Genomic DNA, 144,179 nt, shown 5'->3' on the forward strand with positions numbered 1-144,179 from the left:
GTAAGCAATATTATAGTTTTATCTGTGGGGCCTAGAACCCATTCATAGACAATGTATGAAATAAATATTCTCATTCCTGAAAGCCTAGCATAAGTCATACGGCCTTGACTTTGAAACGTTAACAGTAACTTTGTATAACCCAAGTGAGAAAATAAGATCCATCAATTTGATATTTCCAATTCAGTGTACCACCTTACAACTCATGTCCTCACTAACACTTCTGCAATCATAACAGTTTCTAAGATTGTGATAGAAATAAATATAGGTTTTATTTACATTTTAGTTTTTGATCATCAATCCTCTTCTAACATTTTAAAATATCCTACACTTATGTCTCTTTAGGGGAAAGAGAAGATTTTCTAATCAGAACATAACAAATGTAGAAACAGATATAAAGAGATAAGAATTGCTCAAGGTCAATGGCAGAGGTGTGATTGAGTGAGAGCAAGCAACCACAGAATATAGATCATTATACAGGTGTTTAAACAGTAAAGAATATAAATGGTTGCAAAATGAAAAAATAAGACCTCAAAAATCAGTGTAATCTAGTGAGAAAACAATGCATGTTGTAAAGTTGCATAAATCTAAATAAGTAAATGAATGCTACATAAAATCCCTGATTTGTATTCCAAAATGTCCTTTGAAACAGAATAAGTTATAGCAGGATGACTTTTCTTAGCAAACAAAGTGAGAAACTCAGGCTATGTTCCTACATATTTGGAAACAAATAAATGTAGCCCCCCCAAAAAATCAGGAAAACCAATACATGAAAACAATAAATTTCTATTGCCATGTAAATTATGGTCTAGGTAATAAGAATAACACACTGATATACACACACATCCATGCACACACACAATTGCAAGTGCATATAACAAGTATTTGAAGTCAGTGAAGAGTGCTAATGTTAGTGATATATTTTCCATGGCTCATTGCTATGTCAGAGAAAAAGGAATTGAGCTTATTCTTTACCAAACTTGTGCTGAGCAAGTCATATATGTTATTTCAATTAGGTCTCACAAAAGTCCTAGAAAATAATGATTATTCTTCAAAAAAAGAGACGGAAATAGTCAAAAGTAGAGTATAACTGAAATCTCCAAACTTGCAGGAGACATATTTAGAATAAGAGTGTATCAGCCATTCTCTTTCTGCCCACTCACCTTTCTAAAATGTAGCTGTCCATCATGAATGGGGGAGGGAACTGGGTTGGGGAGGGAATGGAAAAGGGGGAGAGCGAGTGAGCAATATTGAGGCTCTATATACCCTGCAGTAGCCAGACATAATTGGCAAGTCTTTCCCCAACTGAAATCACCACCAGGAAAATAATTTGGCACTGGGGGGCAATTATTTTGGAAAACCTGCATCCACAATGCAGCTGCTAATATAAAATAGTCCCAGAGGAGAAATAAAGAAAGAAAAGGTTCAGAATGAAGACTGTTTTCATCAAGTGCCCAGTTCCAACTGATAATCCACTTCAAATGGAGTAGCATAACTTACTTTTCATGTCATCTCCCCGAGTACTGCTTTGAATATTGGATTTCCTTGTGATAAGGGGTGCAAGTTAATGATCAAAATGCACTTTATGAACCCAAATGATTTCAACTTAGCTTTCCAGAGTTATTTTTCTTAAAATGTTCCCTAGGAGTCAAATTTTCCTGACTCATGATATTGCGATTGAAGATCTAAAACCACTTTTGAGGGAAATAGCTAAGTAAACACTGTTATATTTAGGTAGATTGAATCTGCATGACTCATTTTTCATTAAATGGCAAAATCTAATTCTAGAGGAAAAAATCCTGTTAATTGTTTTCATAACAATATGCACTAGGGCTGCATTTAGTTTTTCACTGACCATGGGTTTCAGAAAGTTTTTCAATTTGGTTAAATTATTGCTTGCTTATATTATTCACTGAAAATGAAAAAAATAAAAATGGTCTTTTATGATGAGCGTTTATTAAATATGTTTTTCCTCTGAGTTAAAACTTCTAGTATAAACATTTACTTGTATTCTGTACACAAAAAAGAAAACGAAAAACAAATAGACTCCCATGGATAGAACATTTGCCAAAAACTTGGCTGATAGGTTCAAGTCACCTTTCTCTAGAAAAAGCTGACATCCTGGACTCCCAGCTCAGTTCTCCTAATACCAGAGAGAGAAAAAAATGAAGTGCTATTTGGAGGCCAAATGCTCTAATCATCCCACACTTTAAACTCATACATATACATGCAAATCAGTGCTTATAAAAAAAAAAAAATGTGTTGCAAGAGAGATGGAATGAACCATTGTCCACTAAAACTAAGCCAGGTTCTTATTCTTGATTTAAGGCAAAGATACAAAGCAAGCTGATTAGTCCACCTCTGTGATCTCAAGGAAATGCATTTATGCGCGCACGCACACACACACACACACACACACACACTCACACACAGTAGAGAATTAGATGAAACATTGACTTAGCAATGTTAAGATTTATTATTTTTTCTTGACCAAAGCAGAGATTTTTGTAGTGTTACATCACTTTTATAAACTGCTTTTATTTTCACTATGGTCTAGAAGTTTCCTGTTGTTGGATGGATTGATCTTACCTCAGCTTGCAAAATTACTCCAAAATGAACTTGATTCCTTCAACCTCTCTACTTAAAATGTCACTAAAGCTGACATGACCAGGGCAGAATGCACTTTGCTTTGGGTACATACTCCTTGCATATCTTATTATGTTCCCTAATTGAGAAGAATTGTCAGTGGCGGGCCTAAGTGCTTCTACAAATAAAAACTCGGGATTCAAGTGACCTTACCTTTCTTGTTAATGTCCTTCAAATATTAAAGTAGAAAATCTAAAGTTTCAACAGTACTGAGGTCAAGTGGTTATTTCTACCCTTTAGAGTCAAGTACAAAGACTAAGAGATAAAATGTGCACTTCATAAAATAAATAGCACATTCAGGTACTATGTTAGCAATGCTCTCATATTCAGAGTTCATTTAATTGCAGAGACATTTTAACTGACTGTCAAATATAAATGTAAAATTTTAAAAAGAAATATGTTTTGAAAGTACAGTATATAAAATTTTTGATAAGTGTATTGGAATTCCAATTTTATGAACTTGTTTTATTTTTGAGTGAAAACCACAGCACTTATGGGCTGCATCTGGGGAGCAAATATATTTGTACTTTCCCTGACTCTTTATGTAGATTAAAATTCTTGAAATGAATGGAATTTATGGAGCTATTTTAGTATAGTCTAATTTCAAATAATTAAAAAAAAAAAAAGTCATTTTATCTCTAATAAAAAATTAGTAAAAGTCACTCTGGATTAAAAAGAATTCATTGTTCAGGCCCAGATCTTACATGAACACAAAGTTACTAATCCTTTCACACAATTTTCTGAACCTCAGTTTTCTCATCAGTAAAATGAGGTGCATTTTGAGAATTCAATAACAATATATTGGTAGACTTATAGCGATTTGCTAATGAATACCATGTGCTATGAAAAGCAGAACATGCAATGTGATTTGTGAAAAATGATCTTAGTACTAGGAATAATGGCAGCTCTCAATTATTTGAGAAGCTTGCAAATGTGGAATGCTGAGTGTTAGGCAAATTACATAGATTACTTTCCACATATATGCAACTTTGTAAAATGGATCCTATTTTTATTTTTCTAAAAATGTATGCCATAAAAGCTTAGAATTTTGTACAGTTAGTAAATAAAAATATTGACTCCAAACTCAAATGTGTTCTGTTCATTCCAAAACACCCTAATAAAAACAGAATCCTTCCATCCATTGAAATAATCTATTATGGTGGGAAAAATTATGTGAAATTCATGTTGAAAAAAATGGACTGAATTCAGCTATGAGAAGCTGAGCAAAAGTGAAAAATCAGAAAAAGTGCAAGATGAATGAGACTGTTCACCTACAAGAGATGGATAGAAAGAAGACATGGAGGGAGGTGGGGAGAGGGTGGTGACAATTCCAATTTTATCTTTTTTGTATAATCCTGATTGTGAAAGCATGCTAGTGTTTCATATACTCGAATAGAAAAAAACAAAACAAAACTAACAACAACAACAACAACAACAAAAAACCACCTAAAAAATAAGGTTGGGGGAGAACCTTAAAATTAAATAAAAACAGAAACAAGTTAACCGAACTGTATTTAAATGAATAATATAAACTCACACCAAAGAGCAGGTGAGAACATAGAACTGGTACTAATATATTTTGAACTACTCATTTGGACTAGATGACCTCAGCTAAGAACAAAGAAATGCTGAACTCTAGTTACTAGACTTCTTTTTCACAGGGACTTAATGTTAGCAATTCTGAAACCATTTTATCTACAAATTTTAGGACTGAGCAAATAATAGATATATGTAGATAATGAGAATCAACTTTGTCAAGAAAGGAGTTGTAATTTGGAAAGGAAAAATGATAGAATTAACCATGTGTTGTTGAATTGAATTGGGGTTATCTTAAGTTCTAATATATGTGAATAGTTAGGTATAAATGTGAAAACCAAATGTGTGTGTGTGTGTGTGTGTGTGTGTGTGTGTGTGTTTGTGTTAGGCAGTTCCTTAGCTCTATCAGTTAATAGAACTAAGAAGCAATAAAAATACAGAAGCAATGGGTACATAGTACCCAGGACTTGGTTTATAAATGCTATTTTTTACAAGAGAAAAACTATAAAAGAAATACCTGAATTCAGAGATATGCCTTAAAAATAACAAGATAATTCTGGTATATCTTGACATTGTCAGATAATAAGGAAATATTAAAAGAAATGATAAGGCTAGGTCAAAAAGACCAGGAGTCAGCTAGAAGGGGCTTAAACTAGGGATATGTAGGATACTTTGTGCCTAAAAAATGATGATAACAAAGCATTATAATCAATTAAATAAACAAATAATCTGAAATCCATGAATATGCCATTGTCTGAAATGCAATGAAGAATTCAAAAACTATGTCAGGTTAAAAGAAACTAAAGACATGGCAAATACCTGTGATTCAAAATCTTGGTTGAATTCTACTATAAAATATATTAGTTAGACAATAGTCAAAATGTGAATTTGGACTTTGGCTTTATAATAATACTGCATCATTAAATTTTCTGATTTTGATAATTTACTGTGGTCATTTAATAGAATTTTGTATTTTTAGGAAATACTGAAGGATGTAGGAATGAAGGACCATTAAGTCTACAATTTATTGTCCAGTGATTCAGAAAAATAATTGTACACACACAGAGACACATTAATAGATACGCACAAAGGAATCACAGAAAGGAAATCATATATAGCAATATGCTCACACTTCAGGAAACTGTCTGAAAAACCTATGGAATTTGTTGAATACTCTTCTTGCAAGTGTCCTGTAAGTCTGAACATACATTAATATGTAATATTCTTTAAAATCAGCAACAATGGGCTTCAAATTTCTAATTTTGAAAAATTTTCATGGTCTCAAAGAATCTTTGCAAATATAATATTCTCTAATTCAATAAAAGGATGAAAATAAATCTTCATAGTAGCATATTTTACATCAAACATAATTCTTAAAGCTGAATCCCAAATTTATCTTTACACCAAAACAGCTGTAGTTTAGCAGGATCTTTGGATTTCGGAAAGGAATTTTTCATCATAATAAGATACATGCTGGGCCTGAATGTCATTAGGCAAAACATGTTTAGCAGCTGTTTTACTTAGTGTTTAATATTGCCCTGAAATTAATGAAATTTCCTATAACTGGCTCTTTTTTCTTTTCCCAATTCTTACAGCACTGCAATAGCTCATGTAATGATTGTCAGTGAAAAAGTAAAATGCAGGTGGTGTGCTATGTATATGTTTAAAGAAACTTTTACAGCTTCACAGAAAGACTAATTTTACTGCCAACTTAACTTCAGAGACTTTGAGTATGTTTGTTCACAAGTCTTCTTTCTTTCTTTCTTTCTTTCTTTCTTTCTTTCTTTCTTTCTTTCTTTCTTTCTTTCTTTCTTTCTTTCTCTCTTTCTTTCTTTCTTTCTTTTTTAATACATATATATGTGTGTGTATATATATATATTTTCTTTATTGATATTTAGAGAGAGAGGAAGGGAGAGGGCGAGAGAGATAGAAAGAGCAATCAGAAAGAACATGCCTCCTACATGGCCTCCACTGGGGACTGGGCCCACAACCTGGACATGTGTCCCGACTGGGAATCGAACCTGCGATCTCTTGGTGCATGGGTCAACACTCAACCACTGAGCCACACTGGCCAGGCTACAAGGCTGCTCTGGTTTGGTTGTTTTCAGATTTGTTTCATGAATTCGAGGTTTTGAAATGCTTAGAAGACAAAATTCATTATTTTCTCAGTATTTCTACTCAAAGTCAATTGACTTTATGTGAAACTACAAATGTTGATATTATTGATTATTTTTTTAAAAAATCCAGACATTGTCTACTCCTTGAGAGAAAAATTACGTAAATAAAAACATCAACTATGAATAATTGATTCACTTGTTATGGAGCCCTACATTTGTTGGCACAGGATAGACAACAAATGAAAACATGTCATTGCCTGTTTTTTGTCACTATATGCCTTTCATTTTATTTATCTTAAAATGATGCATTTGAGAGGCAGGATACAATTCTCATATTGAGATTTTGGGGAAAAAAATGTCTGCAAATTTCTAACAATGTAATGTGTTTATTATTTTCAACTTAATGTATATTATTACCTGTTTTTTTGTTTCTTTTTCAAATGGCCAATTAATATGAGTTGTTTTCTTTTGACAAATGAAACTGAAAAAGATATACCTATATCTATACTCTCTCAGATTTGAGAGAGTAAACAGGCTTAGAGAAAATAAGTTTTACATTGTTGGGTATAGTAAATGCACATTAGTCTCTATAAATTACCCACCCCCTTCATGTTCCATTCTGACTGGTTTCAGATCTTAAAATAAAATTGTTTTGCATGATATATTTGTCTTCAAACTCAATATTTTTGCAAAGGTGTTTAGGAGAAACAGCCTAGCATTATCTTTACTTGTAGACAATAGATTGAAAAATAGAAGGGGACATTCTGAAGCTTTAGGTGCTATTGAGAATAGTAGAGGGTAGCAGACATTCGAATAACAAACAGAATAAAACTGGAGAAGATCCAAAGAAGTCAGTTTTGCATTGGTATGTTTTTTCCCTTTATCTTTTTTATGTCTCTGTAGCAGTTTTCATTTTCTCCGGAAAGATAACTTTTTTAACATTAAACAACTTCCTCTACCTTAGTGCCTCACTCCCTTGGCACCAATGGAAAGATGAGTTAAAATTTATATAAGGAATTGGGCATGCTCAGTAACCCTGAATGCTTAATATGTTGCCAGTGGAATATTATGCAATATCCTCCTAATGCAATTTTATTGCTTATGTTAATTCATCTGAACTGCAAACCTGGAAGCTGGCTCTTATGAAAATTTCAGTCATTTTATTCAGACAATTAACCAGGGTCTTATTAGCCAGGGTTCTCCAGTGTTAAAAACAAGACAACAGGCCAATATGGAGTCACATATGCTAAACCCCATGTCACCAAACTAAGACTTAATTACAGTTTGTTTTTCCCAGAAATGGAATCTTAAACCAGTCAATCAAGAATTCCTTGATCAGCAATAGTTAAGTAATATGCCTCATAGACCGCTGTCATCTCCTAAAGAAAAGTAACCACGTGAGAAGCAACCTGTTTTTGTTGCTGTTGCTTGTTTGTGTTTTGTCTAGTATCACTTCCTCATTCTTCTTGCCTTGCCTACAGAAGTCTTTCATTTGTGTACAGCTCCTTGGAGCTCTTTTCTGGTAGATTGGATGCTGCTTGATTTGAAAAGATTTTTTTTTCTCAAATTTACATTTGAATTGTTAGTGTGTCTTCATTTATCTTTTAACCCCAGAGAAATAGGACCAATAGAATATATACATTCAGAACGCGCACGTGAGAGATAGAGAGAATGAGAGATGAGACAGAATGTTTTTTAAGGAATCATGTCAATGATTTTGAGAGCTGGCAAGTCCAATATCTGTAGGGCAGGCTGACAGACTGGAACTTGGGCATTACTTCAATTATAGAATTTCTTCTTTCTCAAGAAACACCAGTCTTCTTTCCTAGGGCCACACTAATTGGGTAAGGCCCATCTATATTTATCATAGGTAATCTACTCGAAGAGATTTCAAATGTTGATCACACCTACAAAATACCTGCACAGCAACATCTAGACCAGTGTTTGCCCAAATAACCAGGAACCATAATTTTGCCATGCTGACAAATAAAATGTAGCGTCACAATGTTTGTTTGACTATTCTTTTTTTTTAAACCAGAGGGTTTTTAAATTTTTTTCTTTATTGATTTGTTTTTATTGAGAGAGGGAGAGAGAAAGAGAACCATTGATGAGAGAGAGCATCGATTGACTGCCTCCTTCATGCCCCCCACTGGGGACTGGGCCCACAAACTGGGCCTGTGCCTGACTGGGAATTAAACCTGTGACCTCTTGGTACATGGATTGATGCTTAACCACTGAGCCACACCGGCCGGGCTGTTTGGCACTCTTCTTTTTTTATCCTCACCCAAGGACATTTTTGCATTTATCTTCAGATACAGTGGGAAGGAGAGAGGGAGGAAGAGAGAGAGAGAGAAACATCCAGTGGCTGCCACCCACACGACCCCAACCAGGGCCGGGGACAAACTGCATCCCAGGTACGTGCCCTTAGCAGAAACCAAACCCGGGACTTTCTGGTCCACAGGCCGAAGCTCTAACCGTTGAGCTAAAGCAGCCAGGGCTGCTTGGCACTATTCTTAACAAAGTCCTGCCAAAGATACTTTATGAACTTATTGACAAAGATTCTTCTCATGCCCAAAGTCTAGCAGGTTCCCCTGAGGTCTTCTTAGCCTAGGCTTCTCCCTTGGCCTGTGAAGACTTGAAAAGAAAAAGAAAACACTGACATAGTTTGGAACAACTCGTAGTAACATCCCCAAGATGACCTTAGTCTCTCTTTAAGTACCTACCTAAGTCAGGTCAAGATTGTCAAAGGATTTGCTGCTTTTCTAGCCGACAACCAAAGACAGGACTCTTTCTCGGGCTCTGTAGGCGAGTTGGAGCCCAAGCTCACAGTGCCAGTTAAACACACACATGCTTTTCATGTGGACCAACCCCTTTCTACCTTTCGTAGTTTTTCACTTCCCTGACTTGAATGAGTCCCCTGTACGCCACGTCCTGTTCCCTTATTCTCGCTTTAAAGTGCTCAGTCCCCTTGTACAATTCACTTCAGTTCACCTGAGACGCTTTTCCCTATTTGCAGTAGCATTTTACTGATTAAAACTTGTCCTCACTAATTTAACTGGTGCCTGGCTTTATTTTCCCCACCACTCTCCTTTCCATGAAATGAAGAAACATTGCAAAAAACAACAGGAAGAACATATTAATTAATTAATCAATCAATCCAGTAATTGAAATTATATCCCAGCATCTGTTAATCCACATTTGTAATATCATTATTAATTTTAATAATTAATCAATGAGTTCATTTAATCCGGAAACCTCTGATGTCACGACACAACTGAGAAAATTAAATTTTACAAGACAGTGTTAATTAAACACACATAGGCCATGATGCCGAGGCGGCTCTGTGTCAGCAAACAGAGACCAGACCACCAGTCACAGACAGGCAGTGAGGCTGTGGGCTGCACCCCTCCATAATCTTCCTTTGTGGCCACGCTTTCTACGTGTCTCTCCCCTGGCTCCCGTCTGGGGAACCTCTTGTGGGTTGTCGCTGCCCAATTCCAATAGATTTTTGATAAAATAAGCTCTTAATGTTTTTTAACATGCCTCAGTTTATTTTTCAACAACAGAAAATTAAAAGTGAAAGGGTTGCTAAGTGATTCCCAGGGAAAAAAATGAGAACAAAAAGAAATATTTTAGAAAACAAAACTAAGATACACACACACACACACACACACACACTCAACAGAAAAATAAGGAATGACTAAGAGCCCTCCTGTCTAAAATCAGTATTTGTCACCCTAATTATATGGTTGACATAAACAACATCCCTTATAAAAGTACTGAAGTCGTCCACAGTTAAGCCAAAGAAGCCTTCCTGCTGCAAGGCTTATCCTTCTGTTCACAAGCAGTTCTGCCTGGACTTCATTTATTTCTATGAATAATATTATACTCCAACTTTCAATCCGCGTTATACAGTATTTTCCACTTTGATTTCCTTCTTCCCCATTCTAGTCTTCTGTATCTTGAGATATAAAAAACAATGCAAATCCTCTCATACAGAATGTTCTTTCTCTTGGGAAGAATCACTTCTCAACCCGATCAATTCATACATTCAGTTGAGAATTCTTTCACGTACAACTACTCCTTAACCCATAACACAGCATGGTGTGACTCTGGCTGTCATTATTCTCTATACCAGTTTAGACCACATATCCCTGAGAGCTCTAGTTATTAAAACAAAACAAACGCACAAAAATACAGTATAAAACAAAAAAGTATGGGGAGGAAACAACCAATTATACAACAAATTGAAATAATAGTAAAGAAAACTAAGATATAAATAATAATCTTGTTTCCAACTGGAGAGTGCTTGGTTTTTTTTTTTTTGTTTTTTTTTTTGTTTTATTGGTTTATAAGGTTGACCACAAGAAAATAATAAAAATATCTAAATAATCTTTTGGAAATAAAAAAATTGAACAGGGCAATTTATTTAATGTTTTGTTGGAACTCATATGTTACCATGGGGATCAAGAAAACAGCTTTTATATCCTGCTGTTCTACACTCTCTATAGTCTTAAATACTGTAGTCATTTTCTGATTTAGAAAAAAAAAACAAAAAAAACTCATATTTAATCAATTTAGAAATGACTATCAACATTGATTCAGATGACAAAGATTACATTCAGAATTCATAAATGAGGCTTAAGATAAGATCCTTGTAATGTAGATTTTGAGGGCAAATCAGAGCCCAGGGTCATGTTTAAGGCAATCCTGAGTCTTTTCCTCAGTCTTCAAATTGAAAAAAGGTTAAAGGTTACAATCAACAGATAGAATACTTTCTAATTCATTTAATTGAGATGAACTGAAAACTGTAAAAAAGCAAGAGTCATTTTTTCCCACAATACAGCATTATACTTATTTAGAGTAAAATTATTTTCCTCATGTCTTTAAAATTCTATCTACAAAATTAAATCTATAAAATCAGACTGACATAGTGAAAAGTTCTTCCTATTATTAAGTTCATAAAAAAAATGAAACATTATTTGTTGAATCTCAGCTGCAAAACTATAATTCTTATAGATGAGTCAAGTATGATAAATGATGTTTAGTTTTATCGTCTTGGACGATCATTAGATACAAACTTTTATACTCATGAATAGCCAAGCTTTTAACAGTTTCTAAGAGTTAATGATCATTATTAAAAGCTAATTTTGTTAGGCTCCCATTCCTAAAATATTTGCATTCCTATTATAGATACAGGAGCTAGGATCTCAGTTTTTATGTGAATACAATTAAATAGCTATTTTACCTTCTATTCAAGAGAAGTACATTTGGATAATCTAAGTCTTCCATAGTATTGACAGTCATCTCATAATCTTTAAGAAAATAATTAGGTTCTTCTGTTTTCAGGTTGTAAGTAATTCTAGAGGTTGGAATTCCAAAGTGAATTGTACGGGGATAAAATCAAGGTGTCAGCAGGGCTGCATTCTTTCCAGAGGCTCCAAAGGGGAATCTGCTCCCTTGGGTTTTCCAGTTTCAGATGCCGTCTTCATTCCTTGGATCATGGCCCCTTAACCATCTTCCAATGACATGTCCTTTTCTCCACATTGACCTGCTCACCTCCCTGTTACCAGACTCATGATTACATGGGTCCCACTTGCATAATCCAAAGCAATCTCCCTGTCACAGGATGCTTAGCTTACTCACATATTCAAGATCCTTATGCCATGTAAAGTAATATGTTTACAGATTTGGGGGCTAAGGATGTGGACATCTCGGGGAGAGGTGCATTCTTTGTACCACACAGTCCTAAAATATAGATGTTCTAAATGCGTACTCAGAACAACACTGCGAAGTAGTTTTTCTATGTTTCAGACGAACTATCATCGGCACAATTCAAACGAAAGACAGCCTTCATCTCAATTCCGTCTATGTTTCCACCTGGAAATGTTGCTTATTGAAGTTTTTCTTGTTGGGAAATAATGTGCTCTTTGTTAGGAATACAAAGAGAGATCTCACATTGAATGCTCCCCTTGGTTCTAAGGGTGATACAGGAGGAGGATGAAGACCCATAGCCAGCCTACCCTGCAAGGACCATTTCTCCTGTTGCTACAACAGCAGCACCTCCAAATTTATTTATTTATTTATTTTTATATTTCTTAAATATTTATTGTTGGATGTAAAATGTATTACAGATGTTCCACATTTTTCCCCCACTGACCCCCTCCTCCCCACTCCCGCCCCCCTCCCACCTTTTCCCACACTATTGTCTGTGTCCATTGGTTATGCATATAAGTTCTTTGGTTTATTTCTTCCCACCCCCCCAACCCCTTTCCCTTTGAGGTTTGTCAGTCAAGCAATGAATTTGTGCTTCTTAATCCCTTCACCTGTTTCACCCATTCCCCCAACCCCCCTCCCAACTGGCAACCAACAAAATGTTCTCTGTATCTATGAGAATGTTTCTGTTCTTCCTGTTCATTTTGTTTGTAGATTCCATTGTTGATAGATATGTATTCACTGCCATTTTGTTTGTTCATACATTTTATCTTTTTCTTCAAAAAGACCCTTCATCATCTCATATAATAACGGTTTGGTAGTGATGAACTCCTTTAACTTTTTCTTGTCTGGGAAAGTTTTTATATGTCCATCGATTCTAAATGACAGTTTTGCAGGATAGAGTACTCTTGGTTGTAGGTTCTTGGTTTTCTTGCCACTCCCTCTGGCCTGCAAAGTTTCTTTTGAGAAATCAGCTGACAGCCTAATGGGAACTCCCTTGTAGGTAACTAGCTGCCTTTCTCTTGCTGCTTTTAAGATTCTCTCTTTGTCTTGAACCTTTTGCATTTTGATGATGATGTGTCTTGGTGTGGGTCTCTTGGGGTTCATCTTGTTTGGGACTCTCTGTGCTTCCTGGACTTGTATGTCTGTTTCCTTCACCAAGTTAGGAAAGTTTTCTGCCATTATTGTTTCAAACAGGTTTTCTATTTCTTGTTCTCGCTCTCCTTCTGGCACCCCCAAGATGCGAATGTTGGCATGTTTGAAGTTGCCCCAGAGGCTCCTTACACTATCCTCATTATTTGGATTCTTTTTTCTTTTTGCTGTTCTGATTGGGCATTTTTTGCTTCCTTATATTCCAAATCGATGGTTTGCTCCTTGGATTTATGTACTCTATTATTGAAGCTGTGTAAATTATTCTTTATTTCAGTTAATGCCTCCTTCAATTCTAACTATGTATCCATGATTTCTGACTGGTCCTTTTTTATGCTCTTGAGGCCCTCACTAAGTTCACTGAGGTTCTCACTAAGTTTATTGAGCATCCTTATAAGCAGTATTTTGAACTCAGTATCTGTTAGGTTGCTTATCTCCATTTCGCTTAGTTCTTTTATTGGGGTTTTGTTCTGTTCTTTCATTTGGGACCTGTTTCTTTGTCTCCTCATTTTGGCTGCCTCCCTGTGTTTGTTTCTGTGTATTACTTAATGAGAGGTATGGAGCTTGCTGAGATCAGATGCTGCTCGTTTGAAAGAATTTAGGAAAAACCTGAAGCAGGATCCAAGACAGGCCAATCCTATGGTTAAGCAAGTGGCAACAGCTTGGGTGGGCTTGAAAGTTGGGTGGGGCTGGGTGGGGCCTCAGGCAGTCACCAGGGCAGGGCTACCAGTGTGAGCCAGGTTGCTGGAGTCCCAGATATGGTGACTGTCTGCCGCCCCAGGGAAGGGCTCACCAAAGGAACAAAGGCCTCTGAAAGCACCTTTGTCCAGGAGAAAGGCCCCTCTCCAGCCCTCGCTCCAGTGCCAAACAGCTCAGTTCTTCCCTGTATGTCTCTGGCGCCCTTCGAGCTGCCTCCCCTCCAAGCTTAGAGGGAGGGAGTCCGATAAGTCCGTGCACAGGCCCTTTAGGGAGCTGCCTGGGGCTCCAGCCAGGTCAGCTTCCCTGAGCCTCAGTTTCTGCTGGTTTTTCCAGCCAGAAGTTATGGGGATTCTCTTCCTGGCACTGGAACCCTGAGCAGGGCACCTGGTGTGGGACGGGGACCCCTCAGTCCTCAGGAAGGATCTTCCCAGCCGAGGTGTCCTCCTGATTTTTATCCACCACACATGGGTGTGGGACCAGCCCGTCCCCTCCGCCCCTCCTACCAGTCTCTGTGTGGCTGCTGCTTTAATTCCGTAGCTGTATGACTTCCATTCAGCTGGATTTCAGGCAGTTTTGAATGATGGTTGTTCTGTAGTTTAGTTGTAACTTTGATGTGGTTGTGGGAGGACGCGATACCGCGTTTACCTTCACCCTATTTATTTTTATTTTTTTTAAAAAATTTAATTGATTTTAGAGAGAGAGAAAGTGAAAGGGTGAGAGAGATAGAAACATCTATGAGCGAGAATATATCGATTGGCCACTTCCTGCATGCCCCACACTGGGGATCGGGCCCACAACCTGGGCATGTGTCCTGACTGAGAATCGAACCAGCAGCCTCTTGGTACATGAATCGATGCTCAACCCCTGAGCCACACCAGCCGGACAGTACCCTTGAATTCAGCAGGTGCTCTTAGGGAAGCACATGGCGGCACAACGGTCAACACAGCTTCCAGAAGCTGACATTTGCTTTTTTTGCTAGTAACTTCCTAATAACTGCTCCTGGGGGCATCTTTGAAAGCCTTCCTGTGTCTCCATCTTCTCCAGGCCCTTTCTGTGACAAAGTATTTTAAAGTTGCTGTTTCAGTAACTATTCTAGAGTGTTGTTCAAAGAACAATTCCTGCTGAGCCCTCCAGTGGTGGCCACAGGGCGACACAGCCCTTTCAAAAATTGTGTTCAGTGCTACCTAGATCAAACGCCATCCGAGGACACGTTCCGCGAGTCCTTGGCTCCATTTGACTGACATAAATAGAATATAATCCTTGAAAGTCTTTGAGGCTTGGGATAAACTTGTAATCTCTCTGTGACTTCTCCTTGTCATAATAGTGCACAAGGTAATTTTGCAAAACAGCCAAGCTAGTCTAGGATTTTCCATTATTCCATGTTCCAACTAAACAAAAGTAATATGAATTGTATGTATGCATGTTTGTGTGTGCACATATATATTGTATATAAACACGCACATATACAAATGCACACACATACATGTGTATTTGACACACATAAATGCATGTATGTAAATATAGTACATATAGATTATATGTGCACAAGGACACAATAAGGGATAGGTACTAACTTGATACCACTGACCTCGAGTGAAGTGACTCTAACTTTGTTGTTGCTGTGAAGTATCTTAGTCCAGGTAGGCTCTCTCTCCACGACCATTTTCTAGAGCCCTTCCCTGGAGCCTACAGAGGAGCCTCTGGTCCAGCTCTGTCCTGCATTTGCTTAAAATTGCCTGCTTCACTCACTCGGCCTGGCTTACATTACACTGTGCGGGGACAGACCACACGTTATTCACCTGCCTGATTCCTGACACTGGATAGAAGTTCAAAAATAGTCGGCTGACTGAAGCAGGCCTCCAGTCACAGGTGGTTGACTGAGATACAGGTAGACGGTGCAGCGCCCTGCAGAACAGCAGTCAGGCCCACCCGGGACTTCACAGCTTCCGGCCGACAGGCGCTTCACCGCGGTGTTGGGATTCCTGCCCCACTCTCGGTGCCCGCCTCCAGCCCACTCGCGGGTGCCCGCCTCCAGCCCACTCGCGGGTGCCCGCCTCCAGTCCACTCTCGGGTGCCCGCCTCCAGCCCACTCGCGGGTGCCCGCCTCCAGTCCACTCGCGGGTGCCCGCCTCCAGTCCACTCGCGGGTGCCCGCCTCCAGTCCACTCGCGGGTGCCCGCCTCCAGCCCACTCGCGGGTGCCCGCCTCCAGTCCACTCGCGGGTGCCCGCCTCCAGTCCACTCTCGGTGCCCGCCTCCAGTCCACTCGCGGGTGCCCGCCTCCAGCCCACTCGCGGGTGCCCGCCTCCAGTCCACTCGCGGGTGCCCGCCTCCAGCCCACTCGCGGGTGCCCGCCTCCAGCCCACTCTCGGGTGCCCGCCTCCAGTCCACTCTCGGTGCCCGCCTCCAGTCCACTCGCGGGTGCCCGCCTCCAGTCCACTCTCGGGTGCCCGCCTCCAGCCCACTCGCGGGTGCCCGCCTCCAGTCCACTCGCGGGTGCCCGCCTCCAGTCCACTCGCGGGTGCCCGCCTCCAGCCCACTCGCGGGTGCCCGCCTCCAGCCCACTCTCGGGTGCCCGCCTCCAGTCCACTCTCGGTGCCCGCCTCCAGTCCACTCGCGGGTGCCCGCCTCCAGTCCACTCGCGGGTGCCCGCCTCCAGCCCACTCGCGGGTGCCCGCCTCCAGCCCACTCGCGGGTGCCCGCCTCCAGCCCACTCACAGGTGCCCGCCTCTAGTCCCATTGTCCATTCTCCTTTAAAATACTGTCATGGCATTTATGGCATGTCTGGGACTGTTCATATTTGGAGCTAAAAATTAAAGAAGATATTTTCTAAACTAAGGCATTGCACTGGCCAGGTTGCTCAGTGGATAGAGCGTCAGCCCGCGGACCAGAGAGTCCGGGTTTGGGTCCCGCTAAGGGCACGTACCTGGGTTGCAGTTTGTCCCCGGCCCCATCGGGGTCATGTGGGTGGCAGCCACTGGGTGTGTCTCTCTCACATCGATGTTTCTCTCTCTCTTCCTCCCTCTCGCCTTCCCGCTCTGTCTAAAGATAAATGCAAAAATGTCCTCGGCTGAGGATTAAAAAATAAATAAATAAAATAAGGAATAATAGGAAACGATATAGAAAATAGGTTAAAGAGACAAGTGTTTATTTTCCTAGTCCCTGCGCAAAGATAGAAAAAAGGGAAAAAGAAAACAAGCACAAACCAAAAAAGGGAACACAAAGGACCGTGGAAGCAAGAGGCAGAGCACGCAGCCGAACTGGTTGCCCGTCTGGAGAAAGGAGCCTGCAGGCCCACGCGGGCCACGTCCACGTGCAGGTGCACCGACTGCTCCGTTCAGCCGCTGAGGGCTCCGGGGTCTTGGCCACAGTGCTCGTCTGCTGATTAGCCAGGCCACTTTCTTTAACGATACCTCAAGGGCGTGTGGCTTTTGGCAGCAGCGGAGCTAATTCCAGCTAAATTGCCACATGGTTTTCCCTAAAGCACGGAAGCCTCTGACCTCACGCTGCACCTGTACACACTCGCCGACATTCCTCCCGAGTGTGATGACAAATCCTGAGTTTGCTGTTCAACAGTCTAAACCCACAGTAGATGATCTTGTCACCACTGTCATTTTCCCTTTTCTGCAAAGAGGAAGAAAATGTCAGGAGTCTGCACTGCAGACCTCTGACCCCTGTTTTGTTCGGTCTGAAACAGCCTCCAGTAGCTGTCCTTTTTCCTTCAAAGAATGGAGATTCTCAGCACGGAACCTTTCAAACACTCCCTTCTTTTCCGAAGCCCCTGAAGTCCCCGCCCCATGTGCATCCTCTCCTCCCTGCAAACTATCAAAGGGTTCCACGTGTTTCTTTTCCTCACTGTGGCAGTCAATTTCCCCCTCTCCACAGACTGCTTAAAGATAAGAACTATGTTTACACACCTCCATGCCTGCCATGGTCTGATGAAATGCCTATATTCTATTGATTCCCTATTTACACCTCAAGCCTGGGGTTCTTTGATCTGTTACAAGAATTCCATCCAAGGTATAGAAAGCCTCCATAGTATAGTGCATGACCCTGGAATGATCCCACGATGGTTGGTAAGCTCAGTAGGACCACACTTTATTTTCAGCATCAATTTAAATTATCAAAGGACCTGGGGAGGGGGCGGAGTGTCAAAAAATTTCAAAAATATTTTTTCTTTCTACTGGAGAATAACACTAGAAAACTCTCAAAGACCTGGCCCTACCCATATTGGTTTCCAGCCTCTACCAAAACCCACAACCCTTTCTTTGTAGTAGTTGGTTTTTCATAACAGCGATTTAGCTGAAGGCCTTTCTAGTCAGGCAAGACCAAGGCAGGCAAGAGTCTTGATAAGGGGGGAGGCATTCTTGCTTGTCTGAAGGTGATTCCTTTTAAAGGCCTGTCAGAAAGTATTACTCATGAGTCATTGTCTGAATATATTGTTGTTGTTTTTAAAAATTTTTTTTCTTTATTGATTTGAGAGAGAGATAGAAACATTGCCTCCTCCACGCCCCCCACTGGGCATTTGGCCCACAACCTGGGCATGTGTCCTGACAGGGAATTGAACCAGTGACCTCTTGGTGTATGGCTCAACGCTCAACCGTTGAGCCACACCCGCTGGGCGGTCTTTTTATTCTAAAACAACCTATTAGGCTAGAAGAGACTGCGATAAACAGAGGAGGACTATATTTCAAAGAAATGTTGGATACCATTTCAAGCATTGAAGAGTTTACAACAACATCTGCCATTATCATACTCAAATTTAAATTAAAAAGAAAAGGTATTCAGGTAGGAATAAGTGTCAGGAAGTAGAAACAATTCTGCCAATTTGTCTCATAGTGACTATTTAAAGGTTTTTTAAATATGTGAAATAATAAAATTTTAAAAGTGACTTCTCCCTTATTTGAGAAGTGCTTTTTGTATCTACCAGTCATGTTACCTGGCATTACTAAAATGAATGGGAAAAGATACAACACCTTTGATTAAGTTCACAGTCTTACAAAGTTGTTGCAAAGATATCTTTCTCATATCGTTTGCCATTCTTAGAAAGGGGAGAAAATAAAAGGTGAGAAGTTTAAAAAAGACCAAAGTTATCAGAGTTGTGCTTTAAGTATAAAAATGTACATTTGAGACTTATAATCCATGAAAAATACATTTGAGGCTTCTATGCCACACTCTAGATTCACTTTGGAATTATTTAAGTTGAATAAAGTTGTATAGGCAGGTTGGTAATAAGAACCCCCAGATATGAGAATTGTGTGTAGGTAAGCCACCCGATACCAATTATAGAACTTGATTCTATTACTTATTAAGCTACTAACTTCTTCTGAAATCATGAAGCTTTTGAGTGTTCAAATATATGACACATTTATACTTCTTCTGAAATCATGAAGCTTTTGAGTGTTCAAATATATGACACATTTATATGAAATGTTGTTTCTATGAGATTCCCAATTTCACTCCACAAATACCCTCCAAAAGCTATTATATTTTATTACATTATTTATTATGCAATTGAGCTCAATATTTTTATGCAGCATCATCTTACATTCTATGACATATTGTCTTAAGCATCTTATATTTGACCCATTTTGTATGCATAGCTTATTACATTTATAGATTGACATTTGCATTTTGATCAATTATAAACCATCAGCACACAGTGCAATATGATACCTGTGTTTAATTCAATTTCACTTTCAATTGGTTCCATCTTTAAGTATTAATTTAGGTAAATTTGAGTGCACAATAGTGTAATTACTTCAAGCCAGAACAGATTTAATCTATTTTAAAAAATAGTGGAAGTAAGATGTATGTCTGCTTTCCAACTATAAGAAGGTGTTGCTGCCCTGGCCGGTTTGGCTCAGCAGTTAGAGCGTCAGCCTGTAGTCCAGAGAGACCTGGATTTCTCTGGGCACGTACCGCTAAGGGCACGTACCTCGGTTGCAGTTTGTCCCCGGGCCTGGTTGGTTGTGCGGGTGGCAGCAACTCCATGTGTCCCTTTCACATCGATGTTTCTCTCTCTCTTTCTCTTCCTCTCTCTTCCTCCCCCTCTATTTGAACAAAAAATGGAAAAAAAAAAATGTCCTCGGGTGAGGATTAAAAAAAAGAAGAAATCTGTTGCCAATTGTCACGCATTCAACAGTACTTTTTGTGTATCCCCAAAACAGATTATGATAGTTTTAAATAAAGTTTCACAGAAGCATGTGGTCACCTTCCAACCAATAAAAGCACAATCAAGTCTGTCTGAGATTGTTTATAGCAGAGGTTAAGATCTGCATGCAAACTTGGTCTGGAGCTGGTCTCTGGACAGACGTGGTTTATCATCTTCCACACACAGAAGAGCCAGCGTTTTACTATTGTACAATTTGCGTAGAAGTCAAACTCAGAACTGCGCCATTGGCTCACACTCCTGCATGACAACAACTGACTGGGGTTCAGTGGCAGTGTGTGACCTCCTTTATTTTATTTTTTCTACAGAATTTAATGGGATGACATTGGTTAATAAAATGATATAGGTTTCATTCTATAATATATCATCTGTACATTGTATTGTGTGTGCACCACCCCAAGTTGAGTCTTGAGTCTCCTTCCTTTACCATTTAACCTCCCTATACCTTCTTCTACCTCCCTCCACTGCCGTTTCCCTCTGGAAATCACCACGCTGTTGTCTGTGTCTATGAGTTGGTTTTTTTTGCTTAATCCCTTCACCTTTTTCACCCAGCTCCTCAACCCCCCCACCCCCGCCCATTCCCGCCAGTCGCCAGTCTGTTCTCTATGAGTCTGTATGAGTCTGTTTCTATTTTGTTTGTTGGTTTATTTTGTTCATTAGATTCTATATATGAGTGAGATCATGTGGCATTGGCCTCTCTCTCTGACTAGCTTATTTCGCTTAGCATAATGCTCTACAAGTCCATCCATGCTGTCTCAAAGGGTAAGATTTCTTTCTGTTTTATGGCCAAGTAGTATTTCATTGTGTAAATGTACCAGGGCTGTTTTATCCACTCACCTACTGAGGGGTAACATGTGCTGTTTCCAGATCTTGGCTATTGTAAATAATGCTGCACTGGACATAGGGGTGCATCTATCTTCTAAATTAGTGTTTCAGGTTTCTTGGGATACACTCCCAGAATTAGAATTGCTGGGTCATAGGCAATTTCATTTTTAATTTTTTGAGCTAACTCCTTTAAATGGACTACATGGAGTCACTGCATTTTACTACAACCGCACAGTATGTCTTAACACAATGCACACATAGAATATATACCATAGCTGTGGCTGCCTGGTTTGTGAGGCATTAACTTTCTATTCTTCATCTATGATGTCCCTGTTCTAGAAAAACACAAATGCAGATTATTGCAGTTGGGGACAAATATCTCCATCAGTGCTAGTCAGGATGCAGTCTCGGAAAAAAAATAATGGAGAAATCTTCCAGAAAGTGTGCCCCTGACTATGCTCATTTCTGCTTACAAAATTTAAAGCTCATACTTGTTCTTCAATATGCATCACTGTCATTCCACACACCCCGCCTCCTCTTGTTACTCCTGACTCCTTCAGCTCATGTTAACACGGAACATCGTATAGAAATGTGTATCATTCAGCAAATACTGGGAAGCACAGTAAAGGGATTTGTAAAAAATAAAAAGTTTATTTTCTGCCTCTAGAAAATGTAATAGGAAGTGAACAGAAACCAAAAGATATTTTACATTAGAAAAATGTCTGATTTTCCTGAATTATTTTGCCCCAATTTATGACATATTAAAGTGTTTTGGGAGAATGTTGCTCATGTTGGGTTTTCCGTTAAATAGCTATGAGACTGAGTAAGTCACAAAGCCTATTTTCATTTTCTGTTGAAGACATGTCTAATACAGTGGTTAAGAGTACAGACTGAGGAGTTTCAGTGCTGTCTGAGCCACGAGTTTTGACACTTGGTGCAATGTACCCGAAGTCTCCAGACCTCGGCATTGACAGCTACCCAAAGCATTTCCCTCATGGCGTCACTTTACAAATTAAATGAGCTCATACTGTAAAGCACTCAGATTGTGCTTGGCATATGGTATGTTAGAAATAAATAAAACTGTTGATAAATGATATAGATTATATATAAATGTTGCCAGTTTTAAAGTTCTATTTAATATTCTCAGCTTGATAATAGCAATATATTATTAAAATATGTGATATTAAGAAAGTTACCATTATTATTCATGTTGATTTTAATTTTATAAAAAAACATATTGCCCAATATATTTTTTAATGAGTCTATATACAATTTTTATTAGTAAAAAATTTAAGAGATTGAAACTCATCTATGGAAATTCACTATTCAAGGTCACATCAATCCCTTAAACTGGAATAAAATTTTATTTCTACTTAAAAAAATAGTAGTTTGGTATAATATTTCCCATGCCTCACACATACATTAAGAAATTTAAAATATTATGACACACTTATACTGATAATAATACGAGGCAAAAATCTTATATCAGATCATTTTTATGATTTTTTTTCAATATTAATTTTACTATCAACATTATCTATACTTAAAAAACTTACTAATTACATTGTGTTCTATCTGAGGATCCCAAATTTAAAAAAAATATATATACTTCATTAAAACTATTCCTATGCTGTTTATTCTTAATATGGTTTTAATATACTTAAATATTAAAATTATTCTTCCCAGAAAATTTTAATTTGCTGCTTAATTCCAGGGTGATGACATGTCCCCAAAATGTTGAAATGCCTTACTAAAACTAGTGACCTAATTCCATATGGAAATGCAATTTTAAACCAGTATCAGTCTGTACTAGAATATTTTAATTTTTTTCTGCTTTCAATGAAAATCTATTTTAAACTGTACTTCATGAGTCATTGAGAATTACTACCAAATGGGACTTAATTCAAAAAGAAAAAAAGTATATACGCATACAATGATGGAGCAGAAAGGTAGTATAGAATATATCTGGCTCAATGCCCTTATTTAAAAGGGAAGAAATTTAAAACCACATAGATTATGTTGTCAAAAATGTATTCAACAAGGCAGAGTCATGGCCAAAACTGGATACAAGTCACCCTAATCACTGACCATTTGTCTCAAGCAAATGTTTAATGTGGCTGGAATGTGAATTATTCCCCCAGTCCAGAAATGATGTTTAGGTACTAAGTATATTCACACTTTCTATCATTGCTTCACTTAAAACTCTGAAACTAATAAACATGGATGACTTCTCACTGAGAAAAGAACTAGTAAAATGTTTTCAAAAAGTTAAAGAATTTTATTGACCAGTAGGTTCAAAGTGTTGGTTGTAGCTATTTTTTAACACTAAATATTTTATACTCAGATAACTCAGTAAGTAATTCTCAAATAAGTTTAGAATTGTGGCAGGTTGTATTCTTTCTGCTTTCATGGTAGTCCAAAAATAACTAATTCAATACAGAAATCATCCTTATATTTCCTATCCTTATATCTCAGGCTGTTCTTGAATGATTACACTTACACTTACACACACACACACACACACACCCAGAGAGAGCCATATCCACTATAAGCATACCTGTTGTTTAAATCACATATATTTACCCTACAGAAATTAAGTGCAAATGAAGGAGACAAACACTTAGGCACTGTTGTATAATGATTTAAGACACAATTGTAAAATGCAGAAATCTATAAAGATTTTAAAGGGACCTTGACCAATTAGCTCAGTGGTTAGAGCAAAGCCTCGTGGACCCAGGGTTGTAGGTTTGATTCCTGGTCAAGGGCACATACCTGGGTTGCAGGTTTGATCCTGGCCCTAGTCGAGGTCATGCTGGAGGTAATCAATCAATGTGTCTCTCTCACATAGATGTTTCTCTCTCCTTCTCCTTCTCTCCCTCCTTTCTTCCTTCCTTCCTCCCTTCCTTCCTTCCTTCCTTCCTTCCTTCCTTCCTTCCTTCCACTCTATATAAAAATCAACTGAAAAATATCCTCAGGTGAGGATTAACCAAAAAAACATTTTTTTTTAAGTGAACCCATAGTTCAACAATCTGCTCATAGTCACTGTAAATATTATTTGTCTCAGATTCTGAAACATCTGTGTTTCTGGGTGTGTCTGTGTTTTTGTGTGCTAAGAGAGAAGAATTTAGAAACATTTGAATGCATCATATTTGATTTTCTTTGTTCAAGGATGCTGCATGTACTCAAAAACATAAACTACTTTAAAGAGGCCAAATATGTTTTTTCTACAACTTAAAACTTAATTTATGCTTAGTAATGCCTCTTAAACATTTGGGTTAAATTTTTATAATGCTCTACTTTGAAAATAGTGAGCTTTATTTCTATGAATTTACCTCTCAATACACCTGACCAGATTCCATGAGTTTTGATGTAGATAACTTAAAAAAAAATTTAAGCATCTTCTTATTATAGTTTTGGTCAAATAATTCACTAATTAGACACCAGGAGACTGATTTCCATTCACTAGTTCAGTAAATATTTTTTGTGTCCATGGTCTGTGAGAATCGTTCTCTTCGGTAATAAGGTAAAAAGCAGTGAACGGACACTCCCAATGCATTGACAAAGCCCTGCCCAGACAGAACTTACATTGCCATAGATCAACATGTGACAAACATTAGACAGATTAACATACAGTATGGCAAGAAACAACAGGACAGTGAACACAAAGAAAGCAGGAGAAGGAAGAAGAACTACACTAGAAAGCATTGTTTGAGATAGGGTAGTTTCAGAAAGTTTTTCTAATGAGCTAACATTTGAGCAAAGACCTAGAGTGAGGGAACTAGCACCTGGCTCTCATAAATCCGGTGGTCGCGCAGAGTGAAGGCTGCCCACAAGCCCCTGAGCAGGGAAGCAGGTCCTCTCTTGGTCAAGTGTTCAGATGAGAAACCCACCTGCAGCCAATGCCTGGCTTACTGCTTCGGAGAACATAACCGAAGGATCGAAGTAAGACACGCCTGGACCCCTCCGGATCACAGTAGGTATGAAGTAAAGGCTGTTTGACACCACCATGTGTGTGGTACTTTGTTCTACAGCAATTGACAACAAATACACATTTTAACACCTGGAAGTAGGGTGCTGCTGTAAGAAATGTCTCACGAGATTCCAAACTGGCGGCGGAGTGAACGGAGCTACATAGACCGTCTCCCAGAACCAAACTGGAATTACAACTATAACACAGACAAATCGACGGGAAAAAAGCAACAGAAAAGCAGCTTGGAGGACCATACAACGAGGGACACTGACTCCATCCCGGTAGGCTTGCGAAGGCGCCAGACGGGGCTGGGAGCCCACGGTCGGCAGCTCGGCAGCGGCCTCAGCTGGGAGCGGCGCCCTCGGGTTACACTCCCAGGCGGCCCCACAGCGCAGCCGGGACAGAGGCTGAAACAGCCACAGCCACTCACCTTGGGCTCTGGCAGAGGGAGGGCAGACTGGACTGGAACTGTGTGGGGACACTCGGGATTTGGAGGGCGCTCAGAGCTTTTGCTGACTGGCAGCCAAGTAGGACAGTGGCCATACTGCACCTTCCCAGGGCTCTGGGGAGAGGCAGCATCCCCTCCCTCGGAGATCCAACCCCACCCTGTGGGCCATTGAAGTGCTAATTGAGGCTCACTAACAACCAGCATCTGCCCCACCCTCGTGAAAGCCCCTTGTGCTAAGCACCTGAGGGAGATTTTCAATCAACTGACAACCCAAAACTCATCAAGTAACCTCGACTGCTAGCCTCCAGGCAAAAAGCTAGAAGATAGCTTTTTTTTCCTGGGCTAGCAACTTTAACCAGGAAAGTAAGAGTTGACAGTGGTGTTTAATGTGGGTCCTCCCTCACTCATCTAAACACAGGAAAGGGAGCCACAAACAGCAGAACACCAACACCCACAAGGAAAACTTAACAGGCTCTAAAGGCCACTGTGATAGCCAAAATGGTGAAACACAGAAACAGAAGCCAAATGAAAGAGCAAGAGACCTCCACCATAGATGAGATCAATGTGGAGCAATTATACATGTTAACAGAGCTAGAATTCAGAGCCATGATCTTGAGTAAGATCAACAGCATGAGTAAGGACATAGAGACGCTGAAAATAAGCCAATTGGAAATTAAAAACTGTCAAGAAGAGATAAAAAAAATGATATATCAGAAAAGAAAAACACATTGGAAGGTTTAAAAAGCAGAGTAGAGGAAGCTGAGAACCGGATCAGTGAATTAGAAGACAGGGTAGAAAAAATCAACCAATCGGAAAAAAAAAAAAAAGAAAAAAACGATTAAAAAACAGGAAGACAGCTTAAGAGGACTGTGGCACAACTGGAAACGGCATAATATTTGCATCATAGGAGTCGCCGAAGAAGAAGAAAACGAGCAAGGGATAGAAAATATATTTAAAAAAAATAGTGACAGAAAACTTCCCTAATTTGGTGAAGAAAGAAGGCATTCAAGTTCAAGAAGCACAGAGAGTCCCAAGTAAAAAGAACCCAAACAGGCCCACACCAAGACACATAGTAATTAAATGCCAAAAATTAAAGACAAAGACAGAATCCTAAAAGCAGCAAGAGATAAGCAACAGGTGACCTACAAAGGAACCCCCATAAGGCTCTCGGCTGACTTCTCACAAGAAACACTACATGCCAGAAGGGAATGGCATGAAGGAATCGAGGTCATGAAAAACAAGAATCTGAATCCAAGACTACTCTACCCAGCAAGGCTATCATTCAAAATAGAAGGTCGAATAAAGAGCTTCCCAGACAAAAAAAAAAAAAGGCTAAGGGAATACATTAGCACAAAACCAGCACTGCAAGAAATGTTAAAAGGACTGCTGTAAATAGCAGTAGAAATGGGAAGAAAAACAGAACCACACTAAACAAAAATGGCAATAAATAAATACATATCAATAATCACCTTAAATGTAAATGGATTGAATGCTCACATAAAAAGACACAGAGTAGCTGATTGAATTAGAAAGCATGACTCATCTATATGTTGTTTAGAAGAGACCCACCTCACAACAAAAGACTCACATAGGTTAAAAGTGAAGGGATGGAAAAACATTTTCTAAGCAAATGCAAAGCAAAATAAAGCTGAGGTAGCAATACTCATATCTGATAAAATAGATTTCAAAATGAAGGCCATAACTAGAAACAAAGAAGGCCACTACATAATATTGAAAGGCTCTCTCCAACAGGAAGATATAACCTTGATAAACATATATGCACCCAATATAGGAGCACCAAAATATATTTAAAATCTTCTGGAGGAATTCCAAGGAGAAATTGACAGCAATACAATCATAGCAGGGGACTTCAACACCCCATTGCCAGCACTGGATAGATCCCCTAGACAAAAAAATCAGCAAGAAAACAGAGACTCTAAATGAAGCACTAGACCAAATGGATTTAATAGCTATCTACAGAGAATTACACCCCAAAACTACAGAATTCACATTCTTCTCAAGTGCACATGGGACATTCTCAAAGATAGACCACATGATAGGACACAAATTAAATCCCTACAGGTTCAAGAAGATTGAAATCATATCAAGCATCTTCTCAGATCACAAGGGCGTGAAACTAGAAATCAATTGCAACAAGAACATGCAAAGACATTTAAACACATGGAAGCTAAATAGCATGTTATTAAACAATGAATGGGTTACGGAGGAGATCAAGGAAGAAATTAAAAACTTCCTGGAAACCAATGAAAATGAACACACAACACAAAATCGATGGGATGCAGCGAAAGCAGTTCTGAGAGAGAAGTTCATAGCGTTACAGGCCTACCTCAAGAAACAAGACAAATTTCTAATTGACTGTCTAACCTCACAACTTAAAGAACTAGAAAGCAAACAAAAAGAAAACCCCAGAGCAAGTAGAAGGAAGGAAATAGTAAAGATCAGAGCAGAAATAAATTACATAGAGACCAAGAAAACAATTCAAAGGATCAATGAAACAAAGAGTTCGTTTTTTGAAAAGATAAACAAGATCGATGGACCCTTAGCTAGACTCACCAAGAAACAAAGAGAGAGAACCCAAATACACAAAATCAGAAATGAAAGAGAAGTAACAACCAACACCACAGAAATACAAAAGATCCTTAACAGCTACTATGAACAACTATATGGCAACAAATTCGACAATCTAAGCAAAAAGGACAAATTTCTAGAAACACACAGTCTCCCAAAACTGGATCGGGAAGAGATAGAAAACTTGAACAGACCAATAACAACTAAGGAAATTGAAGAGGTAATCAAGACTCTCCCAGCAAACAAAAGCCCAGGCCCAGATGGCTTCACGGGGGAGTTTTGCCGAACATTCAAAAAAGAACTAACACCCATTCTCCTCAAAATATTTCAAAAAATTCTAAAAGAAGGAAGACTTCCAAACACGTTCTATGAGGCCAGCATAATTCTAATTCCAAAACCAGAAAAAGACACTACAAAGAAGGAAAAAACTACAGGCCAATATCCCTGATGAACATAGATGCCAAAATCCTGAACAAAATACTAGCAAATTGGATCCAGCGATACATCAAAACAATTATTCACCATGACCAAGTGGGATTCATTCCAGGGATGCAAGGCTGGTACAATATTCGCAAATCAATAAATGTGATACACCACATAAACAAAATAAAGAATGAAAACCACATGATCATATCAATAGATGCTGAAAAAGCCTTCGACAAAATCCAGCATCCATTTCTGATAAAAACGCTCAGCAATGTGGGAATAGAGGGATCATATCTCGACATAATAAAGACCATATATGAAAGACCTACAGCCAACATCATACTCAATGGGCAGAAACTAAAAACATTTCCATTAAGAACAGGAACAAGACAGGGATGTCCACTTTCGCCACTCTTATTTAACATAGTACTGGAAGTCTTAGCCACAGCAATCAGACAGGAAGAAAAACTATAAAAATCCAAATTGGAAAGGAGGAAGTGAAACTGTCATTATTTGCAGATGACATGATATTATACATAGAAAACCCGAAAGACTCCATCAAAAATCTACTAGACTAAATAAATGAATTTGGCAAAGTAGCAGGATACAAAATTAACATCAAGAAATCGCCGGCATTCTTGTACACCAATGATGAACTCACAGAAAGAGAAACTGAAAAAGCAATCCCATTTACCATCGCACCAAAAAAATTAAGATACCTAGGAATAAACTTAACCAAAGAAATAAAGGACCTATTTGGAGAAAACTACAGGACATTGAAAAAAGAAATAGAGGAAGATATAAAAAAGTGGAAGCACATACCCTGTTCATGGATTGGGAGAATTAACATTATTAAAATGTCCATACTACCCAAAGCAATCTATAGATTCAATGCAATCCCCATCAAAATACCAACGACATATTTCATAGAACTAGAACAAATACTTCAAAAGTTCATATGGAACCAAAAAAGACCCCGAATAGCCACAGCAATCTTCAAAAAGAAGGACAAAGTAGGTGGGATCACAATAACAGATATCAGGTTATACTACAAAGTGACGGTAACCAAAACAGCCTGGTACTGGCACAAGAACAGGCATATAGACCAGTGGATCAGAACTGAAAATCTAGAAATGGACCCAAGGCAATATGCTCAATTAATATTTGACAAAGGTGGCAAGAGCATACAGTGGAGTAAAGACAGCCTCTTTAATAAATGGTGTTGGGAAAATTGGACAGCTACATGCAAAAAAAATGAAACTAGACCATCAACTTACACCCTACACAAAAATAAACTCAAAATGGATAAAAGACTTAAATGTGACCCGTGAATCCATAAAAATTCTAGATGAAAATGTAGGCAAAATTTTGGACATCACACGGAGCAGAATTTTCACTGATACATCACCTAAGGCAACAGAAACAAAGGAAAAAATGAACACATGGGACTACATCAAACTAAAAAGCTTCTGCACAGCAAAAGAAACAATCATCAAAATGGAAAGGCAACCCACTCTATGGGAGAACATCATTGCGAATGATGTATCAGATAAGGGGTTAATTTCCAAAATATATAGAGTACTCATACAACTCAACAAAAGAAAGAAAAAGAACCCAATTAAAAAATGGGCACAGGAGCTGAATAGACACCTTTCCAAACAGGACATACAAATGGCCAAAAGACATATGAAGAAATGCTCAACATCACTAATCATCAGAGAGATGCAAATTATAACAACAATGAGGTATCACCTCACACCTGTCAGAATGGCCGCCATCAACAAATCATCAAACAACAAGTGTTGGCGAGGGTGTGGAGAAAAGGGGACTCTAATACACTGCTGGTGGGAATGCAGCCTGATGCAGCCACTATGGAAAACAATATGGTGTCACCTCAAAAAATTAAAAATTAAACTTCCATTTGACCCAGTCATCCTGCTTCTAGGAATATACCCTAAGAAACCTGAAACACCAATCAGGAAGAATTTATGTGCCCCCATGTTCATAGCAGCACTATTTACAATAGCTAAGATCTGGAAATAGCCCAAGTGTCCATAAGTAGACGAATGGATAAGAAAGCAGTGGTACATATACACAATGGAGTACTATGCAGCGGTAAGAAAGAAAGATCTCTTATCCTTTGAGATGACATGGAGGGACCTGGAAAGTATTATCCTAAGTGAAATAAGCCAAGCAGAAAAAGACATATACCACATGATCTCACTTATATATGGAATATAATGAACATAACAGTCTGAGGAATACGGTAGACCCAGAAACATGCAAGTAGACCACAGACTGACATCCCTCAGAAGAAGGGGTGTGGGTGGAGGTGGGAAGAGATAAACCACAGAACTTACATGCATGTATGCGTGACCAATGGACATGAACAACTAAGCTGAGAACGGGGCGGGGGTGGGGTGGGGAGGGGCGTGCCAATGGGCTATAAAAGGAAAAATATCTGTAACAAAAAAAGAAATTAAAAATTTTATTAAAAAAAAATAAAATCTCTTAAAAAAAAAAGAGAAATATCTCAAAATGTGGGTGTGGCATTGGAACTTGACATTGGGCAGAGTTTGGGAGAATTCTGAGGAGCATTATAGAGAAACCCTAAAATTCCTTGATCAAATTGTTAGTAAAATTATGACCTTTAAGGACACAGTATTGCGATTCAAAAATCAAGGGAGGCCCGGCTGGTATGGCTCAGTGGTTGAGCATCGACCCATGCACCAAGAGATTGCTGGTTCAATTCCCAGTGAGGACACGTGCCCAGGTTTTGGGTCAAATTCCCAGTGGGGGGCATGAGGTGGCAGCTAATTGATGTTCTCTCTCATCGACGTTTCCATCTCTCTCTCTCTCTCTCTCTCTCTCTCTCTCTCTCTCTCTCTCTCTCTCTCTCTCTCTCTCCCTTCCTCTCTCTCTGAAATAACAATCAAGGGAGGAACAGATTATTGAGAACTGAAGAAAGTAGTCTCTTTGTTATATATACAGAGAGTTTAGCAAAACTGCCTCCTGACTTACGTGCAAAGCAAAACTTGTAAGGGATGAACTTGTTGATCTAGTTAAGGAGATTTCTAAGCAAAACGTTGATGGTGCCACCTGATTTTTCTTGCTGTATTTCGTCAAATGTGAGAGAAGTAAATTGAAGGAATATCTTTAAACAAGGAAAAAAAGGAAACAAGATCTTGACAGTTTTGAAATAGCCTTTCCAGACGGCAAATGCTACAATTTAGAAATGTCCACCAAAAGCATAGTGTAAGGAAAAGCTGTGGCTGCAACTACACAACCTTTCTCTATAATCTCAGAGTTTCTAAAAAGAGTATACAATGTCACAAAGAGCACTTAAGGAAGTTAATACATGTGCCTGGCAGATCCTATTAATCAGCCTAGGAAAACAGAGCATCGTCCTTCAGCCATCTGAACAAGAGTTAGAGGGATTATCTAAAAAAAAAAAAAAAAACTGTGAGTATGACTTTTGTCCTGTAAAATCCACAGGAAAGGCATAAGGTTCTTGAGAAAATTATTCAGCAGCAATATTTCCAGCTTGGACTGGAAGAGACAGAGAAAGTACCAAAAAAACAGTTGAACACCCAAAATTCTACTAGCTGTGTGTTAGGCAGTTCAGGCTATTATAACAAAAATGCCATAAACTGTAAATTATGAATAACACATTACTTTTCATATTTCTGGAGGCTGAGAAGTCCTAGATTAAGCTGCCAGAAGACGAGTTGTTTGGTGAGAGCCAGCTACCTGGTTCGTAGGCCATCTTTTTGCTGTGTCCTCAGAAGAGGGGCACAAGAGCTGTCTGTGGAACCTCTTTTTTAGGCTCTAATCCCACTCGTGAAGCTCCACCTTGATGACCTATGCACAACCCAAAGGCTCCACCTCCTAATACCCTCACATTAGGGGCTAGGATTTCAACATATACATTTTGGGACACAGAACCATAATGGGCAGGAAGCACCCTCATGCTACCTTTCATGAACTGGAAGGACGACACATAGGTGGAACCAAGTCATCAGAGCATAAAGTCATGAGCAGCAAATCATTCTTTTAAAGCCCTGAAATATAACCAAGAAGTTTCTAACATTTTCTCAGCAAGATCAGAACTTTTATTAAACAGGGATTTTCTTATGCCTATTTACCACTTCTTAAACTGAACTTTTATGACTCAGATCCTAAATGCCTGGCCTACCCTTGTATGGTACTGAAGCCCAAAACTTGTGTTTTGCTTAATAGGCTCACAGTTAGAAAAACACTTTGTCCCAAGAACTATATTTAAAGTATCATACTCAGGAAACTTATCTGCTCCAACACCTCATTTAGATGATGAGATTGTCATCTTTGATCTGAGGCATACTGGGATGCGATTTGGGAGAGTTGTGGGAGAGAGTGAGTGTATTTTGCACTCCAAAGAAGGGATACAATTACCTCTGTATCAATGGAGCAGACTCTGGGTCTAGGTTCTTGCATATTCACCCATCCCTCTCCTTCCCATTGCAACAGTTAAAAAGCCATTGGACTAGATTATTTCTAATCTCTTAATCTCTAAAGTTTACATTTTATTTTTTAGAGAGGCACACAGTTATTCACATACACAAAAAAAAACTTTGCAAAAGAACATGGCTCATGAAATACTGAGTTTGATTCCTAACTGTGACATCAACATTTTAAAAGTATTTAACACTCAAAACTCCAAAGTTGTTTAAACATTTAAAGATAACATTTATGAAGAGTGCTTAAATCCAAGAAAATCCAATAAATGAGTGTTATATTTTAAACACTATAATCACCATTATTAAATGACATTTTACACATTACTTATTCTCGAAGTAGAGTTGAACTATCTTAGTGTGGCAAAAACACAAGATATAACGAATATCAAGCTAAATTAATGTGAAAACCAAAATATATATGTGATTTTATTATAATAACTTATGTCATCAAAACATTTCTCTCCTTAAGTGACTCACCTTAACCATGAAGAATCTAATGCTTTACTTAAGTGAAAATACTTCTCTGTTTAGGAAAGTATTTTTATAATCTGCATGGCACCAAACCTAATTCTCCTTCTCCCTTGGGATTTCCTGGCCCTGTGGAAACAATTGCCCCCCGTGAACTCTGAACCCATTGCTCTTTTCTCCTCTCTCAATGCATGTATCACTTGCTATGAAGTGATAGAGTCACCAATGCAGATTTCTTCTCCCCTGGTGCCCATGAACCCTCTGGAACAAGGGTTTATTGTGATTCACCTTTATCTCACTCTGAGTACTTAGTACAGGGTGTTGCATATTCAGATGATCATCAATTTGTTCTACATGCTGCCATAACGACTCAAGCTTAGGGATTTTTTCCTTTGTTGATTCAATTCAAATTATAATTTTTAACAGGCAGAAGATGTAGTTTCTATCTTGAACTCTTTCTACGCCCCAGATCACATGATACCATAGCAGTGGAGAGTATTTTTAACCTCTCTGCAATTCCCTTGCATCACTGGTAAAATGGTATTATAATATCTTTTAGAAAATGAAAATTCTGAACCAAAAGATCCTTCCAGGTGTCATGCAAGTCTTAGATCTTTAATAAGTGAGGCCTCTCTGAACTTCACACAGAAGATACATCTCCTGAAGTAGAAAGTGATTTTTTTAATTCGCAAAGAATTATAAAGATTTGTGGAAAATACAAGTGATCTTTTACCAGAATTTCCAGATGGTTTGTTGTAGAAACATTTTTTAACCAAAAAAAAAAAAAAAAAAAAGGCTGTTTGAAATAATAAAGCAAAGTTATAGAATTGGGCATGAAAGAAAAACCCAACACCCTCTGAGTTTAATGTTTAATTTGAAAGTGAAAATAAGGGTTTAAAATAAAGATGGTGGTGAAAAGAAAGAAAAAAGGCAGATCCCTGTGTATAATAAAGGTATAACAAGGCCAAATCACAACTGAGAAGAGTACTTGAAAAATAAAAAAATCTCTCTAAATACGGATGACAGAAGTATCTTAGGGATGTATAAAATATGCTAGATCACATACTACTTTTCACTAGCTCTTTATTTTTTTGTGACGGTTTTGATTTGGACAGATGAGAGGGACTTATTTTTGGCTGGTAAAGACTTTTGCAATGTTACAATGAAGAGGACTATGAGTAAGAGGAACTTAGAGGAACTCACTATTTATCAGTGTATTAGTAGTAGTATTCTATCTCTACATTTCTCCTCTGCCATCAGCTGAAAAATAATCTGCTTTTTTGGGGGTGTTTTTTTTTAAATGATGTTTTTGAAAATAATTTTTTTTTATTCATTTTAGAGAGAGAGTAAGGAAGAAGGAAAGAGAGAGAAAAAAACCATCAATGTGAGAGAGGAACATGGATTGGCTCCTCCTGCACATCTTCTACTGGGGATCAAGCCCATAACCCAGGCATGTGCCCTGACCAGGAATCAAACTGGTGACCTATCAGTGGTTGGGAAGATACTATTTCAGTGGAACCACAACAGCAAGGGCTAGGAAAGTATTCTGTGCTTTTAAAGAGCTTGCATAAATATATATTAGGCCTGCCCAGATAGTCTTCCTATATTGAGGTCAGCTATGTGATATAACATAATCACAGAGTGACAATTCATCATTTTTACCAGTCACATCCAAAGGGCGGGGATTATTCAGGTCAAGGACATGGAGGATTATTCTTAGAATTCTCTCTACCTAACCAGGAAAAGAGTTCAACTTTAGCCCAGAATAAGCTTTCATTCAGTGCAAAAGGGAGTCCATCAGGTATTGTGTTATGCATTGACTACTACATTTAATAAGTAACATAATAATAGTAGAAAGTGACAGATTTTTCCTCAGATGCTTTCACATTTGCCCCTCATGGACAGCGTAGGCAACTCTAATTGTAGCAATTTTTCAAAGGTAGAAATGAGGCACAGAAATTTTTAAGTGAACTCTCCTTAAGTTCTACCAGTGGAAAACTGTATATTCAAAGAAAAGTCTAATTCTGAATACATTGTATTTTACTTTATCCAGAATAACTTCCTGTAGATTATTTATTGTTACCAACATCCTCAAGCACCATTGTGTTCTCTACTGGCCGAGTGGAGGGAGTGTGCTCTAATACCTTCCGGTGTGATTTGTAACATAAACATTTGTGTTACAAATAACGGGAACATCCAATCAGGATGCCATCCAAGATGACATGAGTCATGTTTCCCTGCATCTTGGAAGCAATGGTGATGTTGAATGTTAGTAAAGAGAATATAGAAAGAGGAGTTCGATTTGGGGTATCATCAGGTGATCTGTCTCTCTTCAGGAGGGCCTCCAGCTGTTTGGGTTATGGAAATCTGGCTCTCCCCTTAGCTAAATGTCTGGAAGCCTATTCTGACCTACTTAGGTTTCTAAGTAGGTTCCCCTGGTGTTATATGTCAGCAGTTGCATTGAAGAGAGGAAAACGCCACTCCTTATACTTCCTTAACCCCTCCACTGCCAAGTCTTTCATTTCCCAAGCATTCCCAGTCTCTTTTGTTTAAATTAGTTGACTATTATAATGCAGCTTCACCAGAGAACTTAATAAGCAATCATTATGTTTAGATCTATTGGAAATTGAAATAATTTAAGACAACATAACCCCTTCTTCAGGATATTTTTTTTTTAAAGAAATTTTACCTGTCATTTTTCAGCCAAGTTAAAGAAATATACTACTTTAGTAACTGGTTGGTCTTAATATACTGCTTGCAAAACTAGTATAAGGAATCTCAATAATAGTCCTTAGAAGAATTCTGCTTAAATAGGACACAGACTTAAATAGTTCATGAAATGTTGATTTTGGAGAGTTCATCTTTTCAGGAAGACAGAATACTCTATGACCCATGCATTTTATTTAGCCTCAGTGGCCTTGGAATTTCTCACAGAGGATATATTTTTCTCATATTTTGAGTGTAATTGCATAGCACCCTTTTTTAAAGAGTTCAAGTGCCAAAGCAAAGAGCTCTATGGGAATTACTGAACATCATAATATTTTCAAATGGAAAGCTAAGCATATCTAAGAACAAGAGAAGCAGAAAACAAAGACCATTTTAAAAAAAGAAATCAAAAGAAAATATGTCTACATATGTGATGGATTGAAAGATAAGTAGATAATAGATAGATGCATTGACAGATAGATAGATGATAGATGAACAGAGTTGCAAATTTTTTGCTATTTCAGCTTTCTGAAATTCCTAGGTCTAGCATGATAAAAAAATGTTAGGTATTTCTTTCAATTTTTATATTTGAATAGAAAAAGTAAAAATAGATACTAGAAATGATCTGATTTACCAGAGTATTTCTTCCAACTCTGATTCTGAGCATCCATGATTTGCTTATATAAGCACCACATTTGAGTCCAAGTTTCTAGATTTGCCTTCTCAAAACCCAAATATGCTGATAAAAAGTTTCCACCTATTTATAATGTATTGAATTTTAAAACAACAAGAGTTATGGTTGGTATCTTAGGATCAATAAGAATACAGATTTTTTTGTTACTCAAGGAACACTTAGAGGATTTCTGACATATTTTCCAAAGAGGAGTGAAATAGCTATTTAATGAACGACAGTAGGTTAAAAGTTATCATAGGAGCCTGACTTTATCCAATCCCATCTATATACATAGAACACTTCAGGCATATCATTTTGCATTGTCATTAACTCATTTTATTATTACCAAAAATATGTTTGCCAAGGTTTATTAAAAATAGAAATAGTAGCAAATTGTACTCTAAAGCTCTCAATTTTGACAATTCTAGTTTAGTTACTGGGTCAGCTAAAGTGCTGGTATATTAAACCAAATTTCCTTAAATTAGAAAAATAAAATGAAATACATTTATGGTAACAATATTATTTAAAAATAAAAAAATTTATTTTTATCGACGTTAGCATACATGAAAATATGTCACATTAATTCTGAAACTCTCTAAAGATTACTGTTGCCTTTGGTAAATGTACTTATAAAATATATTTTAGAGCTTATTACAGTAAAAAATATTTTCTCCAACTTTGATATTGAATCATTAATTAATTTTCTTGATAACTGTCAAATAATATAAAAACTCTGGTTTTATTGTTTTTTTTTTGTTTGTTTGTTTTTTATACGAGTCAATATGAAGCACCATGTAAAGGTGACCAGTGTTAGGAGTTTGGTATTCATTTGGCTTCTTATAAGCACAAACAGAAATGATCTCCCTGGAAAGGGTTGCTTTGAATTGAAATTGGATGAATCCTATTATTAAAAAATATGTATGTAATAATATATATGTTTCTGTCTTTTAAAACATGTTATGCATACCTTGTAACAAAAAATATATATTTTATCTTAAACTGTGAAAGATCTGTGCTACAGGGAATGTCTTCAATAATGAAAAGCCAGAGCAGATCAGTAGATAAACATCATTTCTGTTTATAAATGAACTGCTAGGTAGACATGTGAATTTATACATTATTTTATTTTCCTGGAAACCAATCATTCGCTTAGAAAATAAGGCAACCTAGGATCTCAGAGGATCCTGATACTACTAAGTGAAGCCAGGCTATGTTGGTAGAATTGGAGAAAAGTAAAAATCTCATTGGCACATTTTTTTTTTGTAAGCTCACACAAATTCTTCTGACGATCCAAACAACTCTCAAACCCTCTAAAGTCAAGGCCACTGTCCTCCATGCAGTTACTTGGTGACTGGCAGTAAGGCTCCTGTTGCTATATAATGTGAATCTGTGGCTTTCTTGAATGACATAAGAAAATGCAGATGTGCTGTGCAAAAGCAACTGTGTGTTATGGAATATGACAAACACGCTCCTTGACCAAACTACAGACAAGCTCCTCTGAGACTTTTATGACTAGGCTCTGCCTTTGTACCTTGTCCTCAAGAGCCCAACTGTAACCAGAATCCTGCTACGTCACTTCGGCAAGAATCCCCTACTTTTAATATCTAATCACTCTTTTTCTTTTTCTTTTGTTTTAAATATTGCAACAAGGTCAACATGTATTCAGTGCTGCCTGGTAGAACTTTTCTTCAATGATGGAAATGTTTTATAGCTGTGATTACTCTTGATGTTTGATCAAATTTCTCACTCCCCACTAATATAGACTGAATATCTGTGTCACCCTAGAATTCATATGTTGAAACTTAATCCCCAAGGCAATGGTATTAGGAGGAAACGCCTTTGGGAGATGATTAGGTCATGATGGCAGGGTCTTCATGTATTAGATAAGTGTCCTTATAAAAGAGACCCTCAAAAGCTCCCTCACCCCTCTAACCTTCATGTGAAGTTACAGAGAAAGGGCACCTTTCATGAAGCAGGACCTCACCAGACAGACTTTGAACATGCTGGGTCCATGATCTTGGAGTACTAAGCATCCAGAGCTCTGAGATACACACTTTTGTCAAACCCAATTGTCACAAAGGAATAAGTACAATCACATAGTTCCCCTTATGGAAGACTTCAGTAAGCTCTGTTGCTTATAAGAGAATCACAAATTCTATTATTTCATTTTGTGGTCTGGCTTCCACTTTCTTCTCCATATCAATTGGCAATCCTTACATCTCATGCTTCAATCATAGCGATGTCTCATTTCTGTACACATGATAGTATTTTACTACCCTCTCCTTTGCTATTGTTTATTTTTATCCAATTACCCTACCTCCCAGTCCATCTAAGTCCTATCATTTTCTGTCCCTCGTTTCAAACAAAGCCCTTCAGGGAAGACTCTCCCATCCTTTTTTTTTTTGGGGGGGGGAGTGGTCTGTGTGTTCATACAACATATTATCATATCACTATTAAAGTATTTACCAAACACTACTGAATTTTGTCTGCTTCACCCATTAAACTTCTTAAGGGCAGGAAGAACATTTCATGCATTTTTTTTCAAGGGTATTGGAGTATCTGACATCTCAAAGCTGCCTAATAAATTTTGTAGAAGAGAGAAAACATGAATGAATAAACAATTCTTTTCATCGACACAAAATTTTGCAAATCACAGAACACTTCTTGTATTGTGTTATGTCAATCCTTCACCATAGACCGTCCATCTATTTACAATTGCTTTGCATGGGATAGGGAAGGAATCTTCCTGGAAGGGTCCCATGACTAAAGAAAACTGCTGATAACTGGAAAATAGATAACATTTAACCAACTCTCTTGACACATTTGTGACTCTTTAACCAGTTGTGTGTCTCTCTGTTTCCTAATGACATGACCACAGCTACACAGCCATAATCGAAACCAGCAGCTAGAAGCATTTTCTCAAACTGCAGAAAATGAGGATTTCAATGCTACACACCAATTTCCCTCTGTAAGGTGTTTCACTCATTATATTCATTAACCTTATTTCCACTGTGTTAGTTTATATTGCTCTCTGCTTGAGGAGTTTAATGAGTATGTGAATTCCACTGGGGGTTCTGATTACAATATAAGGAAACAGATTACCATGAGTCTAAAAAAAGTGGTTTTGGGTGTCCCATATGAATTCTATAGTTTTTCTTCAATTATGGGTTTCTCAACCCAAATTATAATACTTGTAACAAATAAGTTGATATGTCAAGAATAAATTTATATATTCTATTTCAGCCCAGCTAGCAGTGGAAAAACATGAACTTTTGAGTGAAAGAACTAGTTCTACCTCCACTACTTACATTTTGCTTGACATTGGGGAAGTCTCTAACCACACTTAGCTTCTAACCATGCTAATTAAATACAGATTCTGTCAGAAGTAAGAGAAGAGTCGATGTAAATGCACCTTTTTATATTCAAGGATGTATATGAATTTCACAGTATAACATTGTATATGCACATTGTCATCGGCTCTTGCTAAGTCCTATCCAGGTATTGACCTGCTGCCTCCGAATGCAGATAAGGAATATAATTAAGCAGATCTGACGTCTAGTTCCGCCTTTTTAGTCAGGAGCACTAATGGGTGACATTGGGCAGTTTGCAATAACCTCAGCAAATCTGGCTTCTGCCTTTAGCATTAATAGATTCTGAGAACTATCCCTGTTTTGGAGTTACCGGATATGACTACCTCCCTACCTGTCAAGATCACTCTTTCTCCTTTGGCTGTTTTTTTTTTTCCTCTTCCTTCCATGACTCAAATGCTAACATAATTTTTACCTCTCCTGGAATCTATTCTTTGTCATTTACAGTAGTCCCCTCGTTTTCCTCAAGAGATACGCTCCAAGATCCCAAATGCCAAACCTTACATACAAGATTTTCCTTATACACGCCTTGTGGTGAAATGTAATTTAAAAATTAGGCAATTTCACAGACAGAAGATACATTCTTACTGTAAATCTTAGAAACATCAGCACACAACACCCCCCCCCCCCCGCAACCAAGTTAAGAAGTCAAGAACTTTCACCTTTTCACTTAAAGGAAGCAGTTTATGGTTTTTCTAGCATATCCGAATTGCCAGCATATTCTTTTATTTTGGGGCCATTATTGGGTAAAAGGGGTACTTGAACTCAAGCACTGCAAGACCTCAAAAGTATATCTGATAATCAAGAGGACTACTAAGTGACTAATGGGTAGGGAACATATACAGGAGGAGCCCCTGTACGAAGGGTGACGCACCCTCCGGGGTGAGATGGAGAGGGCGGGGCCAGATCTCATCACGCTCCTGAGAACAACGTGTGCTTTAAAGCCTACGGATTGTTTGTTTCTGGAATTTCCCCTGAATAAGTAGTTTTGGACCGTGGTTGATTGTCGGTAACTAAAACTGCAGAAAGTAAAACAGCAATGAAAAGGAATACTGTATTCTAAAGAATCTGTTGACAGCCCTAGAATATGTCAGTAAATAGAAAAATAATTTTTTTTTTAAGTTGCAAATAAAGGGCTGATCCATATCTTAACCTGAAATTAAGAATTTAGCAATCTAATATGAGGATCAGCCATGAAGTGGTGGACATTCCCAAAAGTATGTCATTGGTCAAAAACCCTCCGTTGGCATTCAAGAGCCAAAACGTGCATTTGCCGAGGCAGCCTCACAATGGCAAATACACATGCAGACTTCAGCTTTCTTCCCCTGCATGTAAGGACCTTTGAAGTCACCACTCCATCTAACAACAAGTAAAAAGCTGAACAAACTGGAAAGTCAACAATTCTCAGACCTGTCAGAGAAGTGAGGTCACAGGGCAGACACGGGAAGACAGGCAGTCACAGCATCACCAGCACCCGAGCAGAAGCCCGCCGGCGAAGCCTCCCCGGAACCCGAGCCCAGGCAGGAAACCCTGCGCTGTAATTGCCAGTTCCTGAGGCTCCGGTGCGCAGGTCTGAGGTCACTCCAGGGGCTCGGCCAGGTCCTGGCAATGAATTCCCAAGAACATTCCTCCACGCTTTCCAGCAGGGGTGAGGAAAAAGTAAACATTTAAAAATTCTCCAAGTATTCTGCTCTTCTAAACAAAGACTGCCCTTGGGGGAAAAAACAAAACTATTTTATCAGAGTCGAATCTGCTGATGTTGCCTCAGACCTAACATACCTGGTGGAAGGTAAATATATACCCAACTTCCCACCACTGAAATCAACCTGCTCCAGTTAAGGAGGAGAAACAAAACAAAACAAAAAACAACCAAACAAACAAAAAAAAAGAAAGTTCTGGGAGCAAGGTAACCAAAAGACTGAGACCTAATTACTGGACTAGAACACACTTCTCCTCCTACACCTCACCACCACATTGCTAATGGCCTGTGTCCAGGAATTTATTTAACCCATTTGATCGTATCTACCTATCAAGAACATTTGAAGGCATATTAAAAGGCAACAACAACAACGTTTGAAGTGACTGAACAAATGGTAGAGTCAGATATGGCTGGACTGTTGAAATGAATAGAGCAAAAATTTTTAAAAATTATGATTGTAAGATGTGGATGTTTCTAATGGAAGCAAAAAATAATATGCAAGAACACATGGATATTATAAGCAGAGTAGAAATTCTAAGAAAGAATCAAAAAGAAATGCTAGAGATAAAAAAACACTGTAACAGCCCTGGACGGTTTGGCTCAGCAGTTAGAGCGCCGGCCTGCGGTCCAGAGAGACCAGGGTTGGGTTCCCGCTAAGGGCGCTTACCTCTGTGAAGTTTGTCCCCAGCCCTGGTTGGGTCATACGTGTGTCAGCCACTGGATGTGTCCCTTTCACGTCAATGTTTCTCCCTCTCTCTTCCTATCTCTTCCTCCCACTCTATCCAAACAAAAAATGGAAAAATGTCCTTGGGTGAGGATAAAAAAAACAAACAAAAAACACTGTAACAGAAATGAAGAATGCCTTCTATGGGCCGTTAAGAGACTGGATATGGCTGAGGACAGACTTTCTAAATTTGAGGACATGAAGAAAGGAACTTCTAAAACACAAAACAAAGAGAGAAAAAAAGCCCAAAAACAAAAACAGAAAAGAATATCCAAGAACTGTGTGCCAACTTCATAAAGTGTAACATATGCATGAAGGGTATTCAAGGAGGAAAAGAGAGAAGGAAACACAAGAGATATTTGAAACCACGATGACCACTTCTCCAAATTAAATTCAGACACCAAGCCACAGATGAAGGAAGCTCAGAGAACACGAATCGAGATAAATGCCCCAAACAACACAAACAAAAACTATACCTAGGCATGTCATTTTCGAACTATGGAAAATCAAAGATAAAGGAGAAAACAATTCTGATATAAGACAGAGGGAAAAAACAGCTTATCTACAGAGGGACAAAAACAAGAATTACATTTGAATTCTCCTCAGAAACCATGCAGGCAGGAAAACACTGGAGTGAAATATTTATAATATTGAGAGAAAAACAAAAACCAAAAACCTAGACTTCTGCACCTTATGAAATTACCCTCCAAAAGTAAAGGAAAAATAAATCCTTTCTCAGACCAACAAAACTGGGAGATTTTGTTGCAAGTAGATGTGTCTTGTAGAAATGCTGCTCAGAGAGAGTGACAATGATATGTGTTAGACACTTTCATCTACATAAAAAGTAAGTGAATCTGGAAAGAAAAAAGTGAAAGTAAGAAAGTAAAATGATGTTTTTTATCTTTTTATTCTTAATTCATCTAATAGGTAACAATTTGTTCAAAATAATAGCAACCTTTTTTTTTTTTTTTTTTTGCTTGTTTGTTTTTTAATCTTCACAGTAAGACATGTTTAATTGATTTTATAGAGAGAGGCAGGAAGAGGAAGAGAGAGTGAAAGAAACATCAATGTGAGAGTGAAATGCTGACCGATTGCCTCCCACACATGCTCCAACTAGAGATCAAACCTGAAAGTTGGGTATGTGCTCTGACTGGGAATCAAACCATGACCTTTCCATGTATAGGACAATGCTACAACCAACTAAGCCACACCGGCTAGAACAAAATATAATGTCAATTTTTTTTTTTTTTATCACATATGCATATATGTTCATATGTGTAAGTGAAAATAATGACAGAAATGGTACAAGGGATAGAAAAAAGGAAATAACCAAAGGGTCATGAGTTTGATTTCTGGTTCAGGGACAAATACATGGGTTGTATGTTGGATCCCCTACCCTGGCCCCAGTAGGAGTCAAGTGAGAGTCAACCAATGAAGATGTGTCTCTCTCTCATCAATATTCCTCTCTCTCCCCCTCCCTACCTCCCTTCCACTTCATCTAAAAATCAATTGACACATGAGATTCCAAAATGGCAGCAAGAGATAAGTAACAGACCATCTCCCAGGACCAAACTGGAATTACAACTAAAGTAAAGACAAATCATCAGGGAAAAGCAACAGAAAAGCAGCTTGGAGGGGCATATGACCAGGGACACTGAATCGATCCTGGTAGGATTGTGGAGGCACAAGAGGGGGACTGGGAGCCCACAGACATCAGTGGTCTTAGCTGTGAGCAGCACCCTCAAGGTTAAGCTGCCAAGCAGCTCCACAATGCAGAGAGCCAGACAGAGCACTAAAATAGCCACAGCCACTCACTTTGGGCTCTGGCAGACAAAGGGTGGACTAGACTAAAACTGTGTGGGAACACTTAGAATTTGGAGGGTGCTCAGAGCTTTTGCTGAGTTTTGGCCACAGAGGAAGGTGGTCATCTTACTCCTTCCCAGGGCTCTGGGGAGAGGAAGCAGCCCCTCCCTCAGAGATTCAACCCCACCTGGTGGGCCATTGAAATGCAAATTGAGACTCATTAAACCAGCATGTGCCCCACCCTCAGGAAATCCCTAACTCTGAACACCTGAGAGAGTTTTTTTATTCAACTGAGAACCCAAGGCTCTTCAAGTAACCATGACTAATAGCCTCCAGCAAAAAGCTAGAGGCTAACTGAACCATTCCTGGGCTTACAACTCTACCCAGGAAAGTAAGACTTGACAGTGGTGTTTAATGTGGGTCCTCCCATGCTTATCTAAGCCCAGTAGAGGAAGCCACAAACAACAGAAAACCAACACCACAGGGAAAATTTGGCAGGCTCCAAAGCCCACTGTGATAGCCAAAATGGTGACACAAAGAAACAAATCCCAAGTGAAAGAACAAAAGACCTCTACCAAAAATGAGATAAATGAAATGCAGTTAAACAAGTTAACAGACTTAGAATTCAGAGCCATGACCTTGAGAAAGCTCAACAGCATGAGTTAAGACATCAACACCATGAGTAAAGACATACAAACATTGAAAATCAACCAACTGAAAATTAAAAACCACCAAGAAGAAATGAACAATGACATAGCAGAAATAAAGAACACATTGGAAGGACTAACCAGCAGAGTAGAGGAAGCTGAGGACTGAATCAGTGAATTAGAAGATAGGGTAGGAAAAAAAAAATCAAACAATTAGACAAACAAGAGTAAAAAACAATTTAAAAACAGGAAGACAGCTTAAGAGAACTGTGGGACAACTGGAAACATAATAATATTTGCATCATAGGAGTCCCCAAAGTAGAAGAAAATGAGCAAGTGTTAGAGAATATATTCAAAGAAATAGTGACAGAAAACTTCCCTAATTTGGTGAAGGAAGAAGGCATTCAAGTTCAAGAAGCACAGAGAGCCCCAAGTAAGAAGAACCCAAACAGGCCCACACCAAGACACATAGTAATTAAAATGCCAAAAATTAAAGACAAAGAGAGAATCCTAAAAACAGCAGGAGATAAGCAACAGGTTACCTACAAAGGAAACCCCATAAGGCTCTCAGCTGACTTCTCAACAGAAACCCTACATGCCAGAAAGGAATGGCATGAAGTAATCAAGGTCATGAAAAACAAGGATCTGAATCCAAGACTACTCTATCCAGCAGGGTTATCACTCAAAATAGAAGGTCAAATAAAGAGCTTCCCAGACAAAAAAAGGCTAAGGGAATACATTAGCACCAAACCAGCACTGCAAGAAATGTTAAAAGGACTACTGTAATTAGTAGCAAAAATAGGAAAAAAAATATAACCACACTAAACAAAAATGGCAATAAATAAGTACATATCAATAATCATCTTAAATGTAAATGGATTTAATGCACTGATAAAAAGACACAAAGTAGCAGATTGGATAAGAAAGCATGACTCACATATATATTGTTTACAAGAGACCCACCTTACAACAAAAACTCACATAGGTTGAAAGTGAAGGGATGAAAAAAATCTTCCAATCAAATGGAAAGACAAAAATAGCTGGGGTATCAACACTTATATCTGATAAAATAGATTTCAAAATGAAGGCCATAACTAGAGACAAAGAAGGCCACTACATAATATTAAAAGGATCCATCAAACAGGAAGATACAACCTTGATAAACATATATGCACCCAATATAGGAGCACCAAAATATATTAAAAATCTTCTGAAGGAGTTCAAAGGAGAAATTGACAGTGATACAATCATAGTAGGAGACTTCAATACCCTGCTGAAATCACTGGATAGATCCTCTAGGACAAAAAATTAGCAAGGAAACAGAGACTCTAAATGAAGCACTAGAACAAATGGATTTAGTATATATCTACAGATAATTACACACTAAAACTAGAGAATTCACATTCTTCTCAAGTGCACATGGGACATTCTCAAAGATAGACCACATGATAGGACACAAACTAAGTCTTTATAAGTTCAAGAATATTGAAATCATATCAAGCATCTTCTCAGATCACAATGGCATGAAATTAGAAATCAATTGCAACAAGAACATGCAAAGACATTTTAACACTTGGGGGCTAAATAGCATATTATTAAACAATGAATGGGTTACCATGGAGATCAAGGAAGAAATTAAAAACTTTCTGCAAACCAATGAAAATGAACACACAACAACAAAATCTATGGGATGCAGCAAAAGCCGTTCTGAGAGGGAAGTTCATAGCACTACAGGCCTACCTCAAGAAACAAGAAAAATTTCTAATAGAGTATCTAACCTCACAACTTAAAGAACTACAAAGCAAACAAAAAGAAAACACCACATCAAGTAGAAGGAAGGAAATAGTAAAGATCAGAGAAGAAATAAATGACATTGAGACCAAAAAGCAATTCAAAGGATCAATGAAACGGAGGTGGTTCTTTGAAAAGATAAATAAGATTGATGGACCCTTAACTAGACTCATCAAGAAACAAAGAGAGAGAACCGAAATACACAAAATCAGAAATGAAAGAGAAGTAACAACTGACATCACAGAAATACAAAGAATCGTGAACAAATACAATAAATAATTTTACAGCAATGAATTTTATAATCTAAGTGAAATGGACACATTTTTATAAACACATAGTGTTCCAAAACTGGACCAGGAAGAGATAGAAATCTTGAACAGACCAAAAACTAAGGAAATTGAAGATGTAATCAAGACTCTCTCAGCAAACAAAAGCCCAGGCTCAGAAGGCTTGACGGGAGAGTTTTACTAAACTTTCAAAGAAGAACTAACACTCATTCTCCTCAAACTATTTCAAAAAGTTCAAGAAGAAGGAAAACTTCCAAACTCATTTTATGAGGCCAGCATAATTCTAATTTCAACCAGAAAAAGACACTACAAAGAAAGTAAACTACAGGCCAATATCCCTGATGGACATGGATGCCAAAATCCTGAACAAAATACTAGCAAATCAGATCCAGCAATACATCAAAACAATTATTAACCATGACCAAGTGGATTCATCCCAGGGATGCAAGGCTGGTACAATATTTGCAAATAATAAATGTGATACACCACATAAATAAAATGAAGAATAAAAACGCTGAAATAGACTCTGAAAAAGCATTTGACAAAATCCATCACCTATTCTAATAAAAATGCTCAGCAATGTGGGAATAGAGGGATCATATCTTGACATAATAAAGGCCATATATGAAGGAACTATACAGCCAACATCATACTCAATGGGCAAAAACTAAAAGCTTTTCCCTTAAGAACAGGAACAAGACAGGGATGCCCATTTTTGCCACTCTTATTAAACATAGTACTGGAAGTCTTAGCCACAGCAATCAGACGTGAAGAAAAAATAAAAGGGATTCAAATTGAAAACGAGGAAGTGAAACTGTCATTATTTCCAGATGATATAATATTATACATAGAAAACCCTAAAGAGTCCATCAAAAACCTACTAGACTTAATAAAAGAATTTGGCAAAGTAGCAGGATATAAAGTTAATGTCAAGAAATTGACGGCATTCTTATACACCGATGATGAACTCACAGAAAGAAACTAAGAAAGCAATCCCATTTACAATTGCAGCAAAAAAAATTAAGACACCTAGGAATAAACTTAACTGAAGAAGTAAAGGACCTACTTGCAGAAAACTATAGGACACTGAAAAAAGAAATAGAGAAATATATATAAAAAAAGTGGAAGCACATACCTTGTTCATGGATTAGAGGAATTACCATTGTTAAAACATCCATATTACACAAAACAATCTATAGATTCATTGCAATTTCCATCAAAATACCAACAACATATTTCACAGAACTAGAATAAATACTTCAAAATTTCATATGGAACCAAAAAAGACCCTGAATAGCCACAGCAATCTTGAAAAAGAAGGACAAAGTAGGTGGGATCATAATACTGGATATCGGGTTATACTACAAAGCTACTGTAATGAAAAAAGCCCGGGACTGGCACAAGAACAGGCATATAGACCAGTGGAACAGAACAGAGAACCCCAAAATGTACTCAAGACATTATGCTCAACTAATATTTGACAAAGGAGACAAGAGCACACAATGGAGTAAAGACAGCCTCTTTAATAAATGGTGTTGGGAAAATTGGACAGCTATATGCAAAAAAATGAAACTAGACCATCAACTTAAACCATACACAAGAATAAACTCAAAATGGATAAATGACTTTAATGTGACCTGTGAATCCATAAAAATCCTAGAAGAAAATGTAGGCAACAAAATTTCAGACATAATATGCAGCAGAATTTTTACTGATACATCACTTAAGACAATAGAAACAAAGAAGAAAATGAACACATGGGACTACATCACACTCAAAAGCTTCTGCACAGCAAAAGAAACAACCACCAAAATGGAAAGGCAACCCACTGTATGGGAGTACATCATTGCCAATGATATATTAGATACGGGGTCATTTCCAAAATATATAAAGTACTCATACAATTCAACAAAAGGAAGACAGAGAACCCAATTAAGAAATGGCAGAGGAGTTAAATAGACACCTCTCCGAACAGGACATACAAATGGCCAAGAAACATATGAAGAAATGCTCAACATCATTAATCATCAGAGAGATGCAAATTAAAACAACAATGAGGTATCACCTCACACCTGTCAGAATGGCCACCATCAACAAATCATCAAACAACAAGTGTTGGTGAGGGTGTGGAGAAAAGGGGACTCTAGTACACTGCTGGTGGGAATGCAGACTGGTGCAGCCAATATGGAAAACACTATGGTGTTACCTCAAAAAATTAAAAGTTGATTTACCACTTGACCCAGTGATCCCACTTCTAGGAATATACCCTAAGAAGCCTGAAACACCAATCAGAAAGAATATATGTACCACATGTTCATAGCAGCACTATTTATAATAGCTAAGATCTGGAAATAGCCCAAGTGTCCATCAGTAAATGAATGGATAAAAAAGCTGTGGTATAGCCCTGGCCGGTTTGGCTCAGTGGTTAGAGTGTTGGCCTGTGGTCCAGAGACACCCGGGTTTGGTTCCCACTAAGGGCACGTATCTTGGTTGCAGTTTGTTCCCGGCCCTGGTTGGGTCCTTTGGGTGGCAGCCACTCAATGTGTACCTTTCACGTCGATGTTTTTCTCTCTCTCTCTCTTCCTCTCTCTCCCTCCCACTTTATCTGAACAAAAAATGAAAATAAATAAATAAAAGTTCTCCTTACAAGGAAAAAACTTAAAAAAAAAAAAAAAAAAAGCTGTGGTACATATACATAATAGAGTACTATGCAGCTGTAAGAAAGAAAGATCTCTTATCCTTTGAAACGACATGGAGGAACTTGGAAAGTATTATCCTAAATGAAACAAGCCAAGCAGAAAAAGACAAATACCACATGATCTCACTTATTTGTGTAATATAATGAACATAACAGCCTGAGGAATAGGCTAGACCCAGAGACGTGGAATAGGGGGTAGTGGATGAGGGAGGGAAGAGATAAACCACAGAACTTATATGCATGCATACATGACCAATGGACACAGACAACAAAGCAGGGGACAGGTTGGGGGGGCGGTTGGGGAGGAGGGTGTCAATGGGGAAAAAAAGGAGAAACATCTGTAACAATAATAAATGAATAAAAATAAATTTAAAAAATAAATAAAAATCAATGGACAAATATCCTCCATGGAGGATTAACAAAACAAACAAAAAAAAAGTGCTATGAATAAAAAAAATAATAAATATAATAAATGTTAATCTAAATACATCAATAATCACTTAATATTATTGGCCTGTGTATACATTTAAAAGACTGAGATTGTCAAGAGAGGATCTAAAACCAAATCCTAACTATATACCATCTACAAGTAATCAATTTCACTCATATGTGGAATCTAAAGAACAAAATGAACAAACAAGCAAAATAGAGACAGACTCATAGAGAGCAGGCTGACAGCTGTCGGGGGAAGAAGTTGGGGGGCAGGGTAGAGGGAGTGGATGGATTGAGCATAAAGAAAAAAAAAGAAAACTCATGGACATAGACGTGGGCGGAGGCATGGGCGGAGTTGGAGAAGGGATGGGGGGTAAATGGTGAAGGGCAGAGACTTGAGTTGGGGTGGTGAACACACAATACAGTGTATAGATGATAGGTTGTAGAATTGTGCACCTGAAACCTGTATACTTTTGTTAACAAGTGTCAACCCAATAAATTCAATAAAAAGGAAAAAAAAAATAGTAAAGGTCTGGAAAGACCTTTCTAGGGAGATGACAGTCTTCCTAGGAGAACAGCCCTACAATCAAAAGCATCAAAAGCTCACGTCCTGAAGCAGGAGCACGATTGGGACATTTTGAGAAAAAACTGAGGCCAGTGTGACTTTATGGGAGGATTAGGATTAATGGTGAAAAATAAATTCAGAAAGATAGGTAGGAGCGATTAAGTATTTGCATGAGTAACAACTTTTTTTCTTACAGAAGAACTACAATCTGAGAAATACAAGTGCTATGAAGATGTGTACCGAGTTCAACCACATATACTCAAGTACCCAAAACCAATCTCTATAAAAGTAGTTATAGAATATAGAAAGATCCATTGCAAATATGTTTAATAACAGAGTAATTCGGAAAGTCTATTTATGTCTTCCCAAATTTGGAAAGAAGGGGAATTATACTTGGCGCACCTCTGACAATTCCCGAAGGAAACAAGCTCTTCTCCCACTGATGATGGCCATTTCCGGAGAGCCAGCGGTGCACTGCTTGATGGCAGTCTTGAGTAATATTGAAAATGTAATTTTTTTATGTATTTGATATGTGTTTTATTAAGTTTTTTTAAATATAAGTGATTATCACATTATTTTTTATTGAATTTATTGGGGTGACATTGGTTCACAAAACCATATAAGTTTCAAGTGTACGACTCCACAAAACATCATCTGCACACTGCGTCATGCACCCATCACCCTAAGCAAAGTGTCTTTCTGTCCCCATTTAGCCCCCTTTGCCCACCTCCGCCTACCTCCCACCCTGCTTTACCTCTGGTTATCACCAGAGAAAATGTCCCTGCCTAAGAGGATTTCTTGCCCGGAGTGAGGAAATCTCATTAGCATGCGTGAAACAGGCATAGGTCAGGGGTACAGGTTGGAGGACGTCAGAAGGAAACATTGCTCATGTCAGGGAATTGAAAGCAGAGGCCCTTAGCGCTAAGAGAACCTCTGAAAAATCCCATAATAGTTATTTTCCTTGTGATAAAGAAAGCCCCATCATGCCAGATTAAGTTCCTCCCTGCGAGTACGCAACTCCCAGAATGAGAGTAAAATACAGTTCTATTTCTTTACGTATTTATTTAGGATCCCCCAGAACCTTTAAATTCATTCATAAGGGTGCTCTCCATGTCACTTGATGGAAATTTTGGAAAGCTTCCCAAACTCTCAGACAATAAAGAATACTATTCCCTCTTTAAGGTGCAATCAAGGTCTCCTTTCTGAAATGAGATTCTCTTATTGGAGATGGTAATCAATTATCTAATTACAAGAAGTCTCCCACCACACACAGCTTCCGCCCTGTGCCCTGAAATTGGTAGCTCTTGGAGTTTGAGGAGGGAGGGCATGCAATCTTCCCGCCCTCTCTCTCTGGTTGTATCCTGTCTTCCGTAGCTGGAGGATGGATGCTGAGTGGATGGCACGGCTGTCAGCTCGCTGTGTCAGAGGCTGGGTAAAACAGCCTCCTTCTCCCAGGTGGCTCAGAATCCCTTATCTTCTGGCCCCGCTCCCTCTTGTCAAGAGCAGATGCTTCACTATGGTAGGTGCACCTTCAGTTTCTTGATGCTGGGTTATCTCCACTTTCTCATTGACTCTTTCGGACAGGACACCAGATGGTCACAGGCCAGCTTCCTCTCTGGCAGGATTACCTCACATTTCTTGGTCCACTCAGATCTTTCTTGACTCACCAAATTCTCGGAAAACATGCCCATCTCAATCAGCTTACATTTTGCCTTCATATGTTCCCAGTGGCTGTCAGCCCCCAAATCAGGGTGATCTCCAAATTCGGGAAAAACAAATCAGGTTCTCAAAACTAATTTAAAAAGTGTCTCAGAGAAGAGAGTTTTAAACTTTGGGAAGCTTGAGAAAAAACAAACATTGCTACCTGCTGAATCAGCATCATAAGGGTACAGCATGTAAAATTTTTAATGTACAAACTTTATTATTATAGTACAAACTTACTTTATGAAGCATTTTCCTTCCTTCCTTCCTTCCTTCCTTCCTTCCTTCCTTCCTTCCTTCCTTCCTTCCTTCCTTCCTTCCTTCCTTCCTTTGTTCTTTCTTTCTATCCTTTAAAAAATTTTCAGTCATCCTTTCATTTGCAATAGTTTTAGGACATGTAACACCAATTGTTAAAATCTATTTTACTGAAAGAGGGACGAGTTCTGCTATGAATTTTCCCTGACATTATATATGTTTCCCTCATATGTTGTTTGCTTTAACAAGAGTGAATAGATGCAATCAAATATAAAAATGGTATCTTGTTTATAAAGAAAATGTCATGAATCGTGGAGAATATCTGTAGCCTTCATTAAATTGCCCAAGTCTCTTGATATTTACACCTTCTTATTTTATTTACAAAAGTAAAAGTATCAGAGAGCTTTTCATATATTATGCATTTAAAACACTAACAACAAAAACTAACTCATCAAATGAGCTGGACAAAGTGGAATATGAGCAGAAAGTTTTTAATCGCATTCTCGGAAGTTGCTAGTCTTCCTAAAAGATTATGTGCTTTTTAAATAAGAGACAGTTCATCCTGGCTCATCCTTCTGTCTTCAGGCCCTGGCACTCAGTCGTCTTTAAAAGAAATTTTCTGAATAAATACACTCGGGTATTAGGAAATGATTGTTCTCAGAAATTATATATTGGCCTAGTTATCAATAATAGGTTCTGAGCAAGAGAATTAAATAATGAAAGTGGTGAACTAGCAAAGTGCCCCAGTGTTTGAATGCAAAACAAGCTCAAAGATGCAAAGGAAAAATTAGAAAAGTATTTATCCAGATGAGACTCACAGTGACAGGAACCTAGACTGAGGTGACAGCTATGCATATAAATAAGTATCCAAGAGATACTGTAAAGGAAGAATGAGTTTTCCTGCATGACTAAGTAAATATAGGAAACAAAGGAAAATTATACTGCGAAGTCCTACTTCTAAGGACTTTGGTGAAGAAGAGAGTAATAGTATTATTGCCATAAATGTGAGAGTTAAGAAGCATATTGATTTAGGAACTTTTAAAAATCAAATACTGGTGTTGAAAATTTGAGACAGAATTCAGGCATTTAAGTGTAAATTTCTTTTTCCAAATTTGGAAATATCAAAGTATAAGATAAATGAAAATTAAAAAATCAACATTGGTACTTTTTAATGAAAAAGTGAGAGCTGCAATGTGAGCTTAGATTAATTGGGGGGGGGGTGATTATATATAGCACTTTCTCAAATGCAGAGTAATACACATTGAGCTCTGAGTTTTTACCAGATTTCAAGACAGGATATGTTACCACTTACTGAGCACGTAGTGTGTGCTAACTAAAAGAGGAACTGGGGTTTAGAGAGGAAAAGGAAGTTGCCTAGGATCATACATACAGTAGTAAATGCTATCAAATCGAACATTCAGGACCCAGCCTCACTCTGTCTCACAATCTCCTTTTCCCCGCCAAGGATAGGAAAGGTAACACATATGGAATTGACTGACAAAAGAAAGGTAAATTCAGTTCTTAATGGAGACACGTATTTTAAGGACGTGTTACTAAATGTATAGGTTGACTTGGGAAGAAAATGTTGAGAAGGATAAAAATAAAACGTGTTAAAATGACCAGGCTGCCCAATCTGTCCTTGAATAAACCATGCTTAGAAAACCACGGCACTCTGCTTTCTGGCCATCGTTAAATAACTCTTAAGTTACCCATGTCTTTTCCAATGATTAAAATTCTTAGGTTTTATAAACAGTCTTCCCCTGCAGTGCTTCTAGCAAATGTGTCTCGAAAGATTTCCATAGCCCTGTGCGCTCGAGGTCTCATGTAACTGACAAGGTAATGACAGGGGCAGTTTTACGCTGTTAAAAGACTGCTGTATTTGATCTTTCCCGTGCTGATTTCAGCAAAAGGGGGGGCCAGTGTTCATCATGTCAAAAAGAATGTACAACACAAAATATGATGCCAATTTCTAAGACTTTTCCATTCAAATCTTCTTCTTCCAAATGACAGAAATATGTCAAAATTGTAGTCAGGAGAAATGAAGAAAATGTTGGTTGATCTCAAGCTAAGAAAGTAGTTACTGTTAACAAGCTTCACAGTTTCACAAATCCCCATTTATGTATAACAGAACATGATTTTATATTAGCCACACACAAAAATATGATAGGGAAAGGGGTAATAACCACTGCAATAAAAATAATCTTTGCTTATATGAGGCAGGTTTTATTCTTTGATTTTCAATTTGATTCATTGCTCAGCCTAATGAAAATGCTATAGTAAATAAAATGCATTTCCTTTGCACAGTCATTTGTAATTTTGTTTATATTAGCTGTGAATAACTTCAGGTTTTCATAAATGAAGTTATTTTGTTGCCCAATAACAGACTGCTAGCTATATTGCAAGCGACAGAAGGGAAGAGGTTAATTTAGAACAGCATTAAGAAAAATGTTCAGCAGGGGAAAATGCAAGGTTTAGTCAAAACAGAGAATCGGGGACAAATGGCAAGGAGCAAAATACGCTAATTGAAAACCAGGCAGGACACTTTTCCATTTCTTTCTTTTTTAGTGCACTGATTTAAAAAATAGTTAATTAGTACACATAGCAGATCTCCTCCACACTAAGAGTTTAACCTTGTAATTTTGTCATTTTTTTTAGGGAAGCAGGGTGTTTAATGAAAGCATCATTAAATTATAAATGCATAATAATGTTTATTGTTGAAAGACCAGAAACTACTCAAAACATCTTTTGTAAATTTTGTATATTTCCAGTATTTATTTACCACTTCATGTTTGCCAAGTGCTTTATTCTTGTTCAAAAATCTACTTTCCAAAATCACGTAAAAATATTTTTTCTTTGAAGGCTATTAGAATACAGAGTGTTGACACTTATTGCATTATTTTTTAACAGTTCATATCCTTTGCATTATTTAAACATAATCACACTCAATTATATAGAAAAGTACTGCAAGCCTGCAGCAGCCACTAGAAAGCCCTGATTCAACACTTATTTATCTATTGCCTACCATATAAGGCATAACTGTACCTGCTGGGTCAATAAGGACTTTTATCATCCATTGGACGAACCAGATTTCCCAACATGTGTATTATAGTAAAACAGGTCAGTTGAAATTTAGATGCTTAGACCTACACTGATGCAGAATTTCTGGAGGCATCCCCTCTGGCATTCGCTACCACTCAAACTATCCCCAGCGCTTAATGCTCCAGGAAGAAATAAATGCATGTAGGTGACCCGCGAAATAAAATGCAGCATCAGTCAAGGGTGCATTCTAGTCAGGCACCTTGTGAAGGGTGTGCATCGAGAATTCACCTGTTGAGGGCTCAGAATCAGTCCGTAAGGCAGCTGTTATAATTGCTTCCCATTTTCAGATGAGAAAACTGAAATTTACTCTAAACAATTTGCCTAATATTATATAACTAAAGGAGCTGGAGCTGGTATTCATACTCATACAGCCTGAATCCATACTCTTGACTCTTACCGAATGAAATATACTCCCTCTTCATCACACTAGGGGCTTGAAATGCCTCATCTAGTGATTATTTAGACAAATGTGAATTTAGTTTAGTTACTTCTCTCTCTTCCCTTTTTTTAAATTAGCATGAGGGAGAGAGGGAGGAAGAGAAAGAGAGAAACATTGATGTGAGAGAGACATGTTAGGTCGACTGGCTGCCACCCACACAACCCCAACCGGGGCCAGGAACAAACTACAACCGAGGTACGTGCCCTTAGCAGGAACCGAACCTTGGTCTCTCTGGACCACAGGCCAACGCTCTAACTGCTGAGCCAAACCAGCCAGGGCAGTTTAGTTCTTTCTCTACCACCTTAATTACAATAAAGGGGACAGACAGTGCCAGCATCATTCCATTATGTGGAAAGAAACATTCCCCACCCACTCTGTCCACAGGGATGTGTCTCACACACCTTGGTTCAGGAGGGCACCTGAGCCAGCGAAACTAACTAACTAAATAAAACAATCCAAGCAGAACTGTTTCAGTTTTGATCAGCTTCTGTATAGTCAGAAGGGCAGCTGTTCCTGTGATGGCCAGATTCCCTGGGGATGTTTTGGCTGTGACTGCTTATATAATGATGATCGCAGATTTCAGACTCTGGAAAAGAGGAAGCATATTCTGACCAGGGCCGGAGAAGGAGAGAGGGTCATGCCCTCAGAGTATTGGGAAATTACACAATTTTAGAGTTGGAGGAGCTTCTAAAGTTCACTATTCCTTCACATCAAAGTGACCCAGTTCAAGGTTATTATACATCTCATCACAGCTGAGAGAGTTGAGAAAGCTTTGTTTAGTAAGCTGGTCGCAATATTCTAATTATGCTAACTGTGATATCTGGTTGTCCTTTGGGGGGTAAGTGTTTTCTGTTGCAAGGGTTGGGAGACAGTTTAAATGTATTGTGTAGAAAGGTAGAGGTCCACGAAGACAGCCGTGACTCGGGTATGTTTTCTCACTCGGTGTCGGGTTTGCTTGGTCTGCTTCAAGGCTGAACCTTCCTTACCTTCTGAATGAGCCCAGTCCAGGTACCGAGCCCACCCTGGGAAGTTTGCGGCACTATTCCGAGTTCCACTACCCCCCGCTGTACTGCCGTGCGTCACAGAGACGAGCCGACCAAGTTGTGATTTTCACTCTTACCATTTGCCCTTGCAAATTTTACTCCCTTGCTAAATGTTCACTTCCTGCCATCCCCCCTCCCCCCTTCCAAATGGGGTTTGTGTCTGGGTTTCCTTATTCTCATAGATTTTTCCACGTTAGGTGTCAGTCCTGCCTGAAGCCCCAGGGCATTTAACTAGGACAGCCACCAGATGACTCCTCCTAGAAGATGAATTTTGGTTCTTTGATTTCCAAGTCGTATCAGGGATAATGATTTAACTTAGATGGGCCTATTACACCACTTCTCTCTCACTTCATTGCAAAACGAACAATATCCACTTTGCCACAGTGGAACATTCGGGAAGGGCCAGGAGATCAAGCTGGGCAGCAGTTCCCTGACCGGTGTGATGTCCAGGCAGCGTTGAGGCCCTCCACCGCCAGATTGTTCTCCTGGGACACTCCTACATCCTTTTCCCTCCTGGGCACCCACCACTTAGTTTTCAATAGGCGTTTCAGGGGCTCATCTTCAAAACTGACAGAAGGCAATTTCTTATTATTCTTCCTTACAATGAACAGCTTGTTTTTAAAATTCCCCTGGACATCAAACGAGGACTCAACCTCAAGAAAAATCCAAGAAAACGTGTTATGTCCAGTGCTGGCCAGTGCGGCTCAGTTGGTTGAGCGTCATCTCATGCACCAGAAAGCAGCTGGATAGGTTTCTGGTCAGGGCACATGCCCGGGTTGTTGGTTCAGTCCCCAGTTGGGCTGTGCAGGAGGCAGCTGATCAGTGTTTCTCTCTCTCTCTCCCCCTCTCCCTCCTCTCTCTTCAAAAATCAATAAAAAACATATTAAAAACAAAACCTGTTATGTCCAGGTGTAGTACGCCCCCAAATCATGACAGCAAGAACTCTTTTATTTTGAAATGTATTTCCAATATTTCAGAATAATGTTTTAATCTTAGAGAAAATCCTTAATCTTATCAGCTGAGAGGTTTTGATAGATGGCTTTTAAACCCTGGTATTATCCAAAAAATAATCTATTTAGGAATAAAAGTAGCATTAGGGAAGTGGTTGAAGAGGCTTTCCCTGAGCTTTCTATATCACATCGGTCTCCATACACTTAAAGAAATGAGCTGTCTTTAAATAGTCTAATGGCTTTTAGAGGCACTCTGATGAAACAACACTTCCTTCCAGCTATTGGATGCACTAAGTGTATTTCTGCATCATTTTTTTTTCATGTTAGGTGTGCCTTTTTCCCAAATTGTTTTTCTATTTGCATATACATCTTTATAGCTATAGGTATAGCATGTATTTTGCACAATGAAACAAAAAGTATTTTAAATCTAGGAAGTTTAAATGTAAGAAGTGTAGTTCCCAGAAATCCTGAAGTATGTTTTCCCAAACCTGTGTTCTAACTCAGGGCCTCTGTTTGTGTTCAATGGTCTTTTCTCTTATTACTGGAATTTATGTTTATATGGATTGATCTGAGATGTTAATTCATACACTTGTCATTAATGGTTAATATTTAATGAATACTTTATTAGTGGCTTATATTGTTATAAGTACTTACACTTATTAATTTATTTAATACACCCAAGAACTCATTAGAGTAGTTTCTATTATTATCCTAATTGGGTAGAGGAAAAAAAGGAAAGAGAATTTAGATCCAGTGCACATGGTGGTACTGGTATGTGAGGACACTACATTCCAGATGTCACACACATGGGGGCCAGGTATCAAACCTGGCTCTCAAGTCAGACCTTATTGTGTTAGCCTCTGCTCTATGCTGTCCTAGCTGAAGATCAGAAAATTTGTAACTTAGTCAAGGCCAGCTAAATAATATTTGATATAAGTGAAATTTCAATCTGTCTTCTAACTCCAAGTTCAGAACAGTGTCTATTTTACCTCAATGGATCTTTCCATAATACACTGTGTACCATAATGGCTTTAGAGACTACTCACTCCCTGATGTAGCCATAAAACTGAACATTTTTTAATACTTTTGTCAAGAAGGATCTCAAGACACCTTTTCTAGCACTTTAAATATCTAGTGTGTGTTAGGCATTGTACCAAGCACCACTAGGGTTAGAGAAAGGAGAGAGAGAGAGAGAGAGAGAGAGAGAGAGAGAGAGAGAGAGAGAGAGAGAGAGATTTCACCTGCTTTCACAAGTAAGTAAGGTGTCCAGGGGAACACATGTTTGAAGTAAGCCCATGTTGCCCCGTGACTGTTAGACCTTACAGGTCATACCAGTGTCTTTGCTGGTCTCTTCTCTTCTTCCCTTCTCTTCTCCCTCCTGTTGTACGATTTATCCGCTGGATGATCCATGGCTCTAAAACTTTTAGTTTTTCTATAGCACAGACCTTTTGTCTCCTCTGTACTCCAAGCATATGTCTCTATTCTCACATCTAATATAGCTCAATCTATCTTCATAAACATACTCTTTCCCACCCAAATTTGCTCCATTTGCAGTCTTCTTCATTCATATAATAGAAACTTCATTTTCTCCTATTTCTCAGTTAAAAATAAAACAAAAACCCGGGATTCATCCATGAATTTTCTCACAATCCACATCCAATTGGTCAGGAAATTCTCTTCATTCAACTTTAATAATAAATCCAGAATCTGAAAACTTCACACCTTGTGCACTTCAGATCTGGGTCCTGGTCCCAGCTGCCCTTGTTTACAGTCTGGATGACTACACACGTCTCTCTAATTAACGGTCGCTTCCACACCTGCCCCCCACCTACACTGCACTCTCCACACAAAAGCTACAGTGATTTCTTTTTGTTGTAAGTCAGACACGTTCCACTGCTCTGCTCAGATTTTTTCATAGGCTCCTCCATTTACCCAAGAGCAGAAGCTAACTTCCCTAGAAGGACCTACAAGATTCAGTAGGATCTGGGCAACATTACACTTCTCACCTGCTACCATTTCCCTCCCCATTCATTCCAGTCATACTGGCCTTCCAGCTACGCGGAGCACATGTCAGGAAAGTTCTCCCCTGGTGAAGGTCTGCTAGCTATTCCTGCTGCCTACAATGGTCTCCCCATAGAACAGCACGGCGTATCCCTCACTGCCACGCCCCTATCACAGCCGTTTCTGAGCCAAGCCTCCCCAACCACCTTGTATTCCATTGGGATCACTCTTTTCCTTTCCCCAAGCACCCTTCATGCATGTGTACTTTTTATTTTTTCTTACATCCCTATTGCACTCTGACATGTTCCATGTTTATTACTCTTCTAAGCATGTACACTGTTGTCAGTGGTATGCACAGTGACCATGGGGACACCCAGGAAAGACACATAAAGAAGCCCGTTTTCAGCTTGAAGTTTGGGAATCGGTGAGGATGCTTTCCAAGAAAAGAGGAAATGAGAGGTTTGTTCTTGAAAAATTCAGTGGTGTTAGGCCAAAAAAAAAAAGGCAACATAGGAAGCAGAACAGAATAAATATTAGACAGAATGTCTGGGATTCTGCTGTGGAAGGAAGACTACGTGAAGTTTTCCTGTTGCTTGGCCATAAAACGACAATTTGTAAAGAGCCATGTATGTCATCCACATGGCAGATAATATGAAAACACCAAGAAGTCCTGGCAGACCTGGCTCAGTGATTAGGTCAGCCCATTCACTCAAGTGTCACGGGTTCAATTCCTTATCGCGGCATATACCCAGGTGGCGGGCTTGATCCCAGTCAGGGCATGTGTGTAAGGCAACCTATCGATGTGTCTGTCTCACACAGATGTTTCTCTCTCTATCTCCCCCTCTCCTCCTCTCTCTAGAATCAATGAAATGTATATCCTTGGGTGAAGATGAACAAACAAACAAAAAACGAGAAACAGGAAGCAAGGTTGTTGTAAGTGGAGATGCCCAGAGCAGGCCCTGAGACTGGTATCCATGTGGAAAAGGTGCAGACAGTGGGAAAGGAGGGGAAGGTGAGCACAGAGGACGGGGCATCTGGTCAGGGTGGGAGTTTGGCCCAATCTCTTGAGGGAATCCTACTTTCGAGTAAAAGATACAAGAGCTAGAGGAATATATCTCTTGGCATGTTTTTAAAAAGCTTTATTTGACAAAAGATGCATTTCTAAATAAACTGGAACTGTGTAGACCTTCCCATCTTAGGCCATCCTGTAGGCAGGGGGACAATGCCTGTGTGTGAGGACAACTGTGTCTTCTTATGGCTACATCTTCTTAAGCGCTACCCTGGGCAAAGTGTCTGCATCTGGCTAATGTGCAATGAACAAAAAGATGATGAATGAGCTTAAATAACAAGTCAACAAAAAGTCAAGGAGGTTTTTGGAACGAAGATTTGCCTTTAATGCTTAAGAATGAGAGAGACCTAATTTGGCAGTAGAAAAACTAAAGCATTTAACAATTTATGAATGATTCTGTATTAGTATAATGTAGTACATCTGTCTTTCCAATTCACGGTATTACTGTGATGACCAATGATAGAAAGGATGTTAAGAAACAAGACTCGATGTTCATAGAGGGGTCTGTGATTTCTGCATCAGACAGACTTTACCACATAGAATTTCCTACTGCAGACCCTTTAACACAGTGTCTTTATATATTTACACAGTATATTTGTATGTATATGGGGATACTAGTTTTCTTCCCTTATTAGCAAAATAATGACCCCCTAAAGATTTCTGTGCCTTAGTTCCTATAATCTATGTTATTGCATATAGCAAGCAGGAATTAAAGTTACAGATAGAATACAAATTGTTAATCATCTGACCTTGGATTGGGGAAATTATACTAAATGTTCTGAGTGATTTAAATGTAATCATAGAGCCCTATACATTTGTAAGAGGAATGCGGAGTGTGTACCAGGGGAATGTGATGTGAGCAAAACTCAACTGGCCACTGCTGGCATTTGGAGGTGGCAGAAGTATAAACTAGATAAGCAAGGGAATGTTTTCTCTCCTACAGCCTCCAGGAAAAACACAAAACTCAGCCCTGTGAACACATAATTTTAGCCCACTGAGACCCACTCGGATACCCACATCCTTCAGATCTTTCAGATAATAAATCTGTGTTACTGCAAGCCACCAGTTATGTGTGGTTTCAGCAGCAACAGAAAACTAATACCGTATTGATAACAATTATACTCCCCATAGGTTTTGCTTTGATGAATATGACCTTAGATTTTTAGAAAATGAGTTTTTGACAACATGTTACTATGTAAAAAGATAGGAAATGTTTTTATAACCATGCCCAGACTAAAGAAACAAAGGAGAGATGCATGACATCAGCAGAGGCAAAAGGAAGGTTGAATGAATGGGCCACTGTGTGGAATTTGCCAAGTTTTCAAATATAATTAAGGTTATTGTTTCTGTTGTTATTCTAGTGATGAAGAAGAAATAATTTTCTGGTGAAGGGACATTATCTTTTTTATTGGGTAGAAAGCACCTATTTCCCTTTTTCAGTGATTAAGATACTGGAGAGAGAGAGAGAGAGAGAGAGAGAGAGAGAGAGAGAGCGAGCAGCAATTGTGAGGGGCACACAAACATACATTTATTCTGAATTATTGTAATAGATGCAAAAGCCCAGTACTGGTGAAAAAAGAGAATTCATTGCACATTGTGACAGAGTGAAACAGTCAATGTTCAAAGACCACATTAATTTTTTGGCTGTTCACAGCCAATAAAATATCCAACTGTGATGAATTTTGATGTTATTAACATAATGCTCAAATAAAATTAACACTTCTAAGCACAATAATTTTGTCATAAATGGGGAAGCAGAAAAAAGTGAGGGGAGAGAGGGGAGGGAGAGAGAGACTGGAAGAGATGATGGGGTCTCGCACCATCTGTCAGTGTGCTAATAGTTGCTTCTATAGCAGCAGCAGGTTTAAGTCAAGAAAACCCAGCATTTAGATGATTCACCAGTGCATCAGCTGTTGTCGTTTTTATTTTACTTTGGCTCATTATCTTTATTAGGTAAAGCATTGAATATTATGTTGCTTATTCAAAGCAAGTAATGAATGATGAAAAATAAATCTGCACATGATATTTTAGAGACCAACAAATTATAAAGAGAAAAGATGTTAAAATAGCAATGTACTTCTATATTGGTATATTTGGAATTAAGATTTTGAAAATAAGAGATTATGAATATTAGAGATTTGACACATAAAATTAGAATTGTTATACTGTTGACTGTCCCTTTTTCAATGTAGCTAATATAAATTATCCTTAAAGTGATCAAACTCAAACTTTTTCTAATATGTCATCAGCTTACCTAGTCTCTATATGATCTCTTCTTTCAAAATATGACCTTCACACTATAGCTGGGATGGATCAATAAATGCTTTGTGCTGGGCCTGTGTATGTGCCTATCTGAAGCTTCCATCTACAAGATAATTATGATTTCAGATTCAGACATTGACAGCCTACATAAAAAGCAATGCCTGTGTTAAATTATGTTAACGTGAAAGATGAGAGGGTGTTCAGCAAGGGGGTGTTTAATAATATTAGTAGTAGGTATTGAATCTTGTTAAAAACTGAGACAAAGAAGGATCCTTAGACAATGAAACCTACTCTGAGACTGAATGTGAAGGGAAGAATGGAGTGGTCAAGGTAATCCATTGGATGAATGACAGTGGGTTTTATTTATTTACTTATTTATTTTTAATTAATTAATTTATTTTTGTTACAGATGTTTCTCCTTTTCCCCCCACTGATTCCCCCCTTTCCCTCCCTCCCTGCCCTGTCCCCAGCTTTGTTGTCCATGTCCATTGTTCATGCACACATGCGTATAAGTTCTGTGGTTTATCCTCCCCACCCCCTCCTTCTTCTGGGGATTTTCAGTCTGTATCCCACTTCTACGTCTCTGGTACTACCCCGTTCCTCAGACTGTTATGTTCATTATATTCCACAAATAAGTGAGATCATGTGATATTTGTCTTTCTCTGCTTGGCTTGTTTCACTTAGGATAATACTTTCCAGGTCCCTCCATGTCGTCTCAAAGGATAAGTGAGCTTTCTTTCTTACAGCTGCATACTACTCCATTGTGTATATGTACCACAGTTTTTTTATCCATTTGTCTACTGATGGACATTTGGGCTGTTTCCAGATCTTAGCTATTGTAAATAGTGCTGCTACAAACATGGGGGTACATATATTATTTTTGATTGGTGTTTCGGGCTTCTTGTGACAGTAGGTTTTAAAGTTAGCAGTGAAACCAAATAAACTAAGAGAAAATATACACTCTTTATCAAACTTTAACTTCCTTACATATAAAACCGCCCATAGTGTTTTTTTTTAGAGCAACGAATCATGGTGTTTATATGAATTTGGAAAGGCATTCTCAATTAGCTAATTTCATTCTTATATTGGAGAGGTGGCGGTCCCACTTCCATACTGCGATCTTCAACATTTGGTCAATACAAGCTATTCCTGCACTTTCTCTTCCACTGGTCCACGAACCTAAGTGGGTGCCGGTGTCTCTGATGAGAATGGTTGCTCTGACCTGTATGCTTCTTGCCGCAGTGCATGTGATCAGACACTTACAGTGTTCTCGCTGAGTGAGTGAATGAATGAAAGATAGGTTGAAAGAATGAACGTCCAGCATTGTTCTGTTTGGATATTACTGCATTCCCTTACCAACAAGAGAGCAGAACCAGGTAAGACTATACTTTAGAAGGTCGGGTTATAGGCTAAATCCCAACAATTTAGCAAGTTCCAGGGACATATAGGAATGTACACTGTAAAGTTTCAGCACGAGCCACCCTGGATGTGTCCCAGTGGTATGCAGGTTATTTTGAGCTAAAAGCAACCAAAATTCTAAGGCTCAAGAGAAACTTCTGGTCCCCACTTAACTATCTAGAAAAAACTGAATTAGGAGTCTGGGCCATAATTAGAATAAAAACCAGAAATGAATTTTAACCCACCTGTATGGAAGAACAAACTAATAACTACTGAACACAAGCTCTCCCTGCAATTACCCTCTGAAGTCCTCAAGGCACCTTACTTCATCACAAGCTCAGAATGTCACAGATGCAATTTTCCCTTTCCTCTGACTTGGTCATGCAGGTAGGGGTCCCATACGTATGTATGTACTAGTTTGGTCATTTTCTCTTGTCAATCTGTCTCATGTCTATTTTATTATTAGGCCAGCCAAAAGAAACTTGAGGGTAGAGGAATGTTTCTTCCTCCACCACAACATCATTTAGACTTGGTATACTTATAATATAATTGAATTATATAAGAAATGTAGCCTCTACGGCCATTGGCCATAATCCTGAGAAAGTGAGCAAATCATGCATCACCAGAAGGTGCACACCTTTATGGAAGGTGGCCAAAAGATGTGTGTACATTTCAATTTCTGTTCCTGTAGTCTCGATATGAAATAATTTATACTGGAGAACCAGGCATCTTTCCAAACTTTTCAGAAATAATAAATTACATTTTCAAAAGGGGAACTTTATAGCTTTATATTCTACACCGTTAAGCAGACATAGCAAATCAGTAGGTGGTGGCATTCTGGAATTGGATGCCCAAGATAGCTAAGAGAGGGAGCTAATAAGTTTTCATGCACTTTCAGGCCAATTTTAAAGAAAAACACTAAAAAAAACACAACAAGATGAAGTTGTTAATAAATGGAATAGTCACTTAGCTGCTTGAACTAATGAGCTACACATGTTTGCCAACATTTTTTCCCAGTACCATCCTTTACAGACACAATAGGGACACATTCATCTAACATATTCTGACAACATTTTATTGTTGACTGTTTGAATCCTAAGGCAGTGAGAAATAAGGCCAAGGAAATGTCACTTTTGTTGTTATTTGAAAACAACACTGTCTATGATGCCATTTCCATGTAGTTATTTGTGTGTGTATTTATATACGTACATACATATACATATATATACATAGGCATGCAGATACATACATACATACACACATAGGTATTTACATATATATAACACACACATATTATATGTACACACACACACACAGGAAAGATGGACAGCAGATAGTCTTGTGGGTAACGACTGTACACATTCCCTTGGAGAATGGTAACAACTAGTCTCTCAGGGAGTACAATATACAAGGTTGAAGGATGCAATTGCTCATTTACTGTTGTATTCTAATGCAGTTTTGCAAATCATTTTAATTTAAATTTTGGTGGCATCATCATGGTATTTCTTTTAAAAACTATACACTTTGTATCCTGTAAGCAACTGGTATGCTTGTCTCCTATGAACAACTAATGTGCTATCCTGAGGCCAAAGTGTGAATCCCCAATTTGTAAAAATACAGCTAAGCACGTTCTCCAAAATATGGAAAAATAACATCTCGGCCAAAGGGAAGAGTTACAACAATGTTATTATAACAACTACAGTCTTATAATTTATGCACTTTGAGTTTCTCAGGCTACAGCATCTCTTGGATTCCAACAATATGAGCAAAATTCCAGATATCCAATGGGACTTTTCATATGTAACTCTGAAGGAGGTCCTCCAATCTGCCACATAGTATCCTTCGTTCTTTTCCTTGACTTGGGGTTTCCCCAAATCTTACTTCGGAGTGGGCCAAAGTAACATGGTTTTGTTTCACCAGTATTTTTGGTGTGAGGTGGGCTGCATCCATATTATAACTATATTATAAACACACTTGATACATTTTCTCATTTCTTCTTTGCAACAAATCTGCCAGGTAGCTATTATTTCTATTGTAAATATAAAGAAAATTGAGGCTTTGAAACATTAAGTAGCTGTTAAAATTTTCCCAAATCAACTCAGACATGTGGGCCCTGGGTCTCCTCATCCCCTTTGCAGCTTTGGAGGGCTTTTTTTGAGAGATGCCTCTCTCTGAGACCTGGAATATGCCAGAGACAGCAATGCCATCTATGAATGTTACCAGTCCTGTTTTTTTCCTTTAGGGAACTGTCAAACCCCTCCTCCCATTGTGCCCCTCTTACCTACATCGGATTGACCAGATACTCAAGGAGCTTCAAGACTCACATCAATGGACTCCTGGTTTCAGCAGCATGGCCTGGAAAATATTCATGTTATTTCTTTCACAACATCCTTGAAACTGGACCACAGAATGGTGGTGATACATTGGTTTTGGGTTTCTTTTACTCATTTTAGACATAGGATAAGAGCAGACCTGTGAGCTATAGGTCCATCAGTCACCATGGACTTAAGGCGCTTGCCCCTTGACATCTATGTCCTGACCTGGGTGCTACCTCAGGTCTACAGAGTTTACAATGCAAAGGGTCCGGACAGCATCTTTCATCCTGTGGGACTCCACCACCAACACCCAGGACAGCACCTTACCACCCTCGCAGGCTCTGTGTCATATGTCAGGCAGTACTCTGGAAAGAGTCATGCCCATCACTTCTTATGGCTTTTGAGACCTTTGGTTTTGCCATGGTTAGTTTATCTCAGCAGTTAGAGCATCGGCCCCCTTTGGATCAAAGAGTCTTAGGTTCGATTCCGGTCAAGGCTATGTACCTCGGCTGCAGTTTGGTTCCAGGCTCTGTTTGGGGTCGTGTGGAAGGCAACCAGTTGATGTGTCTCTCTCACATTGATCTTTCTCTCTCTCTCCCCCCCTCCCTCCCTCCCACTCTATCTGAATATAAATAAAAAAATATCCTCTGGTGAGGATTTAAAACAAACAAACAAACAAACAACAAAAAAAGGCCTTTGCTCTTTCATGCCAATGGACATTTATGACTGATATTCTCTCTTGTCTCTGCTCCATGTAGATGGTGCGAAGTCTACCAGATTTGTCTTAAGAATTGCCAGATGACGGAAGGCTATTCCTTGAATGAATACGAGTGTTGTGGGGAAGGTGGGATTACGGTCAAGATTGAAAGATATCACATTCTAGAATGCAGTGTTTTGGGCCTCAAGTCTTCAAGAGATGGCATGATTAAAAGATGTGTTGTTCTAAGTTTGTGATAAGAAACTCTGAATGGTTAATTTAACATTACCAGAAAACAAATTAAAGTTTTTCATCATGTGCCAGGTAAAATCTGCATCTATGTATTTACCAGTGAAGCACAGGAACAACTTTTAGGAAAGTCACTGCAAATAGCCACTGGGGTGTAACACGTAATGCCCCATCCTGTGAGTAGTAATATAACCAGAAAAAATAAACTGTGCAGGTAGGAACTTCTATTTTGTTTCAGTACAAGCTAGCTCCAAAGAATGGTGGAACTGATCATAAAGAACAGGAATAGCTGGCCCTGGGTTCAAGAACCAGAAACAGGAAGAGTTGGTGCTGGAGCAGGTTCACCAATTGAACTAAAACAAATATCTCTCCTCTAACCATTTTTCTAAACCTTCATTGACAGATCACTATACCTCATGTGGACCCATGAATGTTTAATACTTTTTTTTTTTTGGTACGTGCTCCTAGCGGGAACCAAACCCAGGACTCTCTGGTCCACAGGCCAACGCTCCAACCGCTGAGCCAAACCGGCTAGGGCTGTTTAATAATTTTTTATTTAAATTGTAGACCAGGGTCCCACAGATAATATGTTCCTAAGGTCTTGTACACCTTGCTGGTGGTCTTCCCCCAGGATATGACCCTCTATAGCCTCCTACATTTCGAGGCTCCTCCTTTGATGCTACTTCTAATGCAGCTTCTATTTTGAATGCCAATCAAGGCAAAAAATTAATTAATATTATAATGTGTCATATCAGTCAAAACACAGTCCAACTTTTTTTTAGGACTTTGTCACAAGTTTGGCATTTGAGTCAGAATAAAAAAAAAAAAAAGCAGCACATATTATTTTGTAGTTGCTTCAAAAGTATCATTGGAACATGAAGCCTCAAGATACAAAGTCATACATTACTCCACCTGAGTTCTGAATCAGTGAAGAAATAAGTAAGAGAAGACAGGGATAAATATATCATTTCTATTACTGGTTACCACTGGGTTAAAGGTTTCTAATTCTTACCTTAGAGTCAGCAAGAATTATTGATCCAGTCTCAGCCAGAGCTGAACATTGGTTGATCCCATGACATGACAGAATGCCTGGTAAAATGATGACACAGAGAGCGTGCTTCCCAGGGGGCACCTCTCCAGAGCAGGGGGATTGCACGGCTGTCACACATGCCCGGCATCCTAACGGAACTCACTATTCAGAAATTTTACATATTTTCCTTTGAGAAAGGCCAGTGAGGGTCGCAGGGGCCCTCCGGGTGGCTTCAGAATTTCCATCCAGGGAATATTAAAATATTTTAATAAAAGCACTAGTAACTAAACGAGGGTGTACATAAAGGTGTGAAAAGTACACACGCCTGTCTTGAAGCACAGCAAATGGCTGGAGTAACCAACACTGGTTCCACTTGGTGTCGTACGTTCTCCCTGGGAAAGCATAGCCCGGCCAGCCACACCCCTGGAGCTGTGAACTGAGATTGTATGTGCTGAAGACTTCCTACAACTAGCGTGAGGAGAATATTTCGCCAATAATAGAAGCGATTAGTCAGGAAGATAAGACGAAAAAGAAAAGGGAAGTAGTATTTACTTCAATTCCCATTTTTTAAATGAAGGTACTGCCTCATATGTGCAATAAAATAGATCAATGAACCAGATAAATCCCTCAATGGCCCTCCAAAAGGGAAAAAAAAAACCAAAAAAAGGAAGAAAGAAAGGGTGAAAGGGAGAGAGGAAAAAAAAGAGAGAGAGAGAGATTAAGTGAAAATACTAGCTGCGATTTCAATTTGAAAAGCCCCTTCCCCAGCCACTGATGTAGCTAGCATAAATCCTGCGTGCATTCCATAGAGCCAAGGAATAGCCAGCTAATCCATGAACTATGGAAGGCATCACAACAGAAAACTTAGAAACGTATTGGGGGTTGGTACCATACAATTCATTTTCCCAAACAACCCTAAACTATAGAAATAAATTTGGCTGCTGTGATCAAATCTGCAAAGAGGCAAGAAAGGAGTAAGTCAAAGTGAAGCCTTTCTCTGCACCCTCATGCACCCTCTTTCGATAGCAGGCTAGTGAAAAGAATCATAAACACTGCAATTGTGGCTCAACAAAAAATAATTACGTAGAAAATACATTAAATGGTTTTGTTCCCCTGAAAATTATTTTCCTCTCAGGCAAGCTGTTTTTTTGAGCCTGGATGGAGAGTTTTAGTGATTGTCTTTGAAAGCTTTACCTGCTAATAGTACCATTTGAATAAATCACTGTACATCTGGGTAAGATCTGTTTCTTTTCTAATAATCCTAAATCTCGTATTCAAGTGGTTACATTACAGGATAATACGTTTAGAAGAATATACAACACAATGCTGTCATCAAATGTCAATGCAACATTATTAAGCATAAATCTTTGATAACGAGGTTGTCTTTCATTTTTTACCAGTTAAATTACATAGAATCAAAAACAGAAGAACTTATCGTAGGCAGGAGGAGAAATAACAGCTGAGAATTCCTACATGGGAAAATTGAAAATATATCATCCATTAAAGAAATTTTCTATCTATATAATCATAATATGACTTCAATGATGAAGCATTTATTTAGCTAAAATCTCTAACAGAGGGTGTATGTAGACAGATTATGACAATAACTCTTGTTTTTTGAAGACGTCATCCCCAGGAAAGAAGATTAGTGCAGTTCCACTGTTATTTAGGTTGTTTATATTCCTCATACCTAGTCACTTAATTGATATTTTAAAATACCTTGAACTGTATTTATTAAGCAATTATATCTACAATGAAATAAAATTTAGGACAGATTAACAAAAGTTTGCAGCAAAAGTTTGCATACAAAACTCCTTACTGCAATATTTTAACTTTTCAATCACTTGCATCTAAGTGAGGTTTCTTTCAGAGAACAATCATAGATTAAGGTAGACTGTTGTGGTTTTCTTAGACACAGAGGATCTAGATAGCAAATATAATAATTGGTATTCCTGCAGACAAAAGAGAATTAGAAAATTATTTGAAGACACAGTTAATCTTTTGATTTTCTTATAGTACTTATGGAGAGAAATATTACTAGTTAAACAAGGTGTAGGTGAAATCAATTATTAGACACTTGGAAAATTATATTGTACCATAGAAAGCTTTGAGTACATTGAAAAGTATATCTGTATCTCCAAAAGATAATTGTGGGGAGTCTTGTTATTTCATTATTCTTATGTTTAGACCACAAATCCTATATATTTTTTTATGAATAGAGTTCATTTTAAAAAGAGAAGTTCAGCCAGTCCCCATTTTGTAATTCTAGTTTACTTACAACAGACTGTCCTGGCGAGATGCTTACATATAGCCCTTGGGCTCAGTTCTTACTTTCCAATCCATTCCATCGAATCTCCACTCCTACTTTGGAGCAGCAGTGGTATCTTCAAAGGATTTGGGAAGAGAAGGGGGCATGTAACATTGTAGGAGAGGAAAATGTTTTCCTTGACCCTTTTAGGGTCCCTGGCTGGGTCTGAAAAGTGAACTGATAAAAACAGATTAACAAAGGAAAAGCATACACATTTATTTAATATGAGTTTCATATAACATGGGAGCCTCCATAAGGAAATGAAGATGCAAAGAAACAATTAGAATAGTACATTTCTATGCTAGGTTTGATGAAGAGTGGTCAGTCATGAAGGAATACGGTAGGTTAAGGAGCACAGGTAATTATAGTAGACTGGGGGAAACTTAGCGAGGCCTCTTTGTTCGGATTCTTCTTGGCCATCTCTTTGTCTTTACAGATCAGGATGTTCCTCTCCTCTGGGTTTATGGAAGGCACCTCTCACAGGAAGTCCATCTGACCTGTTTCAGGAAAGAAGGGTGAGGGAGGAAAGGACATCAGCCCCAAATTCCTGCTTCTGCTGTTTTCTCAAACTCCTTCAGCTTAAGGTAGTCAATAAGCCAAGGTGCCATATTTCCGAATCACATTCCTGAACCCCATCAACATCCCACCTCACCTCTTCTTTCACCATTTCTTGTCCTTATGGGAAAAAAAAAAAAAAAAAAAAAGGTTGGTTGTCAAACGAATGAGTCATCTGGGTCTTCTCCAGGTTTACCAGTGAAAACAGAATGTGCTGATCACAGGGAGCTGACTGCTTACCTCCCATTGCTGTCCCTCCGAGGAACACCCACCTCGGCATCCCCTGCCTCCTGCCCCTGCCTTAGCCAGCACTGGGCCACGCCTTTTTCTAAGCATATTTTATGACCTTTTTTGTTTCTTTTTAACCCAGTTGAGCTATTAAGAACATTTTAAGTAAAATGTCGAGGATATATATATATATATATATATATAGTCATTTCTATACACACAACCTACTTTCTCTTTTGTAAAAAAAAAATTGCACTGGCTGGGTTAAAAATGTAAAAAACTTTATTTGCAATTACTGCAGTAAGAAGAGAGTCTATAGCAATAGGGGAGCAGGTGTGAACTCAACTCCTTTGAAACAAAAGGTAGGAGAGTTTGTAAGTGCGGGGGAATTAGCACTTACAGTACTGGGAGACATTGTGGGGTGGGATAAGGTCAGTGTGGGTGGGCCTTTTGTTTGCTGATCTGTGCTTAGGGAAGTTAGACTCCTGTCTCCCACAGAGACCTGGAGGTTGGCAGTACTCTTTGGACAATTACATTTCAAAGGGGTGGCTCCCAGGTCTTTGAAAAAAAACATTCTTGGGTTGGAAGACTGGCAATAGTCTTGCAAAAGATACACATCTCAAAGGAGGAGACAAGGGATTTATAATTGTAACTTTTCTAAAGTAAATACTCTAAGGAAAGGGATATGGGGGGGGGGGACCTATTCAATGTTTAGTTGAAGGAGTAAGATCTGAAGTTACTGCAGCCTTCTTGAACCATCAATCTAAGGAAAGTTGAGAATAGGAGAGGAAAACTGGATTCCAGAACTGTTTTTTGAATATTTATCTGGCAATATCTGAAAGCAGTCTCTTCTGTAATTTTCATTAATGTGAAGTAATACATTCCCCTTTGCTTTTGGATTTGGATTTCCTGTCACTTGAAATCAAGATGCAAAACCTAAGTAATGCCCACTATTCACAAATACAATCTCATGTGAGATGTTGCGATATTGCATTATGTCTCCATTAAATGGCAACCCTGTTGCTTTTGAGAATTAAAAAAATAAAAACCTTGAAAACACTCATCTGGTTTCTTGACTCCCTATTATACCTGAAATCAACAATGATATATAACAATGAGAGCAGTATACATTAGATCAAAATATATAGAGAAGCATTTCTTTTATTTTTTTTATAGACTGAAATAACTTAAAAATAAATACATATCCTAAATGCAATAGAGATATTGTTTTTCATGTTTAGGAAAAGCTGAGTCAATTGTCCTCTCTGGATTCAAGATCATGCTCAGAAGCTTACCAATGGATAAGAAATGAGCCCATTAAAATGCATTACCAAACTATAAGACAAGCTACCACTAAAAAATAAACCACTGGCTACATATAAATCAAGTAGGAATTTTAACTTTAAAGGTGTCCTCTACTTTCATAAATGAAACCACTACAAGCATGTATTAACCCTGTCCAAAGTCAGTGTCTCGGGATTGTTAGGGGTGAGCGTTGTTCCTAAGTTACAAATGTAAAGTAATGCAGAATTCGACACACTTTCAGTACACAGCATGGCATCTTATACACGTGTTACTGAATGTATTCTCTGTTCGGGGGGAATAAGGAGATTTTACTGATTATAATGGAAAATAAAATGTTGTATTGAACACATAATGGGCACCAATTGATGAGATTTCTTGCATTGTACATTGAGAACAGACAGAGGCTTAGGTAATAGCATAAGCAAAGTGAAGAAGCATAAATCAACAGAAGAGGGAGGACTCTGGGAGAAATATAAACAGTGCTATGATCAAATCAAACTGTTTTTTGAAAAGTAATGTAGGAAGCAAAATTTTTTCATGGTTATTGAATCAAATTGATAAATGGCTATATCATTTTTATTAACACGAACATTTGTATCTATTCAGTAATATAATTAGTGTTTGTCATATGCCGTATTCTAGACATGAGGATCACGAAACAAACAATAAACTGATGTGTCTACCTTCGTACAATTATATACTAGTGATGGGATATAAAAATACATAAATGTACATCATGTAATGATAAGTAACATGAAGAAAAATAAGACAAGAGGATGGGAAAAGGAACAGAATACTTTGTTTGGATTCAATGATCAGCAAAGCTTTCAAAGAAGCTAAGTTTGAGGAGATAGTCAAATGTATAAGTGTGGGAGGTAAGACCTCTGGACTAAGAGCTGTACGTGCTAGAAGTGTGACAGGTGTTTCTATAACCACAAGAAGGTCAATGTGACCATGGCAGGTGGCGCAAATAAAAGAATGAGAGGAAATAAAAATGTAGTGTTGGGACTCCAAAACCAGGCCATATGGCACTCTGGTTCTCCTCTGTTCCATTCACCCCATTATCTTCTAGTCATCCAGGCCCTAACCTGTGGATGAGCTGCTGATGATGGTTAAGTGAGAAGCTGTGTGATGTCTTTGGGTATACAGTGATACCTCGGTTCTCGAACATAATTCGTTCCAGGAGGACGGTCGAGAACCGAATTGTTCGAGAACCGAAGCAACCAATAGGAAAGCGTGACTCCACAAAGCGTGACTCTCTCTCTGCACTCACACTGATGACGCAAGCAAGGCGCGCTGGGCCGAATGAACGCCATTCGGCTCAACTCGGCTCATCTCGGAAGTTCGAGTTCCAAATATTTGTTCGGATTCCGAGACAAAAGTTTCTCGAATCTCCTGGTCGAATACCGATTTGGTCGAAAACCGAGGCGTTCGAGAACCGAGGTATCACTGTAAACTCTTTTGGGTGATAGACAGGCAATGGGAACACAATGGTGGTGATGAATGGTGTTTTTCTGATGGTTTCCCAATCTTACTCTGTGTAGACTCCTTCTTTCTCATACTCTCAGCCTTGTGGATATCTAAAATTTTAGTCTAGTGTTCAAGAAAATCCATGATAGTAGTAACCGGTGGCTTTCTAACTCAAGAAGGTGAGAATTTGTTGTTCTGGTGTCCTGCTGTGTCTTTGTATGCCCTTCCCCCCAAGTAAAGAACTGTGTCTGGATATCTACACTGAGCATGGCAGGTGCAGGCACAGAACTCTGATGTATACCGAAGGTCAGGCAGAGACTTGACGTGGAAGGCACTTTCTAGCATGCTGAAAGAAAGAATATATTTATAAAATATTCTGCAAAAACGCATGTGAAGTGATTGATGAAAGTTATTCCTTGCTAGTCTTGCAGAGACAAAAAGATGTTTCTCATTGTATACCCATTTTAATTTCTAAAATTTAAAAAATAATTTCCATGTATTATTTTTTCAGCTTTTATTTTTATTAATTTTAAAAATTTATTGGGGTGACCTTGGTTAATAAAATTATACAGGTTTCAGGTATACAATTCTATAACACATCATCTGTATATTGTATTGCGTGTTTTACCACTCCAAGTTAAATCTCCTTCTTTTACCATTTATCTGCCCTTATATTCTTTTCCCTCCTCTACCCTCCTTCCCACTGGCACTCATACTGTTGTCTGTGTCCATGAGTCTTTCTTTCTTCTTATTTTTTCCTTTTGCTTAATACCTTCACCCTCCATGTATTAATGTTATAACAATAAAAATAGCTCAAATTAAAAAAAAATTACTAATTAAATGCAGTATTGAGTATACTATTGAAAATTAAATTAATCTAAGTTGTTGGTGATGAGGGCAAAAATATGTGCTTTAAGGCATATTGTGATGTGCTAAAATTTTAAAATTCAGATGTTAATTCCAAAATTTCTTTAAAAGTAACCAGTAACATGGAGATTGCTCCTATTTTGTAGATGTTTGTTAGACAACTTTGCAATTCACATTAAGTAAAATATATCAAGATGAATCACATACTTTAAAATATTTTATATGAGAATTATTTCTTTTTACTTTTTTAAAGCTTATGTTTGTAAAGCTATTATATACTATAAATTCTCTAAATTTAACTGTAACTAAATTAAGAGCTTTACATTTGAAAAAAAGAACAAGCAAGCAGAGACTCAAACATCCTCAGAGTTTTCCTATAGAAGATTCATCTGTAGTACACAAAATACCTGTATAAACTGGTTACTTCTTCATCATGCTAAAGTGACCTACAAACTTCTGTAGTCTTCATAGTAAAGGAGTGAATTCAAGGATGTATATGTCCTACAATATCCTCTTTTGTCTGAAACTTCATGTCCTCTCATCTCTTAGGCTTTCATTCCTCAGATACCCCTCTTTCCGCATTATCATCTCTCTTTTCTTTTTGAATCCCTACCATTAGTATAAATCATGCCCCTACTCCAAGAAAATGTTCCTTTGACCTCTAGAACTACCATCCAAAAATGTTTGTCTTCTTCAGAGAAAATACCTCAATTATAATTATCTCTAGACTTTTTCTTCACATTCTTTTCCTCTGTGAGTGCTCTTCTCAAGGGTACGAATGACCTTTGTATAATTTGATAGTTCATGTATTCTACCACCTTGGACGTTCCTGTTCTTGCCTTTCTTTAGACAACACTTTTCACATTATTTTCCTCCCTAAAATGTTTCTCTTTCTCAGTCCACGTTATGAGCTCTCTCTTCTTTGCTCAACCCCTAAATACCAAATATCAAAAAGCTTGGTCCTGGACCAACTTCTCTTCTCTACTTGCCTTGATTCTGAAGCAATCCAATCTGTTCTTTGGAGATCAATGACCTCTCATAACTGTCCAGATAGATCTTATTCTAAACATCCGCTCGAAGATTGATTCCACTTCTGCTATGTTAGGTGTGTCTAACTTAACCACAATCACTTGATGTCCTCCAGCCTGTCTCTCCCATGCCACGGTGCCACCCCCTTCCTGGCAGCACGCACACACACAAAGACCATGTCACCACATCAATTTCTGATTTCCTCATCCCGTATACTTCCTCGTTCTTCACAGACGCTCCAAAAGCCAGATGATTTCACCTCCAAAATCCAACCCGCTCTCTGTCTTTTCTTGTTCCTCACTGCTCATTTACCCTCACATCTTTAATCTAAGTGTCTCTCTCCCATCAAGGTTCCTCATAGCAGGGGCAGAAAAGTTTAAGAAGTATGAGTAAGTATATGATTCTTCTCCATGTAGACTCTTCCAAGGTTTTCTTTTGTATCATATAATTACATCCTCCTCCCCCAGTGTTTTTTGTCTTGTAAGATTCCACATGATCTGCCAGGCACTCACCTCACTAACCTTATCTTGTGGGTTTTTCTCCCTAATCAACATTAGCTATGCATCTTCTTTATGGTTCTCAAACATGCTGAGTTGTTTGTTTCTTGTAATCCTCATACTGTTCTTTGCCTACAAACCTCCTCTTGAAACAGCCTAGAAAGATGTTTGCACAACTGATAATCTCTTTTCATTTCGTTCAAAGCTCCTCAAAATGATTTTATCTTACACCTCAATTTAAACTAGCTTCCTCCATATACATCCCACTGCTTACTCAGGTCTTTATTGGTAAAGTTGGTGAAAATTTAGGATGAAAATCAAGATATACAAGAAAGTTAATTTTCTACAACTTAAAGACCTCAAGTCTTAGCATCGTAGACAGCAGCAGTCTTTCTTGGCTGTGTTGTTTTTATCTTAATATCATCCGTACTTTAAGGTTAATAAATTCTCTTTTTCCCTTAAAAATGACACCGTGTTCAAGGGGATTTACAGCTTAACTTTCTTAAGTCCTGCAGAAATGACCTGCATAGATACGCAGCACACAGCAGGTATCTAATGATAAATTCTGATTCTGCATTGATGTCAAATTAGGTATGCTTCTCTTTACCTGGTCTACTCCAGCTTCATCTGAAGCAAAAAAAAAAAAAAAAAATGGAGTGATGCTATGAAATAGGTAATGTCAGGTCATATTATGAATAAACACCTCTTAATTTCACCTTTGCACATAGTTTCAGAGAGTGGGTCATTTGCAAAGTCATATTTTTTACAGAAGTTGACCTTTGATTTTGGCATTGTACTAATTCATCTTCTTATGAGTTTGATATAGAAAATTAGCCTTTTTAATGTCCCCTCAGCTGACACTTAGGGCCATATGTATGAAAATAAATATATTGGAGTTAGAAAGTAATAGTTACACTAACTCAAATTCTGGTTAAAAAAAAAAAAAAAAGGTTTTTAAGAAATGCGCTTAATGATTTGCAAATACCACTGCAATAGGAGCATTTTAGGAGAAATACTCCATTCTTAACCTCTCCTGTCCCTGCACACGTGGTATTGGTGGTAGTGTCAGTCATAACACTGCTTGTCCCCTGGATGTAAGGGTGGCTTTGTGATACAGGGCTGGCCACTGTGGCTCACAAACCATTTTATGCCTGTCGGTGATATATACACACTGTGAACAAAGACTTAGGCAATGCCAGCTAATTTATAACATACCCCCATAAATGTATATGTGCACACATTCATATTAACAGTGATAGTTATATTTCATAGTTAGATTCAAGCATATTTATATATGCATGCATACAAATATAAGATATATATGCACACATAGATGAATATGAATATTCATCTAACTATGAAATATATATGAATATATACGCACATATATTCAAATATAATATATATCATACACACATGAATTAAGAAAGAGGGGTATTGCTAATTAGCAAACAATGAGAACCATGTGTTTCTGGAGGTGTGGTTCTATTTTGGCACTAGGTGGAGCAAGCTGGCTGGAGAGAAGTCCACACAGAAGCAAGCAGTGCTGGGAGACAGAACGAGTGAGGAGCTAATTAACACTAGATATCATTAACATTTTTCACCCCTCGCTCCACCTGTGTGGAAGGTCAAAGTTCCCATCCTCCTGTATGTCCCAGTCATGAGTCAATGCATCAGCCCCAATAAAGAATCCTTTCTAATAGTATATACGTGTGCTTCCATTAGAATGTTCTTCTATTGGTTCCAGCTAATTAAATTGCAATATTTAAAATAATAAATAGGTAGTGATGATGATAGATAATTGATAGATAGATAGATAGATAGATAGATAGATAGATAGATAGAGACAACTGATCTGTGTTAAGAACATTCTATACTCCGACCTAACATGGTATTTTGTAGATTTGTCTCCTTGAATCTTCATGCAGCCATGTGGTTATTTTCATCTCTGTTTTACAAATGTTAGAGAGATAAAGACACTTGTCCAAGGTCAGACAGTTTGTAAATGGTAATTCTCAAATGTGTGTGTCTCAGACCTAAGTTAAACTGCCTTTTTGTAGCACATGCAAAGCCTATTTGTAATACAAGGGAGAGATAATTACATATATCTCTACTTATCTAAAATATTTATAGTTAAACAGAACTGATACTAACATCTAAAAGCCTTCCAGAATAAATTATCCTCAAATGGGTACATTAATGATTCAAATATAAAACCTGCTATAAAAAAAAGCAGACCAATTTGTAAACAATTTTTCAAAGGTAAAAACATTCCTCTTAATATAGAGAGTATTAAATTTTCAAGCTATCATTAAATATTTAAAAGTCATAAAGTCACAAGAATTTCTTAACTCTTAGCAAATTGAAAAACTATCTCAGAGATAATTGGAAGAATCAAATAAAATGAGAAATTACAAAGGGTTAAATAATTAATTCATAAATAGAACAACATTTTAGAAAAGAGGCCCATTTTAATAATATATACACTGTAGTATGTTGTTTGTCCTTTAAGGCACATGAAGTTCATTCTAACAAAAATATTAAAATTATAGCATCTCTCATGAGAATTTTTTGTGTCTGTGAAATTAGAAAGGTACATATATAAAGAAATAAGAGAATTTTAATTTTTATAAAATGTAATTACATTGACATAAGTTATAAAACACATCAGCTGTTCCTATACTTTGCAGAGGCATCAGACAATATCCACAAGAGAGGCAAAAGATCATGCAGTCATCATGAGAAATTAACCACACTGCTTTTCAAAGTAATCCCACTGTGTAACAAACAGCTGTTAGTTTTGAAGAAAGAGATAGCTATTTGGAAATGTAACAGTATAGTTCAGTTCTAAGCATCTATCTCTTCATCCCAGGAATCAAGATCAGAATATTAATTTTTTTACAGAATCTCATGGTAAATAAGTTTAAATTAAATAGCCACACCTTGTTGAATAAATGTTGCTGGGAAAATGTGATACCAACATGCAAAAGAATGAAACTGGAACTCTATATCACATTATACACAAAACTCAATTCAAAATGGATGAAAGACTTAAATCTAAGACGGGAAACTTCTAGAAGAAAACATGACAGGCAAGCTCCTTGGCACTGGTCTTATAATAAATTTTTTGGATTTGATACTAGGAAACAAAAGCAAAAATAAACATTTGAGGCAACATCAAACTAAATAGCTTCGGTACGGTAAACAAAACCATAAACAATATGCTAAGGCAACTTCTGGAATGGCACAAAATATTTTCAAACCACATGTCCAATAACAGGTCAATGCACAGAATGTACAAGGAGCTCTTTCAACTCAACAGCAAAAAAAATAATAATAAAAATAAACAACCTGGTTTAAAAATGGGCAAAGGACATAAATAGACTTTTTTTCCAAAGAAGACATACAAATGGCTAACAGGTACTTGAAAAGATACTCAACATTACTAACCATCAGGGAAATACAAACAAAAACCACAGTGAGATATCATTCATACCTGTCAGAATGCCAGTTATGAGAGAGAGAGAGAGAGAGAGAGAGAGAGAGAGAAAACAAGTACTGGCAAGGATGTGCAGAAAAAATAACCCTTGCACACTGTGGTGGGATTGTAGACTGGCATAGCCTAATGGAAAATGGGATGAGGTTCCTTAGAAAATTAAAAATAGAATGGGCATATAGTCCAGCCATATGTACCACTTCTGGGTACATATTCAAAAGAAATAAAATTATTATTGCAAAAAAGCTATCTGTACTACTATACCTATTGTATCACTATTCACAGTAGTCAAGGTATAGAAATAACCTCAGTGTCCATTTACGGTTGAATGAATAAAGAAAATATGGTATGTATGTATAATGGAATATTATTCAGACACAAAAAATAAATAAAATCCTGCCATTTGTGACTGCCAAAGATTGACAGTGAAGGCATTATGCTAAGTAAAATAAGTCAAAGAAAGACAAATATCGTGTGATGTCACTTATATGTGGAATAAAATTAAAAAGTTGAACTCATAGCAACAGAATAGAATGGTGTTAGTCAGGAGTTGTGGGAAGGGTGCTGGGAAAATAATGTACACATTTTGAGTTATAAAATGAATAATGTTTGAAAATCTAAGTTATAACATGGAGCCTAGAGTTGATGATACTGTATTGTATAACAAAATTTACATAGTGGAATTTGTATTCTCAACCCCCCCACAAAGTAAATATGTGAGGTGATGAATGTGTTCATGGACTCAATGATAAATATAATTTCACAATGTATACATGTATCGTATCATCCCCTTGTATATTCTAAATATATTGCAATTTTAAAAAACAATTTTTTCTTTATTGATTTTAGAGAGAGAGGAAGAGAGAGATAGAAACATCAATGAGAGAGAACATCGGTTGGCCGCCTCCTGCATGTCCCCCACTGGGGACTGGGCCCACAATTTGGGCATGTGCCCTGACCCAGAATCGAACTGGTGACCTCTTGGTGCATGGATCAACGCTCAACCACTGAGCCACACCAGCCAGGCTAAATCTATTGAAATTTATTTGTCAATTATTCCTCCATAAAACTAGAAGAAGAAAAAGCCACTCTCTGCTATAGGTACTGCTCTTCTTTTAAACAACAGCATACATAACCATTAAAACACAAGCAAATTTTATTTATATGAAAAAAGTTCTAAAGTTACATGTAGCAGTTGGTGTTACAGCAGGATCAGTCAGCTGACCTATCTGAATACTTTCTTTGCCACTTTGTATAAAGGCTGCCTTGAGCAAGACACTTTGCATCTCTGTGCCTCAGTTTCCTCATTCATCCTATAGAGATAGCAATAGTCCCTACTATAAAAGAATGTTGTGAAGATAAAATCATAAAATAGAGAAATTTTAGCACAGGACGAAGAACAGTGTTTTTGTTCAGTAAATACTTGGTATCATTCTTATTACAATACAATCAAGTGGATACAAACATAGACTAGAGATAATCAAATGATTGATCATTACAAAGCATATCCAAACTTCTTCAAACATTCAAATATATGTTTCCAACTTAGAAATAATACTCGGTGATTTTTTTCATCTTTAGACAATAATAGTCCACCTGTGTTTGAGTCTGATTGACTGGTAATTATGGGTTATGTACCATGATTCCAGGGTTTAGTGCAGTATTTTTAAACTCCGCCCTTCCGATCAGAATTGTTTACTCATTTCAGTCATTGATATTATAAGCAAATACAGAGCTAGCCATTGTAATATGTTTTATTTTTCAAAGATATTTGCTGCTTCTCTCTGGCATTAGGTTTGAACATATGACTTGCTTTGGCCCATGTAATGTGTTTCCTGCAAGCACGAAGTTTAGAGCCAGCATATTGTCTGCCAAGTTCTCTTATTCCTCTGTCAGGAGAACAGTGTTTCAGCCAGAGGCTGCTTTATCAGCTTGGCTCCCAGAGTGTAGATGCCATGGAGCAAAACCGAAGCTGACCCATGCTCGCTATTTACAAATAAACTGCTGTAAGTCACAGTAATTTTTCAGTGAGCTGCACTGTAGTATAATCTAGCTAGCGCCTACTGAAATAATTGCAATGTCTATTCAATTTTTTCTTTTCCCTAAACATCACCCCTCATTAGCTGCTCACAACCCTGCATCCACCTTGTAGCTAATTAGGGAGTAGTAGGGAAAGAAAAACAGCAGCAGAGAGGATAGCAAAGCCAAGGGAGGTTCAAGCTATCAAAGGGCCAAATGCCCACAGATCACTTAAGATGAACCTAACTCAGTTCAACATTTGGGCAGTTTTCATGCTGTGGCAGGGACTTGGTGAAGCAGTGTAGGGGGGGAGGGTAGGAATAACAGGTCTCACCCTCAATGTTCTTCCAGCTTAAGGAGAAAGGCAAACTTGTACCACAGAGTAAAGCATCCCATACTAAAGGCAGAGCCAGGGTTAGTGAAGGCACAGAGAAAGAAGGGGTGAACTCAACATAGAGTGTGTTCAAAGTAGGTGACGTTAGAATTGATCACAGTAATAAGTGGAAATTAGATACTCAAGCAAGGTGGGAGACTGCAAACAAACTCACTGTATTTGGCTGTCAGAATACCCATGGAGCCACAGCCAGCTTACTTGCAGGAAGGGCAGAGGGCTACAGTTTGATTTTGAGCAGAATGAGGAATAAATAGGAAAGGAAAGAAATGAACAAAATTAAGGCAGCTGTGTGTGTGTGTGTGTGTGTGTGTGTGTGTGTGTGTGTGATATTTGACTAATGAGAAAAAAAGAAAACTACATGATGTTGACTAGAGGGGTATGCCAGGTTTAGGAAGATGGAATGATTTATTAAGTTAAGTTTGGAAAACAAGGAGAAAAAGTACATGCTGCATGGATCATGGTTCCAGAGGAGACACCAAATAATGGCATCAGGGGCCCACATCTTGAGCAGGGTCAGAGGTAGCTCATCATTTGAAATTACAGGAAAAGAAATGTGAACTGCTGAGAATACAGGTAACGGAGAGTGTGAGTTTTTGAGATTTCATGTTTGATGAGAATCAGCTTTTTTTCTGGAAAATTAGAAAAAGAATATAGGTACTCCTATGTTTATAGCACTATTTACAGTAGCCAAGACATAGAAATAGCCCAAGTGCCCATTAGTAGATGTGTGTGTAAAAAAGCTGTGGTGCATTTACACAACAGAATACTAAGTGCCTGTGGAAAAAAAGGAACTCTTACCCTTTGTGACAGCATGGGCAGAACTAAAATTATTATGCTAAATCCAGTCAGAGAAAGACAAATACCATATGATCTCACTTATATGTGGAATCTAATGAACAAACTAAACTGACCAACAAAATGTAATCAAAAGTATGGATGCATGCAACAGACTGGTGGGTGCCAGAGGGGAGGAGTTGGGGATGACTAAATAAAGAAGGTGAAAGGCTTAGCTAAAGAACATATATGCATACCCCATGGACACAGACAATGGTATAGTGAAGGTCAAGGGAGAAAGAAGCAGGATGGTTGGGCAAAGGGGGTGGGAAATAAAGGATATCTGCAACAATGTCAACAATAAAAATTAAATTAATTAATTTAAAATGATATAGGTTTAAGTATGCAGTTGATGTTGGCTGCCAAAATGAGAAGACAAAGAAATATGTCCCAAATGAAAGAACAGAACAAAACTTCAGGAAAAGAAATAAATGACATAGAGATAAGCAATCTAACAGATGCAGAGTTCACAACACTGCTTATAAGGATGCTCAATGAACTTAGTGAAGGCCTCAAGAGCATAATAAAGGACCAGTCAGAAATGAAGGATGCACTAACTGAAATAAAGAATAATTTACAGGAAATCAATAGTAGAGTAGGTGAAGCCAAGAAGCAAACCACCAATTTGGAAAACAAGGAAGCAAAAAACACCCAATCAGAACAGTAAAAATAAAACTAAATTTTTAAATAAGGATAATATAAGGGGCCTGTGGGACAACTTCAAGTGTACCGACATTTGCATTATGAGAGTGCCAGAAGGAGAAGAGGGAGGGCAAGAAATTGAAAACTTATTTGAAAAAAATAATGCTAGAAAACTTCCCTGACTTGGTGAAGGAAACAGACATACAAGCCCAGGTAGCACAGAGAATCCCAAATAAGATGAACCCAAAGAGATCCACACCAAAACACAGCATCATCAAAATGCAAAAGTTTAAAGACAAAGAGATAATCTTAAATGCAGCAAGAGAAAAGCAGTTAGTTACCTACAATGGAGCTCCCATAAGGCTGTCAGTAGATTTCTCAAAAAAAACTTTGTAGGCCAGAAAGGAGTGGCAAGAAACATCGTCTTTATATTTCAAGGTGTGTCCACCATCAAAGTCAAATCTTCTTCACTCACCATACATTTGACCGTCTCTACCCTTTACTACCATCCCACCCCTCTTCCCTCTGGTAACGACCACACTGTTGTCTATGTCTATGAGGTTTTGTTAGTTTGTTTATTTGTTACTTTCCATTTTATATTCTACATAGGAATTGATAATCTTTTACTATTTTTCTGTTTTCTATCTTTATATACTAAAAATAAAGTTATTTTGAAATAAGATTAAATAAACTTTATGCTGAATTTATTGATATGACAGGAGGACCAAACAGATTGTTGAATCTTAAATTTGTAGAAGCAGAACAAGCTCTATATTCTATGGTTATTCATTTCTGAGTATAGGGCCTCACATATTCAAATTCACAATGTATTTTTCCTTTATTAAGGGTATGCATGGAAAGTGAAATAGAAAATCAAGTGGGCCAACAAGTTCATAGGGTTGGTCAAAATAATTCAGGGAATTAATTCCATCAAGGCAGTACTTTTAAAACTTTAATATGTACTAGACTCCTCTAGGTATGTTTTAAATGTGAATTCTGAGTCCGTAGATTAGGGTGGGACCAGAAATTCTGCATTTTTTACAAATCCTTAGGTGATGTTGTAACATAAAATAGTAACAAGGATCTAACTTAGGTAAGATATTAATGTAGGAATTAATCCTAAACATTTATGAGCACCACACAGATGTTTCAAGATTATAGCAAAATAAAACTTGTAGCATAAAACTCAAAGAGAAAGAAGTCTTGAGTTAAGGTCATAGAGGGGTAGTTTGAGCTATCTTAAAAGGATAGATTTCAGATACAACCCCCTGTCTCCTCTTAGAAGTGGTAACCTGAACATTGGGTTAACAAGATGAGGTAATTTTCCTTCCCCTTTAATTTTTACTGATAAAAACAAACATACTATCAGTACATGATTACTAATATAATGGATATGCTGTTTAAAAATACATAAAAAGCAGTTAACTCTATTTCATTAGCCCTAAGCATAGATTTAATTGGGCCAATAGAATGATAACTTAAAACTCCTGGAGAGATATTGAAGTAATTAGTTACAAACAGATATAGATTTACCATAAAGCCAGTGAAGCCTATGCTTCAAGGACACTCAGTTACATAGACATCTTCAGGGTCCTGGTCATAGCACTGTTCCACCTAGTGATATGTTTGCATGAAATTTCCAAAATAAAGTATTGGTTAAGACCATTGTATTTTCTCACCCTGACTTCAATTCTATCCCACTCCCCTTTATCTTATATGGCACTGGAGTGGCAGAAAACAATTTTGGGGATCCAGCTTAAAGAGAATTTCACTTAGAGATACATTTAATTGGTTTAATGGCATATAGTTAAGTGGTTTACAGTCCATTCCATTTATAGTTATGAAATTGATCACCTGTGTCTCAGTCCATTTGGGTTGCTATGACAAAAAGCACACACTGACTGGGTGTTTTAAAAATAATATACTTTTATTCCTCATAGTTATGGAGGATGGGAATTCCAAATTTTGTAGAAACCATTAAACATTGTCATTTGAAGTTAATATAGACTATGTACCCCCCAAATAGAGAAAAGGGTATTGTAGGGTATATAATATTGTAGTTAGTAGGAGAGAATATGGACTTGACTGCAAATAGTATTTTTTTCTATTTGTGGATATTTAGGCTATGGGTTAACTATGTAAAATTTATAATTTATTTTGTTTAAATTTTTTATCAGAAATACAAATTGATTTTGACCTAATTTTGCATTAAAATTTTTATTCTTTTTTTTAAAATTTTTTATTAAAGTACTTTTACATTGAAAAATGTACAAGCTGCCTGGCTGGTGTGGCTCAGTTGTTGAGCATTGACCCATACATCAGGAGGTCACCTGATTCCCCATCAGGGCACATGCCCAGGTTAAGGGTCCAATCCCAAGGGGGGAGGGGCATGCAAGAGGTGGCCAATCAATGTTCTCTTTCATTGATGTTTCTATCTCTCTCCCTCTCTTTTCTTCTCTCTCTAAAAATCAATGAAGGAAAAAAAAAAATGTACAAGCCCCAGAATACTTTGGATATATTCACATCATCTCTCTAAATATGTTTTCTCATTTGTTAGATATAAAAATAATAACTATCTCTCTGGGTTAGACAAAGAATTTATTGAGGTGATACATTGTATTTGTTCAGTATAGGCTCTGAGGCATAGTAAAGGATCAATAAATGTTAGCTGTGATTGTTGTCATTATATGTATGTGTAATAATCATTTTTACTTTAATTATTGACAGATATGTTTTTCTTCCACCCAACCAAACCTCTGCCCAGAAGAATATCCATTGAGCATCACAAATCAAATTGGGATGCTCTCCTGCTGGAGATCCTTACAGGTATCCCTATGTTCTACAAGGCTATTTACAGCTCAAATCCAACCTGCCTCTTTATCTGCATCTCTTAAAGCATTTGCAGCCTTCAGATGAATTCACTTTTACTTGTTGGAGGACTGAACCATGAATTTTTACTTTTTCCTCACTTTGTGCATGGGATTTCTTCTTCCTGGAGACATTTTCTCTTTGCAACAATGTAAATTGCTATTCAGCTTTTAATGGCCATCTTAAATACCATTTTTTATAAATGATGACACTGTGGGTAAGGATTTGCACTCACTTGGCATCAATCATATCCCCCTAATGAAAATAATGCTAAATATAGGAACTAATTTACAGAACACCTTATGAACTAATACTTCTGCACCTTCACCAGGAAACTCTCCAGGTTCCCACAGGAGGCCATGCCCATTGCAGCAGTGTCTGTGCAGAAGAGTTCTGCAGCCTCCAGATGACAGGAATAAGTGAAATGTGCTAAAACCCCACAAAGAAATAGTTTGAAAAGTCAAGTAACATATGTGTTTATTGTCACTGTTGAGTTGGAGATGAAACATATGCCACTAATAGCATAAATCACTGTGTAAATTGAGACACAATTTTTTATTCAAGGACACAACTATTAAACACTTTTGAATGAGTACCTAGGATGAGTAGAAGAGTAGGGGAGAAAAATAAACCCATAGCCCTGGCTGGTTTGGTTCAGCGGTTAGAGCGTCGGCCCACTAGACTGGAGAGGCCAGGGTTCAGTTCCCGCTAAGGGCACATACCTTGGTTACAGTTTGTCCTGGACTTGGTTGGGGTCGTGTGGGTGGTGACCAGTCAATGTGTCTCTCTCTTCCTCCCTCTCTTCCTCCTGCTCTGTCTGAAGATAAATGCAAAAAAAAAAAAAAAAAAAAACAAAAAAAAAAAAAAAAACTATATATGATTCCTAATGCCCAAATTCATGTAATTATAATATTTTCTCTATCTTTACTTCTCTTTTCTTTCTATGCTGTGTCTGGATGGTGTAGTTTAATTAGTGAAATCAGTCTTTCTCAAAATAGGATCTTTATAATAATCATGCCACAGTCATCTGAGAACCTGTGTTAAAAAAAAATCACTGAACTCCCCAGCCAGTGCACCCATGCACCAAGAGGTCACCAGTTTGATTCCTGGTCAGGGCACACGCCCAGGTCGTGGGCCAAATCCCCAGTGGGGGGAATGCAGGAGGCGGCCAATCGATGTACTCTCTCATCGATGTTTCTCTCTCTCTCTCTCCCTCTCTCTTCTTCTCTCTCTAAACTCAATAAAAAAAAAATTTAAATCACTAAGCTGGTTTTAAAAGCATGACATTAGAATCTGTTCTAATTGAGCCTAGAATATGTCTTTTGAATAAGCACCCTGGTGTTTCTCAGAAAGATACCTTTAGGAAAATTGTTACGTATGAACTCAGTCACAGGAAACCAATGCACACAATTCCCCATGAGATGCAATCAACTGCATTTGACATTGCATAAACCTTGGATAATTTGACATTGCATAAACCTTGCATTTTTATCCAATAAATTATTGATCAAAGAATGAATAAACAAAGGGCATTATTTCATAGAGAATAGGTTAATGTGATCAGGGCTACCAGAAAATAACATTAAAAATCATACATATAATTAGATAAAACAATCTATACAATTATAAAGCACTAAGTTAATTTATAAATGTATTTGTGCATAATAAATATGTATTTATTAATAAATAACAATATATGCAATAAGTATACACATATGCAGATGGGTATATGAGAAGCTTTTCTATTTTCTAATATAGTAAATTGAGAGTATGCATAGTTTCAGAGGACTAACTGCTAGTAAAACAGGTTACATTTTGTTTGCTGCTTATATGCCTAAAATTTGCATTAGTTTTTTTGTTTTTTTTAAATCCAACTTTTCATAATATGATTGGTAGTTAATCTGGAGTAGATCTGAGCCAGACTTTGGAACCATACTCTGCCCATGACTATATAGGTCAAATTCACAGGGGGATTTATGCCAATTCAGGCAATTTGAAAATGTTCTCTCATTTGAATAGCTGTGTTCAAGCACAGGACATGCTGGGATTTGCCATTTTGGCTGCCATCACAATTACCCCTATCAGTATCTATGCACAGATGCGGAATGTGGGTAACTATTACTGGCAGGTTATGCTGGCGGCTCACACAAATGAATAATCATTGGCTCATGATCACCTCAACTCCCTAGATCACTGGAAGGGCCCAGCTGGGCTGAGCAGGAAGTCCAGCTAACGAGATGGATTGTTCTTTCCTGAGCAGAAATGCATAATATACAGGATTTCACAAGGCTGTCTTTTTAAAGATTATCTTGCACTTTTAAACTTTATTGTAATGTTTTCAGTCTTATTTCATTAATGTAAAATAATGGCATTATACATACAGTGTGTGGGTAATACAGACATTCAATTAAGGATTTAACATTTTGAAATTATACTTAAGTGGGGCATTACCTTTTCCTATGATATGTTGTACAACTGCTAATGAATAGCATCAGTCCAGCTGCTTACTAAAAAATCTCCGCTCTTGCACCATGTCTGCCATAAAACAAGGGACACGGTGATTGTTATTAAAGTTGAGCAGGGATTCTATTTTTGAATGACCCCACTCTATATAAATAGCATCTAACGAAGTAAACATCGCTGGTGAGCTTTCCGTCTATATTTACATTTGCTGCCTTTCCTCTTCACAAAGTTGCTGAGGATACAGCTTCCTCTTTATATTTAAATGAATGATTTACAATTTATTGGCCGTTATCATTAAAGCGATACGTGCACTCTGTTCAACAACTGTTTCACTCTGTAAAACTAGACAAGGGGGAATGAGACAAAGCATCACTTTAATGTGTCCCCATCAGAAAGGGTGATGATGTAATGTTCCTAGATTATGTGGAAATGAAGAATATTTAAGACAAGAAGTATGTAACCATTGACAAGATGATAAAACAAGTTTTTACCCCTTCCAAACCTAACTTAATCCAATGCCCTTGGTTCATGGAAGGATATTAAGTGTTTTAAGATTGAGATCATTTAAGAGTATAATGCAGCACATTTTCTAAGGCCCTTAATCTTGGACTTCCAAATATAATTTAAAGAGGATACCATTTCCAATTAGGAAGTCATGAAGAATTGCTTTCTTTCTACCTGAGGAATACTAGCTTCTTTCATAACTAATGTTTCTATTATATTACAATATATAAATTCAGGTTATTTATGTTGGCCTTCAAGATGTAGCAGTGTGTTTTTTATATTTTACTATCTTAGACTGTATTTAATGTCCTCAGTCACACCTTAATTTCAGAATTTCTTCTATCTGCAGCTCTCTTCATTTATCAGCTCATTTATTTGACCTAGGCAATCTTACATATTAACATTACAATAACAACTTACTAATGACTTTTTGATCCATAGCTCCAGGTTATTTCTCTCACCTGAGCTCCGGTCCTAAATAGCCAAGTGACAATCTAAACTGAAATTTCAATAAAATGATGACATTACTTCTGTTATACTCTCACCATACCTATGTTTTTCTCTATGGCGTTTAACAGCATCAATATGCACCCAGGTCAATCAGAAAGCCTTGGACATAGCCACCAAGTCAAGATGAATCTTCCATAATTCTGTTTACATTTCACAGTTCTGTTGTCCATTAATTTAGTAAAATGCCAGACATTATTTGTATCTTATAGCAGTGTAATAACAAAGTTGTCTGGTCCTGGCCAGTTTGGCTCAGCAGTTAGAGCGTCGGTCTGCGGACCAGAGAGTCCCGGGTTCAGTTCCCGCTAAGGGCATGTACCTTGATTGCAGTTTATCCCTGGCCCCGGTTGGGGTCCTGTGGGTGGACCAGTTTATGTGTCTCTCTCACGTTGATGCTTCCCACTCTCTCTCCCCCCCCCGCTCCCTCCTGTTCTATCTGAAGAGTTCTATCTGAAAATAAATGCAAATATATATATATATATATATATATATATATATATATATATATATATATATAACAAAGTTGTCTGCCTTAATCCTGGCACCTCCAGTTCAGTCCCCCCCTATGCATATCAACTTGCCCCCTTATTTTGATCTTTTTTTTTCATGGTAATGGCCAAATGTCTTGATAATTCGCAATTTCCTTTGGATCAAATCCAAATGTCTTCCTCTGGCTTGCAAGGCCCTCCTGATCTGCTCTCCAACGTATTGTTATTCCTGTGGTTGCATTCTACACGCTGGCCATAATTATCTACTTGGAATTTCCCAGAGAATCATTCATCCTTTGGCCTGTCCTTTGTTATGCTGCTATATTTATCTAAAACACTTTTAGTTTATTCTCTCACTCTTTCTTTATCTTTATAACAGCTTTGGGTGGAGGGAGACCTCCTCAAACCATGGCATGCTACACAGAATAAAGTGTCTCCTATCTTTTTACTTCCCATATAGTTCAGGATTTCTATTACATTTATCACAACTTGGTGAAAAACATTGTGTTATTTGGACACCTTATCCATCAGGTCTTAATTGCAGTAAGGGAAATGTTTATCTGAACATTTACATTCTTATCTCCAGCACCTATCATAGATCCAGACCTCTAATATTCGCTCAATGAAAAATACACACACACAGAAATATATATATATATATATATATGTATTTTTCCCCTTAAAATATTTTTAAATCTAGTAGAGTACTATCTTATGTCCTGAAGCTAAGAGACATTATTTTTAAAGATGAAAGAATTAGTCAATCTGTATGTTCTTATAGAATTGACTGCCTTTGGTTATCCTATGCCATATAAAACAATCTGATAGAAATATACATATAAATGGCATGAAAACATACAGTGTCCCTCCACATTTATGAAAAGATGAGAAAGAACAACAATAACAACAAAACTTCAGCCAGATGAGAGGAAAAGAGGAATTTAGGGAGCACCAGAAAGTTTGATGATGTAAAAGCAAACACCTGCAATGCACAGGGTGCAAAATAAAGAAACTGACAGATTTAATTTCATTCACCATTTAAAGAAATGCAATCTGATTATCTTTGAAAATCTAAGAGTCTTACAGATAAACAACTGTATTTATGTTCAATGTGGCATGCTTTTATCAAGCATAACATGATCTTATTTAATAATTAGAATAATCATATGAGACAGAATGTTATTAGCACTATTATATAAAGAGCAAAATAGAAACATAGGGTAAAATCTTGATAAAAACCATGTAGGTATGACATTAGAGGTAAGATTAATACCTAGATTCACAGTTCTCAACCCCATTCTAAATTATAATAAGCTACACCAATGAAAGATTAATTAGTTTGTTCTACATTTCCAGCTAGCCCTAGGCACTGGATTAAACAATTATCCAGTTCTCTCCATTGATCATTCATACATCAAAGTCCAAATTTCTTATGGTATAACCATGCATAGTATAGCTATTAAATGTTCAATTTATACAGAATACTAGATTGTTTTGAAATTCTAGGACAATCAACTTTTATTAATCTGTTTTTGCCACACAGGTACAGGATAAAAACTAGAGCAGTTATATAGCAGACTGAACTTTGGAATTCTTTAGCAACCAAATAATGTTCATAGCTTTTACAAGGAAGTATCTCCACTACCCAATCCATTTTCAATCTTATCATCTGAGACATTATTTTAAAACTCAATATTATGCACATTCTGGTTCAGAAAATATGAATTGTCTTTCGTATCTATGATAGTTATTCTAAGATATTTACATTTCTTTTTCTCCTTCTTTTATGCCGATAATGTCAAGTCAAGTTTGTCTTGCCCTCTAGGGGACATTTGGCTGTAGATGAAGACCTTTTGGGTTTTCACAACTAGAAAGAGGGTGCAACTGTCATCTAGTGGATATAGGCGAGGAATGCTGTTGAATGCGTAGGATGGAGAGTTTCTAAGCAGAAATAATCCTCTAGCCCAAAACATCAACACTGCCAAGATTGTGGAAACTTGCTCTATGCTAACACTATGTCAATTCATTTATATCAGTGATGTGCCTAGTCACAAAATAAAATCCAAATTTAATAAAATCAGCATAAAATTCTTTCTTAATTTAATATCTGCTGATATCTTAACATTATATCATGTCTCTCTAACTCATTGTTCTGAATTAGTTGCCACTTTTTTTGGTTTATTTATTTATTTTTTCTCTTTATTGAATGTATTGGGGTGACAGTGGTCAACAAAATTATACAGGTTTCAGATGCACAATTCTAAAACACATCATCTGCGCACTGTATCATGTGTTTGCCACCCCAAGTCAAGTCTCGGTCCATCACCATTGATCCCCCCTCTCCCCTCCTCCACTTCCCACCCCAACAATCACCACACTATTGTCCTGTTGTTCCTGTTCATGAGTTTCTCTTTTTTTCCTCAATCTCTCCAGTCCCCTCCCTACCCAGCTCTCCTCAACCCCAATAGCTGTCAACCTGCTCTCTGTCCATGCCTCTGTCTCTATTTTGCTTATTGCTTCATTTCATTCATTAGATTCCAAGTATGACTAAAATCATTTGGTACTTGTCTTTCTCCGACTGGCTTATATTTCACTTAGCATAATGTACTCCAGATCCATTTATGCTGTCACAAAAGTTAAGGTTTCTTTCTCTTTTTATAGTCAAGTAATATTCCACTGTGTAAATACACAACAGCTTTAAGTGATCCACAATTTGTGGCTGCCTCTGCTGGTAAAAACCATCTTTGGCCCTGGCCGGTTTGGCTCAGAGGTTGGAGCATCGGCTTGCAGACCAGAGAGTCCTGGGTTTGTTTTCCGCTAGGGGCATGTACCAAAAATAAAAAAAAATAATAATAAAAACCATCTTTGGTTCACAGTTGGTTCCTTTCTGTGCACACCCAGGCCCAGGGGCAGGTCAGCAAAAGTCCCAAGGCTCCTCGAGATCTACCTCCACTTGTTTTGCCTGACTCTGCCTACTGGCTGCCTATTAGGCTCAGCCACTGTAAGAGCCTCTGGCTGCAGTTTTCAGCAGGGTGTAAGCTCCACAGAGTGTGGAGAGAGGGGGTCCAGCGTGTGGGACTATTGCTTTTCCCCAGGCTGATGCCACATGGAGGGGCGTGAGGTGCTCTACCCAAGAAAGACAGTATCTGCAGTGAAGAATAACTTAGCACAGGGATCCTGGAGGATTTCCCTTCATCTCCCCCTGCCCCCAGAGTGAAAAACCCCATGCTTCTCTTCACAAGACTGTAGTCCACTCCACCCTTCCTCTGCCAGAGCCCAGGATGAGTGGCTGGGAACAAAATTTTTGTGTTGGCCCTTTAAGAGGGTGCCTGTGTCTCTAGCTGACTACCATCTCCTTCTGCCCATAGAAACTCTGCTGGTTTTCATGCAGATGTTATGTGGCTGCCTCTTCCCCACTTTAATGCTCTGGGACTGGAAGCTTGGCTTGGAGTTTAGACCCCATTGTTCTCCAGGGTAACCCCCCACAGCCTAGAAATTCCTCCAGCTGCTACCTGGGGGAGAAGGCCAGCCCTTCTTGTGGCTTCTCCCTTTCTACCAGTTTCGATGTGTCTTCTTCTGCAAGTGCCTGATTATAAGACCTCTCCTCAGCTAGCGTTCAGTTGGTTATTCAAGATGATAGTTCTCTAATTTAGTTGTAATTCCAGTTTGGTCCTGGGAGGAGTTGATTCCACCTACTTCCCCACTATCTTGGACCAAAATTTATTTACCACTCTAAAAATCATGTGTGTATCAGTCATGGTAGGAAAAGCTGTGCCACACTGAAAAACAGCACAAAAATATCAGCAGCTTAAGACCACAGATTTTTATTTCTTATGCTACATGCACAATGCATTTTGGAAAGGTATTCTCTTTGGGTCCTCTGGGGACTCAAGCAGATGGAGTCTCCAGCGTCTGAAGGACCTTTCAACCACGAGTCCTTAGGTTTTACTGTGGCATGGGAGAGAGCATGGAACACTGAACTCAAGCCTTCATTGCTTTTGTTCACTAATAAAACCATGTAACCTCCACTCACACTGAACACATCTACTTGGCCAGAGATGTCACATGGTCTTGACTGTCTTCAAAATGGCCTTTTCCTGGAAGAAGAAGAAAGCTAGGACTCTTAGTGGGCACTTATAATGTCTACTCCTGTACTTTTTCCTTTTATTTCTAGGAGTCACTCAGACTGAACATTTAAGTTTAATTTATTCATTACTTCTTAGATAAAGCCTTCTTGATGTATTTTCTTTATAAGATTTGGTTAGGTGCCTCTCCTTGGCCCTCTTATCATACATTGTACATAGATTTTACAGCATTTAACTCTTATTTTGAAAGTTCAATAGCTTACCTCTTCTACATTATTGATAATTAAGGGTAGGAAAAGTGTCTTACTTACTGTTGCATTCACAAAATCTATCATATATGATATGATATAATTCAATGTTTCGTTTACACACAAAAAACAACTAATTAGCCAAATTTTATAACAGAAGATATATGATCACTTATTTTTATATCAAATGAGAAACTCTTGCCTCTTCAAGTCACTACTGATTCATTAATTTAAATAAAGCTCTGTCTATATTTCTTTTTTATCCCCTATGAAGGGAAATGTGTCTCAGATAATAGTAAATATGAAGTTTGTAGCATCATAAGATATAAAATAAAAGCATTGTAAAATAGTGTGTATAAATTATATACATTTTAGGATACCCAAGGCAATATTTTTTCTTTAAAAGAATGACACCGCTAACTAAAGAGAAATTGTGAAGTATAGTCAAATTCTTGTTCAACCTGGATTGCCTTTAAGCAACTCAAGAGCCTTCATTTTTAACTGCAAGTAGCTTTCAGCATACCCCGAAGAGAAAAAAAAGGATCAGGGAAACTATCGTGAATCTAATGGGTCCCAAAGAAACCTGAAATGGTTTGTGAAAGACTGAATTTTCTTGAAGACACAGTTATTTTCATATTCATTGTAAGGAATATTTACATAATCACTGTTGCACAAGTGGATTGACTTTATTCACAAAATCAGACTCTCCACTGAATACACGTAGCCGTGCTGCTCAGTTCAGGGGAAAAGGGGCTACACGAAAACAGGGGCTGCCGTCCTTCCCCCGGCCCGCCGAGTTCAGTCAGGGAGCTCTGATTAAGTAACTTAAAACTTTTTTAAGCCTTCTTGTTTTTAGCCACACAGGTGGATTTAGTAACAGTCGTCCCATTTACTTCATTTACCGGGAAAAAATAATAAAGCTATGTGAATTAATGTATATTATAAAGTATAGAACAAAAAAATGGGTATTAATGTTTATCATTATTATTATCATTGATATAGTTAATGGAATAGATTTAGAATCCTAGCAGGGAAAGTTACTTAATGTCTGAAACCCTTTACTCATTAAAAAAAAAAAAAATCATGAAATGTAGCGATTTATAGGGCTGTTAGAAAAATTAAATTAAGTATTTATAACTTGAGGCATAATATATGTTCAATAAATAATATGTCTTTAAAAATATAATTTCTTAAAAACACTTTCAAAAAATAAATTATAAATGTAATTTTTATGTTAAGTAGATTGAAGCACAGCTAGTATTTTCCATGATTAAGAAAGGCAAAATGATATAGCTTCATATGTACAAGCTCAAAATATCTTCTCTAAAAAAGGGAGAGTAAGCCATTTTTATTTCTAAAACAATATTATTTTACTATTTAAAAATCAAAGAGAAATATGAATTTAATTTTAAAGGGATACAGGAATATAAGAACTGTATAATAACTATGCAATTTGATCATTTAAACATAAGACTAGAGGAACTATGATGAAAAGAAGGAAATGTAAGGAAAGAAAACAATACCAGCAAAGAAAAACAGCCCTGACGAAATGAGAATCTGAAAATTTCTAGCCCTGGTTCTTACTCTAAAGATCAGCAATTGGCCACTATGCATATTTTATGTTATAATACACTTTACAGTGCTTTTAAGAGTGAGGACTCTGGGACTCAGCACTACCATCGGACAGCACTATGCCAGATACAGAACAAGAACTCAGTAAATATTAGCTAATCTTACTATTGATATCCTTGCAGTCTGTGAGTTTTAAAATCCTGATCAACCTACATGTAGAGATCTTTGCTGCCTGGCCAGTGTGGCTCAGTGGATGCGGTCCCGGTTCAATTCCTGGTTAGGGCACATGCCTGGGTTGCGGCTACATCCCCAGTAGGGGGCGTGCAGGAGGCAACCAACCAATGTGTCCCTTTCTCTCTCCCTCCCTCTCTCTCTAAAAATTAATAAAATCATATTTTTAAAAAAGCGATCTCTGCTGTTTACTGTCACGTCCTTAGTTTCCCTCCTTAGGAAAGCAGAGTGAGACAAAGGAGACAGAACTGAGAGGATGTGTTCATCCTTCAGGCGTGATGGAGCTCACATGGGCCTGAAGCCGGAGGCAGAGTTTGGGGTAGGATTTCAAAATCTTTTCATTAAATACGTGTTTTTTGTTTTTTTTTAAAGTATCCCGGGTCTCTGATGATTGTAACTACTGAGTAAATATTAACCAATCAATACACCGTTCACTTCCACTCTGTTTCTCCTTCCTGTGGATGAAATGCAGGGGTTCAGTGAAGTCTGCACTCAGGAACCCACTAACTCAAGCTTTCTTTTCATTTTGGAAGGTTTCACCTACTGTGATGTGTCAAAAAGCTGAACAACCTGCAGAAACAATTCAGTCTCCTCTTCCTGTAGTCCAAACATCACTGCCGTCGGGTACACGGGGTTTCTCCGCAGCAGCTCTTGTAGCTCTTTGTATTCCATCCACACAGGTATCAAACTGGACATAGTGGACCATCTCATATGATTCTTAATAAAGCAAATGTACCATTAGAAAAATTAAAAACAGGGAAAAGAAATTGGACTGAGCATTACTTGCTAGCTAGTATCACTTCGAATAAAACTGTAACAGTAAATGCTTATCCTTCTCCCGTTAATTTCAAAGTAAAATTTGGTGAATTATATTTTGCCAAGTTATATATTTTATTCATTATGTTTTGGAGAGATACAATGAGATGAGGGTTGGCAAACTTTTTCTTGATAGGGCCAGAGAGTAAATATTGTAAACTTTGTAGGCCACATATAATCTTAGCAAGCAGGCCCTAATAAAACCGGCTTCTGCTGAGTGTGGCCCTCGGGCCAAACATTGCTGATTCTGAAATTAGACTTACATATACTTTAAACTAACTGTGATGCAGAAGAAGTGAGGGAAAAAAAACAAACAGTTTTTCTTTTTCTTTTGGGATAGGAGAATTGGTGAATGAGAATGTAGTTAGAATATAGTTATTTGAGATGCACCTAAATACAACGCAGAGAACCAAAGAGAATATATTTGAGCAATGTATTGAAGCAACATCCTAAATCCTTATTCATGATGTTTTTTTCTCATGTTTCTGGAGCTCCATAGACTGTTCATTCTTTTCCAGGGGTATAAAGAGATGATACAATTCATAAATCTGGGACAAATAACTGGGAATGCTTTGCCGAGTTCTGTTCCCCTTTCCCTTGGGGGGGGGGGTAATATATTCCAGGACATCAGAAGTTTCCTGTTTCCCCAAAGGCTAGCTCCTCTCCTACCATATGGACAAGCTTCCCCAAGGCCAGCACTGGTAGGTCCAGATGGGCAAATGTGCTTAGTTGAATAGTTTAGTGTTAGTGTATCCACCTGTTTAATATACCTGGTAATGTCCCCCAACCTGGTCTCTATCAGTAATAGAGAAGTTCTTTGTTGTCCATATGCCATTATTATGTGTTATGTCTCAAATTCTTTAGACCCAAAGCAGGGAAAATGGGTGCAATTTAAGAGGAGCCTGACAGAAATCCCAATACTTGAGTGGCTCTTATGTGCATATATGTATATTAAGTTGTGTTTCATTCTCTCCTTCTCCACTGGTATTTAACTTCATTAGTGAGTCTGTGAGAGTATTAAACATATTGTAATTTTAGGGGGCTGGAATAGCATATATTAAAACATTTCTGACAGTTGTGTCCATTTCTCCTGAAAACCCCAAGGATTAGATTTGTCAGTAGTTTGATTGTTCTTTCCATTTGAAAAGTAAGACCACAGGGAACATGACAAATCTTTGGGTACCAAGGAATCATCACTATTTAGATCGTATAAACTTGGCCGCCTTCTGTACAAAAGGATTCAGCAGAGTCTTTTATTTCTCAGTGTTTGACAAAGGGGATTTTGTGTGGATGCTACTTGGATTTTTTTTTACAGTCCCCGAGCCTTACTCTCTTGATGTGTTCAAAGAAATTCAGAGTCAGCAATGGGTATTCAAGTAAAAGAAAACAATTCACTAAACTCTGAACACAGCAGGGGTTCCCCAAAGCTAGCACCCTGATTATGTGCTGAGAATTTCTATTCATATCCCAAGCCTAAGTGGAGCAGAATGGATGAGTTCTGGACCATGGTGCCAGACAATGGCTGTGTATGCCTAAAATATCTTCACAGACAGGAACGCTCTTAGACAAACAGATCCATATGACGTGAATATATAGGATAATCATAAGTATGTCAACTTTTTATTATGTAATTCAATTGCATAATGCCCTCTTACAGATCTGTCAGCATCTCTCTCTGCTCTGGCCAGTCTGTTCACCTTCCCCCAAGCAAATCTCAGACCCACACCCCAACTTAATTCACCAATGGCTTAGAAATCACTGTGGGCCATCAGTTAGGCATAAGTTCTATTAATATTGTTGTGCCAAACCTCAAACTTAGCTTTTTCCTGAGTTTTTATTGGACAGTGGATTCTGCTGTACAGTGATAACTCTTATCATGTCCCTGGGCCCAAGACAGGCTTGGGAGAAAGTGAACAAAGCTATCTAGGTTCAAGCCACAGAAAGCTGTTGAGATGACTCTGGAATGGGTGCTGCCATGCTGGCAAATCCTGAATGCATAAACTAATGAAGGTGAGGGCCATGGGATTGGAGATAAAATCACTTACAGATGCAGACATAAAACAATTTGGTTTTCATTTACTGTTTCTTCCAATAGCATAATTAATAGAAAGCAACAAACTCAGGTGCTAAGTTTTGTCTTATGCTTTCCTATGTGGCTTATCAGAAAGAACCAGTGGAAAATCATGTCACAATCAGAGACAAGGCAACAGTGATGGCAACTTCAAGAGAAGAGTTTCTGGACTCCAACAACCCAGGTTAGAGTTATAACTGTCAATAAAAATACACACGCCCCTGGTCTAAGGAAAACTTAGGGAAAAACTGTTTACTACAATTCACTTTCAATGTTCTGCCTTATCTTTTGTTTTCCATGATTAATTTATGAATGCAGGAGTTACTTTTCTGGGCACAGGGAAGAAGGTAACTAAGTAATTTTATTAACTAATTCATGTGTTTTCTGCATATCTCTCTTTTCAACATTTTCTATTGTAAGGATACCATTCATATTGGATTAAGTATCCATCCTAACCTATTATGACCTCATCTTAATTTGATTACATCTAAAAATACATTATTTCTACATATGACACCTTCCCAGGTTCTAGGTGGATATGTTTTTCTGTAGGATACTATTCAACACAGCATAAGTTGTATATAAGAAAACATTTAAAGCAATTTGAAGTGCAAGTGACCCCCTTTAGTCACTATAACTTACACTGATACCTGTTGTTTGGGTGTGAGCCAATGTGGTGGACATTTTTCCGATGTTAGTGCAATGCCTTTGGACCAATATGGAATGACCACAGCATCACGTTGAGAATCCATCATGATGATGAACACAGGAAGGAGTTCACCTTCACAAGGCTTCCTAGGTAATATTGCTGATGGAAGGAAGGCAAAGGAAGGTAAAAGCTGATGTCCTATGGTGGCTGAGAGTATCTATGTAAAAAAACACCAATTAGAAGCTTATGACAGAGTAAAGAAGATTATTATGGAATGGAGTGAAGTGGGGGGGGGGGGCTACATGTCCATCAGTAAACGATGGACACAGTGACATTGCGATAAAGGGGCATGCGGTAATGCAAGATTGTCCCAAAGATTGAAAAGATGCATTGTCCCAAGGTTGCCTTTTGACATAAAACCAAAACAAAACTCTGGAGATAACACAGCACACAAGACCACTTGAAAAGCAAAAAGAAGGTGGTGAACTGCCAGGACTCCCCATGTTTGGAGAACCACATGGAGGTGAATCCCCCAGATTTCCCTATGCTCCCATATATCCAGTGAGGACTTCTGGAAACTGCTAATCCAGAACTGCCAACCAGCACAAACAAAAAACTTCAAGAGAAGTCTGTTTCCCCCTAGACAGAAGACCTGGGAAAGATGGCCTCGCAACAGAAAATCTTTTTGGCAAAACTTATCCTTCTCCAGCCAAACAGAGATGGAAAAATCACCACACCTCGCCCCTGCAATTTTAACAGGGCCAAATGAGGAGCTGATCTTCAATTTTCCCTACGCACTACATGGAAGCAGACAGTGGCATTCCTGATCTTCTGTCTCCTGTTCACATGGAAGCAGAAGGTGCTGCTCCTTCTCTGTCAAGGTGGTTTTGGTTCCCCAGGGGGGCAAAGAATTGAGCCCTAAGTGCTGAGCTTCTACTTCATCTTGCAGCAAAATAAGGTGTGAGTCATCCCTCTGCTTCCCTTGTCCTTGAGTTGGCTCAGCTGGGAGCTTCCCTTCCAACCCCATCCAAGGGAAACCGGGCAGAGTGTGTCGGTATCCTGCTTTGACCAGGAAATAGCTACATGAACTACCACCCCAATGCCATGTGAATCAACTCTCACTCATCACGCGGTGTAGGTAGGGTCAGTGAGAAGCTGGACTGACACACATCCAGCTCTGGCTTGATACACCTCAACAGAGAAAATTCCTGTTGAAAGAGAGAATTAAGTAGGATCCAGAGTTTCATAATACCACATCCACAGAGGTGACAGGGTATAGAATCCACGGACTTGAGGAATTGTTCAGATTTAATCTGAACAACAGAGAGAAAACAGGCCCCCTCCCCCCACCAAGTCATAGTATCGAGTGTCCCCTAGGAGACAGTAAGAAATTAGATTTGTTTGTATCATTGAACTCCCAGGATAAAAGAAGAGAGAAAGTGGGATTAAAGAAATATTTAAAGAAATAATGGCTGTAAACCTTCCAAACTTGTGGAAGGACAAAACTTACACATTCAAGAAGTCATGTGAACTCACAAAAGGATAAACCAATTAAATTCATTCTTGAACATACCATAATGAAATTTCTAAAAATTAAAGACAAATATATATGTGTATATATCTTGAAATCAACCAGAGAGACATTTTGCATTATTGGTAAGAAAATGACACTTTGAATGACAGCTGATTTCTCATTTTCCCCAGTAGGAAGTAGCAAATTTATTTTTCAACTAGTATATTTTTTTTCAAGAAAGGAAAGAACTGCTAATTGTGAAATCAGTAAAAATGAAGTTTTCTCAGATAAAGAAAAACTAAGAGAGTTTGTAGCTGGAAAATCTACTCTGAAGAATTGCTAAAGAATATTCTCTGGATAAACAGGGAATGATAATAGAAGAGAGCATAAAATTTCACAAAAAAGAATATTGAAGTAGATAAAAAAGGGGGGGCAAATATAATAAATTTAAGGAGTAATGTCCTTAAAAATGCTACTTTCCTTGTTAACACAAAAAAGGTAATTCTCTACTTTAATATTAACGTCAATGTATTTTATATGGCCATATGTATGTTTCTGTGTACTTGTTGCAAATTGTAGTATAGGCAAATAAAAACTTAATCCAAATAATTCAGGTTCCATGTAAAATTTTAACATAAAAATTTCATTTATATGAATATGTTTTTTTTTTAATTTTCCAAGACTTTAGAACACAATCCCCAAAAGAAATTGAATGCACATACTTTTGAACATTTCAAATAATTTTTCATATTTTTAGCTTTATATTGATGTCCTGATCATCTTACATATAAATTTTGAATATACTTATATTTAAATTAGCTTTCACCAAACCCCATCAATCTGATTTTCAACATCCTAGCAAATTATAAAGATAAAATAATGAGAACTGGAGAATGGAGTAGGGGTGGAGATTTCTAGAAGTAAGCATTCCATTCTAGGAACAGATGAATAAGATTAAAAAGCAAAAACAAAGTATTATCCTATCATGTCTGTCAACTATTGAAGAGGACATAGAATTATTCTATTTTTAGAAAATTTCCATCAGTAATAGCTCATACACAGTGTATTTGGTTCCATAAAATGGCAGACTTGGGGGTCTATTTTTGAGAAAAATGTTTACAGAATTTTAGGTACTTCATGTTAGGTCAATATCATGGAATATCTAAAAACAGAATAAAAAATCAACATAAAAAACTCACAAAGTAGAATTGATAAGCACATAAAATAGCACACAATAAAATCCTCTATGACCTTGTAAATAGAAATTGTTTCAGACCAATTTTATTTCCTTCTGTGACAGTTAAAAGTCATGGTGAGCTCTTGCTCATTTGGCTCAGTGGTTAGAGTGTGGGCTCGCAGACCAGTGTTGCAGGTTCAATTCCCGGTCACATACCTGGGTTACATGTTGTATCCCCGCCAGGCTGTGCCAGAGGCAAACAATCTAGGTTTCTCTCTCTCTCTCTCTCCCTCTCCCTTCCTCCCTCCCACTCTATCTAAAAATCAATGGAAAAAATATTCTAGGGTGAGGATGAAACAACCAAACAAAAAAAGTCATGTTGAAGCCCAAAATAATATATATTACCTATCTGAGGTTTTTGCATATCTGTTTGTACATGTTTTTTAAAGTGAAAAATACATATATTTTATTATTGATGCCTGTTGTTTAATATCAAAAATATAGAGACTATATAAAGACACTGAAGTTTATTTTCTATTGATTGTAAAAACTACATACCAAAAGAAATCTTTTACTTCAGTAACAGTTTAAAAGTATTATTATTATTTTTTAATCCTCACCCGAGGGTATTTTTACATTTATCTTCAGACAGAGTGGAAGGGAGAGAGATGGAGAGAGAAACATTGATGTAAGATAGACGCATCAATTGGTTTCCCCCTGCATGACCCCAACTGGGACTAGAAACAAACCACAACAAAGGTACCTGCCTCTGGCCAGAATCGAAACCCAGGACTCCCTGGTCGGCAAGCCGACGCTCTAACCACTGAGCAAACCAGCCAAGGCCAGTATTTGTATTTTAGTAAATACTACGAAATCTATGACTTTCTAAAAAAAAACAAAAAACCTTAGATGTTTTCTAAACATCTAAAACTTCAAATGTGACATTTTCTCCTTAAAAACTTTAATATATTAGGTGTAAAGGTTCATATAAGCACCAGTCCATAAAGTGTTAACTATGCTCTGATGTAAATATTAACAACAACAACAAAAAGCAAAGGATGGAGAGATTAATTCCACACGGAAAAGAGACAGAGTAGGTGACGTTTAGACTGAGTCTGAAAAGATGATCAAGTGAAAAAAGGAAGGCTAGAAGTTTTATGTAGAGAAAAAAAAAAGGCAATGCAAAGTAAACTAAAATATGGAAAAAATAGCTTTTTGTACTTCCATGTTATATGTCTTCACAGAGGGTTGAAGTCAAGAGAATCTGGGCTGGAGGCAAATGCACGCGGTATGCTTACATGGTGGTGGAGGTTGGAACCTTGGCTGGACTTGAAATCTCCAGGACACGCTAGGACTTCTTTTCCAAAAAAAAATTAAGGAAAATGCAACATTTTAAGAAAGAGCTGAGGAAGGAAAAAAAGCTCTGAATAGTGATTATTACTACAAGTATAAGAATACTGTCCAGCAGGTATGGCTCAGTGGTTGAGCATCAACACATGCAGCAAGAGGTCGCTGGTTCAATTCCTGGTAAGGGCACATGCCCAGGATGTGGGCCTGATCCCCAGTGGGAGGCATGCAGGAGGTGACCAATTGGTGTTCTTTCTCATCAATGTTTCTATCTCTCTCTCCTTCTCATTTCCTCTCTCTCTAAAATCAATAAAGGAAAAAAAAATTTTTTTTAATATATAATTTTGGAATCTGATGATACAAAAAGCCACAAGAGGATTCTGGAACACTGATATTGAGTTAAGTAATAGTTTATGCAATCTTAGTCATTTGTACTGAGATTTAAATGTTGTATAGCTACTAGGTAAGCATTGCCAAGGGAGATGAAATTTAGTCATCTCTTTGAGGACCAGCCTCTAGTCAATATGTTCGGTGATGGAGATGAGGTTTTTGGTTTTGTTTTTAGGAGTGCAGTGGGGAACATGAGAAAAATATAAAAGCATCACACATACTTTAGAAGGACAGTTGGAGGAGACATTTGAGGGTTTATATTTTCTGAAGTGAACATATAATATATTACTTGCACAAGAGAAATAAATGACTGGTTTTAGTTCAGTTCAAGATCATTTATGACATAATAGCAAAAGCAAAACCTATGTGCATTATGCCTTATCCTCGTCTAACTCACATTCTTACCACACAAAAAATAGAAAGACATTGCATGCGTATGCCTATGAAAGATATAGGTACACTCTTATCATAAGACTACAACATAGCATACATAAGTTTTATCAGGCCTAATAGTCTCAAAAATGCTATTTAAAATATATTTGAATTTCACGTAAACTCCCCTCGGGTGTATTTAACAGAAACTGGTATGTGAGAATTTTAAAACTATTTTTCACACTTTATTTCGTATCTTATTTCTTGCTCTGCTAGACTGCTAACAAATAGCTGTGGTACTCATTTCAAGAGTCACTTTAAAAACCAGTTGGTTTTTTATTTATCTCTTTGAATACAGAGCTTAGAAGAAATATTTCTCTGGTCAGAACAATCCCTTTAGGTAGATTTGAAAAGGCCTAATCTTGGAGTCTGCTGCCTAGACATAGACAAGATATTCAGGAAATAGAGAAGAGATGCACATATATGGGAAAAACACGAATGTATTAATTCTGGAGCAAGAGTATTTTTATTTATATGGATACATTATATAGTTCCTTAGTTAAGTACTTTGATCCTTGAAAGAATCAAAGAGTTGTTGTAAAGAGTGGAGGCATTCTTCAGTCAAGAATCTGAACATTAGAAATTTGAGGATAGAAATCTAGAATTCCAAGACTTTGGTGGCTGCAGCACAGGGAAGGGAAATGAAGAGAAGAAAAGAAGTTTATATCAGTATTTGCTGTATCTGAAAATGCAAACATTACTTCCTTCACACAATTAGAATTTAATAAGCAATAAAATTGGGATGCATACATTGGGCTGGGAGATAGATGGAAAGTAAGAACCAGACAAAAGAAACTGATTACTGTTAATATTATCCTTTTTCTTTTTCTTGTTTTTAATCCCAGAATTCTGTGGCCTGGGGAAATATAGATTCAATTAGATTTTTTAAAGGCAATAAATATGTTAATAAGGAGCCTAAATCATGGCGATTGATCCTCTGCAAACACCGGTTCCCTTGATGATGTCTCTCCCCCGTAGCCTTCGTTAAGCACAGGCGCAGATCCCACTGTGTCCCGCGCACCTTTCACGGGGGGCGGAATATCACAGACAAGACTGAGTTTTCGAGTGGACAAGGCACTGAGATATGAATGGCACTAGATTTCGGATTATGGAAAAGAACACGTGCGTCAGGAAGAACACATTCGCATCTCAGCGGCTGGGGAAGCTTCCGCCTCTGCTGCTTCCCAGGACACGAGATGCCAGTGCGACCTGAGCTCGGCCAGGGAAAGCCGAGTCCGGGCTCCCGCCCTTGAACACCGGCCTAGTGTCGTATGTCAGCGGTGGACACCCACTGTTATTGATTGGGTGGGATGCCTTCACTCTCTCTGTAGCCACAAATCCCTCTTTTCTCTGGAAAACAACATCATCCTCCTGGAAGTGTCCCACATGGGCCTGTTTTCAGACCTGCCCAGCAGCATGGCCAGTCTTCCTGGCCAGTCCATGGACGGGCAGGCGGGACACACACATTCTCCAAGCAAAGCTCCACAGGGGATCACGATGTCAGGGTGAAAGTCATTCCCCACCATCAAAATAGGCTGAGAGAAAAGAATCCTGAAGATGTTCCTTGAACCCTGATTTCAGCAATGCCCAAAGTCAAAATAGTCTAGATATTTCTTTCACTTAATCAAACTAATTCATTTTTGTGCCTAAACTAATTTGAGCTGTAATGCTATATTAATAATACTAAGTAATAGGAACACTAAGACAATACAGGGTGGGGCAAAAGTGGGTCTACAGTTGTTTGTATAAAAAATAATACAGTAATTAATAAGCAGTAATACAAGAATAAACTTCGTTTCGCGAACTCACAACTTTAGACCTATTTTGTCATACTCTGTATTGGTTTCATCATGTTGGAGACTGCTTTAAAAGTTTTATTTTTAAAGTAGTGTGTTTTTAAGTGTTCAGATAAAGAAAATACACAGTGTAACTGTTTTATGTATAAAAACCATCTTGATTTCTCCCAACACGTTACACCAAGGGCATGTTAGTTTTACATAAAGAAAAGCAGTTTGCACGGGGCAGCGTTAAGCCTTAACCTTCCTGTGCGGTGTTTCAGTTTCCTGCTAGAAAATTATTGCGTGAATAAGGTGTATTTACAGCCACAAAGGAGCTCGTCGGGCTGCGAATCGTGTTTCTTCAGTGGTTTTGCTGTAGTGAGAACAATTTTCAGAGGCTTTGAACGTGTGAGATGGCCGAGTGACTATATCAGAGAGACTGTGAAAAGGAGTGTAAAAACGAGAAACAAGAACCAAGTATATCAGCCCCACACTTGTCTCTTGTGTTTTTTTCTTTTGATGGTGGGGGTGGGTAGATGTGAATGAGGACAAAACACACTTATTCCAAGCTCTGTTTGTTGCAATATCAAAGAGACTGAGAGAAGGCAGAAAACTCTGGCTAGACTTCAAGAGAGTTTTTTTTTTTTCTATTAAAAACATCGGCATCTATAAAGAAAATAAAAGAATTGCATTAGACCTAAATGATCTCAGAAAAGTGTCAGAAAACTGACAGAGGAATGGACAGTCTATGATTATTTTATTTTTTATGGTTCTCTTCTTGAAAAACAAAAGCAGGGAAATGGCTGGATTTAAGCCTATTCCAGAGGAGCCACCAACTTTTATTTTCCTCCTGTTGTTTATCATGGGTAGAGAGGATCTTTTATGCAATCAATTCCGTAGGTACAAATCAATAGCACGACGGACAGTTCCGTTCAAATAACATTCACAAAGGACCTATTGCATGCTAGGCACTGAGCTGGTCTCCGTATAAAAGATGAATTACAATATAGCCTCTGGTCTCAGGGAGCTCAAAGACAACTAAATCTAGATAATCTCAGACAGAAAAAATAATCATTCAAGCAACATGTTCTGTTCCAGATGGCCATGTTCAGTATTATTTATTTAGATTATACCACAGAGGTCCAGACTAGCCAACTAGAAGTTTAGTAAATATTTAGTCTTCCAAATGCAATCATTATTTGAACCAAGCAGTAGATCTGGGAAGTAATTTATGAGTTTAGATATATTTTGAAATATCTTATTTCATCCTGCTCTTTGAGCTAGGAAAGCCACTAGCAAAATATTGTCACGGACACCCAGGAAAGAAAGCACGCTCTGAAATCTGCCCTGATGGCTAACTCTAATCTGACTCAAAGGGAGAACTACATCAGTGCAAGCAGAAAAAAATGTAAATAAAATTGATTCGTGATCTGCTTTCTTTATATCTCATGCTCTGTAGGCGCTAGTGTTATAAAGAAAGATGACGCTCATTCATGCAGAAGGCAACCAATCAATGAGACTCTTTCACACCGATGTTTCTCTCTCTCTCTCTCTCCCCCTCCCTCCATCTTTCCCACTCTATCTAAAAAAAAAACAAAACAATAAATGAGCAAACAACAACAATAAAAAAAAGAGAAAGATGTTCATTGTCTAGTGTAGGTACTTGATGAAAATAATAATAGTAATAATAATAATAATAAACCCCCACAAAATTGCCCTGTATCAACCCCAACACTAAAAAGCTGAGCTGCATGTTGAACTTTAATATGAAATGCTCTGGAGAAATTCTCTGTAGCCTGTGGTTCTTTCTTTGTACCTATAAGATTTACCAAGATCAGATGCCCATTTTCCTTGCATATGAATAATTACAAAGTGTGTAGCTGGTATGTTTTCCTCTTACCGCAAAGAAAATCAGACTTTTAGGACAAGTATTCTGCCCTCTACTACCTGTCAATCGACACTGCTTTATTAACCCCAGGTGATAGTTGCCTCACCTTATTGTGCTTTCTGTGCACAGGGTGCAAGGTGGGAGCAGATGCTTTGACCCTCGCCTGACACAGTGCAGATAATCAGCAATCAATAAGTGACAGAGAACTGTGGGCTCAGTTTTTCTAAAATGTCATTTGTTAGATGCAGAGAAAACAACTTGATTTCTCTTTTATTGTTATCATGGTCAGACGTGTGCAGCCAGGGTAGACTTGGTTGGTTACTGAAACATTTCAAACCATATAAGTTTCTTTCTGTGCAATTTCTATAAATATTTAAACAGTTCATGTACTGATAAGTATTGACTCCATGCTAAAATTATAAAAATTATCTTGCATTTGTTTCAGTGACTATGTATTTAAGGGAATGGTAGTAACATCGGTATAGAATCTATCATATATTGTATTACTCAATGATTTATATGGCTATGTACAGATATAATCTTGTGTGTGTATGACGGCAATGGATGCATAAGTTTCCTGCCATTCCCTCATCCACTCTCAGAAAATAAACTCTAGGGATGAAGTTTATTTGATCAGAAGTAAGTTCCTAACTGATGTGAGATTCTCTCACTTGGAAAATTGAAAAAGATACGGTGATGTTAGGAAGTCTTCATTTTGCACTTGAAATGGGAAACTCATAGGCCCGCTTTCCCATTTTTCTCCCCACTCGGAAGACTGGGCATCTGTCTGCAGTGGGGGTGCCAGTCCAGATTGAGCAACACAGGGAATGAGCGGCTCTTTGCAAAATGGCTCCTGGTTCTTCACCCCGGGCCCGCATTCCCCTGGCTTCCACCCTGCTCTCGAGGTTTGTGGACACCCTGCTCCTTCCAACAATGGCATGTTCTTCAGTTAATTTCAGTCGTCTTCAACTGTTGCACCACTTTGATAACAAGTCTCCAAATTTAAGTCAATAATTTTAAAAATATGGAGGACCTACTCTATGTTCTGCATTGTGGTCTAGGTCTGTAGAAAGGAAAGTAGCCCTCAAATGATTCACCTTTCTTGGAAAATGCAAACATGTTTAAGTATATATGTTGTGTTACTGTAAATGACACACGATCTCTAGACTCATGGAGAAGAGTCTAGTGAAGCCTGAGCTGCAGGAGAAAGCCTGAGCTGGTGGAGTTTCAAGGAGAACACAGAGGCTACGCCAGTGTAGAAAAACCGCCAGTCTGGAGAAGGCGAGAAGGAAACCCAGACATCAAAGACAGAGGGATACTAGGAGCAGCAACATGGAGAGGTGAAGTGCTTCATTTAGTAGCTCATGTAACAAGGTCTGTGGACCACACAGTGTAGGCCAGCCATTGTTCCAGATGCTTTCAAAGCAGCAGGAAATAAAATAAAAACTGTGTGTATTATAACTTTATATATTTTAGTAATATAACTTTGTATATTATAGGCATAACTTTATATATTATAGGCATATATTTAAATTATATATATATAATTTATATATTAAACGGATATCTATAAATTTTATATAAATACATATGATAAAATTAAACACAATGAACAATGAAACATATATTTCCGTTCTTAAACTTGCATGAACATGGGAATTACTCGAAGTGCTTGTTAAAATGGATTGCTGGCCTCCATTCCCTGCATTTCTGACTCAGGCATGGATCTGAGGGCTGAGCATTTTCATTTCTAACTGGTTTTCAGCTAAGGATGATGTGCCTAGTCCGGCCATCACACCTTGAGAACCATCAACAGTATATTAGATAGCAGTAAGTGTGGTGGAGGTAAGTCAGGAGACATGGAGGGAGCTGTAAGGTTAAATTACATCATCAGGTAAAGTTTCCCTGAAAAGACCTGAAGAAGGGAGGGACCCAACTATGCTGCTATCTAGAGAAAAATCACCCAGTGCATTTACTGAGTGCGAACTGGGAAGCATTGTTGAGTTTTAACCAGAGATAATGTGATATCTGATATGCTCTCTTCTCTGAAACAGGATTGCTCTAGCTGCCCCACTGAGAATAGATGGACATGCAAGGAGGCAGACAAATGAGACCAGTAAGGAGTCTCTTGCAATAAGAGAAGTAACAAGCATGATGAAGATTTGAAGCCAGTGATAGCTCTGGTGGCAATGACAACATTGCCGGAGTAGAGGTGGGAAGATATATTTGGAAGGTAGACCCTTCAGAGAAAATAATGGATTGGATTTGGGATGTGAATGAAAAAAATAAAAAGTGAAAAACTATTGCTAGAATTTTAGTCTTAGAAAATGGAAAGATGGACTTTCCATTACCTGAGAAAGAAAAAACTGTAAAAAAAAAAAGAGGGTTTAGAGAGGAAGAAGAGCTCGGTTTTTGCCTTGTTCATTTTGGGGTATCTACTAGAAACTCAGGGAAGTAGAATACGAGGCTGGATTTAAATATCTGGAGTTCAGGGTTGAAGCCCGAGCTGAAGATATAGACTAGAGTGAACCAAGTGTATATGTTTGTTTACAGAGGGAGTAAGGTCAGAAAAGGAAAGAAAAACATGCTCTGAGGGCCAAAGCCGAGGGCGAGGTGAGGGTGGAGAGTTGAGGGGGCACAAAGGAAGGAGGGGAGCAGCGGCCAGTAGTGGGAGAGACCGAGAGGAGGAGCTGCTCTGGAAGCCAAAGGCAGAAAGTCTGAACAGTAAAAATAAGCAGAATTTAAGGAAACCTTAAAAATAAAACAGATTACAATTGGCAGAATTTAATTTGAAGCTGACATGGGGAAAAAAAGGAAGAGAATGTTTATTTCCCTTTTTTTTTTTTTAATAGAACTGTTCCTGGGTATTAGATCCCGAAGAGAAAAAAGGTGATCGCTTTCGAGGTGAAACCAAGAAGTTGCAGCATATTTTCCACAGAAACCATCTACCTGTTTAGATGAAGCTGAAAACCTGAAGCTCTGTGAACATAATTTATGTAACACCCAGAAAAAAATATAGACTGATTTGAATGCAGGTGTTAACCACAACTAAAGGAAGCAGCTTATTTTCTGAGATAAATAGAACAATGATGAACATTTTTTTATACCTAAAAAGCAGGTTCCACGAACAATGCTTGAGAATAACAAGATAGTTAGCTTTTTTTATAATGATAATGATGATGCACTTGGAAGCAGCCCTTGAAATGATGTGTCTTTAATAGAAAGTCATTATGCATTTTACATAATGTAAGAGCAAGCGCTGCCCGACATTCCCAACTGGGAAAAGTTAAATAGTTTCCTATCAACTGGCAAATAACAAGTGATTCTTGATGATGGCAATGATTATGACATTTTATCTATAACGGGTGCGTCTTTGAGCAGAAGGTGATTTACTTGGGATCCAAAACAGGAGAACACTTGGGGCTGCAACGAGTTCTCTTCAAAATGACTGTTTGTGATGGAGCATTAGGCTTCCATAAACGGGAAAGCAGATGGCTAAATAAAAATATTTTGTCAAGTTTGTAACATCAACTACCTAGTTGTAGGAAAAATGTCTTTCTCATCATTGGAAATAGTAGAGAGTGAGAAATAAACATCAATAGACTGATTTCTCCAGGATAGAGTTTCCCTTTGGGTTTCGAGCACCCGTTAATTTAAATATTTCCCCACAGTCAACCAATTAGTCAATCATGCATGGAGTCAACAGATATTGCTGAGCTTCTACCATGCTCGCGCGCTGATTTTGTTGCTGTGAGGATGTAGAAAGCAATGAGACATAAATTGTGACACGTCAGTTCTGATGTACATGCAATTACTGGTGAAAATCTAATGCCTAGAACTGAATGATCTCAGGCAAACATGAAGGATTAAGTTGCACACATTCGTCCCAAACACAATGTATCCCCCTTTCTCCGGATCGTTCTTTATCCATATCTTCCAAGTCACTGCCACTCCCGTACTATTTTTTCTACATCAAGGATAAGTAGACATGAGTGATCTCAAAATCAGTCCCTTCACCAATAAATAGAATAACATTTGCACCTACCATTTTTGTTTACTTCCTGTCTTGGTGGGAAAAGTTCCCACTACTTTTCCAGTCTATCATTTCCACATTTACTCCAATTTACTGACTTCATTTAACGAGAGATGTTGTTTTCTACCCCTTATTCTTCTCTCCTTCTTTCTTGTTAACATAACCTTGCTCTTGGGGCAAGACCAGGACAATGATCGTGACTGATCAGAGCCAGTCTTAACAAGTCATGTCCCACTATTTTTAGCAATCATAAATGGTATCCATATATATTTGTCCAGTCTGATTGATATCACTTAATTTGATGTCTGCTGGGGAAGTGTCTGGGAAAGTTACTGCATTTCGTGAATAAGAGGGCAGGGTTTCAGAGGTGGCCGTCTCTTTCCTGCCTCAGCTCTCAGCTTGGCGGCTCCAGATTCATCAGCCACTTCCTGTCCTGCGGGAAGGAATTTGGACCTCCCATCACTGAGCCACTGAACAAAAGGGTAATCTCCTACTTCAAAATCGCCTATAATTTTTTCTTTTAATTTTATTAGCTTACAAACAAACCCCTGGTAGACATATTTTCTTCTCTTTTTTTTCTTTGTAGCAGAAAACAATTTTAACAGATGTACCTTCCTCTTCACCTCCTCAGAGTACATGGCTCATACGTTTTCACCTAACTTTACACAATTTTCAATCATTCCTGTTCTTGTCTCACCTTCCCAAATGTGTAAACATGTTCCACTTTCTGCCATCCAACAAAATATATAGCCACCCAAAACCTATGTGTGAAAAATATATATAAATTTATATAATTCATATGTATAAAATATATACATCCTTTTCTCTCTGAGTATCCCTTGAAGTTAACAGCAGAATTTTGCATTTCCTGCACTTTGACAATGAATGGAAAGGTAAGTGCTAACTGCCTCTGAATCTTTCTTTTCTTCTTTTAACTGAATATAGGCTTATCCAAATTTCTGCGTCCTTACCATGAAGTTTAAAACTCTACATAGATTAACAAACTAATCGTGCTGCAAGAAAACAATGGAACAGAAAATATATCTTTCTTTCCTTCTTATTATTCAAACATTATTTTTAAAAATACCTGCAACTTCCACAGTACATTTTCAAATACCATATATAGAGTTAACTGCACATTGCCTTTTAAGAACATTTATAAAAATAGTGGCACAGGAACCAAAAAAAAGGAGGTTTCTACTCCTCTAATTTGAATTCCATGATCAAATCTACTTTTCTAAAATCTATCTTGTCGACATCCTTTCAGCACATTTTAAAATTGCAGTGATGTTTAGGTGATTGATAAGGCATTTTCAGAATGCTTCTTGTAGATTTGAAACATCTCTCAGATCCAAAATAGAATGACAAGCTTAGCTCCCTGGTTGAGAAGCTTACTAATCCAAGAACTGCGCCAGCCCTCATGGACGCTGCCGCTCCCGGGAGAACCGAGTGCTGCTGCTGCCTTCTCCCTTGAGAGACCTCACGTAATTAAGAAAATTACAGTTATGCTCCTTTTTTCTAAGACACAAAACAAAAACTATCCATGGATTTTTCCCAAAAATAAAGTCCATTACTCTCTCCAAGTTTTAGTTTTATTTTTATTTTCCTCTAGTTAAGAAGAACATGCAAAAAACATATAAGCATTCCATGTTTTAGTACTGGTGACCAGACCAGTGGGAAATGTTTAATTTAATTTATGCCCAGTGCTCTTATGCGCATTCATTTAGAAAGATGTGATAATGACTGTTAACATGTTCTGTCTGCGGTGAACTTGAAGATGTATTTCAATGCAGTCAATAAAGGCAGGGAGTTGGGATCAAGGTGAAAAGACATCTCTAGAAGATGTAAGGTATTGTGCGTATTCATAATATCTTCATGTCTAAAAATAAGGAAAAGCAGAGTTTAGGTACTAAAGCTACTGCCCCTCCGCACAGCACAGACTGGTGGCCGCCTCCACCTGCTTTCTGTGGGTTTCTGGAGTTCTCCAGCCTCTGGTGCTCTTCCCAATCCTGCTGATCTTCGCTTTGCTGTGTCAGAGCAATTACACAAATTGTAGAGTATTTTCAATATCTGTGCCTGCAATTACTCCATGCTTTTACTTTAAGGGCTCAGTTTGGGTCTGTAATATTTCCATAGATCTGGTTATTAGGCCCTTAAAGTCACACAACTTTAAAAAGTCTTTTCTTCTGACACGCTAAGTAGAACGTGCTACATGTTCACTTCTCATGACATTCCTTCAGCTGGGCTTTTCTGTTCCTTGTCTACCCGAGGACTCTGAGCTGTGTTCGAAAGGCAGTGGCTAGGTAGAAGTGATGGGTATACCTCTTTCTGTCTTCTAGAGGAAGAGGCCAGCTTCTGGTAGGAAGAGACTCAGACCGAACACCGGAGGAAGCGAAGAGGTTCCTTTATTCACGCATGCGGACCCAGAGGAGGCCGTCTCCAAATTCTGGGCCCCGAGTTGCAGGGCCTGCCTAGCTTTATAGTGGTGGGCGGGGCATTCTTTTGCTTGAAAGGGGTCAGCAACTTACAGAAGCAGGAAGCAGAAGGGGTCATGTCATTTCTAAGATGGTGGGTCAATTAAAATGGGGTTTTCTTCCTCTATCACTTTCATTATGGAAAGTTACAGATTCCATGAAATTCCTTGTTCATCACAGTTACAAACCCTATTGTCCATCATTGTGACTGAATGTACCACATCTTTGCTTCACCGGTAAATCTTGCCACACATTTGGTTATTAACACACATGGTCAGTACATAGTAGCATTAAAAAAAATAAACAATTGTTTCCTTTCCTCAATTTTTTATTTACAGTCTCATTCAGAAGATGAGAGAATTCCTTTTCTTTATTTTATTTTTTACAAATATTAATATTACTTGTAAAGTATTTTATTTACAAGGCTATTCAGTCAGATGATAAATCATGGACAACTATAAAAAAAGTCAAACACATCTAAAACACTCAGAATCAATGAATATAAAGGACAAAGTAAATCCATAAGTAGGTATAGTTCTACCTCGATTACATGCCAACATGGAAATAAAGTCTGACAGGGTTGTCTGTGAGTAGCCCGTGAAGAACTATGCCGTGCATATGTGTGCAATTACCATTTGGACCAGAATGAACTTTATAGAAAGCTGTACTTATTGCCAACCAGAAATAATCAGCTACAGTAAATGATAAAATCAGTGCCCGGGGAGAGAGACAAAACTAGACCCATTCATTCTCTAACAAGTGAAAAATCTGGAAAAAGAAGTCAAACACAGCACTGGCAAACTGCAGGCAATGAACGCAATGGGACATATACACGCAGTATTTGGAGTCATGTTAAGGTAGGTTAGGGTATTTGGATTAAAAGTAGTAGAATTTTGAATTAATAGTAGTTGTGGAAAGGTGGGCACTTCTTTCAATAGCGTCATCCTTTTTCTGTGAAATTGGAAAGGGCACATTTACCCTAGGGGCACGTAAGTTTATGGTAGGGATGATCGTACACGAAACTGGTAACAGTGTCGTGCACAGAGGGGTTTAGTGAATGGGACCTCACATTTCCTAGAGTGACATCACTTGTTGCCTTGCACAGAAGGGCACTGAGCAGACTGTGTAAAACCTGGAGCACATTTCTCTGGCCCAGGGGTTAACATCCACTATTTTAGCCTCTGTGTCAGAACTTTTGTTTTTTCAACCATCAATCAGTGAAGGAAGCTAATTTGTTTGTAAAGTAATTGAAATGGTTTAACTCTCAGTTTCCATTTTGAATAATGACTCTTGTAGTTGTTCTTTTAATTTTGCCACCCTACATGTTTTATAAGAAAACATTCCATTCATTGTGTGCTTTTTAATAACTAAACTTATTAGTTATAAAATGTATAAACAGCCCTGGCCAATTTGGTTCAGTAGTTAGAGCTTAGGCCCTGTGGACTGGAGTTGTTGCAGATTCAATTCCCGGTCAAGGGTACATACCTGGGTTGCAGGTTCTATCCCCGACCCTAGTCCAGGTCATGCTGGGGGCAATCAATTGATGTGTCTCTCTCATATTAATTTCCCCCACCCCAAACTGCCTTCTACTCTATCTAAAAATCAATGGAAAAATATCCTCGGCTGAGGATTAAAAAAAAAAAAAAAAAGAATATATAAACAATATGATAAATGTACTATTTATTCATGTTTTAAAATGGCAAACTGGCTGCCCAGTTTGGCTTAGCAGTTAGAGCATCGGCCTGTGGACCAGAGAGTCCCGGGTTCGGTTCCCGCTAAAGGCACGTACCTCAGTTGCAGTTGGTCCCCAGCCCCAGTTGGGGTCGTGTGGGTGGCAGCCACTCCATGTGTCTCTCTCACATTGATGTTTCTCTTTCTCTCTTCCTCCCTCTCTCCCTATCACTCTATCTGAAAAATAAATGCAAAAATGTCCTCAGGAGCAGATAAAAAAAAAAAATAAATAAAATGAAATGGCAAACTGAATTCTGTTAAAAGACTGTACTTACTAAGGTTGGCAAGAAAGTCTTCTGAGCTATGTGAAGTGCTTGCTCTCCCTCATGTCAGTTGTATGAGAATCCTGGACTAAACATGTTGAGAAAAGCTGAGAGAAGACCCAGGGTTTTGGTCATTGTAAATAAGAAGGTCATGGATCTTCTTACAATTTCATGTGACTAATTCAAATTTGGGGGCCAACTCAATAATAAGGACTTTAAATTTTTTTCTAGAGCCAGCAGTTATGTAAGATATAATCACAAAAATTTGTTCTACTTCTGCCCAGTCAGTGTGGCTCAGTGGTTGAGCATTGACCCATGCACCAAGAGGTCATTGGTTTGATTTCTGGTCAGGGCACATGGCCAGGTTGTGGGCCAGATGCCGAGTGGGGGCATGCAGGAGGCGGCCAATCGATGTTCTCTCTTATCGATTTTTTTATCTCTCTCTCCTCCTTTCTTTCCCTCTAAAATCAATAAAGAAGAAAAAAAAACTCTTTTTTAAAATTATTCTACTTCTCACAGTACTGTACTCAAACAAACTTATGTTTCTACTGTTCAAGTGATCCTACTGCCCCCTTTCCCATTCTCTGCCAACCTGGGATTAAGACCTCCAGTCTTCAAATAATCTTTCATGTTTTGTTTTCTCTCACCTTACCTCTAAGTACTTGAAAACTTTAAAAGTCGAAAAACCTGCATAGAGTTTATGCTAAAAGTGGGCTTATTGTACACTGCGAGGTAGGTTAGCACACACTGCTCCTTTAACTCTGGAATTAAGGGGAGGTTACGTCTTAATAAAAACATCAGGCACCTTACAGTGACAGTGAGAAGAGGCAGAAAATGGTCTTTTGCTCCATTTGCAACAGACAAATGCACTTATATGAAGGAAAATATTAAAATGAGAATAAAGCCCAAATTAATTGTCTGTAGGAAAACGCCAGAATGCATGCTGTTACATGTAAACAGGTATGTGGTCAGCACACACAACCAACTAATTTATTTTCTCATATACCTTATGAATTACACAGTTGAACAAGCTTTTCTTTTTCACAAATTTTACTTTGTTATTTTACTCCATTTTATAGATTTTTTTTTAAATTTTGCACAAAGGATGTACTACATGATCACATAAACATGAAACAAAATAGTAGCTGTTTTTCCCACAACTAAAGGGCTTCTAGCAATTAACTTTGAACCTTTGTTTTTGCACCCACAAATATAGATGATTATATCCAGTTCACAGAATTGTTGTGAAGTTTTTCTAATGAGTATAAACTTTGGCAGGTGTTTATCATCCCCTTTATACGCCCTCCCAATAACACACGTTGTATTAATTTCATCCCAAATTTTGTGTGTATGTATTTTAAAATTATTCATACACTGTCTCAGTTCCTCCATTATATGCAGGTCTGTGTAAAGTTTTAAGTATTTAGGAGAAACAAAATGAAACATAACAAAGGAAAAGTAAAAATTATGGCTCTTAATCTGCTTTAAGAAAGTACTAAATACTTATTTCTCATGCGTTAAAGAAAAATTCTTATCCAAGAATATTTCTTTTCCATTTTTCTTCAGATAGAGTGGGAGGGAGGGAGGGAGGGAGGGAGGGAGGGAGGGAGAGAGGGAAAGAAAGAGAGAGAGAGAGAGAGAGAGAGAGAGAGAGAGAGAGAGAGAGAGAGAGGAGAGAAAGACATCGATGTGAGAGACACATTGACTGGTTGTGTCTGATGCATGACCTCGACCAGGGCTGGGAACCGAACTGCAACTGAACATGCCCTTGACTGGAATTGAACTCTCTGGTCCACAGGCCTATGCTCTAACCACTGAGAAAACCAGACAGGGTTGTTTTATTTTCTAAATATATTTGCATTGATTTTTAGAGAGAGCAAGGAAGAGAGAGGAAGAGAGAGAGAAACATCAATGAGAGAGAAACATCAATCAACTGCCTCCTGCATGCCCCCTACCAAGGATCAAGCCCACAACCCTAGCGCATGCCTTAACTAGGAAACGAACCAGTGACCTTCAAGTGCATGGTACAATGTTCAACCAACTGAGCCACACTGGCCAGGGAACTAGCACTAATTAAAGAGGTAGCCAGAACAAAAATTTAAGAGTAAGGTACAGTAATTGATTATGGAAATGATGTTGCTAATTCTACTTAGAATACTGACAAGATAAATGAGCAATTAAAATCAATATGATGGTAATGGTGGGCTGTTATTCCAACTTTCTTGATCATTTTACTTCCAACAATGACTATTTGAAGCAATGTTATGTGTCAAAATATTCTTTCAAAATAAGTAAAGATAATGGGAGAGAATGGATGATTAAAATAAGTTTCAAAAATAATAGAAAGGAGAATGCACCTAAAAATTAAAAATGAGCCCTGGCTGGTTTGGCTCACCAGTTAGAATGTCAGCCCAAGGACCAAAGAGGCCCCAGTTTGATTCCTGTCAAGGGCATGTACCCCAGTTGCAGTTGGGTCCCCAGCCCTGGTCGAGGTCGTGTGGGAGGCAACCAGTCGATGTGTTCCTCTCACATCAATGTTTCTCTTTTGCTCTCTCTCTTTCTCTCTCTCATACTCTATCTGAAGATAAATGGAAAAATATTCCCAGGTGACGATTAAAAAAAAAAAATGAAAGAAATTTACATTATTATAAACTTTTCTTTAAATTGAAACAATCTAACCAAAGACATCATCAGCTGTTGGTAATGATGTTTAAAAATGAAATACTGTCTTCACCCATTCAGTGAAAAATCTCTTTTGCATCTTCCAGCATGAAGCTGGATGAGATTTGTAATTATCAAACAACATTTATTAGAAATCTTACTTAGGTTTAAGTGTAGTTTCTGCTTCCCCAGATTTACTATGCTATAAATAAGTGTGATAGTAGTGAGGGTTTCACAATAATGTGAATGTATTTAATGCCACTAAATTATACACTTGAAAACAGTTAAAATGATAACTTGTTCTATATATTTAGTCACAATAAAAATTTCAGGAGATAAAAAACTAATTTTATTGGCAGAACAGGTTATTTTTAACACTTAAAAAATAATGATGTTTTTGAAATTGTTTTATTGTGTCTTCTCTTTTATCCCTTTTGCATTAAAAATATTTTTTCATAGATTTCTTGTATTTTTTATATATTTTTTAATTGTGGAAACCTGTAATTGATAAAATACCAGGAAGCAATGGAAGAAAAATTTAGCCTTCTAAATACAAAATATAATTGCCATAAAACAAACTGCAACAAATTTAAAAGAATTGAAATTATGACAATAATGGAAACAAATTAGAAATCAATAACAAGAAAGCAGGATGAAAATCTTCAGACATAAGAAATTAGACAACACTATGTAATCACTGGGTGAAGAACGAAGGGGCAATAGAAATAACAAACTACACTGGATTGAATAAAAATGAAAAAATAATGTATCAAAATATGTGAGATGCAACTAAAATAAGGCTGAGAGGGAAATTTATATGATTAATTACATGTATTAGAAAAAGAGAAGGGTCTTAAATTAAAACTATAAATCCTTAGCTAAAGAAAATAGGAAAGAAGAGCAAAACAACTCAAAACAAGCAGAAGGAAAGGTAAGAGCACCAATAGGACTGTTAAGATAAAGGCAGAAATCAGTACAATCAAAGAAAGAAAAGCAGTGAATAAAATTAATGAAAAAAATCCAGACCTTTTAAAAATTAAAATAAAATTGATAAACCTTTAGCAAAGCTGACAAAGAAAGTAAAAGGACACAGTTCTTAGCTCATTATATGAGGCTTATATTATTCTGACACCAAAACCAGAAGAAAAAAAATAGTACAAATAAAGAAAACTACAGACCAATATCTCTCATGGACTTATATATAACATGCCTCCAAAAAACAAAAATCAATCAATGTATTTACCAGTCATAGGCTAACAAAAGCAAAACCATGAGATTATAATAGTTGATGCAGAAAAATACATGACAAAATCAAACAAAATCTCAGCAAACTAGGAATAGAAGGCGATGCCTTGAACTTGACAATGAATCATCTACACAAAATTTGCAGCTAATATAATATTTAAAGACTAATTCTGTTCACTATAAGAATAATGATATGGGACTATCTTATTCAAAAGAACACTGAAGTTCTAGACATGTTAATAAGACAAAAGAAATAAATAAGAAGCAAACAGATTGGAAAGGTAAAAATAAAATTGTCCCTTGCTCAGCCAGTGTGGCTCAGTGGTTGAGCATTGACCCATGCACCAAGAGATCACTGGTTTGATTCTCCGTCAGGGTACATGCCCAGGTTGTGGGCTAAATCCCCAGTGGGGGGCACGCAAGAGGCGGCCAATCCATGTTCTCTCTCATCAATGTTTCTATCTCTCTCCCTCTTTCTTCTTCTCTAAAATATCAATAAAGAAAAAACATTTTTTAAATAAATAAAATTGTCTCCTATTCTGCAGATGGTATGATTCTCTACATAAAAAATCATCCATAATCTTCAAAAAACAAAATGAAACTCCTAGAACAGATAAGTTCAGCAATGTTTGAAGATTCAAGCCCAACACACAAACGGATCACTCATTTTGCTGGCAAGAATATAAAATGGTTCAGCCGCTGTGAAAATATTTGGCAGCTTTTTATACAGCCAAACATGCAACAACCATACTTTTCAGTGATTGTACTCTTGAGCCTTTATCAGAGAAATAAAAATTTATATCCACACGGAAACCTGCCCACAAATATTTATAACACTCATTCATAATGACCAAGACACTGAAAGAGCCCAAATGTACTTCAACCAATGAATGGTCATGCACTCTGAGGTACATCCATGCCATGGGCTACCAGTCAACAATGAGAAGAAACTCTATTGATACCCTCACCAAGTTAAATAAATCTCCAGGGAATTATGCCAAGTGAAAAAAGCCAATCCCAAATGGTTCCATAGTATGTAATTTCATTTATATGCTATTCTTAAATGAAGAAAGCTATAGAAATGGAATACAGATAGGTGATTACCTGGGGAGGTAGAGGAGGGGGAGACTGGGAAGCGAGCATGATTGTAAAAGGGCAGCATAGAGGATCTCTGTGGTGATGCAAGTGTTCTACACCTTGAATGCACTGATGCCAGTGTCGCTATCCTGGCTGTGACATGGCATTACAGTATTATAATATGTTACCATTGGTGTGTTATCACTGGATATGTGGTGCATTTAATCCCCGGAATTAGTTTTTACAAATACATATGAATATATATGGTTATCTCAAAATTAAAAGTTTAATTTAAAAATGAAAATTTTTCCTAAATCTCTAATTTAAAACTTTAGTAATATTTTCATCCAAATAATACAAAATGTCAGCTAGCCTAGACCCAAGTAATCTGTACCTTCTCTTCTCTTTATACTCCAGAGCAAACCATGCATCATGATTGTTAACACAGATAAACTAATTTTTACTACTAAACTGAACATTAGTTATGTCACAGTAATTCCTATCTTATTTGGTATGCTGAACAGAAATGCCTAAATAATTTCATTAACAATCATATACAGATTGTTAAAAAACAAACAAACAAACAAACAAACAAAAAACTACCAGGAATAATAACCAAAATAAAAATAATTCAAATGTTCATCAAGAGTAGTAGAATAAGCCCTGGTCGGTTTGGCTCAGCAGTTGAGTGTCAGCCCGCGGACCAGAGTCGCGGGTTCGAATCCAGTCAAAGGTATGTACCTCGGTTGCAGTTCGGTCCCCCGCCCTGGTCAGGATCATGCGGGAGGCGGTTGATCGATGTGGCTCTCTCACGTGGATGCTTCTCTCTTTATCTCCCTCTCTCCCCTCCCACTCTGTCTGAAGATAAATTGGAAAAATTTCCTTGGGTGAGGATAAGAAAAAGAGTAGTAGAATAAGTATATAGCAGTATATTCACATAAGGAAGAACTACAGAGTAGTGAGAATAAACAACTATTGCAACACCCAATAGCATAGATTAATTTCACAAATATACCTATGAACTGAAGATAATCTCAAAAGAATGTATATAATATGATTGTATCTATATAAAGTAAAGAAGGAGGAGGAGGAGGAGGAGGAGGAGGAGGAGGAGGAGGAGGAGGAGGAGGAGGAGGAAGGAGAAAGTTCTCTATGGTGTTAGCAGTCTGGATAGTGGCTATCTGGGAGAGCAGTGTGTCTGGGAGCAGGATGAGGCATCTCGGGGAGTGGGGGTTCTAGGGCTTGACCTGGGTGCTGGTTGTTCTAGTGCATTCCTGTGAAAATGCACTCAAAGGTACACCTTTGTTTTTGTATGTTATATGATAATAAGAAATGTATTTTAAAAAACGCCCCAGCTCTGTTATATGGTTAGTATATATGCAGCTCAAATTCTTTGTTTCTTTACTAAATGTGTACATGAGAAAAATAAATAAATTGATGGATAGTAGTAGCATGAGGAAAATCCAAATCCCTGAACACAATAACTGCAGACATGATAATACCTTTCAGGAAAATTCAAACCAAAAACTGAAGCAAAATGTTAGCAGTTTCATTCAATTAGAGAGAAGATTTTGAATGTCTCACTTAATACAATTTTACTATCTTATTCAAAAAAACAATAGTATGACAGTATTTATCCATTTTATCCACTTAAACTCCCAGCTGTGTATACTTAATCAGTGTTTCCTTATTTTATAGCACTGTTTTTTAAACTTTCCATTAAAGTATTGTTTGCTTTTTTCCCCTTTTCTTCTGAAAAAAAAGACCTCTTTGATATTAAATTGTACTCTTACTAAAATTTGATCTTGTAAAGAAATTTACAATACACTGTTTCATCTGTGAATAAAATACCTATCGCGGAAATTCTCTATCCAGGTGATGGGCAAAGATTTCAGGTACTGTTACCCCGACACGTTCCCGTGGCGACTAACTGGGGTACCGCTGGGGACTCAAGGCTGTAACCCTTTCCACGTGGCATTCACACACGACTTCTTTCGTTTTCAGAGGCAGCAACCCTTTGCCCAAACCAGGGCTGTCTATGGTTCTCCCTCACAAGTTCGCTTCATCCTTGCCGCCTTTGATCAAAAAACTCCCGCTTTCCAATCGCCTGGGGCAGGGCGGGTCTGCGGTCGCGTTGTTCTCACCGCGCTTCACCCCTCGCCTCACCCCTCGCTTCACCCCTCGCCTCACCCCTCGCCTCACCCCTCGCCTCACCCCTCGCCTCACCCCTCGCCTCACCCCTCGCCCCACCCCTGCCTCCTGGCGCAGCTCTAGTCCTGGTGCCGGGAAGCGCGGTGTTTCTGTCTCCCGCCTGCGTGCCTAGCCGCGGAGCTGGGGCGGCGTGGCGGGTGGCCCCCTGACAGTCACTGCCCTGCAGAAGAGGCAGCAGGGCTCGCTCGGGGAGCCACGGGATGGGCCAAGGGAGCCCAGGGAAGTCGCAGGAAAGGACGATTCAGTCTGGCGCCTTCTGCCTTGAGCGGTAGGCACTTGAAAGTCTCATCTGCTGTTCCCAAGGAGGCTTCTGGAAAGGCAGCCAACACTTCACAGGAATTTAACTCGCTCCACCCTCACCTCCCGGTGTGTCGCACAAGACATTCTGAAGTGGCCTGGTAGCCAAGGCCAACTAGGCAACCCAGGCTTAACACAGACAGGACTGGAAGATGAATCTCTTCTGTCTTCGCAGCTGCAGCAAAATCTCTGCACGGTGAGACTGTTTAGTTCCAAGGAGGAGATTGTATTTAACATGTATTGCAAACAGCCCTGTTTCCAACCCTCATCTACATGCTTCATTTCATCTTCTGATGAACTTTGAACTGTAAAAATCTTAATATACCCATTCTTGAGATATGAAAACTGAGGCACACAGTTTAGTGAGATGCCCCAAAACATAACGTAACTTTTGGAACTGGGATTGCTGTGCTGACAAACTTGTATCTAGAGTCTGAGTACTTGGACTGAAGGTGTCTCTGGGTGATTCAGGAGAAATGAAGTATATAAATGCGTTGAGTCCTATACGCCTGAAATGATCTGGAAATGCTAATAAAATGCTAAAGAAAAATCTCCCTCTTTGTATTAGTTTCCTAGAGCTGCCACAAGAAAATACCACAAACTAGGTGAGGTCCAATAATTTGCCTGAGATCCCAGGATTAGTGTGTGAAGCCAAGTTAAACCCTGGTTGTCTGACTCCAAAGCCTTGTGTATGAGTTTCCTGTAGCTGCTGTGACAAATGACCACACACCAAGGGGCTTAAAACAACAGAAATTTATGTCTCACAGTTTTGAAAACTAGAAATTTAAAACTAAGGTGTCAAAAGAGCCATATTTCTCGGAAACCTATAATGTATTTCTTGTTTGCTTCTTCTAGCTTCTGGTGGCGGTGTTCCATCAATCTATGACAACCCCTGGCTTGCAGCTGCATAACTCCAGTCTCTGCCTTTGTCATGACACCGCACTCGTGTGTGTACCTGTTCTCACATGGCTGTCTTTTTTATCAGGACATTGATCGTACTGGATTAGGGACCCACCTTACTCGAATATGACCTCACCGCAACTAATTATGTTATCAGCGTCCTCCGCGTCCTCCTTACCTGTCACTGGTGGAGGTGGAGCTCTTGGAGTGCCACAGAAGCAAGAATTTCCTGAGGGCCCCATGGACAGAGGAGGTATGGTAGAAAAAGTCCCATTTTGTCTTCAGCAGAGCTAGGATTAAAGCCACTATCCAGAGTCTTTACTCCATAATGTGGTTCAGTCCAGTCCAGTCCAGCACCCGGATAGATTAGCTTGTGTTCCCTGCTGCAGTCCACTGTGCACAGGCTTCATGGGCAAATGCGGGGCACAGAACAAGCAAGAAACAGGAGTACCAGTGACAAGAGAGAGAGTTATTTGTCTCTGGGGTTTTTAATTGAGAGCTTACCCACTAGCCCTTCAGGATTTTGCACACTTGTAGTGGCTTTGCTCACTCTAGCCAATTATCTTTTTCCCAAGTTAGCCTGAGAGGCAGGCACTTTCCCTGCATCACCCTGACTTCATTGCACGTGTCCACCTTCCCCTTCATTGGACTCCTTTCCCGAGCAGTTTGCAGGGAACGGACCAGTAGTTTCCTAGGGAGTGTGAAATTACAGCTTCCTGGTGAAGCTGCCCAGATGAGCATGTTTAAAATGTCTGGCCTTCCCTTTGCTTTCTTCCTATTATTAATATTAATGACTAGTTAGTTACGATGATAACAATTCCATCTATGTAATAACTCTATGTTCAAATAAGATCACATTCTGAAGTAGTGAGGGTTAGAACTCCAACATATCTTTTTTTGTGGGGGAGGGAATACAAGCAACCTGCAAACCCTCTCCTTTATTTTCTCATATTTTAAAATCTTAAAATCGTTGAGCTCTATTACTCTCTACCTTCTTACATATATCTGTTTTTATGTATTATCTGCCTATTAGAGTATGATATTTTAGCAGGGTTAATATCTATCACATCTTACATTTTGTTACCCCTCACCTATTTTTTGATAGTCTATCACAGAAACTTGTGCAATTAGTATATTTTTGATTAAGTAGATGTATAATTTTGATGCAGGTCTGTATATGGTATATACTGCTACATAGGAAATTATTCCAAATTTAGTAGCTTGAAAAACACATTTATTGTCTCACAGTGTCTCTGGATAAGGAGTCCAAGTGGGTGTGAATTAGGTCATATCTTTCTTTCATATAATTTTACTTTGCACTTATAATAGCAACTATGAATATGAGCCCCAATAAATTGATTAGGATTTTCAAGAGAGATAAAATAGTGATCTATTTGATAGCAATGTAAGGAGCACACCATCAGCTCAATTATACGTAGATTTCATTTCATCTGCAATTCTTAGGAGAAAAGCCAGACATTATGGGGATACCAAATAAGTAAAACCTTGTTCTTGACTTACAGGATTTTACATCCCCATAGCAAGAATGCAGACTCTGAAAAGTAAAAACAAAAAACTAAGATAACAAAAGATAAGTGTCATCTTAATTGTACTAAATCCATGTATTTTTCTAGAAAATTATTTTTAATTATAGAAGACAAATCATTTAAATTCCTGAACATCAAAGCCTCTTGAATATCTTTGACTATTAGAACATGTCTAAATACTTGTGTCATTTCAGATAAGTATACCATGATAGATGCATAACAATATTAAGGAAAACTGAAAGAAACCTTATATACACAGAATGTCATGTATTATTCTATGTATCTGTATATAATATTCATATTTTTACTGAAAGCTGTTTAAACATTTATAAAAAGATAAAGATTATTTTATATTCCTGATAACTTTATTTTTTTCCTAATCTTAATCTTTTCTATTCTTCTTTACTTTTATAATTTTGGGAATAGAGTTATGTAAACAGGTTCTAGATTTCCTAGTGTATGGTCATTCAGCACATTATTTGAGCACCTGACATGTCCTAGACATTATGTTTAGCAGTGAAACAAGACACATAAATCTCATCCTACATAGGTCATACAGTCTATTGAAGAAATCAGGTAAATAAAACAAAACAGTAACAACCAAAAAGGGAAAAAAACGACAATGAATGAGCAAAATAATGACAACATGTGATGGGTTCAGTACAGAAAAGCAAGTGGTGCTACAGCAGCAACAGAGAACAGATTATACTACAGAGCAATCATTGCATGGGAAGTCATTTCATCGGCAACATTAAGGTTTAGTAAGGGGCAGTCATGTCAGGAAGAGTAGAAATACATGTCCAGGAAGAAGAAATGGCATTTATAAAAATGTCAAATATCTTTAAATTTGAATCTCATGACTCAAAACATTTGTATGTTGAGCTCAGTGACGTCAGTAGAATGTGTTGATGACAGACAGGAATAAATGGCTTTACATCTTAGACAGAAATTCCAGCTGAAGCTTGCTATATTCTAAGTGCCCTGTAAAATTGTCCTCAGTGGCTCATGGATTTCTGTTTAAGGGAAGAAGCATGTTATATCTCTTTATAGAAATCATGTAATTAAAAAAAAAACACATAAAAATGACATCATGAAAAGATCTTAACTAACTCTTTCAGAGGCCGTTCTTTTAGTCCAATGATTGTGAAAAATCATCCATTTAACAGTGTTATTAGATAATGGCTAATGTTTACTGAGCAGCTACTGTGTGTCCTATCTCAACCTAAGCATGTTGTAAGAATTGTTTAATTTAAATATCTGATTTATCATATGAAGTAAAGACTATTAGTTTATAGATGAGAAAACAGATTTAGATAGATTGAAAACATTTTCTAGTTTCACATAATTCATTATAAACTGCAATGATAAAGTGGAAATGTTACAGTTTAAATTATTATCTGCACTGTTAAGTAGCATGTTGGGAAAATAGGATGTAGGTATTCACAGCAATGACTACAAACTTCCTGGCATCTGTGTGGCCTAAACAGTTAAACTAAAAGATAAACATCAGGTGGAATACTTTATTGAGCTTATGTAATAAGGTAACAAGAGAAATCAGAAAAGAAGTGACTATCTGTACAAAGCTTGTTGACACAGGGAATAGGCAGCTATAACATTTGAGTCTGAGTAGTTTCACATTCTCTTTACTGGTGTCTGACTTCAAGTTTCTTGTTTAACTTTATGCTATTTGATTTTTACAGGACAAAGTTGTGAAAAATTCCTATCATAAATTTGCCAAGTGCCCTAACATTGAAAACACAAAAACAAGCCAAACTATTCTAAATAGATTGTCCAGTGATTTACAAAAAGATGTAGCTCATCAAACTGTAATGCATGAAAATTTAACTTGTTCTACTTATCTCTTTAAAACACATGTGAAAAAAATAAACACCAGTGTCAAAAATGTATTACTAAGCTCTGGTCGGTTTGGCTCAGTGGTTTGAGCATTGGCCCGTGGACCAAGGTGTTGTGTTTTCGATTCCCTGTCAGGGCGCATGCCTGGGTTGCAGTTTTGATCCCAGGCCCCACACAAGGTCATGTGGGAGGCAAGCAATTGATGTGTCTCTCTCGCACTGATGTTTCTCTCTCCCTCCCTCTCTGTCTTCTACTCTGTCTAGAAGTCAATGAAAAAATATATCCTTGGGTGAGGATTAACAACAACAAAAATTTTTTGACTAACATTCTAATAAAAAAATGCATACTCAATTTTAGATTCTTAATGATCCATAAAGAAAATTAAATTATATACACATTTTAGAAATTATATATCACCAGTTATTGGTTACATGATTAACTAATTGATAATAACAGAAAAAGAAGATAAAAAATCCCACTGTTTAGTAATACATATTGTGGCACATTGAATTATAAATATTCATTTAAATACACTGAAATTATATATATACATATATATATACACACACAATATTGTTAATTTTATCTTAGAATTTCAATACAAATTTCTAAAATTATGGATTCTATATATAAAAAATGTATGCAGAATCAGAGTATTAATAAATGTATAGATACATAACTTAATATTAAATTAAAAAATTTTCCCCAAAGTGAAATAATTTCCACTAGGGATATATTAGCAAAAACAATAGGAAAGATGAAGTACATTTAACCATAAAAGCAGATATTTTGAACCATGTGGAAAATTAAAGCATTATAGAGATCCTGAAACAGTGTTTTTTAATTGTTGCTTTTTTGCTCTGTGGAAATAGAAGACCAAACGAGAAGAGCAGAAGCGCAGAGCTTTATTCAAAGCTCACGTTGGCGGGAGAGTCAGCCACTGTCACTTGCATTTTGGTGGAGACTCAAAGGCAGGCAGAGTGGACGGAAACCCTCACAGTGGGAAGGAGGGAAGCCTTCGGGTTTGCCCGATTGGAGCCTGGGCATGGGAAGAGTGGACGCACTAACCAGAAGTGGGGCATCCCCTGTTACTGGTTAGGGGTACACATTTGGCTTTCTCTGGTTGGTCCTAAGTTGGAAGTGAGGACAAAAAGCCCCAGGTGCCTAGCAATAGATAGTCCTGGGGTGGGATCTCATCCCCAGGTGACCTTTCCTCCCCTAGCATATCACTGGTCACATGGCTCGGACCCCTTAACCTTTCCTCCATAGAGATAACATCTAGGCTTCAGTTGTAATTCAGCTCCAGGCCCAGAAAAGCGGCAAAACCAGACAAGGGTGCCCTGGACAGTTGGGCTCAGTGATTAGAGCATCTGTCCATAGACTGAAGGGTTATGGATTCTACTACTGGTCAAGAGCATGTACCTGGGTAGCAAGTATGATCCCTAGCCCCACTCAGGGTCATGTGGGAGGCAACCAATCGATGTGTCACATATAGATGTTTCTCTCTCTCCCTCACTCCCTTCCACTCTGTTTAAAGAAAAAGAAAAAGAAAAAAAAGGCAATGGGAAAATATCCTCAGGTGAGAATTAACAAACAAACAAAAACAGGCAGAGGACCCCACGACTGACCGTGGGACTAGAGGACTATTGTACTGGGCAATAACCTGCTGGCCTATAAATCCGTGGAGACCCTGACCCTGCAAGGACACACCTGGACCGGAGAGCTGCTGGATATTCTATTGAGATTTTCCCCTGGGACCTCCTCTAAAATCTTGCCTTAAAACCCTTAGGATGGAGCACCCAGTGTGCTTTGCCTCCCAGGAGTGTGCCTGCCCCTGCCCCTCCTCTCCCCCCCCCCCCCAGGCATTTCACCTTTTCCTTCCTCACTTCTAAGCTCCAGGTGCCTCTATAACTTGTTTCCTAAGCCCATTTCTTTTCTGAATTACATCTTCTACCCTTGTGATTTTCTAAATAAATGTTCTCTTATAGTTTGAGTCTTGGATCTGAATTTTTTCTTAGCCAGAACTAAAGTACCAAGCTTTTGGAACCCAGGTCTGGTCTGACCCTACCTGTCTACCACCTGGTGCCATTTCTCACAGCCGCCAACAGGTCCACCTTTGTCTGCTTGTATATTCGTCTTTCAGCTCCTTAGTTGGTTTTCTTTCTGTTCAGTTAAAAATAAGTTAAGTACAAGAGGTTGCAAATCTGATACTTGAAATTCAAAGTTAGCTTTTTGGGATGTGTGTGTGTAGCTATATCTATAACATGTAGATACAGAATTGGCAATGTTGACAACTCTTTTCTTTTGTATCTACAAAATGCAATCTTTTCACAAATAAACACAGGGAGCTATTTTTGCCAATTGAAGAGCTTAAAATGGTAGGATAATATAGACTCTATTCTTTCTGAAAGCAGTACAGTTCTGATCTTTTTTTCTTTTGCACTTTTCCAAGTCTGCAGATTTTAATAGTAGAAAAGGGGAGGCTGCCAAAAGAGGGAAGGGAACATAATTGGATTAATATGGCCACTGAATTGGGAGATGTTCTATTCCCTGAGGCTTTCTGAGAAGTTGTAAAATTCCAGGCTTTATGAGCTTGATTGCTATAATTAACATATGTGAAGTCCTCCAAGTGTCTTCAGAAGCAAGCATATCTAGTGAAAACTACCACCATGCAGCTTTTAAGTAGAAGGAAGTGTGCCCCATAGATTACAGCTCTTCATGAATCCCTAGCTGTTATCAAGGTCACACTTCATACATAATAGCGAACCTGGCCTTTTTTTTTTTTTTTTTTATGAAATAAAGGTAATTAACTGTGGGAGAAATGTAACTACATATTCTTTAAAAAGGTATTTCATGCCCTGGCCAGTTTGGCTCAGCGGTTAGAGTGTCGGCCTGCGGTCCGGAGAGACCCGGGTTCGGTTCCCGCTAAGGGCATGTACTTCGGTTGCAGTTTGTCCCCGGCCCTGGTTGGTCGTGCGGGTGGCAGCCACTCGATGTGTCCCTTCACGTCGATGTTTCTCACTCTCTCTCCCTTCCTCTCTCTCCCTCCCACTCTATCTGTACAAAAAATGGAAAAATATCCTCGGGTGAGGATTAAAAAAAAAAAAAAAAAAAAGGTATTTCATTTCTATTCTTAGAATAAAGAAGATCTGTACGTATGATGCGAATATTCTCCTTAATAAAAGTGTAAAGAAAAACAGATCTTTCAAAGAGAATTTGTAGCACTTCTCCAATTCATTCAGAGCTTTGTCTTCAGTAACTTTCTTCAATATGTGGACTGGATCTGGGTGCAATTTATCTTTTTTTTTTTTTTTAATCTTCACCCCAGGACATTTTTCGATATTTGTTCAGATGGAGTGGGAAGGGCAGAGAGAGAAACATCGACATGAAAGGTACACATCGAGTGGCTGCCACACGCATGATCCAACCAGGGCCGGGGAAAAACCGCTCTTAGCGGGAACCGAACCCGGATCTCTCTGGACCACAAGCCAACCAACGCTCTAACCACTGAGCCAAACCGGCCAGGGCTGGGTTTAATTTATCTTATAAGAGCAAGCAAGATGTACTGAGAAAAGCATTGAATTGATTTAGGACTCAAAAAGCCTTGATTCTAGTGGTCATTCTCATACCATCTGGATAACCTCAATTTCCTCATCTGTTAATAAAGTGATTATGTTTGATAATTTTAATATTCTAAAAGATTTCTGTATATTCATATTCTTTAAGAATTTTTTTTTCTTAAATTTTTTTATCTTACTAATTCTATTATAAAAATTGTGACTCTATAGTCTATTCTATCTCCTTTTACTATTTAGTTATGTTGATAATAAGAATTAGACTAGAGAAATACAAAATATTACTGAAAAGTATAAGTTCTCTTCAAGAAAATAATACTCTACTTATAGTATGTTTTATAAATAATATTATATATTCATTGACTAGTATTGTGGTTGTAAGTTATATTATATTCAATACAAAATTATAAATCAAACTCTCCAAAGTATGTTCATAGAAGGAAACCCAAACAAATATTTGTATTTTTCTGAGAGAAATGTAACAAAGGGAAGATATATTAAGAGTAGTTCCTTTCTCCTTGATTCTTAGTAAATGTGTTAATCTAGTTAGAGATTGAGAGACACAGTGATGTATGTTACTGATAATAAACCTAATTATAAATAAAAGGAAGGGAGCAAAGTGAAGGCCATGATTATGGACCTGTCACCTGTGCAGCTTTGCCAGGAAGCTGCAGTTTAGACACATGCCCGGTAAAGTTGGGTGAATTAGGGAAGGTACTTGCCTGTCAGTCACACCTGGAAACAGGTCACTGGCCAGAGTGGGCGTGGCCACTGCAAGCACCGGAAGATATGAGATATTTAATCTCCTAAACCAAGAAGTTTGCTCTCTTGCCAGCTTGTGCTCTTGCTCTCTCCTGGCCTGTGGGGCTCTCAGCTCCCGCACGCCCCAAGGGGCGCACAGCCACGGGATCACACACAGTGGAGTGACAGACTGCAACTCGCTTAACGCTGCACTGGACCTGGCTGCCATACGGAGCAGACACTTTGGACACTGGCTTTGTTTCTAGTTCTACTGAATCCTCAGCTGCACATCTTCCAGGACTGGATTGAGAAAAATGAACCTTTAGAAACTGAGGAATGTAATTTTACACCAATAAAAATCACTCATCCTCCCATGCGAGTCGCGGAAATTCCTTTTTCTCAAGATATCGTAAAGACCCCACTCCCACTAGCAATGGAGAGAGACCATCTGTGCGTTTCTCTGATGACATTGCCCTCAGAGCTACGCCTGCCGTGTGTGTGCAGTGGGTGTCGGTCTGCTGTGTCTGTGTGAGTCTGAGGTTGAAGTGTTTCCAGTTCTCCTTTGCTAGGCGCCTCGCAGAGGACCTCCTTGTGTGCTGCTGTTCTTTTCCTGTCCCTCTCTCAGTCCTCTTCTGATAGTTGTTCTCAGATCGGTGGTAGGGCAAGGTTTATGCTCATTAAGCCTTATTCGTGGGCATGTGTCATGTCCCCGTGTGACGAGGGTGGCCTTTCAGTCCCGCTGCTGCTCTGCCCTCTATGGTTGTAAACCCAGCAGTAACTCTGTCCCTCCCCCAGGAGCCGGCTTTCCCCTGCCAGTTCCCTCTCTTGGCTACAATAGGTTTTCAGTGAGGGGCAGCAGTGATGGCTGCTTACCCCACAAATAATAATTTAGTTTTTGAATGACAGGAGAAGCTGAATCTAGATGGAGTTTCTTGCCCCTCCCACTTGGACTCTGCCATTCCCCTCCCTCGGGTCTGCACCACAATAAAAATTGGGCTTTTTTCCATCTTTTCTATGAATTATTGCTTGGGCTTATAGAGAATGACCCTGAAGGAATATGGAGACACCCCCGATTTCTCTAGTCTGCAGAGATTCAGACGGTCTCGGCCTAGGTGGAGGTTCACTGAATTGTGAATTCTTCTAGGTGCATGCTAATGATTGGTGTCCAGAGTGTGTACCTCAGTGAGAACATGCCAAGGGCACCTCTCTCCCTGCAGCGAATGATTGCTGTGGCAGTTGTATGTTTTGCAATCTCAACTCTAACTTGGGTTCAGTAGAAGTCATTAATTTGATCTTAGTCCCTTTAATCTTGGGAAAGACGTTCTAGCTCTTGACATCCCGAAAAGGAAGGCAGTTCCATGATCTTTTGAAAATAAAATTAAATGATAATAATAAATATACTTACAAATTGAGTACCGTGCAAAGTGGTTTACATGCTTTACTTTATTTATTGTCACAGTAATATTATAAGTAGGTAGTATTATTTCTATTTTTCAGAGTAAGTAAAGGATACATATAAAGACTATTGCATTTGCCCAAATTGCTACCTGAAGAGTAGAAACTAATCAGAGTACTGACCTCACTATCCACAAGATTAAGTCTTAAAACTCTGGTGTCTGTCATATGAGGGAACATAGGAAAGTATCTAAGAGGGTCTGTGGCTATACTCAGTAGGTACTCAACAAACATTTTCATCTTTTTTCTCTTATCTTTAGTTTAAGGTTCTTGTTGAAGTTTATTGTCATCTCAAGAATGCCAACATCCATCAAAAGCATTGCTTATTTAATTTTTACTTTGCTTGCTTTTCCAATAAGTGTTTTTTTTTTTTGGTTTTTTTTTTTTTGTACACTGCCACATTGTGACACATTTTATTCAGCAACTTGAGTATTTAAGTTCACAAATAGAATCTAAGTCATTATTGATTTCTTTTTCCCTTTCTTTGGGGGAAACAGGCTTTCAAAGCTGTGTTTATTTTTATAGGATACTAATCAGATTGCGTGGTTAATGGAGATGCTTGCACCTTGTGGTTACTCTGCACAGAGCTGAAGCTTCCTGCTGTTACGGAAGGCGTCCAATGTAATGGTATGCTAGTTCCCCCTTAGAGGGTCAAAATGAGTATACGTGCAATAGAGAAATAAATATTCTGAGGGTATTTATAGGAGTTGTACTACGCAATTTTCACCTAAGATATTTCCCAGAACAACAGCTCCGTCTTACATTGATGATTTATAGAGGCTTAAATTGGCCTTTTGAAACCACAAATCTATGGTACTGATATCTTTAATTTCCTTTTGTTCTGTCCTAGGCTAACCCTATTATTGTCAAGCATTCACGGGTCACAGGAAGAAAAACGCAGGCTGGAGCATTCAATTTATCTTGAAACTATTTCAAGAGGCTCCCCCTCTTGATCTTATCAGAATTCCAGACATTTTCCTCTAGGACAAGGCTTTGTCTTCATATCTTGTCATAGGACAGGAATCTTACAATTCTTATTACAACACAGTTCAATTTTAACCTTTACAGACACAAAGGACTTTGATTAATTAATAAGCTAATGCACTCCAATCATTTTTTAAATTCATGTTGACAATCAATGCATTGACTTCCAACTTTGATTTGAGTGGCTTTTCTTATAGTACACCAGTCTCAGTGGTTGCACTTTTTGTTGCAGAACAGTTTTTTGTTTTATGCATTTTTCTCCTCAATGACTCATTTTTATCTTTAAACCTTAGGACCATTGACATGATTTTATTCTCAAGGACAATATTTTGTACCTAAAAGTCACTCACCCAAATCTAAACAATCATTTCATTTACATTCTGTATTTATTTTATGTGGAATACAAAGATCGTTTAATTTTTTTTTTTTTTTTTTATCCTCACCCAAGGACATTTTTCCATTTTTTTTTTTTTGTTCAGGGAGAGTGGGAGGGAGAGAGAGGAACAGAGAGAGAGAGAAACATCGATGTGAAAGGAACACATCGAGTGGCTGCCACCCGCACAACCGACCAGGGCCGGGGACAAACTGCAACCAAGGTACGTGCCCTTAGTGGGAACCGAACCCGGGGCTCTCAGGACCTCAGGCCGACGCTCTAACCGCTGAGCCAAACCGTCCAAGGCTCATTTAATATTTTTAAGAACGTTTATATGGGAGACAGAATTTCAAGGTAATTTTAAATGAGACTCACCTTTATATATAATCTCTCCACCTTGTATGCATGGAACCTATGAATATGACAAGATATCACTCTTATGATTCTGTTATCTTCCATGGCAAAAGGGATTTTTCAGATGTAATTGATGTCCTAAAATGCTTGACCTTAAGATGGCGAGGTCGTCTGGATGGGCATGATCTAATCACCCAAGCCCTTCAAATCTAGAGTTTGAGGCCAGAGGTGGAAGGATTTGGAGTCTGAAAGGACAAGAAGGATTTGATATGCCATTGCTGACTTCAAGTATGAGGGTGCCACATGCAAAGAATGTAGAAAGTTTTTAGGAGTTAAGAGTGCCCCTAGTTAAAGACTGGAAAGGAGCCCTAGCCAGTTTGGCTCAGTGGTTAGAGCGTCGGCCTGTGGACCAGAGAGTTCAGGGTTCGGTTCCCACTAAGTTACAGCTTGTCCCCGGCCCTGGTTGGGTCGTGTGGGTGGCAGCCACTTGATGTGTCTCTCTTACATCGATGTTTCTCTTTCTCTCTCTCTCTCCTACTCTATCTGAAAATAAATACAAGAATGTCAAGTGAGGATTAAAAAAATAAAATAAAAATAAAGACTGGCAAGGAAATGGGGACCAGACAGCCTTCTAACTGCAAAAAAACTGGATTCTGATAACAAGAATGAGCTTGGATTTGTACTTTTACTCAGAGCCTCCTGACAAGAACTCTTGACTTCAGCCTGATGATATCATGAGCAGAGAAACTAGTAATATTATTTAGGACTTTTGACCTATAGAACTCTGAATTTAAAAAATGAGTGGTGTTTTAAGCTAAATTTGTGGTAAGTTATTATACAACCATAGAAAGTTACTACTACATCTTGATTCTGCTTGTGTTATGCTGAATATGCATTTGCCTTATTCTTTTGCTACACTAATGATATCTCAATTCTTGTTACCTGAAAATTTAATTATTAAAAAATGTTAATTAAAGTATATAGGTCGAATGGCTATAACACAGGTCATAAATTCACCCCGTAGGAGAAGGATCCATTCACAATGTAGAGACTTCTATATGTATTGTGTATTTTAAAAAACACATTTAGATTATACTTTTCAGTCTGTAAGAACATAAAGTAGATTTTTTAAAAAGGGCATAGTGAATAGTATAAACACAAATCTCATGAGAAATAAAAAAAGATAATACTTTGTAAAACAAACTTAAGAACCACCAGTGTAGCCTAAGGTCACCAACTCTTACTCATGTTCATTTGCAGAGATACAGGAAGTGTCTGCCGAATGATGGGGGAGTTGACTCTGTCTCCCCAGAGGGGATGGGTAAGATTAAACCTCAACTTGAAAAAAAGTTCTTGCTAGTTAAAAAAGATTTTAGAAATACCTTGTCTAGCAAGGACTGTGGAGTCAGATGGAGAGCCAAAAGGAGAAATAAATCTTTGTTGCAAGTCATTTATTACCACAGCATAACAGTCTATCCTGAGGGACGAAATGTGCTCCCCCCGTCTTCATCATTTCAGCTCAGTGTTGCTTCGTTTTTCCGGGATTTTTCATGTACAATGCTGAAATCATCGTTGACCCTTCTTTTTCTCTTTCATCATCCGTAATTAATTCTGTTATTTCTATGTTCAAAAGCATCCACTTCTTCCCACTGATCTAAGCACCATGAGCCTAATTATCCCTTGCCTAGATTATTACATTAGCCTTCAAACTGCTTTTCATAAAGACTGACTCCATAGGCTTCCCCAGAAAGTATGTACTTATTTAGATAGTCTATCATAAAATGCAGTATGTGATCATGCAAAAAACAAAGTTTGAATCCTCAGCATGCAAAATTCTTTAGCAGGAGATACATTTCTACAATTAAGAGAGGCTGCCTATGTCATGGAAATCATCTCGATTCTAGGGGTTTTAAAACAGAGAAAAGTGACTTATGCTAGCTCGCCAGGTATACTCAGCAGATACATAGTCAATTTTATCAAAATAAATCCTTTTAAAGAAGACATAAATATGGCAGGAGTTAGGAAAAAAGAACCTGTTGTATTGGATTAGAATTAAAAGTGTTAATATTAATTTATGATGTAATACATGTATGTATTTCCCAAGGACTAGGAGCTGAGAAAGGCATAAGAAATCAACGGCAGTGATTTCAGAAGGAGCACATGTAGCACCATGCTTCATTTGAAGATATCATCTCCCACTACAAGGACCTGAAGTCCAGTTCCATGAGTGGAGCAGGGGTAAAACATAGTGATCCTGAAACATAGTATTCTACCAGACAGAAAGCAGAACTCGAAACCTGAAGAGAATATGCCAAAAAGATATAAGAGCCAACTAGGATGAGCTTTTCCACTGGCCAAATTAGGAGATTTGTGAGCATCAAAATCAATGACAGTGACAGAGTTAAATGTATGTCAAGCATACAATGTGTACTGTAAAATATTTAAAGATATCTGCCCCCAAATTTCACTGAATCACACTCAGTTAATTCAAATGAAAATACGTCAATAAAGAAACCTCTTCAATAGTATGAGTAAGTCACTAGTATAATTAGTGAGAACTGGAACTGTGGAATAGAAACTACTTAGAGCTGCTCAAATTAAGAAGCTGTCTGAGTCCAGCTGTGTGGCTCAGTGGACTGAGCAACGTCCCATGGACTGAGACGTCCTGGTTTGATTCCCACTCAGGGTACATGCCTGGGTTGCAGGTCAGATCCCCAGTACGGGGTATGCAGGAGGCAGCCAATCCATGTATCTCTCTCACATTGATGTTTGTACCTCTCTCTCTTTCTTCCTCTCTGTCTAAAAGAAATCAACTAAAACATATTTTTTAAAAAGAAGCTATCTGAAGCAGTGAGAATCTCTCTATTGTGCCCACCAATATCTTGCTAGTTCTTCATTAGTTTCCACTGACAAAAGTGTCCAGGTAACGTGCCCGCGTGAATCTGCCCCACATGGCCCAGCAGGGCAGAGATGGGATCTGACTGAGCAAATAAATGACATTAGCACAAGGCCAACCTTTACCAAAAATTCCAACTAGCTAAAAATTACAGTTTAGAAAATTCTTGTATTTGATTAGAATTTTCTGTTCTTAGTCATCTTAATTCTATTTTGTTGTTGTTAATCTTCACCAGAGGATATTGTTTCCATCGATTTTTAGAAAGAGTGGAAGGGAGGGAAGGAGAATGAGAGAGAGAAAGAGACATCAATGTGAGAGAGACACATCAATTGGTTTTCTCCCACATGTGTCCAGACTGGGGCCAGGGATCAAACCTGTAACCCAGGTATGTGCCCTTGGCCGTGAATCAAACCTGAGATGCTTCATGGCCTGGGTTTAATTCTGTTTTATAGTCAGCCCAATTTCTTGTAGCCCTAGAACATGACAAAGGTTTCTCATTGATGGGTATGCAAAGTTTTTTCATTTGTTCAAATATATCATGTAATAGCTATTTTATTTTAAAGAATTTTCTGAAAGTCAAATCTTCAATCTGCTGTTGCAATAATATCCAATGGGCCTCGGATCCCTCTTGACCTGATGATACCTCTCTCCTTCTTTCTACATGACACAAAAAGAAACGGAGAGAAAAAACAGTATGATAATGCTGAAAGCATTGAAACTTCAAAATTAGTTCAATCAAAAGCACACAATTTCCACTTTACTCTTGAAGGAACCAGAAATACTCTTCTGCATCATCATTTTTTCCTCTCTGCTGTATCATTTTCATCAGCATAAAAACATGTTTTAATATCACTCATGTTAAAGAGAAGAATGGCAAGGCAAAACCCTCATTTGACCTCGTTCTCTCTCCAGGTGTTTTCTCTTTTATATCAAAACTCTTAAAATTACTGTTCCAACTGCATTTCTTTCAAATCTCTGTTAACCTGTTATCCAACATTTTTATTATCACTTTACAGAAAAATTCTCTTTTGATTTCTTTAATAAGCTACATACTACTAAGTCTAGTGGTTGAGTTCAATTTCATTATTGTAAGTATTCAGCATAAATTATACTAGTCATTTTGTACCCTTGGCATTGAGACACGATGGTCTCTTGGTTTTCCCCCTACCTTGCTCCATAGGTATACTTTCTCAGTTTCCTTTACTATTTTCCTCACTTTTCAAACTATTCAACTTTTATGATCTATGGCTTAGGCCTTGTACTTCTCTCTGTCTACATTTGGTTTCCAACATTTGATTTTAAAAGCTTAATTCTAATCAGACCACTCCCCTGGATCCTATACCCATATAGGCACCTCTACATTGGCATCACTAATTGGATGTCTACTCAGAAATACAAACTTGGTATGTTCACAACTAAATGTCTTCTGGAGAATCCTCAATGCTATTAACTAAATACATCTAGCCTGCACTCTTTAGGCATATGGTAAAAATCTATCTTTAGCACCTTTTTAAATAAAAATGTGAGCGCTTGTACTGTTTTGGCAAATGAATTATTGAATGTATTATGGGTTTTGTTTCTGGAAAGAAGCTTTAAGGTTTGGTGTCTGATTTGATGCTTTCTGAGCTGTACCACAGTGACTGCTGAACAGCATGTCCGCATGGCAGCTGCGTCAGCCTGGGGACCTTGGGGGCTGTGACAAACAGAACCTTTGTTGTTAGTTTCCTTGGGACATGTAGCATGGCCACAAATACATTTTCATTATGTTAGCACCTGAGATTTTGGAGTTGTGTGTTATCCCAACATAATTTAGCCTCTCCTGACTCATATGATTTCCTAAATGTGCTCCTACTTTAGTCTTATTGATTTTAGTTTGATGCAACTTTATCTGCCAGGTAGAACTAAAATGGAAATTATCCTACAACTTTTCTCTTTCATTAATGTTCCACATCCAATCCATCAACCAATGCTGTTGTTTCTATCTTCAAATGTGTTCACTGCTTACCATTTCTGGTTCCAACCAGATTTAGGCAACTAGAACTCCTATTATTTTTTTGCCTGGATATTTACAGTAGCATCCAAACTCTTATTCTTCCTCTCTTGCTCCCTTATAAAATGTTCTCAACTGAGTAGCCAGAGGTGCCTTTTAAATACAGGTCATATAACATCACTCACTAGTCAAAATCCTCCAATGACTGCCCTGGCCAGTTTGGCTTAGCGGTTAGAGCGTCGGCCTGCGGTCCGGAGAGACCCGGGTTCGGTTCCCGCTAAGGGCACGTACTTCGGTTGCAGTTTGTCCCCGGCCCTGGTTGGTCGTGCGGGTGGCAGCCACTCGATGTGTCCCTTCACGTCGATGTTTCTCTCTCTCTCTCCCTTCCTCTCTCTCCCTCCCATTCTATCTGTACAAAAAATGGAAAAATATCCTCAGGTGAGGATAAAAAAAAAAAAAAAAAATCCTCCAATGACTTTCTATCTCAGTCAGATAAGGAATCTGATATAAATTGTTACCAAATTGTTATAGAAGCTATAAGATCCGGCCCCTCCCATTTCACTGACCTTATCCCTAGCACTCTAGCCTTCTCACTGTTGCATTCACATGCACCAAGTGTGATCTCTCCTCAGATATTTTCTTTTTTTTAATTAAAAAAATTTGTTTTTCATTTTCCTTTATTGATTTTAGAGAGAGAGGAAGGGAGAGGGAGAGAGAGATAGAAACATCCTGCATGCCCCTCACTGGGGATCAGGCCTACAACCTGGGCACTTGTCCTGACTGGGAATTGAACCGGCTACCTCTTGGTACATGGATCTACACTCAACCATTGAGCCACACCGGTTGGACTCCTCAGATGGCCAATCTCTACCTGATATATTTTCCCCATCATTTCTTAATTTACAACTTAGCAATGAATCTTCCAAACTATATAAATAGCAGCTTCATCCACTTTCACAACTCCATATCATCTTACTTCTGCTGCATTTTCTTCCACGGCATTTATGCAACCTGTTACCTTATTTATTTACTCATTTTTATTGTCCCTTTCCCTCACTAGAATATACGTGCTTTTGGAAATAGGTCAATGACTGGCTTGAAAAATATTTGGTGAATAAAGGTAAATAATTATTTAAGACTATTAACTTCAGAGATGAAAAATAAATTTAATCCCAAAGGTCATCTACTGTCTGTTTATTGTGGCTATCTAAGGCTTTGTGCAAAGGATATATAAGCCGTATCCTGACTCAGTGTGAAAAGGTAATAATCACTGAGAGATGTCCTCTGTGACTTCAGGGGGTTTCATATTCACTGGCTTTTAGAACCTCTCACAAAAGTATAAACTGAAACCTAATTTTGACATCAAAACTTAACTGTAGTTTATAATCAGAAATTTAAAGAGCATTATCACTCACAGAAATGGCAGTGTTGGTACTGCCTTGGGGATGGGGAGGAGGTGAATCACCGGTTCCATGCCATTAAGATCACAGAATTATAGGGTGACCTCCCTCCTTCTCTTTTCGTGGTTTCCTCTCCCTGTTTTCTGTTGTCCTGTCTTTTTTACTACCCACCTGTCCTTTTTTCTTTTCTATGAAGTCATTTGGTTTCATTCTCAAGTACTAGTCAGTTCTACTGACAGTTATATCAACTGATATATTTTCCCTTCTGTTCTCTATGAATTGTGTGAACCAGTTG

The sequence above is a fragment of the Molossus molossus genome, unplaced genomic scaffold, assembly GCF_014108415.1.
Source record: "Molossus molossus isolate mMolMol1 unplaced genomic scaffold, mMolMol1.p scaffold_m16_p_1, whole genome shotgun sequence".
Lineage (NCBI taxonomy): Eukaryota > Metazoa > Chordata > Mammalia > Chiroptera > Molossidae > Molossus > Molossus molossus.